Genomic DNA, 144,179 nt, shown 5'->3' on the forward strand with positions numbered 1-144,179 from the left:
AATGTCATTGTTCCTGTTTCCACGTTAATAATTTTATTTTATCATATTTTTTGAAAAATGACTGATAAAAAAGTAAATATTATGAGACAATATTAAAAAGTATTGGATTGAATGGTAGTTTCCAATGTTATCAATATGGAGTCCATTTGCTTGACATAGATTGAGTAGGATAATAATAAGCATTCTTAATATTTGAGGAATTTGTAAATACCAATTCCTTTTTTATAATTTAACAGAATTAAACCATATATATAACATTTGCTAAAAAACTTGAATGAGGAAACACTCTAAGCCTGTAAGAACCCCATTTTTTTTACTAAAAAGGCCTAATCAAATGCCAAGAAAAATAATGGGTCTAATAAATATTAGAATTTTCTAAGAAGTGAGCAATATCAATTAAACTTTGTCAATTTTCTTTTGGTGAAATGGAAAAGAAAGGATAAAACAGTGGGTTTGTAAAATTTAGGAAGATAAATGGGCCAAATCTTGGTAGTATTGTGAGAGCCATTGTGCAATAATCTTCACCTCTTTTCCCCTAACTTCTTTAAGCCATATTGGATCTTCACTACTTGCAAATCTCAAGTCCACATGATGAGCTCCTGTTATCCATAATTGTTTTTTTTTTTAGATAAAACTATACTAACATTTTGTCACTCACTTTTTATAAAATTTATATAAGTGACTCGCAAATTATTTTATTATCTTTATATAAAATAATTTCATTTTTTTTAAAGTTATATTTATACTTCATGACTGAAATCAATTCAGAAATTGTTCGAAGCTCAGATCAATTCTGAGATATACATTTAAACTTTATTTTACTTTTTTGAAATTTTTGCACAATTTATATTATATTATATATATATATATATATATATATATATATATATATATATATATATATATATATATATATATATATATCAAAATTTGATGTACATACTAACCTTTTTCTTCCACTAAAGCAACTATGCTTTTGGATATATCTTGTAGCACCCTGAAATAAAATATTGCATGCATCAAGCAAGTAATTTGACAAAAGAAGGATTATGCATTATCTAAAGGTTTAATTTCCAATTAAATGACAATTATAATTTTTTTAGCAATTTAAAACATTAACTTTTAATATTTTATATTTTAAAACATCAATTATATTTTGATACACTTTTACTTATATAATTTAATAATTTAAAATATTCACATTGATATAATTATATTAAAAATAGTCAGTATATTGAATTGCAAAATACTAAAATTGATATTTGAGATTATTAAAATTAAAAATAAATAGGCTTAATCATTTAAAATTGATTTTTTTTAACTTATGGTCTAAATTATTAAATCATCAATTTTAACTTATTTTTAAATTTTCAGTTTCAATGGTAACCATTTGTTCAAATTATAGCGAAAGAAAAATTAAATACGTCTTTCATATTACTTTATATTGTTATAATTTGTCTATTTATCATCAAAAATTTCAAATATAAAAATATATTTGAATATTTGTCACTCTAATTTAAATAAATAGTTACAATTAAAACTGAAAATTAAAAAACTAAAATAAAACTTATGATTTTAAAATTTAAATTATAAACAAAAAAATTAAAAAAGATAGGGTATTTTTTAATGATTAAGATATTAAAATATAATAATGTTTTGTAGTCCACCTTTTTATACCTCATTTTATTTTCCTCTTTATGTGGCAATATTTTATTTGTCAAATTTCTTTTAAAAAGTATATATCAAAAAAATAAATGAATCTAATCATTTTTTAATTGCCAAATTGGGTTGTATGCAATAAAAAAATTAAAAAATTGAATTAATTATTATTATGAAATATACTAAACTTTGTGATATACTCTACAATGTATCATGTTCTAAATTCTTATCAATTAATACATAATATAAAAAAAAAAAATCATTCAAAGAATTATTCCAAAACAAGTGGAGAAATATAATAAAAGAGAGAGAGAGAAAGAACATACCCTCCTCCACTCCAAGGGTCTCTTAAGCCATTAAAGAAGATAATATTACTTGCAAATCTTTTCAAAGCTATCCTAATATTCTGTTAAAAAAGAGTAAACTGATTAACTTGGATTAAAATTTATCTTTAATTAGTAGACTACAAAAAACACTTTATTTTGTCCTAATTATGGTTCAGAGTGGCATGATAGTATTTTTAATTACAAATAGGTGGGAGTGTTAAAATGGGTTGGCGAGTCGTGTTCGTGTCGCGTCAATTCACTCCGTTAACACGATTAGGTCAACACGAATACGGCCCATTTAACTAATCGTGTTAAAATTTTCAACCCTAACACGACATGAATTTTAAACGAGTGACACGACACGACACGATTAACATGTTAAGATAAACGGGTAACACGATTAACACAATTACACAACTAACACGACACGACTAACAGAACCCCTTTAACATTAAACTTTTTTAAACTATATAAATATAATTTTAACCTCAAATTTATCAATTAATATTCAAATTATAAAATTTTAATATAATTAATTTTTTATATTAATATCACTAATTTAGTAACTTTATTTTATATTTATAACTATTTTATTTTTATATTATTATAAATAATAAAATTTGTAAACGGGTTAGGTGGGTTAGATGGGTTCGCGAGTCAACCCGTGACACAACACATTTATTTCATGTTATAAACGGGTTGGCACGTTTTCGACACGAACCCGCTAAACCTCAACCCGGATTCGCCGAAATTACGGGTAGGCGAATCGTGTTACCATTTCATGATCCATTTTAACACCCCTACAAATAGGTTAGGAGGTTCTAGATAGGAGTGTGCAAAAACCGACCAAACTAAAAGAAATCAAATAATCAAACTCACAGATTCAATTTGGTTTAATTTTATATGATAATAAAAATTCAGATTTGGTTCGGTTCAGTTTTAACCTTATACAAGTTCGTGTTAAATTTTAATGTAAGCGAACCAAAAATAAGTGAACTGAACCGGAAAAACCAACTAAACTAACCGGTTTTATTTGACAATTACACTTTCTCAAAATTTATATTTGGATCGTTTTAAAAAAAGGAAAATTTTGATTCGATTTGATTTGAATCTGAATCGAACGCCCTATCCTAGTTCCAACATGAAATTATCATAAATTCAACAATTTAATACTCACATGGCCACCAAACTGAGTAGAAATCCAATAGGGTCTAGGTTCAATATCAAAACGTTGTTTGCAGTAATGAACTCTATCATTATAATCCCATTTTGAAGCTGGAAATATGCTCTCTTCATTGCTGCCTCCTGTTGGCAGTATCATCTCTGTGCATGCCTGCAATTTAAGTGAACATATCTATGTGATCAGATGATCAGTTCAATTCATTTATTATAATTTTTTTTTTTAAAAATTAGTTCGGTTTTTATGTTAAAAACTATAAAAACCCGAGCTATTGATATATAGTAGAATTGTCTATAAAAATAAATGAAACTTTTATTATTTATATATTTAAGCTTATTTTCTAGGAATTTAAATATCTTTTTCTTCTTATTAAAGCCTTCATTTCTAAAATAAAGGAGGATTTCGTTAATTCACCAAAATTAAACTCTACCTTTTGCTGCAATTTTTAATCAATCATGACAAATATATTTTTTTGAATAAAAAGATCTACTAAGTCTATATCTTCTTTATTTTGGAAAAAATCTTGCACTAGTGCTAGTTCGAACCTTCTGACATGAGGTGATTATCATCAATGGTGCAAATCTATATGCAAAGTTTTGCTTTAAAAAAATAAGTTCATTTTGGGAGATTAGTCGCAGCGGAATAGCAGAGAATTAATTAGGAAAGCAAGTTTATGATAAAATAAAAAATCGAACTAAAAGAAACACAAAATTTACGTGGTTCTTTAATGACAACTCCACGGGCAAAGAAACGAGTTTAATTAATCATCTCGTTTGTCTCATGTGATTCCTGATAATCAAGTTGCATATTTCTTCACAAAAACTTTGTCATCTTTATTCTTTTCAGCAAGCTATTCTCAAACTTACACTGCATAATATATACATTCAAATTTGCGGAGGTATAACATGCTAAACCCAAAGCTTCCTCCTCTATCAAGTTTCATGATCAAGTAAAAGCTTCAAAAACAGATGATCAAGCTTCATCATTAAGTTATATAATATCAAGTTTCATGATCATTTTTTTAATATAGTCTACTATAAACTTAGTTAGAGGGTGTATTACCTTATTGGATTATAGAATGACAATAAGCATCATAAGGAAATTTATTCTGACTATTAATCCTATATCTAATTAATTTATGACTAATGAAATCGAATTAACATGTTTGGCTCCTAAAGGAAAATAATAAGTATTTTATTACCTTTTAATTAATTGAGAATCATTATAAGGACAAACTTTAGCATGTGAAGTAACATGCATTTCTTGGATACTCTCACATGCCTTATTATCACATATAATCCTTTTTGATTCAAACTCAAGGAAAGTGGATTACTTCCTCTTTTTCCATTGTGCACTATTCAACAATTTCACAAAATGGTCCCAAATGTCTCATTTTATTTTGGAAATTTGCAAATCTTATACCATTTAAATATTGAGATGTGTACTTTTATTTATACTAGTTTCGCATTACGTGCTATGCACGTGACTCATAACGTAACTCCTCAATGAATATATTGGTAAATTTATTATAATTATATCAATTTTTTATTTATAATTAATACTAAAAATAAATATAATATATTCGGTTATTAATTTCTTTTTCCATACTGAATTTATTCTTTTTTTATTTTATAATAACCATAATTAAATAATTAACTTAATTTTATTAATAATATCTTTAAAAATATAAGATAGAAATTTAAATAATAATATATTGACCAAATACAGTATTTTAATTTTGTAGTTTAATCAAACTAAAAAAATAGGTATTCCTACTAATTTGGAGACAATTTAGTTTAGCTATCTATTCTAATTAGAACTTTAATTACAATAGTGATTAATTAAATAACTAATTAGTTAATGACTATAAAACCTTTATTTAGTAGTAAACTGAAAAGGATTATTCAGTAAATTTGCCTGTCCCCCCCCATCCGTGCTTTTATATATAGTATAGATAAATTAAATTATTATAATTTATTTTAATAAAAATTATATCTTCCAATATCAAAAAAAATACAGGGTAATCAAAGTTTTTTAAAATTTGTTGAAGATCAAATTTATTAAAGAAACAGTTAATATTATAAATTATTCATTAGATCATATAGCACACATTATATTTTTTTTCTATTTTTGTAATGTTTGAAAGCTTCATTTAATCTATGCTATATATAAAAGCACGGAGGGGGGGGAGGACAGACAAATTTACTGAATAATCCTTTTCAGTTTATTACTAAATAAAAGTTTTATAGTCATTAACTAATTACTTATTTAATTAATCACTATTGTAATTAAAATCCTAATTAGAATAGGTAGCTAAATTATCTCCAATTTAGTTTTTAGTATGTAAAAAATAACTAAATTGTCTCCAAATTAGTAGGAATACCTATTTTTTAGTTTGATACTACAAAATTAAAATACTATATTTGGTCAATATATTATTATTTAAATTTCTATCTTATTATTTTTAAAGATATTATTAATAAAATTAAGTTAATTATTTAATTATAATTATTATAAACCAAAAGAAGATTAATTTAGTATGGACAAAAATTTAATAACCGAACATATTATATTTATTTTTATAATTTTTTTTAAATAATTTAATATTAATTATAAATAAAAAATTGATATAATTATAATAAATTTACTAATATGTACATTGACAAGTTACGTTACGAGCCACGTGCATAGCACGTAATGCGAAACTAGTTAATTTAAAATAAGGTCAAATGTCGTAAAAAGGCCAAACTTTTTATAAAAGTTTCATAAAAGTGTTGACCTTTCAATTTTGTCGATTTTGGCCAAAAACATATTATTTGGTTTTAATTGTGGCCAACTTTCAATTTGATTTCAATTTGCCTATGTGCCGCCTACGTGGCATGTACATATATTGAAAGGTCAGAACTTTTGTGAAATCAAACAATCCATTTTTGGCTAAAATCGACAAAATTGAAAGATCAGGACTTTTGTGAAACCAAATAATCAGTTTTTGGCCAAAATCGACAAAATTAAAATGTCAGAACTTTTATAAAACTTTTGTAAAAAATTTGATTTTTTTTACGACATTTGACCTCAAAACAATAGCATTGAGCTGGTGAGTTTTGGATTAAAACCGGTAAATATTCAAAATATCAAAATATAAATCACTTTTAAGAAAATAATTTAAGCTTTTTCTAAAAGAATATTTATATTTCAAGAAAAAAGTATAATAAAATAGAATTGAGGTAGATAGTAAGTCACCTGCCACGTCCATCCACCAAGGTCATGAGGATCAGAATCATCGTTAAGATCAAAACACGTAGCAGTTCCAGTTGAGTTGTAGTAAATACTAGCCGCAGCGTGCAACTTTGCAAACGTATCATAACCGGTCGTTGGATCATCAATCACCTTGCACATCTATATGATAATAAAACATAACGAACGTCAAAAATAAAATAAAATAAAAACAAAGATTTTTAACTTTTTTTTTAGTTCCCAATATTTTATTACCGTATCGAATATCTGATTAATTTAAATTTGAGTCAATAAAGTTATATGAATTATAAAAGAAAAATAACATATTTTAGCTTAATTTTTTTTAGAATATCCCTATTCAATTTATTGTAGTTATTAATCGATGCAATAGTAAGTTTGTACAAAATCGTATATCATAATTTATATCAGGTTTAATGGTCTAAAAAATCAAATCTTTTAAATTTTTTAAAAATTTATTCAATCTTTTTAAAAATTATAAATTTATTCCGATTTGACCAATTCACTAAAATATATCCTAATTTTTTTAAAATTAATTCAATTGTTTCTAAGTGGTGTAATTTAAGAAAATGTTATCGATTTAGACGCCATTTAGTTGAGATAAACTATAATTTTATATTTTATGTCAACATTTCATGTCATTTATGCATGGTTAAATTGTTTTTACAAAAATTCTAGTCAAACTAAGCCAGTTTTTTAATTTTTTAAATGTTTGAATGTATTTTAAAAAGATTAAAAATATTTGGCTTTTTATGACCTATATTTTATACGCATAAAAATTATTCATTGCATACATCTAATATAGCCAACCATAATTAATCATTTTTAAATCATTTGGTAGAAAATGTAAAGAGCCATAGATATGATTTAAGATAGTAAATGTACTTAATAAAATAATAACCTGTTTGACAGGGTAAGCTGGCAAGGGATTTAAGAAATTAGATGGGGTTGGATAATCCGTCATTGCTGAGTAGACCAATGCAGTTGATAGCCAGTTCTCTAGAGAATCTGCACTAATATAGTTCCTGTATATGTTTAACAGCAAAATTAATTAATTAATCAACTAATTTAACTTTAATTAAGACTAAAGCAACATAACAAAATATAGCTTAAAAAATAATTAAAAACGTGTTAGGTACATACTTGCATATTTTGAAGGATTTGCGGAGTTTTTCAAGGCCTCCGTGTTGCTTCGCAGTAGCTTCAATTTGTTGCCATGCTCCTTTTATCACTTTGTAGCAATTCTCACTCTCACTCTATTTTCATTTTCACAAAAAGTATAATTTTTTTGTCATTCCTCAAATCTTTTGCTTTAATCTCTCAATATCTTAATTTACTCTTTAAATAAATCATTAACTCATAAATTCAATACATTTTCAGAGTTGTAAAATTTTAAATTCATGCATAGTTTGAGCCAATTTATATTTAAACAATTAACTAGCTAAGCCTATCGTTAGTTCTTTTATTCGAGTCCTTGTGAATGCAGAAAATTCCCACTGCCAGACTCACCCACCATGCCAGGTGCGCGACGCGGGTCGGATCCGGATTAGTCAGGGCGAAGCCTTGGAAACCGGATGGGCTTACCAAAAAAATAATATAGTTCTTTTAGATTTGATTCATAATAAATCACTCTAACAAAGTCAATACCACATCAAACGATTAATACATCTTTTTGCAAGAGTGATCTATGACTAGAGATTTGCATTCAATTTAAATCAACTTAACTTTTTATTTTTTATTTTTTTAAAAAAATGAACTGATTTTATAAAAAAATTTAAAACTCTAATCAAAATTCAACCAAACCAACTCAGTTCGGTTTAATTTTTTGACTTATTTAGTTCAGTTTGTACTAAAAATATATTGTTTTCTATTTAACTTTTAAAATCGAATTGTTTTAATTTTAAAGCAAAATAAATTTACCTACCCATAATTTTATTCAATTTGTCAATTATATAACCATTTTTAAATTGTCTCAATTTAATCCATTATCTTTTTGTTTTTTTGTCATATATATTCATCACTCTTTGAAGCTGATACGTTATATACCATACGTTTATGTATATAAAATTTAACCTAGCTACTTGTAGCATACAACATAACATCATATTAGTTTAAACTAATTCGTGAGTATATTTAGTAAACACCGAAAAAATAATAAATTAAACTGATAAAATTTAAAATTATAATATAATTAGCAAATGGACTAAATTTCTAGACAAATAAATTCATTTTACTTAATTTTAAACCAAACTATACTAAATTCATCGATTTTGTCGCAGCACATAAGGACACAAGTGGATACAAAAGGTGCAAACGACAAGAGATGAGATAGAAAGAACAAACCCTAAAGTCTTGAGTGATAATGTTGCTGAAACTATAGGGTGAAGTCATATTTATGAAGCCAAGAATTGGTGCCGAAGATGCCAATGCTCCGATGCTCACATGAGGATATTTTAACCTAAACCATGCTGCCAGCACTGCCAAATCATAACCCAACAAAATCTCATTTTTTAATATTTTAAAAATAAATAGACTACCCATCTCAGAATTATCAACAAAAACTTAAAGTTTAATCAATTTAAGAGAGAAAAAAAATCCAATTATAGTATAAAAATAGCCATACTTCCTCCATAGGAACCTCCAAAAACTACAACAGGAGAGTCAGTTGCAGACAAATTGTTCTTTAGGTCAGTAATGAGAGTTGCATAATCAGCTAATGCTTGGGTTGAAGTCAAGTAACCAAGATTACTTGCATTGCTATATGCAACTTCTTTATCACCTCCAAATGGCACTGATTTTCCATAATATCTATGCTGCAACCAACAAAAATTTGTTATCAGCTTGAAAACTTTTCGAGTATTACGTTTCGGAGTTTTATTTTTGTTTTTCATTTCGAGCTTTTACTATCTCACTGTTTATGTTTCCAACGTGCTGCAAAAAAAGGCTGTCATCACTTCCGAAACTTTTCGAGTAATTCGTACTAGAAAACTACATTTTAGCAACGGCTTTTTCCTTCGCTAAATGCTGAAATTCGTCGGTAAATTAAGGTTTCCGTTGGTAAAAGGTTAAAATCTGTCGTTAAATTAGAAAAATTCCGTCGGTAATTTTCTGTTTTCTAGTAATTAATGTCAAAAATCCTTCCGAAACTCGAAAACTTTCTCTCTCTATATTTAATCTATTCTAGTACAAAATATGATTTGGTGGCCAGACACAATAAAAGGACTTAATTATACTAAAAAAGAGTTAGAAGTATTGATTGTTACCTCAATGAAAACAAGAAGAGCTTTAAACTTGGGTGCATTATCAAACATAAAACCAGTATTTTGAGCAAACCATTCAATCTCTCCTTCATTTCCTGTATACAAAAAGATTGGAGAATTTGGGGATGAACCCCAATAAGTGTCATTGATTAAATATCTTTGTTGGAAAGTTTGGTAACTGTTTGGATTGAAATTGAAGTGGTCAAGTGTTTGAGTGAAAAACTTTTCTTTGTAAAGTTTATTTGTAGTTGTAGAAAGAGAAATTAGCTTCTGATTTAGAGTTGAAGGTTGAATGGTATTGGTTAAAGAAGAAGGGAAAAATGGAGTGAAGTGATGAGCTGATGAAACACCAAGAAAAAAGAGGAAGAAACAAAGAGATATGGAACCATTTTTCATTATCATTTTTTGAGATTATTTTGGCCGAAGATGGACTCTTTGTGTCACACCTTTATATGATAGGCTAAATGATTAAAAAAGGTTAAATTTTTTTATGAAAATTTCATAAAAATGCAGACCTTTTAATTTTATCTAATTTGTTTTAATATGTATGATTTTATTTCAATTATATCCAATTATATAATTTTGCTTATGTGGCGCTGATGTGTGGCAATGCCACATCAGCGCTACGTAGGTGCCACATGAGCAAAATTAAATAATTGGTCATTATTGAAACGAAATCATGTGTTTCAGGATAAATTAGATAAAATTAAAAGATTTGGACTTTTGTAAAATTTTTATAAAAGATTTGGCTTTTTTGGGCATTTGACCTATATAATAACATGAGGATAGAAGATCTATATGTATATGTAAATTATGGAATCAGAAAATAAATAGAAAAAAAATTAGAAAACATAAAATGACAAAATGAGATGATTAATGAAATAAAAAAACAATATTAGAAATGATAAAAACTCAAATGAAAATAATTGATCATTACCAAAACAAACTGTAACTCAAATGGTATAAGCGCTGGACAGCAAACTGTCAAGGCATGAGTTCAATTTTTTCCACAAACACTCCCTCTCTATAATTATTAAAAAAGAAATTGGTCATTCATGGCCAAAAAATTGTCGCCAATTAGTTCTGTTTGTCCGTGGGAGTATTTTTGTTAGGAGAAAATGATGACTACTTTAAATAAAATTTCATACTAAGTGTTAAAAATAATATTATATTTTGAGTCTTATCTAAAAGTTTAAGTTTTTAAAAATTAACTAGAATACATGTTTCGGTAATTTAATTATACTTTTATATCTCAGTTTTTAACTTTTCTTTTCTGAATTTTTTTATTTATAAAAAATATCTTTTTTTTTAATTTCACAAATAGCTTTTTTCGGTTTTTTCGATTCTGTCGACCGAACCGACCGATTGCACAGTCCTTCAGTTTTTAATAATTTATTCTCCTTTTTATAGATTTTTTTCTGGAATTTTTTTTTATTTTTTATCGTGTTTTTACAGTGTAAAAATAATGTATATAATGTGTTTTATGGTGTTTTTATAGTGTAAGCATAATGTATATATATAGTGTATATATATAGTGTATTTATAGTGTATTTATGGTATTTTATAGTGTTTTTGTTGTCTATACCATAAAAACACTGCAAATACACCATAAACACTGCAAATGCACCATAGATATATTAAAAAAACGGCAGAAATACACCAAAAAACATAGATATCTCGTCACCAGAAATACACTATAAATACATCAAATATACACTATAACATAAATATATTATAAAATCACTACAAATACACCATAAATCAATTTGTTCATTACAAAATCAGTAGCAATAAACAAATATATGAGTAAGAGAAAGACAAAATAATTATATGAATAATAGAACAATTTTATAAACAAAAAAAATTTATAGATCTACAATAATTTATTTACAAAATGTTTAAATTATCACAAAAAATATAAAAAATTACACAAATCTAAAACGATATCGAGAAATCCATATCGCGAACGGAAGAGACGAACGGACTAGCGCGAACGGAAGAGACGAATGAAAAAACGACCGAAAACGACGAGAAATCTATCGGAAGTAGACGAACGGAAGCTTGAACAGAAACGCGAATGGAAAAGACGAACGGAAAAGTAACTGGAAGAGACAAACTGAAAATTAAAAGAAAAAGAAAAAAAGAGAGAGAGAAAAAGATGGCTGTGTAAAAATTTAACCTATAATAAAAAAAGGTTACTATATATAGTAGGTTTTTTTATAAATAAATTAAAAAATAAGTAACATAGGAAATAAGGAAAAGATGGCTAAAAATGATATAAATACTTTGAAAAAACTAGGTATTTCGCAAATAATCCCTAATATATATGATAAAAATTTAAATGAGAATAAGTGATCGTTGATGGCTATAAGACGATCGCCTACTCAGCTTGCCAGTGAAGAAGTAAGATATTGCTAGAAAAAAATAGCTAATCTAAATAAAATTTAGATCTAATCACTTAAAAACTCTCCATCTTTAATCTTTTTTTAAATTACAACCCGAAGTTGGAAAACTCTCTCAAAACCTCTCATCTTTAAATTCCATTCAAATTGCACCTAACGTAGAAAAATTCTTTCAAAATCCCCCCACTTTTAGATTTTTTTTTCAATTATACTCTAAATTGGAAATTTTTATGGTTTTAATTTTAAAAAGTTATTGGATATAATTTTAAGAAGAATGATTTTTTACATTATTAATAATATTAGTGATTAATTAGAATATAGATTAATATAAAAAATTATTTTAATTTTTTTTTCATGTAAAAAAGTCAATTTAATACTTTGGGGTACAATTGAAAAAGAATCTAAAGGTGGGGGGTTTTGAGAGAATCTTCCTACGTCAGGGTGCAATTGAAAAAATATTAATGATGGTGGGCTTTTGAATGATTAAGTCTAAAACTTATTATACTGACTGTTAAATATAGAGAAATTTTAAGGTAAATTCGGCAGACCGCATCATTCGTGGACTGAGTAATCACTTTATAACATGTCATTAAAATAGTAGCATTATTATAATGTCACTATTAAAATATGTAAAATAATAACAAATAAAATTATAATAATGCTATTATTTTAATGTCATGTTATAGCGTGATTGGCTCAAATCACGGATGACGTGATATACTGAGTCTATCTAAAAATTTCTCATTAAATATAGCCTATAGTTGGAGTCTCATTTAAAAGTGTGAAAAATTCAAAATAAATTGATTATTTAGTATATTATTAAGGTGTTTATGATTTAGAGGTTTAGAGTTCGGTCACCAATAATTCCTTTTTGATTAATTAAAATATTTAAATATTAGATGATGTGGATTTGTGTTTATTTGCTCACGTTTTAAATTTAATCTGTATTTACATGTGGAAGTACCAATGAGCTATAGTTTTATTTTTGTATATGGTTCATGAGATTTTCTGAATCGGTCTCAATGAGACAACACTTTTAAATCTTTCATATTAAAACTAATTTCTAGTCGAGTAGTATAAGTTCTTTACGGGAGGCATATTCTGATCTAAAATTTTAAACAGATGCATATATGAGTATTGTTCGAACCGTAATCCCACTTAAGTCAGGAAAACGTCTCACCATCTCATATACGTTTTGGAATTCAATGAACTATAGTTCAATTGGTATAAGAGCTAAACAACTTTTAGTTTAGGTTATGGGTCTAATTTTTTCGCAATTGCTTTCTCTTTCTGATGATTAAAAAAAATTACATATGAAAGATTGTCGATCTATTGTGTATGTGGAGGTAGGGCTGAGCATCGGTTCGATTCGGTCGGTTCGATTGAAATTTTTTCGGTTTTTTGGTTTTCAGTTAGGAAAATTTTCAAATCAAACCGATCCAAACTTTTAGTTTGGAGGCAAAAAACTACAGACCAAAATTTCGGTTATGTACGGTTTAGTTCAGTTAAAGCCGAGTTTGATTATTTTTTTAATTTTTTCTATTAAAATTAATTCAAATATTAAATAATTAGAGTTTGATAAACTTACATATATATATATATATATTTAAATAATAATTATTATTCATATATTAAAGATAATTACGATATAAAGACAAAAAACATATAAATATAAGTATATATGTATATTATTTTTTTAAAATTATATATTTTATATTTAAATTCGGTGGTTTTTTTGCTTTTTCGGTTTTCACAACACCCAAACCAAACCGAACACCAAACACCAAACTTCAACTAAAGTAGAAATCGAACCAAACCGTTTTTACCGAAAAATCAAACCAAATAACAAAATTTATCTAGGTTCGATTTTTCGGTTTGGTTTGGTTCCGAATCAGGTCCATGTGGAGGTATGTTAAAATAATACTATACATAGAGTGTTATTCAACACTCGCCAGCTTGATTGTTTTTAGTGAATTGAGTATTGAATATCAATAACTAAAATTAAATTTACACATTTCATTTGATAAAGATTTTTCTTTAAGAATGTGAGGATATAAACTTATGATGATGATGCTTTGGTATTTTATGTTAGATGACAAAGAGAAGAAGAAGTGGGGTTAGGACACTTTTAATTTGAAATAAAACATTGTAGGTTGAGCTGTTTGGCTTTAATTGAGATAAGCTCTTTGGATTATTTCATTCTTTGATTAGACTTCTTAGAAGAATATAATCATTTTGGTTGCAAGTGGGGGTTCAAAACATGCCCCAATTATCGGTTATGTCAATGCGAACCGCACAATTTCAGACTCAATTCACATATTATTCCAGTTGTGTGACAAAATTAAAGATAAGAAAATTAATTAAAATAAAATAAACCCAAACATTTAAATTAATTTAGCTATAACTAAAACAAACAAATCAAAATAGCTTATAAGTAAGAGATTGAAAAACTAAATTAAATTAATACAGCTAAATTAAAATATTTAATAAAATTTATTTAATACTTAATATTGCTTTCTTCATTCCATTTCAAAAGTTATATTTTATTTTAAACAAAAAAATAAAAAATCATTTATTGTGATGTTTTTTTTGTTTTACCCTGTTAATAATAAAGCAATTTTTCATTTAACTTTTTTATGCAAAATCTATCTTAAGATCCCTGCAATTGGTATTTTTTCTTTACTTTGTTCCTATGCATTTTTATTTCTTTACTAGGTTTCTACACTTTCAAAAATTATATTATAAAATTCTTTTGTCAACAAAAGTGGAGAAGTGTGAGGGATCAAGTAAAAATATTTTTAAAAATATAAAGATTAATTAAAAAAAACAAAAGAATTCGATAAAATTATTTTTAAAAGTACAGGGATCAAGTAAACAAGTAAAAATATATAGGTACCAAATAAAGAAAAAAATAAAAGGTGCAGAGACCTTTGCACACGTTAAACCTTTCTTTTAAGGTGATTCAAAAAATGGTTAAAAGATAAGTTCAATGTAAAAGTGTCACGACACAAATTAGAGCCACGACCGGCGCTAGGGAATGATAGAGGTAGCTCCGAAACCCGTAGCCAGTCTAAAATCACAAAAACTTTTTCGCAAATAACAATCATATAAGGACCCAACAAACGGAAGCACATACATAACATATATACATATACACACACTAGCTAAACTTGATACATTTTTCACTATCTTCCATTTCTCTTTCCTTTGCTCCTTTAATCTATCATGAACTTCACGTCGTTCTGTCGGTCGTGATCCTTCATCCATTATCATTGTCTTAAACGTTGCATTTCACGTTACCTTTGATTATATAGCTTATACAGTTGTGCTTGCTTACTAGTACTATTCGTATTCTTATCCTCTTCACTACTTTCTAGTTACTCCTTTGAGGTTCGCCTCGAATCTCTTATTGACTTTTCCGCTTACGAAGTTTTTCCTTTACATCACCTTAATCTCTGACTGATTCAACAGACCTTTAATATTTTATATACTTTTGTACTCAAATTTCTTATTGACTTATCAGTCAAAGCTGTTTTTCCTTTATGTCACAATTCTTTATTCATGTTGACCTCATAAGAATCTTATATGCCTCTTTAATACTTAACTGTCTCAAGAATGTTTCTCAACATTTAAATTTCTTAAGAATTCATCTTAGTGACCAATTTTCACTTATTCATCCTTACCTTTAATTCTTAACGGATTCAGTAGATCCTTAATAATTTATTTACTTCCTTTATCGTCATTCCTTCTTACTGTATAAACAACTTTCTCTTTCGTCTACAATTATGTTTCTTACTTTCAAGTAAGTTTACGACTTTATTCTCACTTTTCAAGGTGTCGTCTTAGTACTAGTCATGATCATTTCTTAGCTTGTCCTTATTTTGTCTTTTATCTTCTTCTTGAAGTGTTCTCGATCACTCTTAGCATTTAGATCATACTTGACTTTGCAACTTCCAAAATTAGGGAATAGTTTCGATTTTTGTTGTCTTACACTCCTTATGCTTCTTTAGAACTTATAACATGGTTCTAACTGTCTTTAAATACCTTGATCTCTTTATACTAATACCACCTCTCGTTCTTATGACATTGTGGCTTCTTAGATACAGTTCACTCCTATCTGTCCAATAGCAATGAAGTATCATCTTATTCTTTACTTACTGTATCCGCTACGTCTTTCCTTCGTTTATAATAGCTCCATTATTGTTGTTCTATTCTGATAATCCTTCTGACGTATCTCTAAAACTTTCCACTTCTCTAGTCATTTTACTAAATCTTAAGGGTATATGAGTTTCCTCATTATACTTTCTTTCATATTATCCACAATTCTTACATTTACTGACACGTATGCCTATACGTGTGCCTTTCTCCTTATACTAGAATTTTACAGGTTAACTTTTCTCCTTTCAGTTAACGCAATCTATAGCTCTTAATGTTGATATTAGTGACTTCACTTAATATCAGTCATATAGCATCATTATCTCTCTTGATCTATCAAATTTCTAACTTTCATATCTTGCAAAATCACCTTCACATTTTACAAAATCGTCTGCCTCATCATTTCGTATCCTTTCTCTTTCTACTTCTGTATCTTCGAACACTGATATTGATAAAGTTATATCCTTTAAATATCACTTCATGTTCATCACTCATATTATCGTCTTCTCGTCCCTTATACTTTCAATTTCTTTCTCTAGTATATTTCTCGTTCGCTACGTTACTTATTTCAACATAGGAATAATCCTTATACTCTTCATCCTTGTGTATTTGTTACGTTTCTTTCATCTAACATGACTCTCCATCATTTCAGCCTTTATTTTATCATAAGGATATTTACTATATCCTTAAATATTGCCAGCGCATTGCATCTTGACTGCGTTCGCTCTCCGGCAATAACTCCTCGTTCACATTTCACTGTAGCTCCCTTAACATTATTGCAATTATCATTAACAGGGCTTTATTCTGTTATTGGAATTTGCTTTTAAATTTTATTCTTATTTACTAAGAACATTTTATTATCCGTCGCAGAGTTTCACATCTGAGTTCACTTACTAATAAAAGATTTCAAAACATCTTTTGGCTGGCCAGCTCTTTTAAATCACTTTTCATAAATCGTTTGAAATCATTAGTACAATTGTAGCTCAGAGTGATGACACCTCTCATCACCAAAGAGTTGCTCAAAATCGCATTTTTCTTTATCATTGTAAAGATATGATGCATGATCTACATTTCGAAAATCATTTTCTTATGTATTCCTATCGTGATTATGCAATGTCATATGCGATGTCTGAGCACAATCGTACTTTGAAAAAATCTTAAAAATTCTTCATACTTTTCATAAAACATAAGTTTACTCCAGATTGTACACTCTGCGACTATTAACGGCTTTCTCTATTATTATTGGGTACATTTTAAATTTTTGTATTGCTGTCACCTTCTGTCATTTTCCTGACTATTCTCTTATCACATCAATTCTTTCTCCATATCTCCGATAACTTAATTTAATTCAACATTTTCAACTGCTGTAATCACCACAACCACTTCTTTAACACTCTGTACCATGTCATGTCCTGTACAAACGCAGGTACCGATGTTTCATATCGATTCCCTGTTGGTAACCCATCTCTTTCTTCACAACTTCTAGAACGTAATACAGGAATTACGTTCGCGATAAATGTATTATTTATCGTTTATTATATTATTGTTTTTGTAAATTATGTTTATATATTCATTTTTTTAAGCACGTGTTTGTCAATATCGCTTCCTATAGGCCCTACCTATCTGAGGTATTATCCTATAGGTACATTCTACTCGTTATGCTCTATCATGCATGCAGTAAACATATACACAACAATGCAACATATAAACACAAATACTCAAAGCATATTAATCATTTATACCTAAGGGTGCCTGATGTGGAACGCTAGGTTTCCTAATAACTATTCCAATGTGTCGACCCTTAACTCTTCTACTAGAGTTGCTTCCACCTCTATGCACGGAGTGGGGGTTAGTCCTAATACCAGAGGATCGACAAGTATAATCTGGATAGAACGTACATCTGAAAAAAAAAGTAGGGTCGAACAGGATTGCCATCCCACTCGTGGTCAGCCTCGATCTTACGGGCCATCATAATGAGCGTTCCAAAGTGCTCGTGAACATACTCGTATAGCTCATCAAACTCTGGTCCTAATCTCCTGACATTTCTACGATTAATTGTCTCATTATCTTTATCTAGATCTGGGACTCCCTCGACCATACGTAAAAAGTCAGTGGAACACAGTCCCATTGGTAGTATTCCTCCAGAAAAGGAGCGCATTTGTCTCCTAACCTGATTCAAAACCCCTTGTGCCTGGCCATTTACTAGCCCTCCATCTTCTCTCAAATTGCGGTACCTCCGCACATTGGACCAGAAATGTTTACTTCGGTACTCCTCGACGTCTGACTTATCTGATAACTCTTCTTCTTCAAAGTCCTCTTCTTGATGAACTTATTCTGATTCTTCCTCACTTTCTTCATTGTACTCCATTTCAAGCAAGTGAGTTCTACCTCTAACCCTAAAAGAACTATCAATTTCTGATACTGACATGAAACCATTCTGATATATCTCAGGTGATCTCCTAGCATCTGAGTGTAATCCATTCTGGTGGACTTCAGATGGTCCGCCTATTTCGTTGTGAAATCCATTTTGACAGATAGGAGGTGCTTCCTCCCATTCCTCTGCAGCATGTGACTGAGCTCCGTTCTGCCCAGACATGCTAAAAAGAAACAACTCAAATGCCAGCGACCATCTGAACCCTCTTTTTCCTTGCTTAACTTCAGTATCATCTCGTAAGGCATCACAAACATTAAATTTCAATCAATCTATACATAATTCACAAATACGTAATCACTGAATACCCCTTACACAAGTAATAAACACTTAGTTGCCTTATCCGCTCATATACACAGATATTCATCACTTCTTCATTTAACCATCTCGGTTTGCGCGCTTTATGGAACTTACTAATAATGCACACATCAATCAAATGCAAACAACTAAGGTTTGACTCTCTTGCTGCAGTAGTTCCTAGGTTTACTTACTGACAGAGTTTCACAATTCAGACAGACATCCAAAACAAACTAGCAGTGGTAACTGGACCAACTGCTCTCAAACAATTATCAAAACAAACTTGCAGTGGTAACTGGACCAACTGCTCTGACACCAACATTTGTCACGACCCAAAATATTGAGCCGCAACCGGCGCTAGGGAACGGGAGTGGTAGCTCCGGAACCCGTAGCAAGCCTTAAATCACTATTAATTTTTCGCAAATAATAAACAAATAGCATAAAGCAACAGAAGCAAGTATACATAACATGTATACACAAACATTTACACTAACTGTTCTGTTATCCTCGCGGGCTCTAGTTACCGTACCTCGTACGAACTGGCCTCGCGGTATTATATACATCAGTTAGTGTATCCAACATATCACTGGCACCTAGTGCCATGTACCACATATAAAACACGTAGCCTACAAAACATCTAAACTGGACAGCAAGTAATATGTACACTCAATGTGTACTGCTGTCTAGGCTACGACTCTGTCAACGCGGGACCACTACTGCAGCATTCACAGAAGTCAGAAACTATACGTATACAGCTGACTTCTGGACTTCAAAATTGGCCTCTAGCTAAGTCCACACACTAAGCACCTGGAAACATCAAAGGTGAGGGGTCAGTATTTGGGGAAATACTGAGTGAGTTGACATTTACTAACAGTATTAATATAAAAATATAGCATCGCATCTCAAGAAAATATTAATATACAACATATAAACATGTATTTGATCCGTACGAAACTAATATCCTAGCATGCGACACATCTCTCGAATAATCATATATCATTCAACCCAATCGTAAATATCAATTGCGAGTCCAACTCGCTGGTGGCCCAGCCACTAGATACGGGGACTTCCAGGCTACACCGTAGCCGAGTTCACTCTGCGTATCTAAATCATATACCCAATCATAAGTTTCGTATTCATCAACAGCTCCCAGCTGTGTCAAGTCATTTCTCAATGCAATCATACTAGACTGACTCGATACTGGTGATCACACAGCCTATTGACACCCAATAGGTAGCTAGTTTCTTCGGATCACATACTAGTTCTCGTATATAGAAATTAAATAAACATATAACATTCAACCAATTGTATATAATGCGATGCGTGAAAACAGTATATATATTTTCATAACATAATTTTAATATATATAATACATGAAAGTAAAAGTACAACTCACAGTGACCGCAATCCAATCACAAATATGGTCGATGAAATGATATGCCCATGCTATCCCACGTCTACTGACCTCTCTGCTCTGACACGTCTGATAAATAATTAATGTTTAATGATTAGACGTGAATCTCGTATTCCCATACGTATAATACTTTTAAGTTTTAGAGTTTAGTTTCATTTCAATGAAGTTTTAAGGAGTTTTCAAGACAATGTGCAGGTGCTGCCTGCACACTGACACTGTTTAGTAAAACAACGATCTCTCCCAATTGAACCGTTGGATCGAGCTGAAATTTGACAGACGCGATCCTAAGAGGCAAATCTATAAACTGACCGTTGGGATTTTGAATCTGCCAAGTTTAGGGTAGTGTGCGAACGCACACAGTGAGTGTGCGAACGCACACCCTAAAACTTAGGGAGTGTGCGAACGCACACTTAATGTGTGCGAACTCACACTCATGACAGCCCCCCGGAAAGTCGTTTTCCGGGGCTTTTCAGCTATCCCGACGTGCTATACATCCAACTATACAAAACCCGCATCTCGGTTTTCATTAAAACGCTATAATAACTTCAAAAACGTCAAATTCGATATCTAATCATTATTTTCTTAAATCAGCCCATATATATCAAATTTTAACCAAAATTCTTAAAGATTTACCTTGAAACGAAACTTAAGATCGATAGAGGATTCGATTCTGAAGAAATCGCCGCGAAAATCACTTGAATCGGACGTCGAACGGCGGAACGGCGGCGAAACGACGGTATCGATCGTTTTCTTCCAATTCTCTCGAACTCTCTCTCTGCTTCTAATTCATATCTTTCTTTCTTATATCATTTGGCTAAAGTGCCATTTTAGTCCTTGTCCTTTTTGTTTCTTACCATTTATCGTTTAAACTTTTCTTTTATACGATTTAGTCCATAAATAAATCGATAAATCCTTTTATTATAACTTATACGTATTATTTATATCCAATAAATAATACTAAACCCGATATTAATACTTTCCCGTCAAAATCCAAAAGTTCCATTTTCGACACAAAGTGGCTAAATTACCACTTTCGTCCCTATACTCTATTTTGGGCTTTTTTTGCCATTTTTCCTTTTAATTCCAATTCTAACTTTAGAATTGAAATATGAAATTAATTTCTTTGTAATAATCTTTTCTAAAACCGACCTACTTGAAACTTATTTACTTTATCTTTTCAGAAATTCTTCTGATATCACCACTCCGGCGAATCAAAACTGGACACGTGGTCCAATTAGCTAATTAAATATTTTGGGGTATTACAACAAGCGTATCTCATAGGATTTGATCGTGCCGATACGTATCACTAATTATGTTTGGGCGAGACTTGAGGTAGGATTTGCTGGCCGGACCTTCACAGAATTTCGCATATTACCATGGTCTTGATAAAACGCGTTACGATAGATCGTTACAAAAACATAAATTTTTAAAGATATCTAGTTAAAATTAGTTTTTTTATATCTATTTTTATTATTTTATTGTTTAAATAAATAAAGTTAAAATTAGTTTTTTTTATATCTATTATTTTATTGTTTAAATAAATAAATAGCATATGAATGACCAATTTTTTTAATGACTAATAACTAATTGTTTTATGGAGTAATGTCATATAAATTCATAAACTATATCTATTTTTTTAATTTAATTACGAACTTTAAAACGTTTCAATTGTAAGAAGTTTTATTTTTTCTCAATTCGATATCTATACTGAGGTGACACTAATTTATTGATGTGATTTTATTTAGGTGGATATTATTTTTGGCAACCTACTACATAAAAATTACGTTAAAGAGAAAATGAAGGGATTTAATGATGAAATATTTTATACAATGATATTATGATTTACATGTTTATGGGTTTGAGCACCCGCTCAGACCTGTCCAAGCCCGGTGCTTAGGCCGGGGTTGGGCAATAATTTTTCGTACCAATTCCGGTCCGAGCCCGAACCCACAAAAAGTCCGTTATCTTATGGGCAGGCTCGAGCTTTTATTTTTGTAACATATAAGCCCGTCCAAATCCAGTCCAAGCCCGCAAAAATATAGTGTTAGAGCCGGATTTGAGTAGAAATATAAAACCTGAGACGGGCTCGGGTCCAAAGATGTAGGGGTCCGAATGCGGACATGAGCAGTCCCTGGTTTCCGGTTGAACCAACCCGGTTTCCAGACATTTGTAAAGTTATACCAACCGATTTCTCTCACAAAATTTGCCCTCACTTTAAGCCATTACAGAGTATTAGTGTACAGTCTGTACTGATGATCATCACGATCCAAAGCAGAAAGCAAATCAGTAGCATACAAGCATAACAACCCATTAACTTAAAATTAAACTAATCAAAAAGCCTTTAATTTAGCTTTAGGGTTCTCTTAAACAATATCTCTCTCTTACTCTGCTGATCACTCATCATCATCATCATTTTCTCAAAACTTTTCACATGCCCCAATTCATTACACCCTCAGTTTCAAATTTCTCATACAATAATTATTATCTAGGAGCCATGGAATGCTAGTGAGTCACTTCTTTGCCTTTTCTTTTGATTTTTTTTCATGTGGGGTTCTTTGATATTTTGAAATGTTATGTGAATTTTCTTTAAAAATTTGATCTTTACTTGGTAGGCCAAGTGAAAGTTGCCATCTTTTTTTGATTCTTTTGCTGGGTTTATGTTCTTTAACAGATTAGTAAGATCTAAAGTAGTAAATTTGGAAGTTTGTAATGCCAAGAGAGAGTTTAAGCAGAGCTGCCATGGAAGAATTACTTCCTGGAAAAATCAGAAAACGTGGGTGTTCCTCATCAGCATCATCATCTTCATCAATTATTCAGAATTACAGATTCAAGAGGGCCATTTTGGTGGGTAAAAGGGGTGGATCCAGTACTCCTGTTCCTACTTGGAAGCTAATGGGAGCTGGGAGAACACCATCATTGAGGGCTATGGAGTCTCCTATGTATGCTGGTTCACAGAATGGAAGTGTTAGGGGGAAGATGATGCAGCCGCAACAGGTGGGGCCGGTATCGGCGAGGAAGCTGGCGGCTACTCTGTGGGAGATGAATGAGATGCCGTCTCCAAAAATGAAGGAGGTTGTGGGGTTGGAGGAGAGGAGGTTGAGGAAGGAAGGTAGAGGCAGAGAGAGGATGGGTGCCAGGTCGGTTCATTCGGGTTCGTTGCCTCCTCATTTGTCTGATCCATCTCATAGTCCTGTTTCAGAGGTGGGGTTTCGATTTGTTTATGTGTTTTAATTCTTATTTGTTTGTTCTTAGGATCTGCAAAAAAGCTTGTTTATTGGTATTGATCTAAATAAACAATGAAAGAATAGGAAAAAAAAGGGAAAATGAGCTGATTCTGAAGTAGAATTTATGTGTTAGTTAGGTCAAATGATTTGGTTTGGTGGGTTAGTTGAGACAGTCGAAAGTTTTCTGAATGATCATATAGTTCTTTGGTAATCGAGCAATAATGCTCTGGCAAAAAAAAAATAGAGCAATAATTGAAGCTTTTAGCTTTATAAGATCAAAATTAGGTTTTATTTTGATGGGAATGTCTGTCAAAGAAATGCATAATTTGTAGCTGATCTCACAATGCCGAATTTGAAAGTGTTGGTCTTTCGGGAGATTGCGTTAATGTATTGAAGCTCTACAAGTTTCAAATAGAGATTCCATATCGTCAAAATGTAGGGCAACCCAGGCGAAACAATTTTGCATTGGAAGACCACGTTAACTGTTTTCAGTAAACTGTCGTAGATTTATTTAATCGGTGGCTATGAGGCTTAAACTTTGTTTGACAATTGAGGTTATTGTTTTGTAGAGGATGGATCGATCGGGAACTGGCAGTCGTCATAGAAGATCATCATCAATCTCTCAAAAGCTGAGGCTTACTGATTGCCATATTGGAGCATTTGATTCTGTTAGCAATGCCAGTTTTATGGAGGTAATAAATTCTTGATAACTCTGTTGCATGGAAACTTATCGAGTCCTACGTTTCGGCATTTTATTTATATTTGCGGAGATACTTTTGAAAATCCAAAATTTTATATTTATAACCTATTATTATGAAAACTATCGCTGTTTCCGGTTTCAGCAATTCCTGCACCACTGTTTCCATTTTCTTGCAACATCATTGGATAGTAAAACCATTGCTTTTGCCAATGCAATATGGCATTTGATGAATCCCATAATTATTATTTTTCTCTTTCTTAATATTTGATGTTTATGCATCACAAGGATACACTTGTTACTATATATCTGTCTATTTTATAATTTTGATTTAGATAAGCTTTCACATTACAATTGCAAACATTTGCACAGGGTTACTAGAGATTCATATTTGAAGTTCGAACACGAGAATACGTTAAGTTACTTTTGTTTCGTTTTACGATACAGATCGAGACTAGATCTCGTGCCCAAACTCCTAGTGGATCTGCTCTTGCATCAAAGACTCGTTTGAAGGATGTTAGTAATGCTTTGACCACATCTAAAGAACTACTGAAAATTATCAACCGTGTGTGGGGTAATGAAGATCGGCCGCCATCAAGCTTGTCTCTTATATCAGCCCTACATGCCGAGCTTGAAAGGGCTCGCTTGCAGGTCAATCATATTAGCCAAGAACAGCGTTCGGATCAGAATGAGATAAACTGTTTAATGAAGTGCTTTGCTGAAGAAAAGGCAGCATGGAAAAACAAGGAGCAGAAAGTGGTTGAAGCTGCTATTGAGTCCATTGCTGGAGAACTTGAAATCGAAAAGAAGCTGAGACGACGGCTTGAAAGCTTGAATAAGAAGCTCGGGAAAGAGCTGGCTGAAACAAAGTCTTCTCTTTTGAAGGCAGTTAAGGAACTTGAGAGTGAGAAAAAAGCAAGAGTTGTAATGGAGCAAATATGTGGTAAATTAGCAAGGGACGTGGATCTAGATAAAGCTGAAGCTGAAGAACTGAAGAGAGAATCTGTGATACTTTGTGAAGAGGTTGAGAAAGAACGGGAGATGATGCAGTTAGCTGATGTGTTACGCGAGGAGAGAGTTCAAATGAAACTCTCGGAGGCTAAATACCAACTTGAGGAGAAAAATGCAGCTGTAGACAAACTAAGGAGTCAACTTGAAGCCTATTTAGGGCCTAAAAAGAAGAAAGAAAAAGGTCGTGTTTCGTATCATGTGAATGATGAAGACATTGCAGCTTATATAAGTAAACTTCGTTCTGTCTCTCATCAGAATGAAGCAAATAATGACGACGGAGAAGTAGAAGATGGGGTAGAATGCGAGGAAGATTCAGCAGAAAGCGATCTTCATTCCATAGAATTGAATATGGACAACATTAGTAACAGCTACAAATGGCGTTACCCTTCCGGAACTCATGACTTAAGAAAGGCCGGAATTGATCAAGAAGAAACGAAACGGAGAAAGTCTACCTCCAGCAAAATGCCTAGGAGAAGTACATCTCTGCAACGAAGCATATCAGATGGAGTTGAATGTAGTGCACAGAATAACGAGAGACTCTCCGTTGCAGGAGATGGAATAGACTGGGAGGAATTCTCCGAACTCGAGAAACCTTTGCAAGGAAAAGGTTATGCAGATGATCTGCATGGGTATCAATCGGTGAAAGGTCTGAGGGACTACTTGCTGTCTGGTTCTAGGTTTGATTCAGTTAGAGGTTATGCTAGTCCTACTCGACAGCGGACTTCGCGAGATTCGAGCAATGCAGCTCAAGAGAGACCCCCCTCCGTGCCAGGGAAAGCCTCAAAATCAAGGCTTGCAGAAGTCCGAAGTGATGGTCCTAATGCAAGAAGAATTAGGCAGTGAGAAATAATGTTTCCGTTGATCAATGCTCGGCATCCCATTATTGTTAGAGCTATTTAAGCTGCAGTAATCGCTGCTTAAAATGTATTTGAATTTTGGCTATTAACAAGGACGTTTTGTGACCATAGAGTACTTGTAGGAAAGAAAGCGGTGAAGCTCTTGCTGCGTCTTTTATGTACAAAACCTTCTGGCAAAATTCAAGTTTTATTGGCAAAATTGCTCTGTGGCCTTCTTCTATTGTCTAACCAATCTTTGGTTTTATGCATGATCTTAGAAGTGTAACCGAGTTGAATTACTCGCATGTTACTCGGGATTAACTCAAAACGAATTTGAGCTTCAAAATTTGCAGCTCGATAAACTTAAAAGCTTAGATAAATTTTTATTAATTTATCCCGTCAGTCTTTACAATTATATAAACTTGCAGTAATACGCTTATATCCATATAAAATTTAATATTAAATATTTAATCGAGTTCGATTATCAATTAGTTTACCAAGCCCGATTTTTTTTAAATTCACAGTTTTAATTGAGCTTTAAATTTTTAATTTTAGAATCGAGTTTAACTCCATTTTGATACTGTAAAAAAAAAACTTCATATAAATCACACTTAAAATTAAATTCTGCTATTAATTACCGAGTTGTCCTGCAATTAAGAAATGATAGGTTCCTTAAATGATTAAACAGAAATCTCAATGCAAGTCAGTAAAAACCAAAAGGTGACAACAATAGTGTTGCCCTGGAATAAAATTTCAGCATACAAACTTACATCCAAAACTAGCATGTTCAGCGCATCAAAATCGCCACGAGAGGCAAACTGTACATTGCGTTCATGCAGTTACTATGAATTTACTTATATTTTAACAAGACCCCTAACCCGGTTCATGCAGTTACTATGAAGCTACTTATATTTTAACAAGACCCCTAACCCGAGCTTTCTACACATGAAAACTTTACAATAGTACGAAGCAAAATATAAACAAGTACTATAGGATGAGTTAATACTACACCTAACATATTTTTCAAAATCAAGTTACCACAAAAACTGGCTGGTTTCTTCTGCTTTCATGTCTGTGCCAAACAAAATCAGATTGGGTTCACTTGCAGCACATTCAACGTCATTGTTCGGCTTGAGCTCGTTCCCTACCATGCCAAAGTCCGTCTTTGCGCGAGCAATCTCTACAAGGTCTTAAACAATAGTTCAGCAACTATCAAAACTTCATTAAACTACATAGCATGGAAACAGAAACGCCCAAACGAGAAACACGAAACAAAAAAAGGCAAAATGATATTTCTTTTACAAGAACATAATATAAATATAGATTTTCAGAAGCATTTTCAATAAAAAAAACGAAACGAAAAATATAGGACTCGAGAAGTTTTTGTGCAGCATAACCGTTAAATATGAAGTTACTATTAGAGAATGCGAATGTGCTAACGTTAAAGAGGAATGATTTCATACCGAGATCAGCTGAGATAAGACATTCGTCCTGGTAATTAGGTCCTGCTAAGACGGTTCCAGATGGAGACACAATCACACTACCACCGCCACATGTTATTGCATCAACATTATTTGAATCTCTAGGTGGAACAGGATAGTCCCGCCTTTGACAGAACTGATTTGCAGAAAGAACAAAGCAGCTACCTTCTACCGCAATATGAATCATCGAGGCTTTCCATATGTCGCGTGCATCAGCGGAAGGTGCACAATATATATCAACACCTTTAGCATATAGTTCAGTTCTTAGAAGTGGCAACTTATTGTCCCCACAGACAAGGCCACCAATTTTTCCTATAGAGGTTTCGTATACAGGCGGTGACAATTTATCTCCTGAATACCATAATGCAATTTCCGATGGCATTAGAATCAGTTTGCGATTCTTTCCAAGGTACTGTCCATCGGAATTGAAAAATAGAATTGTACTAAATAGATACAATCCATCTCTCTCCACAACTCCAATTACTAAGTGAACTTTATATCGGCCAGCAATTATAGCAAGTCTATCAACTTCAGGACCTGCATAGAATTGAAGTGTGGAAACTCTGAAACAGAAACATGACATTTTTCTTACAAGAATATGTTATAAATATAAAATTTCGGAGTTTCAAAAGAAAGAAAACCCAACAAGTTTCATAGATTAGAATCATAAAATTGGAAGCCATTTTTTGAATCAAGAGAGTCTAACCAGGCAGGACAATAGCTGAAGCATAATACTTATGCAAGTTATCATCAGTTGTCTGAGCATCAAGCTTCATGCATCTCGGGTAACCGCCAAGAAAAGCTTCTGGAAACACCACCAATTTCGACCCGTATGCTGCTGCTACGGCAATCAATCGCTCCGCTTTATCTGCTCACAATGCAAGCAGATAAGACATTCAAACAAACAGAAAAATGAAAATTTAGACTGCATTTTAAAGCAGAATAGTTATTATAGCCTAATAACAAACAAAAAAGAAATCATAATAAAAAATAACAAAAAGGACTTAAAACTTGAAGGCCTAAAGGATAGAAAAATGCAAACTTCTCACTTTTTATAGAAATCTAACTAATATTTTCATTTTAGTAATTTTTAGTCTAATTTTAAGGACTGATAATAATTCTAATCAAATTATAAAAACCATTGAATTAGTCTGTAATAGTGCTGATCGGTATAGAACATGATAGTATGATACACAAAAACATTAATTTTTTAAAACTATATAGTAAAATTTTTGAACTTTAAAAAGATTCAAATATAAATTTTTTAACTTATCCTTCAAAATACTAAAAATATATGGCAAAAAATTAAATTTTTGGAATTATTAGGCAAAAAATGAAAGAAAAGCAGACAGCTTTGAAGTACCCAGAGTGGCCGGAGTATCAAAAAACACAGTAGAGGCCTGAACAACAGTAGCCCGGACAAACTGCTTCATCACAACCGGAGGAGCGGAGCTAGCAAAAGGAAGATGACGACGATGAGACAGAGAGCTATCATGATTAATCAAACACTGCATGCAAACATGTTCACCAACAGATTCAGATTCTTTCACAACGGTACAGCTTAGTAGATTTGCATGTGCAGTATTTGATTGTACTTTAGTCACTTTAGTGGTCCTCGTCGTCTTCGTCATCGTCGTCATCGGAGGAGGAGCCAGTTCAGGCCGAACCTGATGAAGGAGCCAATGGAGAGTTTCAGACTCAGAACGATGGCCCAGTTCTTGTTTGAGGTGTAACATTGCTGGGACACAGATAGGGGGTATTCGGATACGCTTGTTGACGGGTATATCATCATCATGTCCGCCTTGACGGCGGCGTGGTGGTGGTGGTGGTGGTTGGTGAGGAGTGGTGGTGGTGGTGGTGGTGGTTTCTATTACATTTGATGAGGAAGGTTTTTGTAGTTGTAATTGTTGGTGGTGTTGGGGTACGATCTCATTCTCCATGGATATTGCTCTGGTTTTGTTTGTGTTCAAGAAAATGACAGATGGTGTCTGTTATTGTCTTATGTTGTAGTTCAGTGAGAGAGTAAAGGAATTCTTTATTCTTATACAGATAAATGGAAGATAACAACAAGGGACATAAATAAAACGGATATTAAACACCCTAGATCACTAAACTTATCTGTTATTACAGAAAGGATACTAAACTTCATTTTGTTACAAAAAATTCACTGTTTTATACCTTTTATTACAAAGGGAGGTCACTGTGGCGGACTCGGTCAAATTTTGTTACAAAAAGGTCACTAAAGTTATTGTGAATTATAAAAAGGTCACTAAGTTATATTCCTATTTGTAATTCTGGCTTGCCACATAAGCAAAAACGATGCGTTTTATATGAGTGACATCTCGTTGTAACAGAACGTATAATTTAGTGACTGTTTTGTAACAAAATGAAGTTTAGTATCCTTTCTGTAATAACAAGTTAGTTTAGTGACTTCGAGTGTTTAATATCCTAAATAAAACTCCCTTAAGGAATTAGAAATATTAAATAAAAAAATAATCATTTAATTAAAAATTAAAATAAATATTTTAAAACAACCAGCCAAATACAATAAAATTGAAGAGCATTAAACCTTTTTTTTCTTTTAAAGTTCTTATTTTAAAAAAAAAAACTAAATGTTTTTTAAAAATAAATTTTTTATTCAAAACGTTTAGAATTTTTTTTATAGAACTTTGTATTCACATTTTATTTTTGGAATAATTACTATTTACTCTATGAGTTTAAATCCGAAATATAATTACCTCCATGACGTTTTAAGGGCTAATAATCACCCATGGCCCCTGACTTTTAGAGGTACGGGCGATAAACCCCCTGATGTTTAAAATCGGGCGCTAAGCCCCCTGATCTTTGTAGTGGCGCTCACAAAAGCCCTTATGGACAAAAATACCCCTGACGCCGTCTTTTCTTGTCAACTGACATTTTTTATTTAAAAAAAAAATTGACGGCGCTATGTCGACTGCCACGTCAGCAAAATACCTTAAAATTTTAAAACACCCAAAATACCCCTAATTTAATTTAAAAAAAGACAAAAAAAAAACAAATTTAACCTAAACCACTACTCTAACCCAATAACCGACCGAACCACTACCCACAACTACCCAACCACCGCCGGAAAATTTTTCGGTCATCTTCTCCGATTTGAAGATGACCGAAAAATTTCCGGTCATCACCAAATTCTGTTCCTCAGAGGAACAGAGATCTGTTCCCTGAGGAACAGATCGCCGATCTATTCCTCAGGGAACAGATCGCGGATCATATCCTCAGAGGAACAGATCAACATTTTCGATGACCGGAAAATTTTCTGGTAGAAGATGACCAGAAAATTTTCCGGCAGTGGTCGGGTGGTCGGATAGGGGTAGTGGTCGGGTTAGTTGCTGGGTTAATTTATTAGATTAGATTAGATTGAGTTGATTTTTTTTTTGTTTTTTTTCTAAATTAGATTAGGGGTATTTTGGGTGTTTGAAATTTTTAAGGTATATTTCTGACGTGTCAGATGATATGACAGTGTCCGATTTTTTTTAAGAATGACAATTGACTGAAAAAACGGCGCCAGAGGTATTTTCGTCATATTTGGAGTTTAGAGGTTTTTGTGAGCGCCGCCACAAAGATCAGGGGATTTTACGCTCGTTTTTAAACATCAGAGGGTTTAGCGCCCGTACCCCTTAAAATCAGGGGTCATGGGTGATTATTAGCCCGTTTAAAAAGTTAATGGTTTCTCTCCTTAATCAAATTTACTATTTTCCCCTTTCGTTAGTTAAATCTGTTAGTTAACTTGTTCAAAGCTTCTAATTATTAAAAATTTATTTTAATTTAACTCTAAATTTATTTTTCATTAAAAAAAACCATTAAATTATTTTACATTATTAAAAAATTATTGATAAACAACAATATATTACCTTTACAATTGATATATATATATATATATATATATATATATATATATATATATATATATATATATATATATATATATGAATTTTTAATGATTTTGTGGAATTTTTTTGAAAAAAAATTAAAAATTATAGTGAACTTAATTTTCAACAATAAAATGTTTTAACCAAGTCAACCAATGGAATTAACTAACAAAAGATACAATAGATTTGATCAAACGTCAGTAGATAAACAATTAACTTTTTAAACGTTATAGAGATATATAATAATAGACTTGTCCATGGCCAGGCTTGGGCCGAGCTTACCCGACTTTTCATTTTTTTTGAGAAATTTGCAGAAAATACTCTGTTTTTTAAAATATTTGTAAAAATACTCCGTTTTTTGAAAAATTATTTGTCTACCTTTTTTTTCGAAAAATTTATTTTTTTACTTCGAAATTTATTTTTTTACTCTGAAAAGATTTGTAAAAATACTCCGTTTTTTTTAAACTGTTTGAAACTGTATTATAAACGGTTTCAAAGATGTCAAAGTTTTTTAAAAATACTCTGTTACAAACCATTTGAAACTCTATTAGAAACTGTATTTGAAACCGTTTGAAACTCTATTTTTATGAAACCGTTATAAACCGTTTGAAACTCTATTAGAAACTCTATTTGAAACCGTTTGAAACTCTATTAGAAACTTTATTTGAAACGTTTTTATAAAACAGTTTCAAATTGTGTTTTTTGAAACTGTATTTGAAACCGTTTGAAACTCTATTTTTATGAAACCGTTATAAACCGTTTGAAACTCTATTATAAACTGTATTTGAAACCGTTTGAAACTGCGGAGTAAAAAAATAAATTGTGGAGTAAAAAAATATTTTTTTTTTTTTAGGTACGCTTATAAACTTTCAGTTTTTGAGGTAAATTTACAAATATTTTAGTTTTTTAGGTATTCTCCTAATTAGCCCATTTTTTTTTAGTATATGCCCAAGTCCGGCTCAGGCCGAACCTACTTGGCTTTTTCATTTTTTAGTATCCCCAAAGCCCAGTCCGAATCCGGACCGGGCTTCATTTTTATTATCCAAACTCGGCTCTTGCACTCTATTTTGCAAGTCGGGTCGGACTTTTCTGGATCTACATATAAATTAATAAAAATAAAAGTCTGAGCCCGTTCATAAAATTACGGATTTTTTGGGCTCGGATTTGTAACCAAAAATCAAGCCCGACTCCAATCTGGGCGGGCAGGACGGATATCCACCCCATGAATAAGTCTAGATAGTAGTATTTTGTACCTAAATTCATGGGTAAAAAGTAATAACACCAGCAGAACACTAAATTCAAAAAGTAGAAGTAAATTAAAAATTAATAACGAAATCCATAAAGGTCAGCAATTGCAAGCAAAATACAGAACAAAATTAGATGGGATTAAATTTAATCATCGAGCATCCTTCGAAGGCGTTGTTTGACATAATCTTTACGGGCTTGAGTTCGAGCTTGTTGAGGAGCTACGTTTACAAGAGAGAGATGAGCTCCGTATGCAATTAATGAAGCTCCGGTGATCACCATCGCTACCGTCACCGCTAGCTGATTCTTTGTCGGTGGATACGACCATAGCACCATTTTTCTGGTCTGGTTCTTCCTCAATTCATTAAAATGTTTTTGATTTTAGTTAGGGTTTATTTATTATTAGACCATATCAGTCATTGGCCTGGGCTGGGTTTGAGATTTTTTCTGTTAGTTCTGAGTTTGGCCCGGCCTAGCTAGGAAGTGGTAAGTAACTCTCATTTGCTTAATTCAAAAAATACAAAAGAAAATTTTAAACATTTAATTCTGTTTAAAAATTAAAATAACAAATTGGTTGAAAATTGAAATTACTAAAGATCGGAGATGTTCAGATTTTTTTACTATCATCAACTCTTTGTTTTTTAATATCATCTTCAGATGGAGTATATTTATTTCAGTCACCAATTAAATTTGAAACAAATTTATAAAAGAATTGAGATGAAATAAAAATATTTAATTAAAATTACACAATTAAATGATACTACATAATATAAATTTAAACAAATATGAATATGGTATAAACGGTGTTATACAAACGAGCCAACATGTCATAAACATGATTACTTTTATCGTCGAAATATGTTAAACAATTCTAACCCATTTATATATGGTTAAATAAAATTAAATATTTAGTTAAATTATAATATTATTTTTTGCATTGCATATAATTTTAATATAATTGTATTATTTTCAATTAATGTTTAAATATGATTCAAATATATTATTAAATGGGTTTTAAACCTATGAAGCACCTACACGGGTACCAATGTAGGTACGAATCGTCGAACAATTTCAAAAAATAAGATACAAATACGGCGAGAATACGACAAATTATTATATGTATATTATATTCAGGATTCACTATATATGTCTAATTTTCATTTTTAATAAAATTTGGTTATATCGGTTAACCAAAATAACTGACTGAATCGAAATATTATTTTGGTTCGGTTTCAATATAGTTTGGTTATAAAAATTTCTAATATTTTGGATTCGGTTAATTTGATAATCGGTTTTGTTCAGTGATCAAACCGACCGATGCACGCCCCCTGTATATAAATAGAATATGATGTTTAAAAGAAGTTTTAATTCAATAAATTTAACTAATATAGTAAATTTTAACACTCAAACACTCTCGGCGTGTTGGAACATTTATTTTGCCGTGTTCCATACGTGAATCCGCTGCTCTCTATCCGTGATTTCGTGTCTCATTTTGCATACAATGCCATAACTTTAACAAATGTTGGTGCTTCATAGATTTAAACATGCTATGCTACCCAGTAACACATTTAAGAGTGTTTATCCCATGCAACCGTTGCGCCACGTCATTTTTACATCAAGCCAATGAGCATTTGCGATAGAGAATCTTTTAATTATTACTTATTTTTTTTGTCATTCAATTTTCCACATGGTTAACGCATAATTGGTTTGTTGCACGAATGACATGGCGCAACGGTTGTGTGGAATAATTTTTCCACATTTAATTAAAGAGCAAATTACTCTAAGATACCTCACATTTGTCATAATTCACAGTTTGGTACCTCTTGTTTGAAAATCAAACGATTTGGTACCTCAGTTTTGGTTTTGTAAACTATAAGGCCCTTCTGTTAGTTCCGTTAATAATTTGAAATTTATTTTCAAACGATTTGGTACCTCAGTTTTAATTATATAAACAATTTGGTACCTTAATTTCAATTATGTAAACGATTAGGTACCTCATTTGTAAACTATTTGGTACCTCACATTTCATTCCGTTAACGATTGAGTACCTATATTTAACAGAATGGCCTTATAGTTTACAAAATCAAAACTGAGGTACCAAATCGTTTGAGTTTCAAACAAGGGGTATCAAACTGTGAATTATGACAAATGTGAGGTACCTTAGAGTAATTTGCTCTTAATTAAACATAGTTATATTTGTCATGCTCTGCAAAATATATGAAGTCTTATGCAAGTGCCTCGGGTGCACTTCTATTTGGCATCCCCTCAATGGCTCCGTTCATCTCCAAAATTAGACGAAATGTCGAATTATGTAGCACGAAAACATACATACATATATATATCTATATATACATACATACATATACATATCTATATATACATACATACATATATATATCTATATACAGTGGCGGAACCACGCTTTCTTTGGCTCGGGTAGGCTCTAGCCCGGGCTGCCGTGGAAAAATCGCAGGTCCGACATAGAATCCCTAAATTTAGAGGTGGAATATATTTGTAGACTCGGCTAGGCTCTAGCCTCTAACCCGGGCTGAGATTCATAGGTAGAGGTATTTCAGTAAAGGTGTACATGGAGACGCTGGAGCTTTGTTCGACCGCCGCCGCACTGTGTATTTACCCTAACTGTTCTGTGGAGAAGATGATTCATTTTCTATTTTGTTTTTAGAAGGCAAACGACATCGTTTGGCCTTCCATTTAATACAAAAAATAAGGGCCTAAAGTCCCCTCCTATATTTCAATTTCTGTAGTCTTAACAAAATTAAAGGGCCTTTTAAATATAATATCTTAATGACGTGTTCTATAATATCTATTTTTTTTTGTTTTTGAGGAAATGTCTTAGAATATGAACATGTATGAGTTTTTCACAATTCCACAATAACAGCTTAAAGTTTTATTAAATTAACCTTCATTAAAAAAATTCAGCAATTTTCTGATTAAATTATTCTAAAATGATCTAATTGTGTATTTTAAAAATTTAATTAAAATCTTCAATAATATTACTGATTATAATTATTATTAAAAAAAAACTTTCAAAATAAAGTCACCTCTAATTTTGAGTAAGTTTTTTCTTTTAAATTTTATTTATGCAAAATAACTTAATTTATTTATTTGTGAAAAAACAATGTTAAATTATATTTTAAAGTTATTTTGCATAAATAAAATTTAAAAGAAAAAACTTACTCAAAATTCTCTTAAAAAAAGTCATGTTTGGTAAATCTATAACATCCATTGCAAATGAAACATGGATATTAAAAGAGTCTACACCTTTCAGTTAATGGATGATGTATATTTTTCAAACATGACGTCTCACGTTTAAGTGAATTTGACAGTCCAATGAAAAAATATAAAATTACTTAGATTTTCATAGATAAATTTTTATTGGTAATTTAAGAATGTGTATTTTGTGATTTTTTGTGAATTTTTAAATAAAAAATTGATAAAAACTAATTAAATAAATACATATTTACTATAAATAAATTTATTATTAGAATATCAAAATTTGTTGAACGCTTTGACCGCCATTTCAGAATAAAAGCGAAAGCATATTAAGCCCGGGCTGGAAAACAATCCTGGTTCCGCCACTGTATATATATAGATATATATGTATATAGATATACATGTACATTACCGAATATATATATGTATATATATAGATAGATATATATGTATATATAGATATACATATGCATTACCGAATATATATATATGTATAAAGAAAAATTTAAAAGTTGATAAATTTGATAAAATTATAACGTCAGGATAGGATTAAAAAATGGCTTAAAAGTCATTGGTTTTAAGTGATTAGGCCTAAAATAAAAGAATTAGATATATATTTCATAGTCAATATAAACTGTTTCATTTTATCTATTTTCAATAACTATGAGTAAAGGGTCAATCCGATTCTGAAATTTTTGCTCGGAGTTAAAAGAAGTCATTTTTAACTGTTTTAGTTAATTAGATTCTATCATTTTTAATTTTTAGATCACAAAATTTGTGTCTCGGATCAGATAACTTATAATATGTATTTCTCAAACACGCGACTTATTTGACCCCGACACACAAATTTAAGGAATTAATTAACTAAAAAGTTAATAATGATTTATTTGAATCCGACACATAATAAAAAATTTGGGATCTAATTGATTAGAAAAAAATTAGAAGTGATTTATTTAATTTCGAGACATAAATTTGACGGCAGGATTGATCCTTTTTCTATTATAGCTATTGTTTATCACAGTTTTTTTTACCTCTTTTATCCTTTTCTGAAGCTGGGATAGACCTTTAGATGACATGCTACGTGATAACGTAGCACATCTAGTAGGGGCGAAGCAACCTCGCCAGGAACGAACATCACTAAGTCCAGCATTTCACCGACCTGGTAACAATGTCCGACCTTTTGAAATCATAGAGCACATGACTTGGGGGGTCACCGGATCGATGGGAATTCAAACAACATCCGAGACAATCATGCTTGATAAGGTCGGACCAGAAATTCTATCCGGGCTCTGAGTTATATTCAACTCAGACCTAGGCCGAGCTCCGAGCTCCTAAGCCCGAAGGACCGGACCATCTGGTCCGAGCTCTGAGCAACTCTCAGATACAAGAGCCATGATAACTTGACCGGGCTCCGAGGTCCTGCCCCGGAGCGCTCACTCGTGTACCAGATCCTGGGACCACAGAAGATCTTCTGACAGGGTCGTGAGGAATGTTCCCTCTGACACACCTAACAACCCGTGCCTCCCGCAGGGATATTCTACCACGTCAGCATAACTGATTTCTGGGACCACTGGGCTCACAGCCTGCTAGCAAGGCAGGTTTGTCCTTAAACCCTAACTATAAATAGAGGGTTTAAGGACAAACCCTAGGTAATTTCTTTTCTCTACTCTAAGCACTCTCCTTTTATCTTCTTCTTCTTTCTCTACCTCAAAACCTTACTTGAGCGTCGGAGCGAACGTCCGGTGACCCCCACCGGAGTTCCTTCTGACCTCTGTTTACTTGTGGTGTGCAGGTCGTTACAGCTCGGATTCAGTTTGGTGATTCATCACTTGGCGCCGTCTGTGGGAACTCGTTTTGTATTCCCCTGTTCTACTCTGGTTCTTTTGACATTGCTGATCAGATCTTGACAAGAAACAATGGCTGATGATCCTGTTTTGGACAGGGTAGACCCTCTGGGAACTACGGTTACCGACACTAACTTGGTTGGTGGAGTTTCTGCTAGTGGTCGGACCTCTGTGATCACTGGTTTAACTCCTCCGGCGAATGCTCAGGTGGGAGGATCCAGAGCCTCCGGCAGTGGAGCTGGATTTGTGCCTTTATATGGATTGGAAAACTATCCTAGGGCGAACCCTTTTGCTTCAGATGCAAGTCACACCCACTTATCAACCCCAGGAACCACCGTGCCTCAGAGTTTCCTCCACAATACCTTGTCTCCCACTCAACTCAACTTCCCGGTAGACGCTACACTGGTGGCTACGGGAACAGGAACAACTTCTGGGCAGGATATACCTCCGCCGGTCTTACAAGCTCAAGAATATTTAGAATACATGGATCGCCAACTGCACCAGGCCCAGCAGATGTATTTTGCAGTCATGTCCCAGTATTACCCAAGTTACAATCCCTCGGCCACCCCCGTGGCCCCTCCACCCCAAGCTGCTGAGTTTCCGGATGGTCGTCCTCCGAGAGAAGAAGGTCGGAACGATCACCCACGACCCAGACCTAGGGGTCCCACAGAGCATCAAGCACCAAGAGGCGAAGATCAGCATGACACTAATCTGCCGAGAGACGAAGGTCGGCATGATCGCCCTCTGCCGAGAGACGAAGGTCGGCATGATCGCCCTCTGCCGAGAGACGAAGGTCGGCATGATCGCCCTTTTCCGAGAGACGAAGGTCGGAATGATCCTCCTCCTCCTCGAAGGGAGGGGGTGCAAGACGAGAATTTACCACCGGGGACACAGCGCGGTGACGCTGGATTGGGGAGGGGAGACCCAGACCCGGAGGCAGATCCTCTGCGGACCGCGAGAGCAGGAGTTCCACCGGTCAGGAGAAACGGGGCAGAAAGTGTTCACAGCTCGGGTGCAGCGTCACAGCATCAGAAAACTTTGCATGAAGAAGTTACTCGTCTGGTCCAGGCCGAGCTGGATAAGCATAAAGGGCACAAGGCAGAGTCTCGACCTTTCACTACCTGTGGCATTGCTAGCCCCTTGTCAAAGGCTATATGGGATGACCCATTTCCAGATAAGTTTAAATATCCGCCCATTGACAGATATAACGGTAAATCCGACCCGATGACTTATTTAAGTTGCTTTCAGGTTGCCATGGGAGTCCAAAGTGTCTCGGACGCCACGGTGTGCAAAGTGTTCCCTTCAACGTTGAGCGATGCAGCGCAAAAATGGTACCAGAACCTCAAGGAGGGCTCTATTACTAGTTTCAGGGAGCTCGCTATGGCTTTCAAAACTCACTTTGCCCCGAGCATCGAACGAAAGAAAAGATCCAGTGATTTGAAGAAATGCTTTCAAAAGCAGGGAGAAAGTTTGAAAGCTTACATTGCTCGGTTCAATGCCGAGGCGATCATGATAGAAGATTTGAACGATGATATCGCCATCGATGCTATGAAAGATAACACCAGCATGCAAGTCTTCCGAGACAGCCTGATCACCAACCCGGTTGACACTTACACCGAGTTGATGGACAGGGCTTGGAATTATATCAATCTCAACGAGGAGAGGCAGAGGAAGTCTTACGGGATGGCTAGCCCAGCTCCCAGTAAAACGCAGAACGCTCAGGGATCCAACCGCAGCCAAGATCAGTACCGACCTCTGAATGAAACTTCGGGGTACAGGGGTACCAAGCCGTTCAATGCTCAAACCAGTCCTCCAAGCGCGGGGCCCGGTACCAAGCCAAGTTTCAGTATTGGGGGAGGAACTGAAGGATACGTGGACCGAGCAGGAGTGCCGAGACAATATGTACCGCTCAATACTCCGAGGGAGCAAATTCTATCCTGGATCAAGAACAACAATGAAGAGATTCGTTATCCACCGAGGCTAGTGAAAGATGGAGACCGATCCAAGTTCTGTGATTTTCATGATGGTTATGGCCACGAAACAGAGGAATGTGGACGTTTGCGAAGTGAGATAGACAAGTTAGTCTGCCAGGGGCGATTACAACATTTTGTTGTGGCCAAGGAGGGCCAAGACCGAGGAAATACAAGGGTCAACTCGGTCAGGTCGGAGCCAGGGGGGAGCAGGGAAGCCCAATCCCCGTCAAAGAAGACACAAGTCACGGGAGTAATCAACACTATCTCAGGAGGAACTTTAGAATCCGAGTATGGTCGCAAACGCAAAAAGAAAAAGCAAAAGATGGTGATGTCGGTGTCCACGGGGTCGCCATGGCCTATCATTGTTTTCGGGCCAGAGGATGCGAAAGGAGTAGATTTTCCTCATGAAGACGCTTTGATTGTATCAGCCATCATTGGATCGAAATGGGTTAAACGATTGCTGGTGGACGATGGTAGCTCGGTTAACCTGTTGACTCTGTCAGTCTTTTTGTCGATGGGAGGATCCAAAACTGAGCTTAAACCTGTGAACATTCCCCTTCTGGGGCTGGGAGGAGCTCCGGTCACCCTAGAAGGCATGGTCGAGCTAGACTTGGAACTCGGTGTCGAAATACCTCAGGAGGACGGAACAGAGGGAATCCTGGCGGAACCAACACGGAAGGTACGTTCACTGTTCATGATAGTTGACATGCCTCTAGCATATAATGGTATCCTTAGTAGACCTATGTTGTATAGCACAGGTGCAGTGACTAGTATTCGTTACTTGATGATGAAAATCCCAGTGGAAAACGAGGTTATAACTATTAGGGGAAATCAAACCCTATCTAGGCAATGCTACATGGCCACTATGGGCAGCACGGTGGAAACAATGAACATCGATACACCGGAGCTGCTCCTCAGAGAGAAGAAAGCTCAGAAACCCCGAGAAAACTTGGAAACAATTGAACTTACAGAGGGATCCGAGATGTGTGTAAAGCTGGGGGTAGATTGGCCAAACGAGCACCGGGAAGCTATCATAGCTCGGATAAAACAGTATGTGGAGGAGTTTACCAACAAGCCAGAAGATATTGGGGGGGTAGACCCTAAGATAATCTCGCACAAGTTAAACGTGGATGCTAAATGCAAGCCTGTCAAGCAAAAGAAAAGAACTTTCTCTCTAGAGAAACAGATTGCTATCCGAGACGAAGTGGAGAAGCTTTTGAAAGCTGGATTCATCAGGAAAGTAGATTATCCGGAGTGGCTGGCTAATGTGGTTTTGATCAAGAAGTCCAACGGTAGATGGAGGCTTTGTATAGATTTCACTGATCTAAACAATGCCTGCCCAAAAGACAGTTTCCCTTTGCCGAACATTGACCAACTGGTGGACGCAACGTGCGGATTCGCGGTCTACGCATTCTTAGATGCTTCTCAGGGATATCACCAGATCCCGATGAGTAAAGATGACGAAGAAAAGACAGCTTTCACAACGGATCTGGGGACTTATTGCTACAAGAAGATGCCTTTTGGTTTGAAAAATGCTGGGGCAACCTATCAAAGACTCATGAATCATGTTTTTAAAGATCAACTGGGCAAGAATGTCGAGGTTTATGTAGATGACATAGTCGTGAAATCCAAGGGGATCGAGGATCACGAAGGGGATTTGGCAGAAACTTTTGAAAAGCTGAAGGGTTTTAACCTCAAGCTGAACCCGGAAAAGTGTGTTTTTGCAGTCCGCTCTGGGAAATTTCTAGGGCACCTCATCTCGGAGAAAGGCATCGAGGCGAACCCGGAGAAAATCGAGGCAGTAATGAATATGAAGGCCCCGAGCTCGGTAAAAGAAGTACAAAAGTTGAACGGAAGAGTAACGGCGCTGGAAAGATTCATGAGTTGCTCAGCCAAACGATGTTTGCCATTTTTCAAAATTTTGAAGAATACAAAGAATTTCAAGTGGACAGAGGAGTGTAATACAGCTTTTGAAGAGCTGAAGGTTTACCTCAGCACACCCCCGGTGCTAGGTAGACCTGAGCCTGGGGAAATCTTATATTTGTATCTCTCGGTGAATGACGAGACGGCAGCAGCAGTCCTAGTGAAGGAAGAAAAGGGTCTGCAAACCCCAGTTTATTATCTCAGCAGGGTCTTGAAAGGCCCGGAGGTCAGATATCCAAAAATTGAGAAATTTGCTTTAGCATTGAAAGTGGCGGCGGAAAAGCTAAGGAGATATTTTGAGGCTCACATCATTGTAGTACGTACAAACCAACCTCTGAGAAAGGCGCTGCAGAGGCCAGAGATGTCGGGACGGCTGGTCAGCTGGTCGGTCCAGCTAGGAGGATATGACATCCGGTATGAACCGAGACCGGCTCTAAAAGCACAAGTATTGGCAGATTTCATAGCCGAGACCACAGCAAGCGACCAACCTGAGGAACCCGATGAACAACTTCTACGGTGGGTCTTAGAAGTCGACGGGGCATCAAATCTGGAAGGATCTGGGGCAGGCGTAGTCTTGAAAGGCCCTCACGGAGTTACACTCCGAAGCTCGGTAAAATTCGATTTCCCGGCATCCAATAATGTCGCGGAGTATGAGGCTCTGTTGATCGGATTAAGAATGGTAAACGTGGTCAAGGCCGAGCACGTAACAATAAGGAGTGATTCTCAGTTAGTCGTTTGTCAAATCCTGGGTACTTTTGAAGCTCGGGATTCGGAAATGAGGAGATACGTGGACAGAGTCAAGTTCTTCTTGAACAAGATTCAGGAGCTCGGAGGAAAATGAGTGATAGAGCAAGTTCCTCGTTTGGAAAATCAAGAGGCCGATGTACTAGCCAAAGCAGCAACAGTGAACGAAAAGATACCGGGGGTCCATTTCTCTGTTCAAAAGCATTCCAGCATCGACAACCACGAAACCATTTTTCTAACTCAGCCTTTGGAAAATTGGATGCAAGGCATAGCCCACTACCTGATGGACGGAACCTTGCCAGAAAATAGAGACAAAGCATACAAAATCCTGCGACAAGCTCCGTACTACGCGTTCCTCGATGGAGTCTTATACAGGAAGTCATTCACCCATCCGTGGTCGAGATGCTTGACAGCAGAGGAAAGGAGTATGTGTTGAGAGAAATACATGAAGGCATTTGCGGGGCACACATAGCTCCTCGCATGTTGGCAAAGAAAGCAGTATTGCAGGGCTACTACTGGCCCCTAATGGTCAGACAAGCAGAGGAGATAGTAAAGAAATGTGAAAACTGTCAGAGGCATCAGAACATCCGACATGCTCCCACCACAGAACAGTGTCCTATTACCAGTCCTTGGCCATTTGCAACTTGGGGAATTGACATCCTGGGTCCTTTCACACCAACCACGGGGCAGAAAAAGTTCTTGATAGTGGCAGTAGATCACTTCACAAAGTGGATCGAGGTAGAGGCAGTAAGTACCATCATAGAAGCTCGGATCAGGGATTTCTTCTGGAGGTAAATTGTGTGCCGATTCGGAATACCCAGAGCATTGGTAACTGACAACGGGAAGCAGTTCAACTGTCGAGCCTTCAAGGAATTTTGCAACGACTTGCATATTGACCTGCGTTTCACTTCGGTAGTTCACCCGCAAAGCAATGGGATGACCGAAGTAACCAACCGAACGATCCTGAAAGGGCTTAAGGCCAGGCTGGGGGAGTTCGATAGACAGTGGCTGGAAGAGCTACCAAAGGTCATATGGGCCTATCGAACCATCCCGAGGGCAGGCACAGGAGACACCCCGTTTTCTTTGACTTATGGGTGTGAGGCAATGATACCTGTGGAAATCGGGATGCCAACTCTGAGGGTCCAGTTCTTCGATGAGGCTAAAAACGAGGAAGAACAGAAGTTATGCCTAGACCTGCTGGAGGAACAAAGAGAGCAGGCAGCGCTGAGAATTGAAGCATACAAGCAAAGAATGGCTAAGTATCATAACAAGAGAGTTAAACCCCTGAGTTTCCAAGTTGGCGATCTGGTCCTGAGGCGGGCAGACATCGCTAGGGGAAACGCTGGAGTGGGAAAGCTCGAACCTAATTGGGAAGGCCCCTATCGAGTCATTGAGGTCGGACGAGCAGGAGCTTACAAGATAGCACACATGTCGGGCAGAGTGCTCCCGAGAACTTGGAACTCCCAGGTTCTTCGGAAATACTATCAGTAATCACTTGTTTTTATATTCGAGGTACCTAGGGGTTTTTTCACTTATGTTTGAGTTAAGCTTTTGTAAAACTCAAACATAAGTTTTTCCCCTCAATGAATAAAAAAGATTAAAAAGAATTCACGTCTTTTCCAAAACCCGAGCACTCTACTCGGTAAAAAATCCACGGGCTATGTGCCACCAGCGGGCTATGTGCCATCCACGGGCTATGAGCCATCCACGGGCTATGTGCCATCCACGGGCTATGTGCCACCAGCGGGCTATGTGCCATCCACGGGCTATGTGCCATCCACGGGCTATGTGCCACCAGCGGGCTATGTGCCATCCACGGGCTATGTGCCATCCACGGGCTATGTGCCATCCACGGGCTATGCGCCACCAGCGGGCTATGTGCCATCCACGGGCTATGTGCCACCAGCGGGCTATGTACCACCCGCGGGCTATGGGCCATTCACGGGCTATGGGCCACCTGCGAGTTATGACAATCCCGGGTCATCCAGTGATAACAGGCTATTCACGCCAAGCAACTTACTCAAACTTGATCTATGAATAACTAAGAACCTATCCTAGCAAATTTTATCCCAAGTCTAAGTCAAGAGCCCATATAAAACAACAACAAGAAACTAGAAAAATTCACACTACTGAAACCAGCTCGGAAACTAAACTAAGTTAAGTATGCAAAAATGTTGTCACATACTTAACCAAAATTTTCAAAGACAGAAAACAAAAAAACTTCACTCAGAGAAACAACAGCAACATTCGCAGGAAAAATTCATTCAAAAAAGCATGTATATAAAGAAAACATTCAAGCTTTACAAAAAGAGCACGAAGCTCAAATATTCTGAAAGTACAAAAAGAAAATTAAAATTGTTCAAAAATTACAAGGCATGGTAAAACTATCTAGGAAGATTGGAACCCGGGTCTTGATCATCCGCAAGATAGTCCTCGATGTCGGCGGGCACATCATAGTCCTCGGGCAGCTCCTTGGCCCGCCGGCCTAGCTCCTCGATGTCCAGAACAAAGTCTGAAACATCCACCTCGGCCCCGAACCGACCTCGGATATATTCACCAGCCTGGACCTCGCTAACATAGAGAATGCGGTGGAAGTCGTCATAAATTTTCTCTTCCCGGTCAGTGACCTCCTTCACTTTGGCCTCCGCCTTCTCAGCCCGCTGGGTCGCCTCCGTGATTTGCTTCTTCTGATCGGACACCGTCGTCCGAAGTCCTTTCGAAGCAAGCTCATTGCGAGAGGTCATATCGGCCAGCTGCTTCGTGAAATCATCCCGTCAGCCGCTTTCTCACCTTCGAGTTGAGTCACCTCAGCTCGCAACTTCTCTAGAACTCCGAGGTCCTCAGCCCGACGATCTTCGGAGCTCTTCAGCTGGGACTCCAAAGTAGCAACCAGGGCAGCCCCCTCGGAAGCCTTCTTCTCTGCCTCGGAAGCCCGCCTCTCGGCTTCCCGGGCCCTCTTCTTCTCAGTCAGGAGAAGGTCCTTGGCCAGCGTTAGGTCGATCTCCACCTTGCTCTGGTTTTGATCGGCCATATAGGCCATCTGCGAAGCCTGCGATAAACAAAAAGTACAAGTTAAAATAAAAACAAAGACAATACAAGTACAAAGATAAAAGCACTAGATAGTTACCTGGAGGCAGAACGAAGAAACCACAGCCCACAAGTTTTCAGGCTTGTGGGACTTGTAATGCTCCTGGTCAGCAGGGAGGGTAGTCACCCGAGCAACATCGCCCGCAATGACCAGATCATGCAGGGTCGCCGGCCGACCATCGTTGTGCCTGCTGACCCACTCGGCAAAGCTCGCACGAGTGACGGTCTGGGGACCCGGAGCGGTGGTGCTCGACCCCGACGAGATGTCTGGAAGATCAGGCACCCGAGTTGGAGGAGCCCGAGAACTTTGCCCAGCGGGCGCGGGAGTTGCTACCTGGGGATCAGCCGGGCCCCGGATGGGACCATCCACCGTCTCGGTGGAGTCCAGGTTCACGAACGGGATGTTCCCGACAGGCTCGGCATCCACTGGCACCTCGATCCCCTCCGGTAAACGAACCCGAAGAGGGACAGCATCAACACCCCGCAGGGGCTCTTCAGGAACAGCAGTAGCAGCCGGCGCCTCGATAGCAGGCGACTTGGGCACCCCGGCAGACCGGGGAAGTGGAGGAGGGGCTGGTGTCACACTTCGGCTCGCCGGCCTCTTTCTCTTCTTGCCAGCCAATTTGCTTAGGTCAATATTGTTCACTGCAACAAAAATATACACGACGAAGTCAGTATAACACAAACGACATGTTCAATGAAAATAGCAATAAGACCAACGGCACGTATAAAAAAAAAAGAAAAAAAAAAGAGAAAACAAGACTACAGAGCAAGTCACAAACCCCCATCACCGGGCGCTGAGCTCTTCCAGTATTCAAAAGCCAGCTTCGGGCACAAGTCATCAGCTTGTGCTTTCTTCCCCGGAGGGGCATCATCCCGAAGAATCGCGATGTCTTTATCTTCCAACGGCCCCGGGATGTGAAACCACTTCTCCGGTTTATAGCATTTGGCAACCAGGAGGTGACCATCCCATCAAAGGCTGAAGGATGGGAAACCTGAAAGTAGTCTTCCTTGAAATCCCGGAGTGAATCAATCACTCCGGAGATCAACCCCCCGGGAACAGCCTTTCTTTCACTTCGGAACCTCAGGTAGGCGAAATGGTTCCGGTCTTTGAGAGACATGAGGTACAGGCAGCAGAACAACCTCATGCTGGGCACCACCCCAGTCTTCTCGCAGAGCTTCAAGAAGCAGGAGTAATGTCGAACCCCATTAGGGTGAATCTGAGACAAGGGAACCTCGAAGTACCGGCTCAGCTGCTTGTAGTCCTCGCGCAGGGGAAACCGGATCCCAGACTGTAAATGCTCCAGGGTCAGCATGATGGTGTTCGCAGGAGGCACGTCGTTTAGTTTTCGCCCCTCGGACACCAAAGACAGCTCGTATTCTACAGGAATACCGAACGCTTCCCGGACCGCTCTCAGATAACCCCGGGTGCACCGTGACTCCTTGATATCACGATCATCATTTTTCTCGCCGACCTCAGGCGCAGCTTTCTTCTTTTTTCCTTTCTCGGCAGGTACAGGTCGGGAGGTCCCGGTCTCTTCTACATCCGGGGTGTTACCTCGGAGAGGGCGGACGACCACGAACTCCATAGATGGTTCGTCTGTGCCCATATCTTGATCATCATAACCCCTCCCTTCTTCATGATCTAAGGTTTCACCCGACATACCTAAAGACACAGAAACTAGCTCGGATGAGACAAGTTCCAAAGGGAAAAACTAGATAAACGTGCAGCAAATCAAAATTACAGATCAAAGACAGAATTCCTAAGGGGTGAACCATCAGAACATGAAGAACATCGAAATGAGTTTCCAGAAATTCTGGAAACTCATTTCTCAAACGAACAACATAGAACTCAGAACACACAAAAGCAAACCAAATACTGGAAATCAAGAACATCACTTAGCAGTACATATCATCACCCACAGGTACTAAACCAAACACAAAAGAGTTAATCCAAACTTCAGAAAATCAGAAACGCCAAACACAAAAGCACAAGTCCGAAAGATCAAACTCACAATGGCAGAAATCAAAAATACACATTCAAAACTAGAAAAAACAAGAAATTAAAACAAAAAATCTGAAGCGCTTACTTGTATATAGCACAGAAAATCCTTGAGAATAAATCGAGAGAACAGATAATCCCTTGGCAGAGGAAGCAAACGCAGTAATAGAAACTTCAGTAAAACAGAGCCAATCTCTCCAACGATAAGGAATAAGCACAGAAAACTTGATGGCTCAGGGAAGCTATGAAATTTGGAGAAGACGAAGAACAGAGAAGTTTCTTCAGAGCAAAATAAGAAAGTGAAGAACTGAGAGAGAATGTAAAAAGTCTCTAAGTTTTTGAAAAATGCATTTTATAACTGAAAAGAGAGGGAAATTGAAAGGACACGCCTTTAATTTTTCTCTCTCTTTCCACTCATAACGTCTCCTAGAAAACTGCACTGGCAATAACTGCTAAACACGTGGCTGAAACGTGCACCGAAGCACAACCGCCATTTAAGACACCCACCCAAACAGCTGTCATGCACACCAACTCGAAAGGACAGGACCTTTCACATCACCATATCCCTCCAGCTACTCCCCCTTGACATACGGCTCGGTGTCAGAATTAGTTGACCATAAGACAGTCACGTGACCTGAGATCTCGGTACACACTAGCAGCTCGGACATAAATATCCGACATACTGAGGGGGGACTAGTGATAACGTAGCACATCTAGTAGGGGCGAAGCAACCTCGCCAGGAACGAACATCACTAAGTCCAGCATTTCACCGACCTGGTAACAATGTCCGACCTTCTTGAAATCATAGAGCACATGACTTGGGGGGTCACCGGATCGATGGGAATTCAAACATCATCCAAGACAATCATGCTTGATAAGGTCGGACCAGGAATTCTATCCGGGCTCTGAGTTATATTCAACTCAGACCTAGGCCGAGCTCCGAGCTCCTAAGCCCGAAGGACCGGACCATCTGGTCCGAGCTCTGAGCAACTCTCAGATACAAGAGCCATGATAACTTGACTGGGCTCCGAGGTCCTGCCCCGGAGCGCTCACTCGTGTACCAGATCCTGGGACCACAGAAGATCTTCTGACAGGGTCGTGAGGAATGTTCCCTCTGACACACCTAACAACCCGTGCCTCCCGCAGGGATATTCTACCACGTCAGCATAACTGATTTTTGGGACCACTGGGCTCACAGCCTGCCAGCAAGGCAGGTTTTTCCTTAAACCCTAACTATAAATAGAGGGTTTAAGGACAAACCCTAGGTAATTTCTTTTCTCTACTCTAAGCACTCTCCTTTTCTCTTCTTCTTCTTTCTCTACCTCAAAACCTTACTTGAGCGTCGGAGCGAACGTCCGGTGACCCCCACCGGAGTTCCTTATGACCTCTGTTTACTTGTGGTGTGCAGGTCGTTACAGCTCGGATTCTACGGTTTCTGGAATTACATTCCCAGCCTGACCAGCCTCAACAAAACCCAGCGAGAGAACCTATACGCATTTCAATTGAAAGAGTTTGCTTTTAAGCTAAAATAAATGTATGAAATTTGCAAATATTATTATTTGCAATAGGATTATAAGAAGTTGTTAAGGCAAAATAATTTATAATATCTATAACTATAATAGAGTTGATAAATATATCATGAATAAAAATATTAATAGTTTGGTCCAATAGTTTCACATTTTAAATTAATTATTATAAGATGGAGAATCTAATTAATAATAATTAAGATATAATGTAGTGCCTTAAGTTATTTATATGAAAAATTAATTCATATTAGAAGAACAAATTCATATGTTCTTATGATAACCAAACAATACATGTAACACAAAAGATTGATAAATTAAATGGATAATTTCCTAAAATTTTGTGAGTTATTTTTTAATTATGGACTAATTTATTATAAAAATAAATTAAAAGACTATAATATATTTTATCTTTATTTATTGATTTTTTTAAATTTTTTATTTGTTGCTCGGATGTAATTCACATAAATCATGGAATAATTACTAATTTCCCACCTAACATTAGTTCATATTACTAGTTCCTCCATGACTTTTAAAAAGTCAACCTTTTATATGCTCACGTTTGATTAATTAACTACTGCCTGCTTCCGTTAATTAATTTCGTTATTTAACTTAGATAAGAGGGTCCGATTGTCCAAAAAATTTAACCCTTCAACTTATTTTTCTTTCAAAAAATTCATAAAACTACTAAAAAATTCAAATAATTTTTAAAATAATTTTAAATTATTTATATAACCATATTATATATATATATATATATATATATATATATATATATAATTAAAAAAAGATTAAGAATAATTATTTTAATTAAAATAAGTTTAAAATATTAAAAAATCAATTAGATTTAGTGTAATTTAAATTATTAAAAAAATCGTATATATGATCTGAAATCAAGTCATATCATAAATATATTATATTATAGAATTTGTAAATAGAATTGAAATAAAACACATTATGTCAGATTCATTTGTTTTTTAAAAAAAATGAATTGAATTTTGAATTTTTATAAAATGCATTTTTAAATAATTATATAAATATTTTATGGTTCATCAAATCATTGTAAACAAATTATAAAAAATTATTTGGATTTTTTTGATTTTATGACTTTATTAATTTTTTTGAAAGGAAATTGAGAATTAGGAATTTCGACTTAACGTCAGGAGATAAATAAAAATTATCCGGCAAAAGGCTCACTTTAGCCCTTGAGGTCGGATCAAAAGAATTAATAAGCCCCTAAGGTCGAGGTTGGCTCACTTCACCCCTTGACGTTATCCAAACTGGCTCAGATCACACCAAAAATTTAACACCGTCTGTTTTTCAGTTAAATGATGACATGACATGTATGGAAAAAATTCAAAAACATCCTTAATGTTTAAAATATTTACCAAATTTTATATTTATAACTTTTTTTAACCATTATCACCCTCTTTTTCATTAAATATCAATAATTCAATAATATTTTAAAATAAAATATTTATTAAACAATCGAAACTCAATTAAACACGTCGAAACCTAATTAATCAAATTAAAATCCAATTAAACAAATCGATCGCCGGAAAATTCATTCAGAAATTAAATAAATTTTTTTCAGAAATTATTTATTTTAATCGGAGACACTACCACCAATCATCGCCGAAAAACATCTAAATTTTTTTTTTTTTAAATTCCGGACATAACCACCGGTGGTGCTTCTGATCGAAAAAAGAGCAGAACCACCACCGGCGGGTCTGCTCTTTTTTTTAGAGCAGAACCACCACCGGCGGGTCTGCTCTTTTTTTTAGAGCAGAACCACCACCGGTGGTTCTGCTCTAAAACCCATTGTTCTTCCCCAAGGGGAAGAACATAAGCTGTTCTTCCTCTTGGGGAAGAACACTGTTCTTCGTTCTTCTCCAAGAGGAAGAACAAATCGTTCTTCCTCTTGGGGAAGAACGATCTGTTCTTCCCCTTGGGGAAGAATAGACAGATCTGTTCTTTCCCAAGGAAGAACAGCCCACCTGGCTGTTCTTCCTTGGGGAAGAACAGCCCACCTGGCTGTTCTTCCCTATGGAAGAACAGATTTGTTCTTCCATGGGGAAGAATATCCCGGAGAAGACGAAGTTCGTCTTCTCCGGTGAGTTTTTTTTAATGTTTTTTTTAAATTTTTAATTGGAAAGTTTTTTGTCGGTGTGGTTTACGGTGGGTGTTTGGGAGTGAGTGGGTGAATTAAATTTAATTAGTTGGATTTTGAAGCGTTTAATTGGAGTTCGAAGCTTTTAATTTTGTTTCGAAATGTTTAATTGTGTTTCAATTGTGTTAATAAATATTTTAATACTAAATATTTTTGAATTATTAATATTTAAATGAAAAAGAGGGTGAAAATTATTAAAAAAATTGTAAATATACAATTGGTAAGTTCTTTAAATATTAAGGACTTTTTTGAACATTTTGTCTATATGCCACGCTGTCATTTGACAGAAGTAATTAAAGGAGTTAAATTTTTGGTGCGATGTGAGCTGTTTTGGACAAGCACAAGGTGTGAAGTGAGCCAACCTCGACCTTAGGGGTTTATTTATTCTTTTGATCCGACCTCAGAGGCTAAAGTGAGCCTTTTGCCTAATTATCCCTTACATAAACTATTAACCAAATGGTCAACGTTTTCTTATTTAGAATATATTTGAAAAATGCATTATTGATAGTTTTACAGTTAGATGTTTGGTATCCAAATTCACTCTATGTTTTAAATTGGTATATAAATTTCAATTAGTACCGCATTTTTACATTTCATTTCAGATAAAAATTTAACATTTATTTTGACTAAATTAATCTGATGCAAAAAACAAATGAAAAATATTTTTAAAATAGGATAAATGATTCAGAAAAATCTAAACATAAAGTAAAAGTCATTATTCTAATCAAAACTTAAAAATCTTGATGGCTTAATATATAGTTTAACCTCTGAACTTGTACCCTTTTACCTATCTAACCTCTAAACTTAACAGTTTTTCTATCGAACCTCTAAACTTGTTAAAATAATTTCTTTTAACCCCTAAAACGGAAATTGAGTCTCAAACGCACTGACGTAGCAAAGGATCTTTGACCGGGTTGCCAGCTCGTCTGCCACATCACCGAATATATAACACTTAATGCATTGTTTAACCCCTGAATTTATACTAATTTACCTATTTGACCTCTAAATTTTTTTGTTTAACCTATCACACCTATAAACTTATTAAATTATCATTTTTAACCCCTGAACTTGAGAGTTTTAAATTTATTTAAATTTATATTTTATTTTTGATATATATTTAGTTCAACCAATAATTAATAATTAAAAAATTAATAAAATATTATTTGTATACACTATTAATTTAAATGATATTGTTTATTTATTTTTTGTATATATTATCAGTTCTAATAAAATTCTAATGAAGAATAGTTATATTTTATTGAATAATTATTTTTATTTAATTTAATTTAATATTTATTTTAATTTATTTTGCTACTACAACGAACGAGATGAGATTTAAATGATCAGGTTAGAGACAGCTCAAATGACCAGTAAAATTATTATATTGTATTGGTTAATATAGTTTTCATATAATAGAAAAATTAATTTAAAATGAACAGATAATAACATAAATAAACTATGATAATTATAAAATAAATAAATATTATACAAGAAAATAATAATTAAAACTAACAAAAATATATAATATAATAAATATTAGATTAAATGAAAATAACTATATATAAGATATAACAATTTTTCATTAGAATTTTATTAGAACTGATAATTTATACAAAATAAATGCAAAATAAACGATATATATTAAAAAGAATATAAAGTATGGAAACATAATAAGTATTTTATATAAAATGATTTTATTAATAATTATTAATTAAATTAAATATATATAATAAATGAAATATAAATTAAAAGAAATTTAAAACATTCAAATTTAGGGGTTAAGAAGGATAATGTAACAAGTTTAGAGGTCTGATGAGTTGAACAAAAAATTTATGGGTCAAGTAGGTATATTAGTACAAGTTCAAGGGTCAAACAACATATTAAGCCATTTTATTTTGTCCACCTTAGTTTTTCTTTTTTGCCTTAACGCGCCAATTTTTTTTAAATACACGCGCCAAAGCCAGATGGACGAGTAGGGGTTAAACGTTTACAAATTATCAAATTCAGGGGTTAAAAGGGATTATTTTGATAAGTTAAGAGGTTCGCTAGAAAATTGTTAAATTTAGAGGTTAGATAGGTAAAAGGATACAAGTTTAAGGGTTAAACTATGTATTAAGCCAAATCTTGATTGTAGCTAAAATCACAATAATGTGAAATCATATAATGTAACTTTAGCTATAATCAAGACGTTTTTACTCGCCTCCTCAGCGTCACCTCAAGTATTAAACTTACGTAAAAAAACGAAAAACAAAAATTATTACCCTAGGCTCAAGAGGATCCTTCTCTCGAGAAATTAATTGCTGAAGTGCAAGAATGGCAAAAGAAGCAGCAACAACTGGATCTCTTGCTTGATGGGGCCATGCAGCATGACCACCTTCGCCTCTTATGACGACCAAAAACCTACCTGAACCAGCTGCCAACGGACCTGGTTTAGAAGCAACTGAACCAAGAGAAAAATCGGGTTCGACATGGAGTCCGAAGATGGCTCGGATATTATCAAGAGCCCCTTCTTCTAACATATGGTAAGCACCAGCCTTGCCTTCTTCTGCTGGTTGGAAAACAAGCTTCACTGTTCCCTTTTGGTCCATGCCATGGTCGATTATTTATTTCAGAAATACAATAAGTTATCTCAATTTGGTACCGAATGAATTGATTTTCTATCCATGACTTTTTACTATTTTATCAAATTCATCTCTAGAAAAAATGGAACAATCTGAACTGATATTTTTACGAATTGAGGCAAATATATATCCGGAATGTATCTAGTCCGATGTGAATTGCCTACAAGGATTTACTTAATTGGTTCAATTAGGATGAAAAATTTCATAATTTTGATTGAATTGAGATTTGAATATCATTATTCCAATTTATAAAATTGATACCAAATTGTCTAATTTTTTTAAAATATATTTAATAAAATGGTCAAAATTATGGAATGTAAAAAAATATTTGCCAATTTTTTATTTGATATCAAATTAAGTGGTATTAATAATTTAATTCTCATATCATGCCAAATTATTTTAAATTTTTCAGACTAACTCAAATGGTAAGAACTCTCTGTCTAAGATCAATATAATTTGGAATTGAATCACCATAGAAGTAGAAGTGAAATCTTTTAATCCTCTTAATAAAGTAGAGATGAAACAAACTTTAGATGTTTAAATCAAAATACTTTAACGTGAAAATCAATGGTGATCAATATGGGAACATGCTATTTCAAATCAAAAAATGATAAACGCTTGAAATAAAAATTAAACTTTTAATATTAGTTTGAGTTGAATTGAAGTTTTGATATAAAACTAATATGAATTGAAGTAAAGCTAGTCGTACATTATGTACATATATACCTTTAATTTATCCTTATTGCCTTGAAGTAATTTAGCTGCTCCAAGCAGCATAGCAACATGAGCATCATGTCCACAAGCATGCATTTTTCCGCTGTTCTTGCTCTTATGCTCCCATTCTACCAATTCCTTCCAACAAAAAATGAAAAATTTAATATCAGTATATAATTTAATTAAAAATAACAGATATAGGCTGAAAATTTATGCTACTTTATGTTAAAATAGTTAACGTATTGGATGGTGTCGCTAGTTATCAACATTACTTTATGTTAGAAGTTTTCAGTTAGAAAAGTCTCACATAATCATCATGTAAAAATAAAAATCATTTGTTATAGAAATATAATCGATTGAAATGTAATAAAATTATATGTAAATTAATTAATGACACGTGCACATGCACACATCTGGCATACAAGAGCAAAACAACCTGAATAGGAAGTGCATCCATGTCTGCTCTAAGACCGAACCATGGTTGCGAACCTGAGCCAATCGAACCCACCACCCCAGTCTTAGCTATAGGCCAACTGTACTCAATTCCAAGTGACTCCAGCTCCGATCTTATCAGTTGACTCGTATTATACTCTTCAAAACCCAATTCTGGATATTCATGTAATTTTCTTCTAATCGTTTTTAACCAATTAAAAAATTCAGCTTCTTTCGCTGTTTCGAGTAGCTCACGGGTCAGCAATCTCAGCTCGTTCGATTCGGAATGAGTTGGTATTACTAACCACGAAAACAATAAGCAAAGCCATGGCATTAGACTGACGAAGGAATGTATTGCCATCTTCTCTTTTTTATGTCTTACCTTTTTCTTTCTTCTCTTCTGCTAGGTTCTAATGTGTTATCTTTGATTTTATTTTTGGTATGTAAATCTGAATGGATTTTATTATAAAGTGAAATATAGTCGACACTCTGATAATTAATATTCAATAAATTAAAACTACTAATAATTAATAAAAAATTGAGGAAATCAACTTCGTTTCACGTCGGATAATTAATGATTCATGGGTTAATTACATATTAAATCACCACCTTTGCACCAAGTTGCAAAAATAGCTCAACCTTTAAAAAGTGTCATTTATGGACATCACCTTTCCTTTTTTTTCAATTTTAACACCGAAAAAATTTCCGTTTAATCGGTGCTGAGCTGGATGCCGGAGTCATACGTGGCATGACACGTAGGACTCCACATGTGATTTTTTTTTTAAATCAAACGGCAGCGTTTTGATCTCTTAATCCAGCACGCTGCCGTTTTGTCAAAGGATTCACTTGTCTTCCTAATGAACGAACGATTCTGCCCTAATTAATTTCATAAAACCTGCGCTTCCATACTCACTAGGGAAATTAGGATTCTTTCATCTCATTTCAGAAACATCTCGACCAAATGCATTAAGCTTCTCTCGTCGGCGTTTCTTCATCCTCTTATCGCTGTCGTTTGTTGTTTTATCGCACAAGATTGGGTATTTGCAAATGTCTGTCACTGTGAACTCTGAATCTATCGGTGATGATAGCGGCCTTAGTTTGATCAGTAGCTCGAGTTCTCAACACGCATGGGGGATTCCAAAGAAAAAGTGTGGACATGGAATTGAAGCTCATGTCTACACCTCTTATTCTGAGAAGAATCCTGGCAGGAGGTTTTATCGCTGTCGTTTTTATCGGGTAACTTTATTTTCTGTAAAATTGAAGAAATTGCTTGCTTGTGCTACATCTAATTAGGGTTATTATTGTTCAGTAAAATTTAGGGCTACAACTAATTAGGGTTAAGATTGTTCAGTATAATTAGAGTTAAGATTATTGCGGTTTTAATTGCCTTAATTGCTCCTAACTGGGTTATGATTTTAAGGTTGGAATTGTTTTAGCAGTCCATCCTCGGCCAATCCTCGGCCAATCCACCTCGGCCAATCCTCCTCGTGTTTCCCCGTCGACCAGAACCGACACTGGCTCCTCTGGTTGCACCTCTACCGGGACCTTTCAGTGGCGCTCGGCTTGAACTTGAAACGGTTGGTTGAGCATACGAAGGTACTGTAATTGTGGAAGTTGCTTCTGACGTTGCTGCCGGACGACTTCTGAGTTGTGGACCACCCAGAAATCTAGCCCTTTTCTGGCCAGGCAACTACAACAATAAATACATTACCCTTTCAAAAACTTTGCAATATAATAAGACCAATCCAATAATATAAGCTACAATACATTACCCTTTCATATCTGTTGCCTGTCTCTTCAATTGTAGTCGCTCCATAACCTTCGCGAACCTGTACATCGCATCACAAATGCATACTAAATTATAACTGGGATTTTCAAAATAACTCAATTGTGAATTTATGCATACTAAGTCATAAATTCACAATCTGAAAACACCTAAAACAATTTTAAGTAAAAAACGAACAAATTTCTCATAAACTGCAATATATGAAACAAATTTATCATAAATGCATAAATTCACAATCTGAGAACACCTCTTATTCTGAGAAGCAAAATACAAGCAAAATATGAACAAATTTATCATTGATTCATAAATTCACAATCTGAGAACAATCTGCAAATTCTAACCTTGCGAAGCTCCTTCTGTCTGACTCGCTTCTCAGCCGGAGTTAATTTGGGTGGTTTAGTGCTGCTTGAAGGTCGTTGCGGGTCTATTGGACTTGGATTTCTCTTGCGTGGTCTGCCTCTTTTCTCCTAGGAAACAAGTTAAAGTAGAAAATCAGAATATATAATAGGTACAAGCAATTTAAATCTGCCTAAATAGTAAAAACTATTACCGGAGGCTTTTCTGCAATTGCTGCATTGTGTCGTTGAGGGCATGTGCGTTTATTATGACCAAAAGTATTGCATATTGTACATGTCATAAGGATACCATGCTTTCCCAACCTTGACGGATCGTCATTCTCTTCCTCTGGATTTCTTTTTCTCTTCTTTTTAGGCCTGCCTGGCATTTTTTTATACAGTGGTGGCTTAATTGGATACCCTTCCGCCTCCAGCCACATGTTTCTACCATTCATTGGCTCCAAGCCAAACCGGTATGCCTGCATATAGCGATCAACGGAGTAATACACATCAACAAAGGTAGCAGCATCACCCTTCTTCCAATGTATGCTTGCACAAGCATGTGGACAAGGTAGTCCAGTAAGCTGCCACGCCCCACAGGTACATGTCAAATTCTTCATATCTACCACAAAGCCATCCTCACCCACTGATATTTGGTATTTTTCATTCAAGGATGGCTTAACTTGACAAAGCCTGCTGAAGTATTTGAACTGTTCTAGCTTCTTCCTTATTCGAGGGCAAATGGAATCGCTTACACCACTCATTTCGGTTATCTTAGTGTGCATCCTCTCCATTAAAGAGCATCTAATCTCCTCGAGCATGTCCACGATATGCTTTGCTCTTGCTTTTACAATGTAGCCGTTGAAAGTTTCAGCTACATTGTTGTCAATCATATCGGACTTAGGCCGTTGGCTCAAGAACACCTTACAGAATTTGTTTCGTCCTCGTCCCATGAAGTCATCATATGCAGCTTCATTTTCTGCTTTCATATCTTCCAACGCCTTCTTATGGGCACCTTCATTAGTAGACCTGGCAGCTCTCCAAAATATTTTCTTCAACGCTTGACCCTTAAAGTTCTTCTTCCAGTTGCAATAGATATGCCTTGCGCAATTTCTATGCTCCGCGTGTGGAGTAAGCTTGCTTATTGCATTAATCAATCCCTATAAAACAAAAGAAAAATAAAACAACATATCATAAACATAAAACAGCCTATCATAAACAGCTTATTATAAACAGTACTAACATACTATTAACACAAAGTACTCACATAAAACCACACTAACATAATATTAACACAAAACTGCAGCAGAAAATGCCAAATATCACACAGCAGAAAATGTACCTTTTGTTGATCACTAATGAAGCTCCACCCGCTGCCATCTATAATACCCAAGTCTTCAAACAATATTTGTAGAAACCACGTCCAAGTTTCTTCAGTTTCAGACTCCACAACTGCCCAACATATCGGGAACATTTGATTGTTCCCGTCCTTAGCAATAGCAGACAATAAAGCTCCTCCGAGAAAGGTTTTCAGGAAACAACCATCAAACCCAATGATAGGCCTACATCCATCCTTAAACCCTTTCCTCAATCCACTAAACCCCACATAAAAGCCCTTAAAAGTAGTATTCTCTCCAAGTAGGAATTCGAACCTTCCATCTGGATCAACTCTCATCAACTCTCCCATATAAGACCGCAACCCCGCATAATGCTCAACAACTGAACCTCTAAGCAGCTGTAATGCATGTCCCTTGGCTCTGTAGGCTTTAGCCTTTGAGATTTGCACACAATATCTATCCATTACGTCATCAATCAACAATGCAGCAGTCATATTCGGATTCCTCCGAACTCTTTCCATGTATTCAGTGCCAATCCACACATATGAGGCATTTCTATTCTCCATCTTCCGGTTGCACGTGTGACCATTAACCACCCTTTTCAGTGTAAAGGTATTTGTTTTTCGATCAACACTTCCATACAGCCTCCACTTACAATTTTCGTCGCATATCCTTTCCACTTGCTTCTTATTGGACCTAACATTCTTCAAATTATATCCATTCAATATGGCCCACTTCCTAACCGCAGCTTTACACTCTTTCGCGCCTGTGAAAACCATTCCAGCTCTGAATTCTAATTGCTTGTGATCTGAGTTAGGATCATAAACAATAGATTTCTTCTTCCTACGCCTGCTTCTGCATTCACCGTCCTCATTCTCATCACTGACATCAGAATTGACATCGCCATCGGACGTAGCATACTCACTACTTGCATCGCCCGCTTCATCTTCTGAATGGTCATTTCTCCTCAATTCACAGCTGCTATTGAAATCCACATTTCTAGCATTGGGAACATAATTTTTAAACAAAGCCTTGTTCTGCCGTGCAAATCTGTACTCTTCATCATCAGAAAGATCGTCATCCGAAAGATCGTCATCTGTTTCACTTTCGCCAACCGGCAAGTAATCGGGATCTTCAATTTCTGTTTCTTCAACCGGAGACAAAATATCAGCTTCTTTAGCTGCCGTCGAAGTTCCAGCAAGAGGATCATCGGTAGTTGTAACCTTTTCGGCATTTGTAACAGCCCCGAAAGTCTCGAAACCTTCAGGAATGTTAGCAGCCAAGGAAGTCTCACTATTTGTAACATCCCCTGAAACTCCAGCTGTGTTAGCAGCCCCAGAAGTCACCTTCTTCGATGTCCCGGCAGTAACATTCTTCGATGCACCGGCAGTCACATTCTTCGAACGCACTTTCTTACCCAGATCACCCACTACGTACACCTGCAACATACCAACTTCTAAAGCTTTTTTGGATGTTACAAGCTCCACAACATCCTCTTCACATGTTAATTCCTTTAACCCACGTTCTCCATAATCTCGAAAATATAATTTGTACTCCCGGTAGCCTATGTCCTCCACATAACCAATCACAGTGTTCAATCTCAATTTTGCAGGATCCAAGCAATGATGACCCAAAAATTTGCCACCCAAATAAAAAGCTTCGCCCTTTGACACTGTAATCGTGCCTCCATAATTGACATACAAAGACAGTTCCATTCTGTAATACACATTACATAAAAAAACTTATTCAGTAAACTGTAAATGAGATATAAGCACTGCAAAATTAAGATATAAGCACATGAAAATTTACATGTAAGCACTGCAAAATGAGATATAAGTATTGCATTTGTACATATAAGCACTGCAAAATGAAACATTATTGATTTGCCTTCAAAAATTAGACTCTAACATGTTATACATCGACCAAGTAGCAATATTATCCTAAAAAGGAAAGGAAACACACAGCCTAATAAAAATTGAAACAAACAGCCTAAACAAAGTGTCTATAATGGAACAAATAGGACGACCAAAAAACGAAATAGAAAACCTTTAACACGACAACATATTTATAAAAACGAAACAGACGACGTACCTTTCTAGATAGGTTGGATGAATTCAGAATAATTTAGAGAAATTAGGGTTCATAGTGGGTTATTCAGATTGGGTTAGAGAAATTAGGTTCAGAGTGATTTAGGGTTCTTCATCGATGATGATACAGAATTAGGAGGCGGCGATTTTTTGTATTTCAGTTTAGGGTTCTTTCAGTTATTGTGTTGGTATTTTGGGGGAAAAAAACGTCGCTGTTTCGTTTAGAACCAAAAAGTCGCTGTTTTGGGGGAAAAAAATCTCCACATGTGAAACGGTGAGTTTCACATGTGGAGTCCTATGTGTCACGCCACGTAGGACTCCGGCATCCAGCTCAGCATTTCTTAACCGGAATTTCATTCTGTGCTGAAATTGAAAAAAAAAACGAAAGGTTATGTCCATAAATGACACGTTTTAAAGGTTGAGCTATTTTTGCAATTTGGTGCAAAGGTGGTGATTTAATATGTAATTAACCCATGATTCATTATTTAATAAAATTTAAAACATATTTTATATGTATATTAATTTTTTCCTGCGAACAATTATAAAATGAAATAGTAGTGAAGTGCAATAAGAAAAGGCCTAATTACTTAAAAGACCCCCACCTTATAACATTTTTTTGTTTATACCCTCACGTAGAAAAAAGTTCAGTTGTACCCTTTTTTTGATTTTTCATTTTCATCTCTACCCTAAAATTTAAATTTTTTACAATTAAATTAATTAAAGGATAAAAATATTATAAATGACTAATAATATTAATTTTTAATTAGAATATAAGCTAAATATAAAGGATCATTTTGAATATTTTTTCAAATGAAAAGAGGTCAAATTAGCTATTTAGGGTAGAGATGAAAACGAAAAATAAAAAAAAAGGTACAAATGAACTTTTTCCTACGTGAGGGTATAAACGAAAAAATGCTACAAGATGGGGGATTTTTAAGTAATTAGGCCATAAAAAAAAGGGAAGATGACAAAAGTACCTAAAATTTTAAAAATATTTACAAAAGTACCTGTAAACTTTTTTTATTTATAAAAATACGACTGATTTAAAATTAATTACAAAAGTACAAAAAAATTAATTAAAAAAGTACGATTTGTATAATGTCGGTATACTTATGGTATAATTTTGGAATACTAAAACTATAAATCAGATAATTTAAAAATAATATTTGGTTTATTATTAGTATAATTTCAGTATATTTTCGGTATATCGATTATAAATTTTTATATATATTTTCTATTTGATAACATGTATATTTTTTTTATATGTACTTTTCACTATAGTTGGTAATGAACTAGAGAATTTGTATATCGTTGGTATAATTTTAATATATTATTAGGTTAATATTTAGTATGCGATATGGTGTAATGTTGATGTAATAATAAAATTTCAGTATATTTTGATATGTACACTTTTGGTATACTGTTTTAATTCAGTTTTTAGTATACGTTTTGATGTAATTTTGGTAAATTTTTATTTAATATTAAAAAAAATTAATATGTATCATGTCGGTATAATTTTGGTATAATGTTGATAATGTTAGTTTATTAGTATACTGACATTATACCCACAGTATACACCGTATGTTTGATATTATTTTTTATTTTTTTGTACTTTTATAAATATTATTATTTTTTTGTAAATAAAAAAAGTCAACATATAATTTTGTAATTTTTTTTATTTTTTTTGGTAAATGGTGTAATTTCCTCTAAAAAAAATGATAAATTCGACACTATTAAGGATGCATGGGGTTCCACGTCTTCATTGTGGCGGACCCTTGGCTTTGATGGGCCTTGTAATATATTTTGGAGTTAATTAAACAAAAAACGGTAATTACCCAAAATAATCCCACAATTACGATGATAAGTTTGTCTTTTGAAGAATACAATATCATCTTTTCTTTTTTGATTTTTAACCTTTTATTTTTTCACAAATATAATAAAGTTGATTCACCTCATTCATCTTCACGCTGTTAAGACAAATCTAAGCCATTTGTCTCCTACTCTTAAGAAATCCTCACGCTCTTTTTCTTCTTCTCTACAAACAAGCCGATTTGAGACGGCATTGTTTCATAAGATAGAAGCTGATCCGAGACGGCGCTTTCAAGAGAAGCGTTGCAACGACGCCGACAGGAAAGTGCAGAGGAAATAGGTTGATCCGGTGATGGTGTTGCAATCTCGCCGAATTTGGTCAGATCTGCTGAAAAGAGAGAAACATCGCCAGAGATGGATTTGAAGCTGCCGACTTGCCGAACAATTCAAAATCGGAGATAGAATCAATGTTTTGGGTGTTGGTTAATTCAATTTTTTTTCTTTTGTGAATGACAGTGATGATGTGGTTGTTTCGATTTTCTGGTGCTACACAGCCTGCACTCTAGGTGTTTGAAGAAATGCCTATGAGAATTGTAATGTTTTTGGGTGTTGGGTAACTAATGGTTACTATTGGGTAAACCGTTGGGTGACTTTGTAATAAATTTTATTTTGAATATATTAGTAATAAAATCGTTAGTTAACTGGTTGTCGTCGCCGGAGGTGGCAGATCTATTGTGATGAAATTTAATTTTGTTGCTATTTAACCAATCGTTAGTTAACTGATTTTCTTTTGTAAACGACAGTGGTGATGTGGTGGTGGTTCGATTTTTTTGGTGTTGTACTGCTTTCACTATAAGTGTTTGAAAAAATACTTATGAGAATTGTAATATTTTTTAGGTGTTGGGGTAACCAATGGTTAACATTGGGTAAACCGTTAAGTAACCTGTAATTTTTATTTTTGATATATCATTAATGAAATCGTTAGTAAACAGTTGCTGAATTTTATGTTTGTGGTTCGATTTTTTTTTTGTGTTGCACAGCATGTTGCACTCTAGGTGTTTGAAGAAATGTTTATGAGAATTGTAATATTTTTGGATGTTGGATAACCAATGGTTAACATTGAGTACATCGTTAGGTAACCTGTAATTTTTATTTTGAATATATTATTAATGAAATTGTTAGCAAACAGTTGCTGAATTTTATGTTTGTTGCTAGTTAACCAATGGTGTACTAATAGTACACCAATGACCTTGTTTTTTTAGAACCATGTTGGTTAACAAATGGTGAATCAATAATTTCAAATTTTAAAAAAGACGATTTACGTTTTATTTGACGGTTGCTCTTGCAGTGATGAAGGGGAGGAGTTTGTAATAGAATTTTCAACTAGTTTAATAAAAATGGAGGTTTGAATTTGAAATAGTTTTTTTTGTTGGTTAACCAACGGTGTTGGTATACCGCTGGATAACCAAAATCGTATTCCTGAGATTAAAAAAAATATTTTTGAGAATAACAAAAGTTATTTTTGCAAAAAAAAAGTACATATTGTATTTTTCAAAAAAAAAATTTTGAGGTAGTATTCTTGAGAATATTTTATCTTTTTTTGGTATTTATCTAAAGAGGCCTATATTTTGGGCTTAATTCGAGATCTTCTCATTCTTGCTCTAAAAATCAATGGAAAAATTGAAAAATACTTGATTTTGTTAAAATAATCTCAAAAATACTTATGTTCGTTTTTATTTACGGACAATACTTATAAAAGAAAATAAATTGCACCTAGCACTTGATTTAATAAAAACATTAAACCTAACATTTGAAATCTTATTTCTCTAAACCCTAAATCCTAAATTATACTAAACCCTAAACCCTAAATCATGCTAAAGCCTAAACCCTAAACCCTAAATTCCAAACTCTAAACCCTAAAACATGCTAAACCCTAAACCCTAAATTCTAAATCTTAAACCCTAAACCCTAAATCATGCTAAACCCTAAACTCTAAATCATGCTAAACCCTATATCCTAAATCTTAAACCCTAAACCCTAAATCATGCTAAACCCTAACCCTAAAATCATAAACCCTAAACCACTAAAATCCTAAAATCTAAATTCTAAATCTTAAAAAAATGGAGTTAAATGTTGGATGAATAAAAAAATGAAGTTAAATGTTGGACAAAATAAAAAGGTTGGGTTAAGTGTTGGATGAAATAAAAAGGTGAAATCAAGTGCTGGATGAAATAAAAAGGTGGAATCAAGTGCTAGATGAAATAAAAAGGTGGGATCAAGTGTTGACAGAAAAAAAAAAGATGCTCAAGTATTTTTAGAATTATTTTTAATAATCAAGTGCTGAGTCTAATTTCCTCAAAAATCAAACCAATAGATGGTTAGTGGTTTACAGTTCAACCAACTTAATCAGTTCAACTATCAGTTCAATCACTCTAATAAAAATAATCTTACAAAAGTATTGTGTATTTTTTTGTGAACAAAAAAACTTGTAGCATTTTGGTGCAAATGTTTTATTGACCAAGTATTTTCAAAATTATTATACTAAAGTACAATATATAGGTTAATTTCTATAGATTATGCCAAATTAAGTTGCTTATTAGTCGCTATATTCTTGAGAATTTTAGCGCTAAATTGGCGCTTTATTTACCGATATGTAAATAAACATTAAGTCCCTTGACGATCTGTTGCCAAATACATTGCAAAGCAACAATTGTCGACAAATATAATTTTTTGCCGATGAATTTGATTGACAATTTATTATTTTCTAGTGATGTTAGATGGATACTAATATAATATCGATGTGGCAATATATTTTTGGGATGTTGGCAAAACGAATGCTAACATCTCACCTTTTTCACGATATAAGTCTAATGTTTAAAATAGGCTTAATTTCTTAATAAACCCTCACCTTGCACTTTTTTTTCGGTTATACCATGACCTTGTAAAAACACCATTTGTATCTAATTTTGAGTTTTTATGTTTCATCCTTACCCAGAAGCATTAAAATATAATCTTTTTATTTGGAAAAAAGTTTAAAACATACTTTTTTCTATTTTTAAAAATACAAATAAATCCTTAAAGTTAAAAAATAATCAAATACATCCAAATAATTAATGAATTTTTTAATTTTATAAAATAATAAAAAAAAATTATTATTATTTTTAAATTTTTTGTTGGAAATATTTTTTAAAAAAAATCAAAAAAATCAAAAAAAATTAAAAAAAATTAAAAAAATTAAAAAAATTAAAAAAATTCGGAAATATTTTTTAAATTTTTTTTTAAAAAATATTATTTTTTTTTAATTTTTTTTGAAAAAGATGGTATTTTTGTACTATTAATAACATCAATATCTAATTAATATATAAGTTAAAAATGAAGGATTGTTTTAAACTCCTTTTCAAATGAAAAGAGTACAATTTAATGCTTTTGGGTAGAGATGAAATATAAAAACTAAAAATTGGGTACAAATGGTGTTTTTACAAAGTTAGGGTATAAACGAAAAAAAATACAAGGTGGAGTTTTTTTAAGGAATTAAGTTTTAAAATATTACAAAATAAATACTAACCATTTCAATTTTTGCATTTTGTAGTCTTATCCCAAATTTCGGTTATTTTACCATCTTTTTTAGGTTACAGAGTGCAAAAATATGAAAAATTGAGATTTTATTTGTGAAATTTTGAAACGTTAAGATTTAATATGCCACTAATATGGCTGCCACATATGCGAATAGTGATCGGAAAACGGTTTGACCTACAAAATGCAAAAATAAAAAAAGTTAGAATTTGTTTCGTAATGTTTTAAACGTAGGTTTAAATCACCTTTTTAACGTTTTTAACGATATAAGTCTAATATTTAAAATGTTACAAAATAAATACTAACCTTTTCAATTTTTGCATTTTGTAGCCTAGCCCAAATTTAGGCCATTTTACCATCTTTTTTAGGCTACAGAGTGCAAAAATATGAAAATTTGAGATTTTATTTGTAAAATTTTGAAATGTTGGGATTTAATTAATATGCCATTAATATGGCCGCCACATATGCGAATAGTGGTCGAAAAACGGTTTTGACCTACAAAATGCAAAAATAAAAAAAAGTTAGAATTTGTTTCGTAATGTTTCAAACGTTAGATTTAAATCGCAAAAAAACTAAAACTTTAAAATTTTGTTTTGCCAATATTCTTATATATTTAAAATATAATTCACCAGACCGCTATAGCAAAGGAGACAAAGTACCATTTTTAAACAGAAATTACATTTTTAGTGCCATTTATATACAAAGTTAGAGTTTTCAACACCAAATTGGAACATACACAAAAATCTGATACCACCCAAATATTTTATAACCAACACAACTAATTGCCAGTCATTGTGAGTCAAGAGCATGGTCATTCAAGTAAGAAATGGCAACTGCAGCATGAAGGGCAGCTCCAACAGGAAGCACATCCTCATTAAGAAAAAAGTAAGGTGAATGCAATCCTTTGATAGGTTTACCATCTTCATTTTTAACTCCAATTATGAAAAATGCAGCTCTCATCTTCTCTCCATAAAAGCTAAAATCTTCTGCTCCCATGAAGGCTTTCATAGGTTTCACATTCGATTCTCCAAGCAAAGCTTCCCCAGTTTTCTTTACATGTTCATACATAGCTTCATCATTTACTGTTGCTGGATATGGTCTCATTTTTTCTTCCATAAAGTCTATTGATGCACTGCATCTATGAACAACCGCTTGATTCTCTATTACCTGCCAATTAACCTTACTATTAGTAGTAAATAATTTGTCTAATTCTAATGAGTTTTATCATACAAGAAGTTCAATTATAATCTGTATAATAAATGTAGCTAAAATCGTGTCATTAATATGAATATATTGACAAGTTTTAGTAACTATTTCAAAACTATTACGATAGTATAAAAGAAAAAAAAATTATACTATAATCGTCGGTGTTTATATAAAGAGTAATAAAAAAATTCAACTTTAGTAACAGATTTTTCCATCGCTAGAAGGCTAAAACCCGTCGGTGAATCAGTTTTCCGTAGGTAAAATACTGAAATCCGTCGATAAATAAGGATTTTTCGGTCGATAATTCACTGTTTTCTATTAAATAGCTAAAGCGGAATTAGTTAGTACTTTTCACATTCAAAAATCGGATATTAAACACCATGGATCACTGAGATTATCGGTAGTTACAGAAAGATCACTATTTTTTTATTTTGTTACAAAAAGATCATTGAACTTAGTATTTTGTTATAACGGGAGGTCACTCGTATAAAACTCACCGTTTTTACTCTAAAATGCACCATTTTTCCTTACGTGGCAAGCTGTAGTTACAAAAGGCTTAGTGACCTTTTTATAATTCATGATAAGTTCAGTGGCCTTTTTATAACAAAATTGAATTGAATCCGCGCAGTTACCTCCCATTGTAACAAAAGGTATAATTCGGTGACTTTTTTGTAACAAAATGAAAAACAATGACTTTCTGTAACTACCACTAACTCCAATAACCCAGAATGTTTAATATCCTTCAAAAATCATACATACCTCTCTTATCCTTTTCTGAATTTGGAAGAGACCTTCGGTAGTCATACTCCGATAAGTACCTCCGAATTTGACCGTCTCCGGAATCACATTCGCGGCCTGGCCAGCCTCAACAAACCCTACAGAAAGAACCCTAGGCTCAAGAGGATCTTTCTCTCGAGAAATTAATGGTTGAAGTGCAAGAATGGCAAAAGCAGCTGCAACAACCGGATCTCTCGTGTCATGGGGCTGAGCAGCATGACCACCTTTCCCTTTAATCACAGCTATAAACCTTCCTGAACCAGCAGCAATAATACCTGGTTTAGAAGCAATCGAACCGACCGGCAACTCTGGTGCAACATGAACTCCAAAAATGGCTTTGAAATTATCAAGAGCTCCTTCTTTTAACATTTGGTAAGCACCAGCATGGCCTTCTTCTGCTGGTTGGAACACAAGCTTTACTGTACCCTTTTTGATCATAGAAAATGTGCTTATGAAATTAATCAATTATTTGAAGGAGATTAATATATATTTGTATATATTACCTTTAATTTTTCCTTGTTAATTTGGAGTAATTTAGCTGCTCCAAGCAACATTGTAACATGAGCATCATGGCCACAGGCATGCATTTTGCCTTTGCTCTTGCTTTTGTGTTCCCACTCTACTAATTCCTTTTCAGTAATTAAAACAAATATAAGTAAATTATAATCATGATATGCATGCCTAATTCATACACAATGTAAAAATTACATTAATTCAGATAGCCGACATTGCCAAGCAAATTGTAAAAACATTTTAGGAATTTTTTTTTTCTGAGATATTTGTAAGGTTCTTTTAGTCGTGGATTAATTTATTGTAAAAACAAGTTAAGAGACTGAATTCTGTTTATTTTTACCAAGTAAATCCTTTCACTTAAAGCGGATAAATATTTATTACGATTTAAATAGATGATGGACCAATTTGGCAAAAACAATAGTATAGGATATATGACAAACATCACATATTCTTAGCGGAAAAATACATTTTGTGACTCCCTGAATAGTGATCTGATGATTATGATCTAACTAGTGGAAATATTATATTAAGGCCGTCAAGAATCCCTAAGTAGTGATTATCATAATCATGTTTAAAACTATTTAAATTAATCAAGTAGATCATGTTTTTTGATAAATCTAGACAGTAACCGGTTTTTCCAAAAAAATAATAATTCAATTGTATCACTTTTTTAAGACCTCAGAAGAATTCAAAATCATTAAATTAATTTACTAATAAAGACATCAATTAGACTGGCCATTTATGTAATCAGTTTCTTCGATGGAAAACGACTCATTTTCTATCAAACCCACAAAAAACAAATAAAGAAAAAAAATGCGAATATTGTAGTCGCCTATATAAAAAATTTAAAATTTAACATTAGTTTTTTTTGTTTTTTTTTCGATTTAAACATAATCTATCAAATGTGGCACCACACATATCATCTACTATTTTCATAAAAATAATCCTAAGAAATATCATTAATTTTGAGCTACTATTTTCGGATATTAAACTCCCTGAATCACTAGGGTTATCTTAACTACAAAATGATCATTAAACCTCATTTTGTTATAAAATAGTCAGCGAACTATATTTTTTGTTACAAAGGGATGTCACCTATATAAAACGTACTGTTTTCACGCTAAAATTGTTAGAAAAAGAACAATAATTTTTTCATGAATTATAAAAAAGTCAATAAGTTATACCTTTTATTATAAAAAAGTCAATAAGTTATACTTTTTTATTATAAAAAGATCATTGAACTATATTCCTTATAATAATTTTGGCTTTTCATGTAAGTAAAAACGTTACGTTTTATATGAGTGACACCCTTTTGTAACAAAAGATATAGTTCAATATCTATTTTGTAACAAAATGAAATTTGGTGACCATTTTATAACAAAAAAAATTTGGTGATCATTTTGTAATTTAATATAACGCTAGTAACCTAAAGAGTTTTATCAATTTTTTTATTAAACATTGTTGTAAAGTATGTAAATTCTGACTGAGAACTGGTTTACTTATAAATTAGGCTAATCCTCTGAAAAATCCCCCACCTTTCAACCCCCCTTCATTTGCACCCTCACCTTTCAAAATTTCCAATTTTACCTAAATTCCCATCTTTCATTTTCAATTACACCCTAAAAATATTAAATTAGCTCTTTTTCACTATAAAAAAGTTCAAATCGATAATTTATATTTTAATTCATATTCTAAATAGTTCTCGATGTTTAAATTTCAACAATAAAATCATATTTTCTAAAATTTTAAAAGTTAAATTTTTTTATATAAAATATAAATCAATTAAAAATATCATTAAATATGGTTTTGTTGTTGAAATTTAAATATTATGGACTATTTAGAATATGAATTAAAATATAAAGTATCGATTTCAACTTTTTTTTAGTGACAAAAGATCCAATTTAACACTTCAGGGTGCAATTGAAAATGGAATGTGATAATTTGGGTAAAATTGGAGATTTTGAAAGGTGAGGGTGCAAACGAAAGGGGTTGAAAGGTGGGTGGTTTTTCAGGGATTAAGCCTATAAATTAATATACAGAGACCTGTTTGGATGCATGACAGACTGTCCATCAACGACAACTTACATAATGTTTGATAAATTAATTGAATATATATAAAAAAATCATACTAAATGTATGAGATTAATATTTATAGTGGAATGTAGAATTTACCATTAAAAATAAAAACTTTTTTTTGATGAATGTAAAAATAAAAAAAATAAAAATAAAAACTTAATTAAAAAACAATAATCAGAGAGTAATTCTATTCCACCAAACTATACCTTTTTTTTATCTAAACCGGAATTGTTTTAATAAATAAAATATATTTTTGTGAGTATGGGTTTACGCCTAAGACTCAGAAAAAATTATGAAGTTAATTAAACAACACTACCTGAATCGGAAGAGCATCCATGTCTGCCCTAAGCCCGAACCACGGCTGCAAACCTGACCCAATCGAACCGACCAACCCGGTTTTCGCCACAGGCCATCTATACTCGATTCCAAGCGACTCAAGCTCCGATCTTATAACTTTACTCGTATTATACTCTTGAAAAGCTACTTCTGGATATTCATGTAGTCTTCTTCTAATCCTTTTCAACCAATCAAAGAACTCGGGTCGTTTCGCTGATTCGAGCAACTCGCGAGTAAGCAAACCGAGTTCATCAGTTTCAGAACGGATTGCAAGAACCCATATAGAAGATTGAAATGTTGATAGCAAGCAAAGCCATGAAATTAGAAAGATAAAGGAAGGTTTTGACATTTTTTTAATGTTAATCTCTCGGGTTGATCATCCTTATCAATGAAACAGAATATAATACATAAAGTGTCCAATAAAATAGGGTTGGATGCGAATATTTTGTGAAGTATGTATGGATTCTACATCCTTGATTAGGTTTAACATATTTTAAATGGTTTAATATTATAGTTTAATCCCTAAATTTTACCGCTTAATTTCTTGTAACCTATAAATTTTTTTGTTTCAAATTGAACCTCTTAACTTTCAATTTTGTTTTATTTAATCCCCCAACTTTAATTTTTTGCCGATTTAATTTTTGTCCAGCGTGACAAAGTGAGTGTATTCAAACGCTTTGAAGCACGTGAAAGATAATTAAAATATATAATTTAACTCTCAAATTATACTATTTTGTGCTATTTAACACCTGAACTATTTTATTTTCCTATTACACATTTAAACTTTAATTTTTACCTATTTAACCTCCTTAAAAATATAATTATTTAATTTTCAACCATATTATGTTTAGCATGAATGCTCATAAGCATGTAAAATCAATTTATGTATGACGACATATAATTTTTAAAAATATATATTTATTTTATATTTTAAAAATGTTTTCGTAAATTATTAAAGACGATAGAAATTAAAAAGAAAATGATAGAAATAATTAAAGGTATTACAGTTAGTCAAATATTTACATGATATTACTTCTTCTACATGTAAATAATTTTTTTACATTTCAACAATGATAAAAGGACTTTATCTCTTCTTTTAACGATATTTATAAAATACATAAATTTACTATAATTTGATGATATTAAATGAAGGCTTAATTATTTAAAAAAATTATAAATTTTAGTGTGTTTTGAAAATTTAACACGAACTTCTAATGTTGGAATTTCCAAACCAACTTTCAATTTTTTGCAATTTCAAACTTTTAAAATCAAGTCTACATCTTTCAAGTTTGTGTTAAAATTGCAAAACACGTTAAAATTCATGCTTTTCAAAACAATTAAGCTTTAAATGAGTTTTTAAATAATATATAAAATACATTGCTCTTTATTTTAATTATAACAAACATATTTATATTTATATTTTTAAAAAATTAATACATTATGTGAGTGGTTAAATGGGTAAAAACAATAGCAGTTTAGATGTCCAATGAAAAAAATATTTAGTTAATGGGTGTTACATGTCAAAACAATATAGTTTAGCATGGAGGACCTTCACCAGCGCCGCAACCACCACACCTTCAACCCAAATCCACTCTCTTTCTCAAACACTGCTGCCAGACCACCCTTTACGTCGAGAATTTTCCGGATAATTGGTTTTACTCGGACTTAATAAAGCTTTTTCATACCTAATCAATGGAACAGTAACCTTAGCAAGGAAGATGAATAGGCTGATAGATGATGCAAACAATTATACGAGTTCTGTATTATGCGAAATATAATTACACTAAAAATATTTCCAGGAAAGATTGGAGGGTCACGAGCGGACCACTTAATTACCAATCTCCTAAACAGAATTTAATATATGTGATTAACCTCATAATACGACTTATTAGATTTTACATTAATAAGATATCATTAACGTAAACCCTATGAATCTTTAAAACTAAATAATTTCATAATAACGTTAATAAATATTGATAGAAAACTTGAATTTTTAAGAGAATTCTTATTTGAATGTCACGACCCAATTTATTGAGCCGAGACCGGCACTAGGGAATGGGAGTGGTAGCTCCGAAACCCGTAGCAAGCCTAAAACCACTATTAATTTTTCGCATTTAAAATTATAATATCATATATAAACCTTTTGAGAAAACTCTTTTGTATAATATAATTGTAGATATTAAAATATCATATTACAGTTTACATTCAAAACTAACTATTTGAAATCCAGATGTCTATCTAATACTGACATCTACTGACTACTGCAGCTCTAGGAACTCATGCTTGTGCAAGTCCAATGACTTCTGGCACAATGGAGATGGTTTGTCTGATCCGACTCTGCTTACCTGCAAACATCAGAGTGAGGGGTCAGTATTTGGGAAAATACTGAGTGAGTTTGCAAGTTACTTATAGTATTATTAAAATATAGCGTTACACGCTGAATACATATATAAATTTATGATTTAAACAAACATTATTAATTTTCAAAGTGTGAGTCCAACTCACTAGATACGGGGACTTCCAGACTACACCGTAGCCGAGTGCTCACTCGTATCGAAATCATAAAGTGTGAGTCCAACTCACTGGTGGGCCAGCCACTGGTGGGCCCAGCCCACTAGATACGGGGACTTCCAGGCTACACCGTAGCCGAGTTCACTCTGCGTATCTAATTCATAACATATTATGCATACACATATATTACCTTACTTCTTAATTACAAAGTCAGACACTCTAGACTGACTCACTAATGATCACACAGCCTATTGACACCCAATAGGTAGTTGGTCTCTTTGGACCGCACATTAGACATTCATCTTCAAACAATGAATACAAGAAATTCATATAATCAAATCTATCAAACAAAACAGCTTATATGAGCAAATCATATAGATACGAGATATTTGATAACAATACTCGTAATATAAGAAAATAACTTTTATACTAATAATACGCGAAAGTAAATTTGCCACTCACAGTGATCGCTATCCAAAACTGCATTATTATAATCCCGCAAGCGTAAGCTCCATGCGTTGTCCAATCACATGCCCATTTCAGCTAAATGACTTGGTAGCTTGTCGGTACGTCAGTTACTTAATCGAGTTACCTATACGTTTAATCCATAAACGTGGGCTTAGTATTCAAACTCCTAAGTTATAAACTTAGGTTAACATAATCGTATTTCAAATACGACTCTTAACTTTGAAAATCTCTTAATCACACTTTTCTTTTAAACGTCCTAGTTTACGTTTTGATATTCAATCGAATCACGATTGATTACGCGACTTAAAATTGTTTGAAATCAAGTTTCCGCGTTGCGTCAGGGCTCTGGAAGCCAAAATCGTCGATTTCCGCTAACGAGGGACTGCACGTTCGTGCAGCAGTGTACTGCACGTTCGTGCAGTTGCTGTGCTGCACGATCGTGTAGCACTTGCTACACGTTCGTGCAGCAGTCTGCACGAACGTGCAGTCTGCTGCACGTTCGTGCAGCCTTTGGCTGCACGATGTGCAGCCCCGGGGTTCATTCCCCGGGCCATTTCCGACGTGCTACGACATGCTAAATCGATCCGTAACGCTTAATAACATCAAAAACTCAAGATTCAAGCTTAAAACGTCGAATTCAAACTCAAAATCATTAAAACGGTAAAACCGCTCAAAACCCTAAACCAAAACGTCAAGCTTACCTTGATTTGAAGCTTAAAGATGATAGAGAATTGAATTCTTAATCCATCGGCGCGAGAATCACTCGATTTGGACGAGAAACGGCGAAACCGCGGCGGATCGAATCCATCGTCATCTTCCTTCTCTCTTTCTCTGGATCATCTGATTCTTCTTTCTTTCCTTCTTAAGAAACATATATATATCTTGGCTAATGTGCCATTTTGATCCTCCATTTCTTTAGCATAAACCAATTCCCTTTTAAACTTTCTAATTTAACCAAATGGTTAAATTATTCTTTTAACTCAATTACTTTCGTATTATTTATATTCATATAAATAATACTAACTCAAAATTATTATTTTCCGTCAATAATCTTTTATATTACTAATCTCGAGACTTAATTGGCTAATTTACACTTTAGCCCTTAAACTTCTCAAAAGTGACAATTTAGCCCAAAACGTATCCGCGTCCAAATTTTAAAAGGTCTCCGATTGACCCGAAACTTTTACCACATATACTATAAAGCGTTTCGCGGACCTTGGCGAAATAATTTCCATTTTGAGTTATAGTGGCTAAATTACCACTTTAGTCCCTGTACTTTATTTTGCAACTTTCTTAACATACTTCCTTTCTAATTCCAATTCCAACTCTAGAATTGAAATATAACGTTAAATTCTTTGCTATAATCTCTTTTAATACTGATCTACTAAAACTTATTTATCTTACTTTTATCGGAAGGCTTTCCGATATTGCCACTCTGGCGACTCAAAACTAGACACGTGGTCCAATTAGATAATTAAATATTTTGGGGTATTACATTCTTCCCCCCTTATAAAAATTCGTCCTCGAATTTTCATATACTCTTCTTACCTTAATCTCATTTATATCTAGAATTCTTATTCATAGTAGGAATACCGTGTTCGTCTTATGACACTAGTTAGCGCAAGGAATCGTTATCCTATTTTCTGTACTTCTTGCACTTTGATGTCAATTATTATTGACAATCTATCTTCGATTTCTTCTCTTTATTTTACAACACAATTCATGTGTTTGACATTTGTTACTATAAACTCTTATAGTCGTAATTGAACTTTCAGTTCCTTACTGATGTTCAATGATAGCTTAACTTAATAATATCTTGTCCATTCTCCTTAATGGTTACACCATACTTGTCTTACGGTATTTGTTGGTATGTGAAATCGTTATTCCAATCCTTGTACCTCTGGTGCAATGACATTACTATAAATGTCAGACCTTTCTTGATATCGTATTTCTAATCCATAGTGTCTCTAGAAGTCACTTGTTATCGTCATCCCTTGACGGTCTTCTCTACTCACTTATTGTTAGCAGAATTTCTTAAACTTACATTACTTGAATTACTTGTTCTAAGTAATTGCCTTACATTCAAGTTGTAAGTCACTTTCGTAGTATATCCTTATCAATAGCTACAAGTGTTATCTATACTACTTCGATATGTCTTTTGATGTATCGTTATCCTTTCATATCCTTAACAACTCGTTCTACGTTGGTCTATAAACTCGTAGATAACTTATACTTGGAGTTATTGAGGTAATGTCTTTAGATTTCTATTATAACTCTTTATTCCTTTCCTCCTAGTTCCTTGTCATCACACTCCTTATGAGTACTTTTATTCACGACTTATTCTTGTCGTTGTCTTACATATCATTCTTTATTGCCGCATCTCCAATCATCACATCTCTAATTATCGTCTATAATCTTAAGCGTTGTTTACATTGGATTACTTCAGTATCCAATGTACTAACGTTCACTAATACTCATGGAATTCCTTATGGAATGTATTCCCACACTGACATTTATTCTGTTAGCACAACTAATATCAGGCCCAATTATAATACTCTTTTAACATTTCTTAATCCTTAATGCGAAATCTATGTCAATTCTCACATTCAATCTTTGCAACACCTTCCAAATCTGTTCCTTTATACTATCATGTAGCGTTAAGCTTACTTCTCATTACTATCCACTATCTTGGTATTCCGCTTGTTATTTCCATTTTTGTCCATATCGTAGATGTACTCCTTTGTAATCTTTCTTTGATTCCTTATTCTTAGTTAACCAATAGGATAAATAGTCTAAATGCTATGATCCTATGGTATTCCTTTTTGTGTTCTTTATTCACGCTCTAATCGTGTTTCTTAATCATCTTCTATTGTAGTCCTTGCTTTCCTCGTCTAAACTTTTCGATGTAGTGCGTTTCAATCGTATATGCCTTGTCTTATCGTATTCGTACTAACATTATGGCTGTCCGTAATGCCAATCATATGCTGGTATCATCTCTATCGTATCTCATATTTCTGATATTTCTTGTTTCAGCACTCTGAGCGTCGATCACCAATTAAATAATGGGTCGCAGTTCTTTTGCCTGAATTATCGACGTAGTGCGTCCTTAATTACTTATATATTGTACTGTTGTACCTTTACTGACGTTTTAACTGTTAGTGAATCCAATCCTATGTCTCTGTCATCTTTATCTTTTCCTATTTTTATATGTCTTGCAACTATATAGAATTTAATCCATCTGATCCTCTCTTCATCCTTCTACGTGACTTTCTCTTTTTCGTTTCTCAATAACGCTTATCAAGTTTCTTGCGACATACGCAGGTTATCCGTACTTTCCTTAACTCTGTTTATTTTACTAACTTCTTATTATCCATAATTTACTTTTGCGTCTTTATACTTTATCATATACGTCATGTACCTTTGGCAATCTCTCGACCGTACGCAGGAAGTCAATGGAATACAGTCCTACTGGTAGCATTTCTTGTGAAAAGGAGCGCATTTGCTTCCTAACCTGACCAGAGCCATTCGTGTCTGACCATTGGCTACTTCCGTATCCTCCCTCAGATTGTGATACTACCGTACTCTAAATCAGAAATGCTTGCTCCGGTACTTCTCGACATCGAACTCGTCTGATAATTTTTCTTTCCCGAAGTCCTCTTCCTGAGGATCTCTTTCTGGGAATGTATCAAACAAATTTGATCGTGCCTAATACATCTTAATCTTTTAAGGATCATAATCAATCTTCTATACTGATCACATCACTCTTAATTTGATCTAACTTGAAATTTAAGGCTAACACTTCACAAACATTCATTACGTTTATACCTTTCACAACTTACTATTCCGCTTCATAACAAAAATCTTAAGGTGGAAGTTTCAACTCTCAATCCACCGATTACAGTTCTTGTTGTTTGTCTCTTGATCTAAGTATCTTGATCTTTCCCGATTATCCTTAACTGGAACTAATAGTTGAAAGAATTTCCCAAATCGGGTCACAAGCTTAATTCATGTTATTTGGTCTTTCATTGCTCTAATTGCATGTCGGAACTAATCATAGGTTAAACCTTTCATCGACATCTTCATCAACATTACTGTTTGTCCTTCATCCGCTTGATGTGTACGAGCATCTTATTTTACTTTCCTAGTGGATTTAGCATACTGATAGGAGTATTTTTACTCCTATCTTTAGCGTCGTTTCCGCATGCTTTATTAACGTTTTATCACGGTTTTATGGTATTTCGTATGCCTTATTACGTGTTTTAGTATTTCAGGTACTTAGGAGCATTGCGGAAGCATTTTGGTGCAAAAGTTGGAAAAGACGACAAAAGCGATGCGGAAGCTCATTTGCAAATCTGAAAAGCTGACCCCGGGGCACTAATTGACCAATTTGGACTAGCTCGAAGCCTCAAATGAGCTCGTGATCTTCATGAAAGTTAAAGTAGACATCCTGAGCTTTCCAACGGTTCAAGAATCGACTTAATCGGACATTTCTACACTGAGTTACGAAGGTTTGAAGATCGAGATTTGGAGCAGAAAATGGCAGCTCGAATCGGGCTTCTCATTTAGCCCAAGGAGCTCTATTCGAACTTGGGCTTGCTGGAATGGGGAAATCTTAATTCAAGATGCATTAAGGCTTTATTAATTTGCTATTTTGGGCCCAACACATGTGTAATTGAATGTTTGTCTTTTTCCTTCTTTTGTAAGTACTATATATATGGGGCCTTATCTTTATTTTAGGTATAGAAGATTTTGCTAGACATTATTCTATTTTGTACTTTTGAATCTTCTCCTAATTTTAGAAATCCCCAAGTGTAGTCCTTACCTTCTTCAATAGAATTTCCAGATTTTCATATTTTCCTCCATTGTTGAATACTTAAGCTTTTTCTATTGAAGATTTATTCTCATTTTATTATTGAAGTATTATCTTATTGAATGTTATTGGCTTGGGTTTCTACAAAGGTAATTAGATCTATCTCTCAATGATTTATTATTCTATTTGCTTGATGTTTGTTGTTTTAGCCATGGTTGGCTAAACCCCTTTGTTTGGGGGTTGAAATGAAGTTTAGAAATGTATGATTTGGGTTAGGGTTTGGGCTTATTGTTGTTGTTCTAATTGATTTCCCTAATGCTTGTTTTAGTTTAGCTACCTAAAACATGATTCTAGGTTGGTTAACACTTTGAGAGAAGGTTAATTAATTGGATAGATCAATTAGGATCCTAATTAATGACACCATGAGAGTGGGTTAGAAATTAGGAAACCTTAGAGTGGATTGTTAATCGCCAATTGGCTTGTTAATCGTGTTTAGTGCCACGAGAGTGGATTAGGCTTGGTTAGTTGGCTTGTTTGTGATTTTATAACTCCTTGAGGCTCGAGAGAGCGGGAGTTATGCTTTAGGAACGCTCGGTTCACTTGTTGAAGCCCTAGACCCGAACCATTGATTGCATGACCTAAGCGTAGTTTCGACCTCCAAACCCCTATATTAATTGAGTTATCAGTAATTGTTTAAGCGCTTTAGTCTTCTAGAATTGTTGTTTAATTGTTAATTGAAAGTTTTATTTTAGTTAATTGCTATTGTCAAATTGATACTTGAATTCAAATTCCAATTGTCTATTGTGCTAAACGAATTGAATCGCAACTAAGTTCATTCTCATCGATAATCACTCTTGAATTCACTCCTTGTGGGATCGATAACTCGGACTTAGGTCCACTCTATTACAAGTTGGGTTTATTCTCAACAAGTTTTTGGCGCCGTTGCCGGGGAGTGACGAGTGTTTATTGATTGATTGAAATTAGTTATTGTTCGGTCGAGTTAGCTTTATTTTCTGTTTTTTTATCACTTTTGTTGTTTTTGCTTCTTTCCGGATTTACGCGTGGTTTGCTTGTTGTTGTTTGTGTAGGAGATCAACTATAGTGTATGCACAATACACGAAGGGCCAATCTTCCACTAGAACCGTTTCAAGACAACCTCGGGAGATTTGAAAGAAGTGTGAGAAGGGAGAATCGTATACCCGTTATCATGGAACGTGGGGATGATAACTATGAGGAGGAGCATTATCACCCTCAAGTCGATGGGGTGAGGCAACATCCGCCTCCTCCACTCGATGAGAGGAATCGGCAAGAGCAACAAGGGGACAATCACCCTCAAGTTCAAGGCCATCAAGCACAAAGACAAACTTTGGGGGATTTCTTCCTCCCGGATGTGGATAATGCTACCTATGGGTGCTTTGCAAGACCGGTCACCGCGGCTACTTTTGAGATCAAGCCTAGCACGATTCAACTCCTAGAAAATCGGTGCCAATTCTTTGGGTTACCAAGTGAGGATCCGAATGAACACATAGCCAAGTTCTTGGGAGTGTTGGACACATTCAAGCTCCATAATGTCACCTCCGATCAAATCAAGCTTCGAATGTTTCCGTTCTCACTAAGAGACAAGGCTAGCTTGTGGCTTCGATCACTTCCTAATGCATCTATCCACAATTGGCGGGATCTTGCTCAAGCTTTCCTTCACAAGTACTTTCCGATGGGGAGAACCGCGAAGTTGACAAAGGACATCATTGATTATTACCAATATGAGGGGGAATCTCTCTATGAAACTTGGGAGAGGTTCAAGGATCTCCAAAGGCACGTACCTCATCATCGGCTTGTAAGGGAACATGTGCTTCAAATATTTTATAATGGTTTGGGTGAAATCACAAGATCTACCATTGATTCGGCCGCGGGAGGTTCTTTGATGCAAAAGACGCTTGATGAGGCTAATGAGTTGATTGAAAAATTGGCTATGGTGAGTAGCACTTGGTCCTCGGAGAGGAGAAGACCACCGGCTCAAAAGGCATTGATGACACTTGACCAATCTAAGGAGTTTGAAGCGATGAAAGCCATGAATGCCTCTTTACAAAGTCAAGTTGATGCCTTGAAGAAACAAGTGGGTCCACGGAATGCTCCGGTTGCATATGTCCAAGTAGGTTGTGAGCATTGTGGAGATTTCAATCATGGAAGTAATGAGTGCTATGCCATGGGTCAAACTTGGAGCGAACAAGTGAATTATGTGGGAGGTCAACGTCAAGGGAATGATCCTTACTCGAATACCTATAATCCGGGGTGGAGAAACCATCCTAACTTCGGATGGAGGAATCAAGAGGGCCAAGGCAATGTGCAAGCAAATCAACAAGCGGGTCCTAGTTTCCAAGGAGGAAATAGGCCCCAACAACAAGGTCCTTATCAAGGCCCTTATCATAACCATCAAGGGCAAGGAAACAACTATGGTGGTAGACCTCAACACCCTCCGGGATTCCAACCACAAAAGAATACGGATGAGGGAAATGTGCTTTCCAAAGTGCTAGAGAAGTTAGAAAAAATGGAGCAAAGGGAGAAGAATCAAGCTTCTACTATCCATCATTTGGAAACTCAAATTTCTCAAATGGCAATTTCGCTTCAAGGAAGACCTCAAGGAGGGTTGCCATCCACTACGGAAAACAACCCTAGAGAGCAAGTTAAGGCGGTAGAGCTCCGAAGCGGGAGAAACCTTGAGAAAGCCAATGGGAAGAAGCATGTTGTTGAGGAGGATGAGCCTCAAGTGGTTGTTGATGTAGCAAGCTCAAGCCAAGAACTACCAAATGAATGTGAGGAAGTGGTTATCGAGGTTGAAGAGCCCTATGTGAGGCCACCACCGCCGCCACCGTTTGTGCCACCGGTTCCATTCCCAAGCCGGTTAAGGAAAGCTCAAGGGAACGAAAAATTTCACAAGTTCCTTGAGATTTTCAAGAAATTGCAAATCAATCTAAGCTTGGCGGATGCACTTCGGGAGATGCCCCAATATGCAAAGTTCTTGAAAGACATAATTATGAACAAGCGTAGTTGGGAGCAAGATGGGACAATACCGCTCACGGAGCATTGTAGTTCCATAATCCAAAGCAACCTACCGATAAAGCTTAAGGATCCAGGGAGTTTTTCTATACCTTGCACTATAGGAAATATGAATGCTATAAATTGCTTGTGCGATCTTGGGGCAAGTATTAACTTGATGCCATTGTTTCTTTTTAGGTCTTTGTTTGGTGATCAACCGGTAAAGCGCACCTCGATGGTATTGCAACTTGCCGATCACTCTCTCAAAAAGCCATATGGGATAGTGGAAGACGTGCTCGTTAAAGTGGATAAATTCATCTTTCCGGTGGATTTTGTGATCCTAGACTATGCGGTAGATAAAGAATGTCCTATGATTCTTGGTCGCCCTTTTATGAACACCGGGCGTGCTCTCATTGATGTTCATGCCGGCAAGCTCACCTTGAGAATTGATGAGGAAAGTGTGGAATTTGATATGAAGAGAGTGATGCGGAATGCCATCGAGGAGGAGGATTGCATGAGAATTGATGTGATTGATGAGATTGTGGAAGAGCAACTCCGGGAGAATGTGCAATTGTTGAATGAAGCAAAGAGGGTAGAAATTTGTCCTCAACAAATCTCTCAAGTTTCGTTTCATTCCGAGTCGGGGGATGATGAGTATACTAGAGAGGATGAACCGAAGCCGGAAAGTTTAGATAAGAGCAATGGTGTGACTCCACCATCTTCGGAGTTGCCCCCGAAAGTTGAAATGAAGCCGCTTCCGCCACACCTTCGGTATACTTTTGTTGGGGAGAATGAAACCTTGCCGATAATCATCTCGAACAAGCTCTCTAAGGATCAAGAAAGGAAGGTTGTGCAAGTGGTGAAAGAGCACATGTTAGCAATGGGTTGGCAAATCTCAGACATTCGAGGAATAAGTCCTCAAATTGTGATGCATAAGATTAATCTCGAAGACGAGTCAAAGAAGTCGGCTCAAAGGCAACGAAGATTGAATCCGAATATGAAGGAGGTAGTGCACAAAGAGATCGTCAAGCTCCTCGACGCCGGAATAATCTACCCGATTTCGGATAGTGAGTGGGTTAGTCCCATTCAATGTGTTCCTAAAAAGGGCGGTATGACGATGGTGGAGAGTGAAAAAGGAGAGCAAATCTCCACGAGGACGGTAACCGGTTGGCGTGTATGCATCGATTATCGGAAGCTCAATGAGGTAACCCGAAAAGATCACTTTCCGCTACCATTTATCGATCAAATGTTAGAAAGGGTAGCGGGACACATGTTTTATTGTTTCCTTGATGGGTACTCGGGTTACAATCAAATCTTAATCCTCCCGGAAGATCAAGAGAAGACGACCTTCACATGCCCCTACGGTACCTTTGCATACCGGCGAATGCCTTTCGGACTATGCAACGCACCCGCCACATTTCAAAGGTGTATGACCTCAATCTTCAACGATATGATTGAAGATATTATGGAGGTGTTCATGGATGACTTCTCCGTGTTTGGCGATTCGTTCGATGGTTGTTTAGCGAATCTAAGGCGGGTTTTAGCACGATGTGTGGAGACAAATTTAGTGCTAAATTGGGAAAAGTGCCACTTCATGGTGGATGAAGGCATTGTACTCGGGCATAGGATATCGGAGGCGGGAATTGAAGTGGATAGGGCAAAAACGGCGGTTATTGAAAAATTAGTCGCTCCGACTACGGTCAAAGAAGTTCGGGCATTTTTGGGCCACGCGGGTTTTTACCGGCGCTTCATTAAAGATTTTTCGTCGATTGCTCGACCATTGACAAGTTTGCTAGTAAAAGATGCGTCGTTTGACTTCACAAAGGATTGTCAAGATGCTTTTGAGAAGCTAAAATCGGCACTTGTGACCGCTCCCATTATTTCATCTCCGGATTGGAGTTTGCCTTTTGAGTTAATGTGTGATGCTAGTGACCAAGCATTGGGTTGCGTGTTGGGGCAAAGAAAGGACAAGCGGGTGCATGTGATCTATTACGCTAGTAGAACTATGGCGGGAGCACAACTCAACTATACCACTACCGAAAAGGAGATGTTGGCGGTTGTCTTTGCTCTCGATAAGTTTAGACAATACTTGCTTGGGTCGAAATGCATCATATACACCGATCATGCCGCTTTACGGTATCTATTCACTAAGCAAGATGCAAAGCCTAGGCTTATTCGGTGGATTCTTCTCATGCAAGAGTTCGATGTAGAAATCCGAGATAAGAAGGGTACGGAGAATGTGGTGGCGGATCACCTTTCGAGATTCGAGAATCCGGAACCAATTCCTATTGGTGTGGAGATTAATGAGCGGTTTCCGGACGAAACGTTTATGATGATTCGGGAAGTGGAGACACCATGGTATGCCGATTTTGCAAATTACCTCTCATCGGGAGTCATGCCTCCGGACTTGACATCCCACAAAAGGAAGAAGTTCTTATCCGATGTTAAAAGGTACTTGTGGGATGAACCTTTCTTGTTTAAAATATGTGGTGATGGAATGTTGAGACGATGTGTGTCCTTGGGAGAAATGATGCCCATTTTGAGTTCATGTCATGAGACCGGACATTATGGTTCGGCTAGAACCGCCGCTAGAGTGCTTGAGAGCGGGTTCTTTTGGCCAACTTTGTTTCGTGATGCCAAAGAGTTTGTTGACCATTGTGATCGGTGCCAACGTGTAGGCAACATCTCGAAAAGAGATGAGATGCCTTTGACTTCGGTTCAAGAAGTGGAAATATTTGATGTATGGGGTATAGATTTCATGGGGCCTTTCCCGGTTTCATTCAAAAACCAATACATTTTGGTATGTGTGGATTATGTTTCGAAATGGGTAGAAGCGGAGGCTTTGCCCACTAATGATGCTAAAGTGGTGTTGAGTTTTCTTAAGCGGCTAGTGAATCGGTTTGGGACTCCTAGAGTGGTTATTAGTGATGGTGGTTCGCATTTTTGCAATCGGCAATTTCAAGCTCTTATGAGGAAGTATAATGTGCATCACCGGGTCGCCACACCTTATCACCCCCAAACGAGTGGCCAAGTTGAGGTTTCGAACCGTGAATTGAAAAGAATTCTCGAGAAGACGGTGAATGGATCCCGGAAAGATTGGTCTTTGAAATTGGATGATGCATTGTGGGCGTATAGGACGGCCTACAAAACTCCACTTGGTATGTCACCATTCCGTATTGTTTATGGGAAGGCGTGTCATCTTCCTCTAGAGCTTGAGCATAGAGCATATTGGGCTATTAAGAAGTTGAACTTTGACTTCAAGAAGGCGGGGGAAAAGAGATTGCTTCAATTGAATGAGTTAGATGAATTCCGACTCATGGCATATGAGAATGCCAAGCTCTATAAGGAGAAAACGAAGCGATGGCATGATGCTCACATCTCCCCAAAGGTTTTAGAGGTTGGTTCGTTTGTACTTCTTTACAATTCACGCTTGCGGTTGTTTCCGGGAAAATTGAAATCTCGTTGGAGTGGCCCATTCAAAATCCGGAATGTGGCGAATCACGGTGCGGTGGAATTGGAGAATTCCAAGGGTGAAACTTTCAAGGTTAATGGCCACCGGTGCAAACCATATCTTGGACCCTTGACGAATCGGGTGGAAGATGAGATATCTTTCACAACTCCTACATGAGTCCATCGTGAGACGGTCGAGCTTTCGACTCTAAACAAGCGCACTTGGGAGGCATTCCCAAGAGGTTCGAATTCATGTTTTTATTGTTATTGTTTGTTTTTAGTTGGTAGATTATTTAGTGTGTTAATGGTTGTTTATTTTTCATTTGTTTTGTTGTTTTTGTTCGAGATAACGCCGGTGTGTTTGATTTTTGATTGTATAGGTCTTACGGAAGGATGTTTGAATTTGCGATCCCCGGATCCAAAAAAGTTAAAAAAAATTGTCTCCCCCACCTCATGAGGTGTCTCGAACCGAGACACAGCTGTCTCGGTTTGAGACAGCAAATCTGGGAAACCAGATTTGCTGGTTCGATTCGAGACACCCATTTGGCTAGGGTGTCTCGAATCGAACCCAAAAAAAAAGGGGGGGGGAAATTTTTTTTAAAAAATTCTCTTTTGGTTGTGGTTTCAAGCTCTTGGATTGATGAGGTGGCTTCAATCTTGGCCCTTCAACTAAAAACACACTCTACAAGGATTAATGCCATGGCAAGATCTCCACCCTTCCTCTTATCTATTTCAAATTTAGCCATTAATAGAACTCCAACACTTCTTCTTCTCCACATTCTTTTCCACATTTATCAAAAACTCCATAGCCAAGACCTCCATACTCTTTCCTTTAGCAAATATTCTCCAAGCTCTATCTCCACCATACTAGAGCCAAATTCAAAACTAAACACACTTTCACATACCCTTTTCCCTATTCTTCAATGTCTCGAAATACAAGAGCAAGCCGAGCCTCCAAGAAAAAATCCATACCTCCTAGTGAGCAAGAATTTCAAGAGGAGCTACCACCACAACCTATCCGTTCTTCAACGAAGACAACCACCTTCGGGCCTCTCTCACGGAAATACAAGGCACCCTTTGAAATCCGCTCGGTTAGTGAGGGTGAGTGCTATGAGAAGCTTAAAAAACGTGGTCTTTCCGTTCCTTATGCAATTTGTTGGGAGGCTATGCAAGAGTTGGGTGTCATTGAGATGTTGGAAGAAAATCTTCACCAATTGGCACTTGACACTTTGACAAGGGTGTCACACGAGCATTGCGAGGCGCTCACTTATGAATTCTTCACCACTATCGCTAAATCGCCAAACAACGAATATGCGATTACATTTCGGTTGGATGGCAAAGAGCGGGAGTACTCGGTGACGAATTTGATTGAAGACTTGCAATTGAGGGATCTAGGAGTGCGAGAGTTGCCGGATGACGAATTGGATGAGCATTTAGTATGGAATGAAGCGTCGGGCAAGCCGTCTTATAACTCACACTATGCCAAGTTGAAAGAAGTAAGGGATATTTCCACGATCATCGTGCTTAAGTGGTACGGCCACACCTTCTATGGACGTCATGAATATAATAAGGTGGCGAGGACGGATTTGTTTCTTTTAAGAGCTTTGTCACGCCCAACGGAGGAGGCAATGCAAATACATTTGGGGTATCTTTTGATGAAGTTATTACAAGACCATCCTAAGGCTCACAAGAAGGTGGGGTATGGATGGTTGGTATTGTTCTTAGCAAGACAAGACCCGGACTTCAATGAAGACATGTACGAGATCCTACCTCCACGCATGATCAATGAGGATCACTTGAATATTGGAGCATATGTGCGCAAAGGAAGGGTTGCGGGCAAATATAGGTATGATAATTGGGTGGATACACATCCCGGAGAGCCAATTCCGCCTAGATTGTGCGCCTCGCCAAGACAAGAAGTAGACCCGATGCTAAGGAAAGACAAACATACGGCCGGAACAAGCGCCGAAGGAGAAGCGGCAAGGAATGCTTTTGAAGCCACCCAAATTCAATTCATGGAAGATCAACGCAAGATGTGGGCACGTATGGAATATCGCCAAAAGAGGATTCATGATCGACAAAGGCGTCACGAAGAGAAATTACGTGACTATTTCAATGCCCAAGGAGGGCCGGCCTATCCATCTCCAACTCCATCGCCCGAACCACCGGAATTCGACTAAAACGAGATTTGCATTTCTCTAACTCAACTCATACAATTTTGCTTTATATTTCTTACTTAGGGACTAAGTTCGAAATAGTGTGAGGAGGGTTAGTCAATTGTATGTCGTTAGTTGAAATTTATCTCGTTTTATGCTTTATTGTGTTTTATTTTACTTTGTTGTTTTAGTTTGTGTTAGTAGTCTAGTTATTGAGTCACCTCCACTAAATCTTTGCTCTAAGCATGATATTGAATGCTTTGTATGTTGTGATTGTGGCGGAATTTGGAAATTTATCAACTTATGACATCTCCCGATCTTTAATGGCATGAATGTGTTTTTGTCTAATTTGAGCAATTTCCAAGGATGATTGATTGATGAAAATACTTTTATGTGACAAATTGTGATGGAAATTGGGTGAAAAATGTTCTTTGGTGAAAACAATTGTGAGCATGATAGTTGTTTTGGGATATGGATGCATGATGTGCAAATTTTTGAAAATTTTGGGTCATTTGTGAATAAAATTGGGCATGATTGGCATGAGAACATAGGAATTAAATTAGTGCATAACACCACATTCTTTTCTAAAATGTTGAGCCTTGATTATAATTCTTGTGTGTTGTGTAGCTATATTCCTAGAACTTGCTTAGTGTCCATTTAAGACTATATAGTTGAGTGTCAATTGCTAAATGATTATGGCATTAGGATCACCATTTTGTTTAAAACCACTTAAAAAGCCTACCTTTACCACTAGGTCACCCCTTTGAGCCTTAAGCCATTTCTTTCAAATTGCAACACATGTTAACACACCATCCCTTCAACAAATTACCCTTTGAAAATACCCTAAAAATTGACTTGAATGACTTTTAACTATTAAGAAGTTTGTCTAACTTGAAGAATAGGAAAGGCATGAGCTAAGAAGTAATTATGTGCCTAAAGAAAAGAAAGAAAAACAAAAGAAAGAAAGAATAAAGAAAGATTTTCATTTAAAGAAAAAAAAAAAAAAAAAAAAAGAGAGTAAAAAGAAAAGTTGAATAAAAGGCATGAAAATCAAATTGAAGTTCAAATGTGCAAGAAAATTCCAAGTTAGACAAATAATTGTGAATAAATACCTAGTTGTCAAGTCAAATTTTTTGTAGCCAAAATTATCCTTTTCTACCTACCCCCTAACCCCTAGCCAAGTTACAACCCATTTAAGACCATATGATAGCAATTGATTACCGAACTAAGTAGGGGAGAATCGGACTAAAAGCAAGCCTATGGTGAATTAGCATTTTTCTTGAGCTTAATTGTGTGCACCCCCAAACACTTGTGTGTTAGAGTGAATCTTGTGAGAATTAATATGCTTTTAAATTGATGCCTATGTTTGCTATGCCTTGATTGCCTTCTTATCACTTGACCAAGTAATGCATGTCCCTTAGATGACCTTAATGACTTGAATTGTTCAACAAAAACCTTAAGCCAATGCAAGTGTAGTCTAATTGTCATCTCATTTTGTCATTAAAAGTGCATTCATCTTTTGTGTGCATCATTAGCGGTTGTTGACTTTAGGCGAGATCATTTGAGCCATTGTTGAATAGGAGTTCATTTGTTGATGCTTGTTCAAGATCGCCATGGTTATTTTCCGTTTAATTTGCCTAAGTTCATTTCTTGCTTGGGGACAAGCAAAGCTTTAGTGTGAGGAGGTTTGATAGGAGTATTTTTACTCCTATCTTTAGCGTCGTTTCCGCATGCTTTATTAACGTTTTATCACGGTTTTATGGTATTTCGTATGCCTTATTACGTGTTTTAGTATTTCAGGTACTTAGGAGCATTGCGGAAGCATTTTGGTGCAAAAGTTGGAAAAGACGACAAAAGCGATGCGGAAGCTCATTTGCAAATCTGAAAAGCTGACCCCGGGGCACTAATTGACCAATTTGGACTAGCTCGAAGCCTCAAATGAGCTCGTGATCTTCATGAAAGTTAAAGTAGACGTCCTGAGCTTTCCAACGGTTCAAGAATCGACTTAATCGGACATTTCTACACCGAGTTACGAAGGTTTGAAGATCGAGATTTGGAGCAGAAAATGGCAGCTCGAATCGGGCTTCTCATTTAGCCCAAGGAGCTCTATTCGAACTTGGGCTTGCTGGAATGGGGAAATCTTAATTCAAGATGCATTAAGGCTTTATTAATTTGCTATTTTGGGCCCAACACATGTGTAATTGAATGTTTGTCTTTTTCCTTCTTTTGTAAGTACTATATATATGGGGCCTTATCTTTATTTTAGGTATAGAAGATTTTGCTAGACATTATTCTATTTTGTACTTTTGAATCTTCTCCTAATTTTAGAAATCCCCAAGTGTAGTCCTTACCTTCTTCAATAGAATTTCCAGATTTTCATATTTTCCTCCATTGTTGAATACTTAAGCTTTTTCTATTGAAGATTTATTCTCATTTTATTATTGAAGTATTATCTTATTGAATGTTATTGGCTTGGGTTTCTACAAAGGTAATTAGATCTATCTCTCAATGATTTATTATTCTATTTGCTTGATGTTTGTTGTTTTAGCCATGGTTGGCTAAACCCCTTTGTTTGGGGGTTGAAATGAAGTTTAGAAATGTATGATTTGGGTTAGGGTTTGGGCTTATTGTTGTTGTTCTAATTGATTTCCCTAATGCTTGTTTTAGTTTAGCTACCTAAAACATGATTCTAGGTTGGTTAACACTTTGAGAGAAGGTTAATTAATTGGATAGATCAATTAGGATCCTAATTAATGACACCATGAGAGTGGGTTAGAAATTAGGAAACCTTAGAGTGGATTGTTAATCGCCAATTGGCTTGTTAATCGTGTTTAGTGCCACGAGAGTGGATTAGGCTTGGTTAGTTGGCTTGTTTGTGATTTTATAACTCCTTGAGGCTCGAGAGAGCGGGAGTTATGCTTTAGGAACGCTCGGTTCACTTGTTGAAGCCCTAGACCCGAACCATTGATTGCATGACCTAAGCGTAGTTTCGACCTCCAAACCCCTATATTAATTGAGTTATCCGTAATTGTTTAAGCGCTTTAGTCTTCTAGAATTGTTGTTTAATTGTTAATTGAAAGTTTTATTTTAGTTAATTGCTATTGTCAAATTGATACTTGAATTCAAATTCCAATTGTCTATTGTGCTAAACGAATTGAATCGCAACTAAGTTCATTCTCATCGATAATCACTCTTGAATTCACTCCTTGTGGGATCGATAACTCGGACTTAGGTCCACTCTATTACAAGTTGGGTTTATTCTCAACACATACCACTTGATCCGTCAAACTCTTTTAGTCTTAACTTAAGTATACTAACATCAAATCTCTATAGGTGTTCCTTTCTTCACGTTGATACTATCTTTATATCCATCGTCCGATCATTGGCACACAATTCCTTATATCAGTTACTTTTACTACTAACTGATTCTTAATGTCGTTGGGTTATTGCGGTACTTCTGATGCTTGTATATTCCCACTTTACCTTGTTAGGTTCCCGTTGACCTTTATCGCATTTATGACCTTTGCAGGCCTTGGACTAGGTTGCATTCGCCTTTGTCACCTCGATCTTCCTTCTTGTGCCTCATATACTTGCTGTGCAACAGCATGCATTCGCGCAATTCCACGTTCCTAGTATAGCGATTATATAAAGGAATACTGATAAATTCCTTACTAATTATCACGTCTAATCGCGGTCCACGTATGTTGGACCCTAGGGACGTCTCCTTCCTTTAAACCTTCTATGATTACGTCTCTTATTGCAAGTCTTATGAGTGTTCTGACTCATCGTATACTGGCCAATTATCTAAACATATACTCGCATTGTATATGTTAAACGCATAATACTATCGTAGCTATAAGCATCTATGTTGGCCGAATTCAAGAAAATCAGTGTCCCCTAGATTTTCTTGATTACATATCGTAACTTAAGTCTTGTGAGCATTCCGCTCACATAGACTTAATCAAACATTAAGTATATCAAACACAATATACAAGTCATACGTTATTCATCAGATATGTTTTACTATCCGGACACATATCTACTATCCAGACTAAATTCATTAGCTAGAGACACAAATTCTATATTCTCACAACTATACGTATTCATTCACCTTATAGCCCAGATCACAGCTTGCTCGCGAGCATCTCACTTCCGTCTCAGAGTTCTGGTCTAGGTATACTCACATTAAAAACAAAACTCTTTGAAAACTCTTTCAAATAAAACGACTCATTTAAAAATTTCATTTAAATCTTAGCAAAATTGTGCACTAGGGTGATGACGTCTCTCATCCCCAAAGAGTTGCCACATCTCACCTCTTCGTCTGAACATAATGCATATGATGCATGTCTTATTAATGCATGTATTGATGTATGTAGTGATGCATTTCTATCAATGTCGTGGCAATTATCAATGACTATTACGGGTCTAGGCACAATTATGCTTTTAGAATCGTTGAAACAAATAGCTTTTAAAAGTTATAAACTTCGAGTTTTGTAAGTTCTCTAGACCTTTAAACTCTGCTTCTGGAAAGTTCCTCAACTTCTACAACTTTGCATTCCTTCTTCTCACTCTTTCTGAAATTTCAATCGATCGAATCCAATAACATCGCTCATGCTATCTGGTGCTAAGCACACATGTATATATAACATCAAATCGCAATCATAACAATTATTTTCTATTCAGAGGAGGCAATACATTTCCCAGAATCTTCATCTGAAATGCATATCATATATGCACGTCTCATCAAAACAATATATACGTATATATCTCGTATATACGTGTCACAAGAAACAAGTAAGCATTTCATAAATCAACTTATCCCAAATCAAATCACACTAACGACTTGGATCAGACAAACCCCAACTCTATAGCTGCAGTAGTTCCTAGGTTACTCAACCGACAAACACATTTTAGCAGAGGTAACTGGACCAACTGCTCTGATACCACAATTGTCACGACCCAATTTATTGAGCCGAGACCGGCACTAGGGAATGGGAGTGGTAGCTCCGAAACCCGTAGCAAGCCTAAAACCACTATTAATTTTTCGCATTTAAAATTATAATATCATATATAAACCTTTTGAGAAAACTCTTTTGTATAATATAATTGTAGATATTAAAATATCATATTACAGTTTACATTCAAAACTAACTATTTGAAATCCAGATGTCTATCTAATACTGACATCTACTGACTACTGCAGCTCTAGGAACTCATGCTTGTGCAAGTCCAATGACTTTTGGCACAATGGAGATGGTTTGTCTGATCCGACTCTGCTTACCTGCAAACATCAGAGTGAGGGGTCAGTATTTGGGAAAATACTGAGTGAGTTTGCAAGTTACTTATAGTATTATTAAAATATAGCGTTACACGCTGAATACATATATAAATTTATGATTTAAACAAACATTATTAATTTTCAAAGTGTGAGTCCAACTCACTAGATACGGGGACTTCCAGACTACACCGTAGCCGAGTGCTCACTCGTATCGAAATCATAAAGTGTGAGTCCAACTCACTGGTGGCCCAGCCACTGGTGGGCCCAGCCCACTAGATACGGGGACTTCCAGGCTACACCGTAGCCGAGTTCACTCTGCGTATCTAATTCATAACATATTATGCATACACATATATTACCTTACTTCTTAATTACAAAGTCAGACACTCTAGACTGACTCACTAATGATCACACAGCCTATTGACACCCAATAGGTAGTTGGTCTCTTTGGACCGCACATTAGAAATTCATCTTCAAACAATGAATACAAGAAATTCATATAATCAAATCTATCAAACAAAACAGCTTATATGAGCAAATCATATAGATACGAGATATTTGATAACAATACTCGTAATATAAGAAAATAACTTTTATACTAATAATACGCGAAAGTAAATTTGCCACTCACAGTGATCGCTATCCAAAACTGCATTATTATAATCCCGCAAGCGTAAGCTCCATGCGTTGTCCAATCACATGCCCATTTCAGCTAAATGACTTGGTAGCTTGTCGGTACGTCAGTTACTTAATCGAGTTACCTATACGTTTAATCCATAAACGTGGGCTTAGTATTCAAACTCCTAAGTTATAAACTTAGGTTAACATAATCGTATTTCAAATACGACTCTTAACTTTGAAAATCTCTTAATCACACTTTTCTTTTAAACGTCCTAGTTTACGTTTTGATATTCAATCGAATCACGATTGATTACGCGACTTAAAATTGTTTGAAATCAAGTTTCCGCGTTGCGTCAGGGCTCTGGAAGCCAAAATCGTCGATTTCCGCTAACGAGGGACTGCACGTTCGTGCAGCAGTGTACTGCACGTTCGTGCAGTACGCTGCACGATCGTGCAGTTGCTGTGCTGCACGATCGTGTAGCACTTGCTACACGTTCGTGCAGCAGTCTGCACGAACGTGCAGTCTGCTGCACGTTCGTGCAGCCTTTGGCTGCACGATGTGCAGCCCCGGGGTTCATTCCCCGGGCCATTTCCGACGTGCTACGACATGCTAAATCGATCCGTAACGCTTAATAACATCAAAAACTCAAGATTCAAGCTTAAAACGTCGAATTTAAACTCAAAATCATTAAAACGGTAAAACCGCTCAAAACCCTAAACCAAAACGTCAAGCTTACCTTGATTTGAAGCTTAAAGATGATAGAGAATTGAATTCTTAATCCATCGGCGCGAGAATCACTCGATTTGGACGAGAAACGGCGAAACCGCGGCGGATCGAATCCATCGTCATCTTCCTTCTCTCTTTCTCTGGATCATCTGATCCTTCTTTCTTTCCTTCTTAAGAAACATATATATATCTTGGCTAATGTGCCATTTTGATCCTCCATTTCTTTAGCATAAACCAATTCCCTTTTAAACTTTCTAATTTAACCAAATGGTTAAATTATTTTTTTAACTCAATTACTTTCGTATTATTTATATTCATATAAATAATACTAACTCAAAATTATTATTTTCCGTCAATAATCTTTTATATTACTAATCTCGAGACTTAATTGGCTAATTTACACTTTAGCCCTTAAACTTCTCAAAAGTGACAATTTAGCCCAAAACGTATCCGCGTCCAAATTTTAAAAGGTCTCCGATTGACCCGAAACTTTTACCACATATACTATAAAGCGTTTCGCGGACCTTGGCGAAATAATTTCCATTTTGAGTTATAGTGGCTAAATTACCACTTTAGTCCCTGTACTTTATTTTGCAACTTTCTTAACATACTTCCTTTCTAATTCCAATTCCAACTCTAGAATTGAAATATAACGTTAAATTCTTTGCTATAATCTCTTTTAATACTGATCTACTAAAACTTATTTATCTTACTTTTATCGGAAGGCATTCCGATATCGCCACTCTGACGACTCAAAACTAGACACGTGGTCCAATTAGATAATTAAATATTTTGGGGTATTACATTGAAGCCATTAATGAAAATTGATTTCTCTCCCTTAACCCTTAATTTCTTAATCACACACTATTAGATGAAATTAGAATTGTGTTTTTAATGGTAGAGAGGACCAAAATTCATGCTATATATAGACATTTCAATTCAATCTGTTACGTCCACATAACCAAATTAACGGATGAGATTAATCCACATCATAATAATTTAAATGAACTTAATTAGACCAAAATAGGTGTTAAATTAATAGTATATATGCATGACACTTGGCTATTAATCGGCTATGACACTCCAACTTAGGATCCCCTATCACCAAACCCCCTAACTTTAAAATCGGCCGTTAAACCCCTTAAACTTTACCTAATGATCAACTAAACCCCTTTTGGCATAAATTGACCAAAATACCCTTCAAATCTATAAGTAAATACAAACAAATCAGACAACTTCAATCTAACCATACCTAAAACCCACCCAATCAAATCAAATCAAACAAATCTAACCAAACCTAATTTTATTCAAAAATTAAATAAATAATTATTTTTAATTTAAATAAAAAAATTATTTTTTTAAATCAATCCGGTGAACAGACCCACCGTGGTGGGTCTGCTCACCGGAAAGCTGACCCACCGTGGTGGGTCTGCTCTTTGTAGTAGACCCACCATGAGCAGACCCACGCCGATAGTGGGTCTGCTCTTTGAAGCAGACCCACCACGGTGAGTCTCATTCAATTTAATTTTTTTTATATTTAAATTAAAAATAATTCTCTAATTATTTTTTAAAATAAAATTATTTATATTTATTATTTTGATAAAAAAATTCCGGCAATGGACGGTGGTGGTCGGAAAAAATCGGCGGCGGGTGAAGTTTCCGGTTGAGTGGTCTGATTTAATTGAGTTGATTGGTGATTTAGGTATGATTTGGATGGTTTATGTTTGATTTGATTAGGTGGATGATTTTAGATTTGGTTAGATTAGGTTGGTTTGGTTTTTTGGGCATTTTTGAGAAAATAAAGGGCTTGGGGCGGTTTTGGGGTAAAAGGGGTTTAGTTGATCATTAAGTAAAGTTTAGGGGTTTAGCGGCCAATTTTAATGTTCAGGGGGTTTGGTGATAGAGGACCCTAAATTGGAGTGCCATAGTTGATTAATAGCCCATGACACTTAATGCATAATGTTTAAATATACATTACAAATTTGACATCTTAATCTATTATGTGTCAAATTAATGCATAATATGTTGTATATTTGACATATATTTTTCTAAATAATAAACATATAATTTATTTTCTAACATTGGCCTAACAGGAGATTTGGGTTTCTTCATCTGCATATCAATCAAGACGTTTCTGATAGTCTCTATTGTCTCAATAAGGTATCAATTGGAGCTATGCAAATTAGGGCTTTCATCTCCAAATTTCCACGTCCAAACCCTAATGCTTCCATGCAATGCAGAATTATTTCAAGCAAGCAGCCACCATCAACACGGATTCCGCCTTCAAATCGTGATTTCAAGCAGTCTCTAAGAGATTCACGATCATTCGTACAAGTAGTCAATAACAAACCAGTTGTTTTTGACTCTGCTGGTCAAGATGTTCAGGCAATATAACTCTCCTTGATTGTTACTTTGAAGGAGATTATTACTGTGTGCTTTCCATCGATTCTATTCTCAAAGATAAAAGGATTATTTTTGAGTTTATATCTTTATTAGGAGGTGATACAATTCTGATTAACCTTGGAAGCGTATCAGATTTGGAAAACTTCAGAGTTTTCTCATCCTCTCCTTCACAGTTACTATTCTCATCTTGCTGCAATTTGGATGAGTTTTTTTTATTTCTAAAGAAGGATTCACTTGACTCTCGTTTACTGGTATACCTCTATGTGCTTGGACAGTGGCTTTTGTTATGAAACTAAGGAATCGATTTGGTCAATCTATATGTGTTCACCCGTCATTTGTTAACTCAGAAAGAATGGATATTGCTTCAACTCTTATTTCTACGGGTTCAAGTAGAATTGAGGGTTTGGTACCTATTTCTGTCAATGACAGGGAGTTGGAAGTTTGGGTTTTTGAATCTATTTATCCAATGTTTTTAGTAGAATTTGATGACCTAGAATCAAATTCAGACACCAACAGTTCTTGTCACTGATACACTTATTTTGTATAGTACCTATTCTATGTATAATGTGTGCTTTTAAATTATTTTGAGGATATTATGCTTGTATAGGTGTTGTTTTGTAGGTGATTTATGCAAGAAATTCATAAACCGGGAATCAAAGGAATTTGCAAAGAAACTAAAAAATTATATCAAATTGATCCTTGTTCATGAAGTAGTTGTTTTGTCCTTCTTCAAGACCTCAAATGAGTAAGAGTTCTTCATATGAATTGTAGTAGACATCCTAACCTTTCCAAAATAAAAGTTAGATCATTCGGAGTTTTCTAGCTCAGGTTATGAAGTTTTGAAGATTGACAAAACTGCACGTTGTTTTAGTTTACTTACAGATTTGACACTTGTGCCTTTATTTGATATTTCGGTATACTTAGAGACCTCTGATGAATTTCTGTTCGTTATATGAAATAAACTAGACATCTCAAGCTTTCCAATGAATCAATAACCAAGTCATTTAAATGTGTATGCAAAGAGTTATGGCTTTCCGAAGCTGGTTATGCAGAAATCCTGCCGGACGGCAGGAATGAGTACCTCGGCAAAAATCACTTCTGGAAAGAGGTCCTGCCGAGGTGACCAGATCCTGCCGGACGGCAGGAATGACTTGGGCGGCAGGAATCACGGTTGAACATAGAAAAAGTCATCTGGAACGTGCTAAATTCATCGGGGATCAATCCTAATTCGATCCGAACTTATTTTACAACATGAAAGGTGAAATCTTCTACTTCTAGAAGATTGAGAGCATCAAAGATCAAAGTCCAAATTGGATTAGGAGTATTTCTCTACACATTCAACACCTAATCTTAATCCTAAAAGGAGATTGACTTAGGGCAAAACTCAAGTTTCAAGACCTCTATAAATAGAGCTGAGCTCAAGGCTATTCATTCCTTCAATTCATTATGTAAATACATTCATATTCTATTCTTAATTTATTAGTTTAGTTTAGTTTAATTTTATTGAAGAGGATTATTTTCAAGCCAAATCAAGTTTGATTTCTTCTTTATTCTCTTTAATTATGCAATTCTTTATTGTTTGCTTGTTTGCTTTTATCATGTCTAGCTAAATTAATTAACTTGGAATATTGTGAGTAGTATGGATGCTAGGTTTAAATTCTAAAAACTAATTTCTATATCTTTCTTTGTTAATGCAATCCTTAGTTATTGAGAGTAATGCTTGTAATTGAGTAGCTAACAATCACACGAACTTAGAATAAATTGTGAGGAGGGGACTTAAGCAATTTAATTGGAAAAGGGTAACCAAGGCATAATTACAAAGCACTGTCCGACCACCATGTTTGCGTTATGTGGTCTATGTGGATAACTGATCGATAATACGTTGATTATAAATTGCCGTTTATCTTCTATCGTTCTGTAAGCCCTGACAGTAAGGGTGATTCGAGGTAACAGGTTATAATCAATAGGCTAGCAACATTATAGGAATATTGAGCTAGTATCTTCGATCTATCCTCCATTGCATGTAATAATAAAAATAGATTGATATATGTTAGATTTGTAAGGTATCGATAATCCATATGAAAGCAATATTCTAGGTTGTTTGTTATCATTGTTAAATTCTTTTATATAGTATTTTCTGTTTTTATTAGTTTAATTTAAAATACAAAAATATCTCAACTTTGATTGTTCAAATAATAGTTTAGCCAACTATTTTGGTACTAGATTCATTCCTCGTGGTTTCGACACTCTACTTACTCTTTATTACTTATTCACGATATTGTATACTTGCAATTTTGTGCATCAGTCACTAGAATCTGAAATCTACTGATGAAGAAACAGCTCGTTTTTCTTGGCAGCGATCTCCTTCTCCTGGGTTAACTTCATCTGCTGCAGATGTTATTTAACTTCTCCAAGGAGCAACTCTTTGGATTCTGGTACTTTTCAGAATTTAAATTTAACCAATATTACTCAAAGACGCTAGTTTAGGATTATGATCCCCCTGTTGGAAACTTACAGTCTGTTGCGCTTCCTCAATCCTCGTGTGAATCGTTTCGTGATGACATTATTAGGCACCGTAATAAGCTTATTTCTGCCTTACAATCGAAAGAGACTAATTCAGTAAATGATGAGGCGAAAAAACCCTGGGATATTAGAGTACTACTTGGTATTTTCAGTGTTGATCATGAAGTCGAAATCATCCAGCTTATTTCACAAGGAATGTCTAATCAGACTGTAGTTTAATCTGCCTAGATTTCCTATCAAGATTATTTTCCTTTTTATGTCTTGTAAACTTAATTTTATTTCATGAAATTGTCGAAATGGTTTATCGTTTTCTGCAAATATTTATTTATTCCTTGGTGTCCAAATTTAATCTTTCTATCCTAGGTCTTATAGAAACTAAAAAAAATAGTGTTTTGATTAATTTATGCTAAGTAAGGTGTGGCCTAATGCGGATTACAATTTCAGTTTTGTTCCTTCGCGTGGAGCGTCTAGTGGTTTAATTTGTATTTGGAACTCTCTGACTATTATTCCTTCTTGTATCAAAACTGGGAGTAGATGGATTTTTATAGACTTTACGTGTAACATCAGGTTTATTGTTTTATATGCTAGCAATGTTCCTAGTGAGCGGCTGTCTCTCTAGTCGGATATTCTTCACGAGTTACATTCTGATTATACCTTTATTTTGGTGGGTGATTTTAATGAAGTTTTAATGCCTGCAGAAAGGTTGAATTGTACAGGGTACTCTGCTTCTACGCTGGATTTTGCTTCGTTTGTCTCTGATTTGCAGCGTCGGCTTTTTAAGTGGTCGAGTGCTATTTCGCGCTAAAAGATTGATAGGCTCTTTTTATCTCCTGCAGCTTTCACTTTTTGGCCACATTTAGATTTGAAACCACTTCCTCGAACCTTCTCCGACCATGTTCGATTTTTTTTTCCTCGGCTATTTCTTTGGATTGGGGTTCTAATTAAGCTAAGTCCACTAATGCTTGGTGGGACTCACACAAAACGTTCTTATCAAAATTTAAACCGATTCAACTAATTTGGTCGGAAATCGACTCTCACCCGATTAGAAAATTGATTTTTTTCAATAATATCAACTGTCACCGTTCTTACCAAAATTTAAATTTATCCAACTAAATTCGTTCGAAAATCGACTATGATCCGATTCAAAATTACAAAAAATTTAAAATTTTCAATTATATCAATTTCGATCGGTCTCACAAAAATTTAAAATGATTCTATAATTCAGTCGAAAATCGACTATGACCTGATTCGAAAAGAAAAAAAATTGAAATTTTTCAATCAAATCAATTTTGATCAGTCTTACTAAAAATTAAATCGATTCAACTAATTTGGTAGAAAAAACACTATGATCCGATTCAAAAAGAAAAAAAAATTAATCTTTCTAATAATATTAATTTTGACTGGTACTTATCAAAATGTAAACCGATTCAACTAATTCGGTCGAAAATCAACTATAATCCGATTTACAGAAAAAATTGAAATTTTTAACAATTTAATTTTTACTAGTCTTTCCAAAATTTAAACTGATTCAACTAATTTGGTAAAAAATCGACTGTGATCCAATTCGAAAGAAGAAAAAAAATAAATATTTTGAATATTTATTATAAATTGTGATCGGTCTTACTAAAATTTACACCGATTCAACTATTCAATCAAAAATATTATAACAAATTGATTAATTGTTTTTAACTCGAACCTCAAAATTTCATTTTCATAAAAACAATTAACCTATCAGTTTGATATTATTAAAAAACCAATTTTTCAGTTTCATTCGATTTTAAGTATTTTTTTTATTTTCTAATGTAAATGGAACCAAAATAACCGAGCCAAAAATTGGTTGAATCGACGAGTTCAATTTGGTTTGAAAAATAATTCTTCAAAATTTTAGTTCAATTTTTTTTAAAATTCGGTTCGGTTTAATTTTCAAAAAAAATCGATTCAACAGTAGTAGACCAAACCGATAGTTTAACTTGGTTTAGAAAATTATATAACTTCAGTTTTGAAAAAATAAAAAATTTCGGGTATACATTTTCTTAGATCGGTTCAGTGTGATATTATAAAAAATTGAATTTATTAGTTCGATTTGATTTTGGACATATATAAGAAAAGTTGACCGGACCGAGTAGTTTAATTTGGTTTGAAACATCATTTTTTTTCAAAGTTTCGATTTGGTTTTATTTTGAAAAATCGAAAACAAAATTATTCAGATTGATTTTATTTTATAAAAATTGAGTTTTTAGGTTCGATTTTGAACAATTGTTTTAGTTAAATTATAATATAAATCAAACCAACAGAGTTGACTGGTTAAATTTAATTTGAAACAATTATTTCTTTCAAAATTTTAATATTTTATAGAAAATTGGTTCGGTCGATTTAAATAATGATTAAATTCATTTCAATTATTATTAAAAAAAAATATATTTTTTGAAAAAATAAAAAAATTTATATTTAAATATTATATTGAGAGTTCACATTTTTAAGTGGTAATTTCCTGAAATACATGTTTTGGTAACTTATTTACATATTTACCTGCCAAGTTTTGATTTTTCTTTTTTACCTTTTTTATTTACGAAAAATACCTTTTTGTTTTTTTAATTTCAAAAATACCTTTTTTTCGGTTTCCAATTTCAATTTTCGGTTTTTTCGGTTCGGTCATATAAGATTAGTGTATATATAGTTTAAATTTTTATTTTTTATAGATTTTATTTTTCTGGATTTTTTTTTTATTTTTTATAGTGTAATAGTAGTGTATATGTAGTGTTTTTATGGTGTTTATATAGTGTAAGATTAGTGTATAAATAGTGTATATATAGTGTACAAGTAGTATATATATAGTGTATAAGTAGTGTATTTATGGCATTTTATAGTGTTTTTTGTGGTTTACACCATGAAACACTGCAAATACACCATAAACACTGTAAATGCACCATAAATATACTAAAAAACGGCAGAAATACACTACAAATACACCAAAAATACACTAAAACGTAAATATATTATAAAATTACTACAAATGCACCATAAATCAATTTTCTTTTTACAAAATCAACAAATCTATGAATAAGAAAAGACAAAATAAATAATTATATGAATAATAGAACAATTTTATACACAAAAAATTATAGATCTACAATAATATATTTACAAAATATTTATATCATTACAAAAAACCTAAAAAATTACACAAATCTAAAAACGAGTCGAGAAATCCATAGCGCGAACGGAAGAGACGAACGGACTACCGGAAACCACGAGAAATCCATCAGAAGTAGACGAACGGAAGCGCGACCGGAAAGACGAACGGAAAAGACGAACAGAAAAGTAATAGGAGGAGATAAACTGGAAATCAAATGAAAAAAAAGAAGAAAAGAAGAGAGAAGAAGAGAGAGAAGAGAAAGAAAGAAAAAGATGGCTATGTAAAAGTTTAACCTAAAATGAGATAATGCTTCTTTATATAATGGGTATTTTTGGTAAATAAGTTAGTTTATTAGGTAATGTAGGATAAAAGGAAAAGATAGACCAAAATTGTGTAAATATTTTACCCAAAACAGATATTTGGAAAATAATCCCTTTTTTTAACTATCCAAATAAGAGATTTAAAATTTATAATTTTTAAATAAAAAAATTTAAAATTTAAAATGTAAGATTTCAAATTTAAATTTAAATTTCAAATTCATGAATTCAAACGCATTGTAAATTAGATCTTGTATAATTACTTTTTTAAAAAATGCTATTTAATCTATCATTGTGTACCATCTTTATTATCTTTCCTTACGTGACATCATTTAATTAGTCCAATTATTCTCTAAAAATGTATATTTCAAAATACACCTTTAAATACATCCACTAATATGTTGCTATATCATATGGCTAAAAACGTTCGGTTAAAAAGAAAATTTATGTAGCATTATTTATTTTTTAATGCATCTTTAAAGGATTGTCGGTGCTTCTAATGACGTAAGTTACTTGATTGTCTACATTACCAACAAGAGGGACTCAATTATCTAGAATGTAATTGTCAAAGAAACAATTATCTAAAATATTGAGTTTAGGTCTGGCCAGCAAAAATTATATAGTTTAGGTTTTTCCACCAAAAATAATAGTATAATTTAGGTTGTTGCAGCCGATATATAAGTTAATTATTGCTGTCAGGCCTGCCATTTTGGACTAATCAATTTTTATACATATCGTTGCCAAATTATTGTGATTTGGTGCATCTAACTAGCATCTTTACTATATTCAAAAACAAAAAAACTAACATCTCTTATATCTAGTGCAAAATTACTAGTACTATAAAAAATTGTGAAAAACAAGAAAATTATTAAAAATATATAAAGTTTTACTACTATGAATATTAATTAGTAATACTAATTAATTTATGTTAATACTTTTCTTTATTAACACTTATGGTGTACTATTTTTAGATTTAAAATGTAATAGTACTCTATCTACTTGAACCCATTGGATAAAATTTCATATTTAGACATCTCATTTTAATTGATATATAATTTCATTAATTGTATCTTGTAGCTTAATTTGTTTTTCTCTTATTTTTTATCATATTTAATTAATATTTTTTGAGAAATGTATTTCTAGTAAAATGTGATTTAAAAATTAAAAAAATTACTTTAGTCATTGATCTATATTAAAACAGTATAGAGAATACAGTTAATTAATTATATAAGTTAGGCAGATATAGAGGGGATTTAAATTGTTTAAAGTCTTCACTTATATTGAAACAAAACAAAATAAAACACTGCTTCTTTTTCTTTTTCTTTGAGAGAGATACAATGGCGACAACTTTGATATCTGCAGTTGCAAGAAGGTGAGTCTATTTAATTAAAATATTTTATCTGTATTTCTAGTTCTTTCCATGTTGTTGATCATGAAGATATAAAAACTGTTTGTCTCTGCTCTTGAACTTATATGGATTTTGGTTTGACTATTTTTTCCCTAAACTAAAGAAAAGAACATAGAATTATTATTATTGCCATATTTTTGTGTTCATGTTGTTGATTTTTCTTTTTTGGAGTAGATTTTTGTTTTTTGTTTTGGATTAGATGAGACTTTAGTGTTTGAAACTATATATTTTGGCATGAATTAGAAGAATTTTACGATAGGGAAAAAATTCATCTTCATCTAAAAAGATCATAATAGATGAAGATCATGAATTTGTTTTATCATGATAAAAATATTATTGTCAAAAGCAATTGGCAAGTATTATTGTTCCTTTACACTTCCTCTTTCCTTTTTCCCCCTCCCATTCTATAAAGGCCTAATGGTAAAAAAAACCCAAACCTTTACGATTTGTTGCAATTATATCCAAACCTTTTAATTTTTATAATAATATCCAAATTGCATTTTTTTTGTTGCAATAATATCCAAATTGCATTTTTTGTAGCAATAATAGTCAAATTGATGGCTAAACTTGTTGTTTTCAATTAAGATATTAAACTATTATTATGTTTTGATGTATAATAATTTAGTAAAAGTCCCAAAAAATGACAAAAAACTCAAAAAAATTCACATAAAAAGTGCAATTTGGATATTATTGCAACAAAATAATACAATTTGGATATTATTGCAAAAATTAAAAGGTTTAGATATAATTGCAACAAGTCGTAAAGGTTTGGGTTTTTTTTGCCATTAAGCCTTCTATAAATTGACTTGATTTGCAAAAAGATTGGTAAGATCAATATACATTTGAATCTTCACTTAAATGAAAAAATTATCCCGTATTAGGTCATACAACAAATCAATCATACAATCAACAAGAAATTTAAAAATACGAAACCGGATGCATGGATTTCCTCCAAACATAGACAATAAAGACATAAAACATGACTTTTGCAGGAGGCGGAACCATCCTATGGCTAGAGTGGACTCCATCTCTAGCTGAGATCGATTTTTTTTTTCTTTTCAAAATGAAAATAAAATATTGAAACTAGAAGTAAATTTAAAGAAATCCTAAGGCGTAAATGAGTTGGCAAGGCATTCTTCTAGTTTAAGTGAGGTCGCGAGTTCGAACCATACTCATGTATGCAGTTGTTTAAAACTTGAGGCCAGAATTTTGCCTCCCGCAAGGACCTACTCGGCTCGAGCAGGGATTAGTCTGAATGTGGAATGCTTAAAAGTGTCGTCTCATAGTTACATATAGATTAAACTCGACTGTAGAGAATTAAAAATTAAACCGGAGCTGAAAATAAATTTTAATTTCGCCACTACACTTATGGAACTCATATATACAAGTGGAATAGCTAACTTACGCTTGTCTATGTGTGTACAGTACCCTACACTGATTTGAACCGGCGTGGGGTATCCACAGGGAGTGCCATAGCTTGGGTTCAATCTGGGCACAGTTCTTTGTGTTTTTCGGATTCCCATTAGATTTTTAATGAACACAAAAAATATGGAGATTATATTTTATCTAACAAAAATTTAACAAACAAAACTTATAGTTCTACTATGGAGCAATACTATATAACCCAACTCTTTTAACCCACCTTCTTGTACCGCCTGACGTGTTAGTTAAAGGAGAAATACTTGTGTGAACCAAGTTCACCACGTAGGATTGTAAACCATCCATTTATCGTGTGACACGTGGCGAAATTAATATGAACAACCAATCATTTAATTGCCTTATGTTTTAAATAAAAAAACCTCTAATTAATAGGTCATTAAATGATTGATTGTTCATATTAATTACGCCACGTGTCACACGATAAATGGATGGTTCACAATCCTACGTGGTGAATTTGGTTCACACAAGTATTTCTCCGGTTAAAGAGTGGATGCATTAAATTTTGTTTTTTGAGATATACACTTTTGGGTGGGTATTGGACGAATGAAATCCTGCCACGTAAGGTGGGTTATTGAAGGTGAGTTAAATAGGTGGGTTATAAAGCATTTTCCTTCTACTATGTACTAATTATTTTTCCTCATTATATGTGAAATGCAGGCTAGAGGGAAAAGTAGCCCTAATCACTGGAGGTGCTAGTGGAATTGGTGCATCCACAGCTAAAGTTTTTGCCCACCATGGCGCTAAAGTGGTAATTGCTGATATTCAAGATGAATTAGGGCATTCTGTTATTGAAGCCCTAGGCCCATCAAACTCTTCTTATGTCCACTGCAATGTAACTGATGAGGCCCAAATCAAAAATGCCGTGGACAAAGCTGTTGCTTCATATGGCAAGCTAGACATTATGTTCAACAATGCTGGAATTTCTGATGAGAATAAACAACGCATTATCGACGTAGAAAAATCCGATTTTGATCGTGTTCTCGGAATTAACATCACCGGTGTTTTTCTTGGCATCAAACACGCTGCCCGTGTCATGATTCCTGCGCGGTCCGGTACTATTATTTCAACAGCTAGTGTAAGTTCAAGAGTTGGTGCTGCAGCTACACATGCATATTGTTGCTCCAAACATGCTGTTTTAGGGCTAACAAAAAATGCTGCTGTTGAGCTCGGTCAGTTCGGCATAAGGGTGAATTGCTTGTCGCCTTATGCGCTTGCTACGCCTTTAGCGACGAGTTTTGTTGGTGTTGGTGATGAGGAATTAGAGAATGTGATGAATACACTTGGTAATTTGAAGGGTGTTACACTTAAGGCGGAGGATATAGCTAATGCTGCACTTTATTTAGCAAGTGATGAGGGTAGATATGTTAGTGGGCATAATCTGTTTATAGATGGTGGATTTACTGTCTATAACCCATCTTTTCATATGTTCCAATACCCAGATTCTTGATTAATTTTATTATGTCACAAAGTTGAGTTTTTTTTTATTAATTAATGTTACTTGCATTTGGCCTGTGTTTTGCATGAACTTTTCTTAATTTGTTGTTGTTATTTGGTAATGGTACTTTTTGAAAAATTGTAATGAAATATATTGAATTTATCATTGTTTCTTTAAATTTTCATCTTTCCTTTCTATTTCTATTAGGGAGCGATTTTTAGTATTGTATGACATTTCAGGACTTTGTTATACCGATCCTGTACGATTCGGGAGCAGTCACGAGCATCCGCTACCTAGTGATGAAAATACCGACTGCAGGAGAGACCATCAGCGTTAAAGGAGATCAGGAAGTCGCGTCAAGGTGCTACACAATAACCATGAAAGAAGCAGAAGAATGAGCGGCTCATGACGAGGAAAGGACCAAAGACCGAATGCCAAATAGATGATGATAATAGCCTTTATTTTTGTATTAATATTTCACATGCCATTTAAATACAATCAAAGTTTCATGAAATAAATTGGCACAAACACAACGAAAGACCAACAATAGACGGGGGTCGCAATCAAACCTACTCAAACAAGCAATAAAGAGAGATACATATCTTATAAGGCAACAATCAAACAAAAGAGACAAATATCTTATAATGCAACTGGCAAACAAAAGAGATACATATCTCATAACAGCCAGACAAAAGGAGGAACATATCTTGTAAAGTAACGACCAAGCGAAGGAGACGTACATATCTCAAAAAGTAGCGGCCAAATGAAATAAAGGCACAAGGCAAAAGCCAAACTGGAAAAGAAGAAGGAAAAATAAATAAACAAGCAATCATAAATAATGGTGGGAGAAGAAATATTATTATAAAAAATGTGTGTGCGACACAGATGGAGGCCATACTCCCCAAGTAAAATATAAGTACATAATAAAAAAACAAACAACAAAACATTCACCAAAACATTATATTATTCAATCTAAATTTTACTCCTTTCTTATTATCCCCCGTAAATTTAAAAATGTCTTTCATCCAGTAGATTCTTAGAAATTTCTATTGAATATGAATTTTCCGAAGCATATGAGCTTCAAAAACTTGGTAATAGCTTTTGGGCGAATCATAATCCTAATTCGCCGTCTATAGCTGTTATCTTCGAGGAACATTTTATGGCTGACCTAAGACTTCCTTTGGAACATTTCATCATTGAAATTTGCCTCAATCTGGGTATTTTGCCTGGACAGTTTCATCCTAATGTTGTTCGGGTTCTTATTTCGTTCATGGAATCTCGCAGGGTTTGTGGAGTTCCTTCGTTGAACCTCTTTAATAATTTTTATGTTTTTTTGCGTCGTAAATACGAAGAGTTCATTTATGCGGGCGGCACGCCTGGTCGTTTTTTATTTACTCACCCTAGTTCTTTGAAGAACTGGACACCTAAATTTTTTCTCGTTCAACATAAATATTTTTCTACTATATCCAAAGGTTTTCCCCCCTCCAAAGTTTCTCTTTTTTCTTCCTATTTGATTCGAGAAGAATCTGGTTTGGCCTCTACTTTATTGTCGGAGTGTAAAGGGAATAAGCCTAAGTTTTCTGTTTTGGCAGAAACGTTTCTCAGCCGTTAGGTTTCGCCTTAGGTGGGTCTTCGTGTTGATAATGGAGGTATTTTTCTAATTTTATTTATTTTATCTTTTATTTATAACATGAATACTCCTCTTGACAATCTTCTTAATGATTTTGACGTAGACATGCCTACGGGCGAATCGTACGTTCTTCCTTTGGTGCCTATTGATCGGGTTGCTGATGTTACTGTTCGGGAAGATACTAAAGTCTTCTTTTCTTCAAAAGTTTTGGAGGAGGATCTAAAATCCCGTCAAAACGGGTTTCCTGTCTTTGGCCCAAGTTCCAACTTAGTTCGTTTTTCTCTTGAGGACGTAGCAGACTTTAATTCTTTTAGGTTTTTGCTCTACTCCAAGTAAGGATTTGCCCGATTTTTATTTGCACATATAGGTGTACCCATTCCAAATTTCATTCCAATCAAATGATCCGCAGCTGCCAATATATCTCGCGGTAACAAAAATGATTTTTTTTAGTAAACGTGTCACAGTGAATTTCTTCTTTTTTTTTTATTTTGAAAAGACGAAGAAACAAATTCTATTTTTTCTCCTATTTACTACGGCGACGAAGAATCGCCGAAGAGACGGAAAAAAGGGAAGACGTCCTATAAAAGTTCTTCTACTCCTTCAACGGAGATGCCTTACTTAGCTAAGTGGTTCGAGAGGCAGGATTCGCCCAAACTTTCTATTTACAATGTTCTCAATATTTTTATGGAGAACTTAGCCATAACGGAGGACATCTAGGCTATTGATTAGCAATATGGTGACGACTTAGTCCACGTCGCCAATATCAACAGCCTCTCGGTTTGTTTTCTTCTTATAGTCGTTTTATTTTTTATCGTCAGTCGATTCTGGTGATCTTAGTTCCGGACAAGGGATAATAAACTGCAGTTAGTGAGTTACATAGCTGAAGGATCTTCTTGCTACTTTGGAGTCTGACAAGGCGAATCTCCAGAATTCATTTAGTGAGTGAGGCTCTTATTTCACACCTGAAGTCTTCTAACTTCAAATGGGAGAGACAAGTTTTAACTTTGGAGGCTCGCGTCGAACTCTTTCGGAGGAGATTGATTCCATGAAGGCTTCATCTTCCTTGGTTTCTTCCAAGAGAGATTTACTTAAAGCTCTTTATTCGTAGTTGATTTTGGAGTATCGTCTTGCCATTGGGGCGAAGTTGCGAGAGAAAAACTCCGATGTGGACCTTTTTGGTGTTACTCAGCTGAACCCAAAACACTTTATTAGGATTTAGCGACGGATATAAATTTCGTCGCTAAATCCGTCGGTAATTTCATTTTAGCGACGGATTTAAAATCCGTCGCTAAAATCCGTCGCGATTAAGCTGTTTCCAAGTAGTGTTAAAATGAAAAATACTTCATAATTTTTGTATTTTAATTTTGTAGATCGGTCTTTTTAGACTGTATAATTTTATTTTGAATTCAATAAAAATATTTTCTTTTCATCTTGGTTTCTCTTGTTTTATTTTCAAAGTTTAATCTAAAATCTTGATTTATTCTTTTTGCTTGTCAAAGTTAATCTAAACCCTAGTATTAATTTTTTAGAGTTAATCTAAACTCCAAAACATTTTGAGGTTAGTTCAAACTTGCAAATTTGAAATTAATTTAGATTTTGCTTAATTGTTTTAATTTCATAACTTCGTTGTGCTTCTTTATTTGGAATCCAACGAGTCTATTTGATTGGCTTTAATGAGCCTATTCATTTGGAATTTGGTAAATTTATTTATTAGAGTTCTGGCGATTCTTTTTTTCATGTAGCAAATAATTTTTTTTATTAATAAAAATGTGTACAAACTAATGTAAATGAGTATAAAGTTTATCTCAGAAACGTCGACATTTATTGATAATGTTTTCTTAAATGTTCGATGTTCCAGTATCTGATCATTCCATTTTATTAGTTTGCATGTCCCTTTCCGGTTGTTTATTCAATTATGTAGGGTTCTTCACAGTTCGGCTAGAGTTTCTTAACTCTGCTGTTTCCTTTTCCAATTTTGGCATTCCTTAGAACTAGATTGCCCATTTCAAATTTTCTTGGTTTTACTTTTCTGTTGTGATATCGAGTGGCTTGTTGTTTGCAAGCTTCAACTCTTATTCGTGCTTGATTTGTTCTTTCTTCGAGCAAATCAAGGCAGAGCCTTATTTTTGCTTCATTGGATGTTTCTTTAAGTAATTTTCTCTCAATGTCGACAATTCAATTTCTACTGGAATTGCAACCTCTGTGTCGTAAAAGGTGTTTCTCTAGTTCCTTTCCTTGGCATAGTTCTGTAGGCCCATAGGACACTGTATATTTCATCTACCCAATTTCCTTTAACTTTATCGAATCTTATTTTTATCCCTTGTACTAGAGTGTCACGACCCAAATCCATGAGTTGTGACCCGCGCTAGGGAATGTGAGTGATAGCTCTGAAACCCGTAGCAAGCCTAAACCACTATACACTTTTTACTTTCAAACATCAAACATATATCATATAATATGCGAACACTTCAGAATCTCATGTAAAAAGAACATAACATAAAAATTATTATTCAAATATAATATTAAATCAAATTTAAAATATATACAATCGTTTAATACAAACTGGGTCTACTACGATCCACTATTAAAGCTCTAGATTGAAACAAAAGCTTTTTGTGTATACATAAGATGAGACTTCCAGAATAAGAGATGGAAGCTCGACAACTTCATATCAAACCAAACCTGAAAGGGGAAACACTATGTGTGTGTGTGTGTGTGTTGGGGGGAGGGGGGGTGTGGTCAGCTAACGTTGTATGAGTTTACATTTACTAATGGTATTATACAAAATAAATCGAATAAACATAAAAGATTTATCAAAATAAGCCAAACATTAGATCCTATCGAATCCCTAATCTTAAACTCATAATACAAAACACAAATCATATACTAGTATCACATTCATATCATATCAAATCAAATTAATCATGTGTTACAATCCCAATATAATTCCATCGAGTTAACCGCTACCGCTTAATCCCAAGTTATAAGTCCTGAGATAATTCCACTAAGTTAACTCAATGGATACAGGTCTCGAGATAATTTTACCGAGTTAACCTCGTATCTATCATACATAATCCTATTTTCCATTTTCACAAACATAATCATAAAGAGCTCAGATCGAAACATGACCAAAATATCGACACCTAAGACTCATAACAACACTAGTGATTACATAGTCCTATTGACGCCCAATAGGTAGCTCGTTTCTTTAAATCGTTAAATCATATATCATACTTAAATAATAAACATATCAACAAAACCATAAAATACATAAAAGTAAATTATAAACTCATAGACACCGTTATATCCAATCAACTATGTATATAAAAACCGTCAAACTCTTTTAGCTCCTATCTCGATAGCTGGATGACCCGTTGAATCTAATATAAGATTCTTTAGAATTTAATCCTCCAAATTACAGAAACTTTAACCAAACGATTTCCGAGATTAGAAGAGAACAACAAGAAAATTGGCCGGAGCACGACGAACCAAACATGTTATTTTGGTCTCAAATGTAAGTCGTGGATTTGATCCGTTTTGCCGATTTTTTGCTTCGATTTGACATAAAAAACGTCGAATTCTGATTTTGGAGTAGAAAGATATCAACCAAACAAGCACGACGTATCAAAACCGCTTTTCAGAAAATATATCGATAAGAGAAGAAAAACGTACTATAAACGTTCACCATATAAATAGACATATGCATCGCTACGTATTGCCGTGCATGCATCTCCATGTGTCGCTATGCGTGCGCCGCCGCGTGTCATCGTGCATCCATCGCCATGTGTCGGTGCGCATGCATTGTCACTTGTTGCCGTGCATGTATCCTCATGTGTCGCCGCGCATGCATAGCCACGTGTCTCATTATCTACACGCCATGTGTCTCTAATCATTATCTTCTATATTCTTAAATTTTTACGTCTAAAATTTCGTATTTCTACATTCCAATTTTTAGGATTTTATTCGTAACTTTTAGCTCTCCTTTTAGAGATGCATATTGACATATCAACATCTTAGGTTTTCTTTAATCCCGCGTACATTCATTCTAACGAATAATAATTTCCAATTAAATTATTATTTCGCGATAAATAAAGTAGACCCGCTTAAATTTATATCGTTAATATTTTAACTTATATTAGACCTCCTTGATTTTAAATATCGCAAATTAAAACATGTTGCATAACTTTTATACCTTGAAAATATGGGATATTACACTGGGTTTGGTTAGTTACTTCAGTCATTCCATTAGTTTGAGGATGCCTCACTAATGCAAATTGTAGATTCGTTATAAGATCTGAGCATAACTTTCTGAATCATTCATAATCAAATTGTTTCCCATTGTTAATAACCTGCGTGTGCGGTATACCGAATCTTTATATTACTTATGTCTTGAAGAAATATTACATTTTTATTTCTATTATTTTCGAGAATGCTTCTATCTCGACCTATTTGGTGAAGTGGTCGATTGCTAGTATGAGGAGTTTTTTCTGGTTCTATCCTATTGAAAATGGTCACAATTTTTTTATTTTATGGACTATTTTAAATAAAAAAACTTATTATAATTTTTAATATTGTTTGATTTAAAAATAATAATTTTCATATAAAACTAAGTAAGTTATTTGTTAATAAAAAGGTAGGATTCATGGACCCCACCCTCTACCATGTAGATCCGTCACCGCATGTATTGTAGTAAAATAGAAATAAATTAATAAACATTAAAACTTAAATTATGTCTTTTTTTAAAAAAAAAAAAGTAGATAATTCTATTAGAATTGTAATTAAATATTATGTATTTTAATTATTAATTAAAAATTATAATATCATTGAGATGTCATACTACAAATCACATACCAAACATTTAAAGTCTTACTGATTGATCTAATAGATTACATTAGGGAGGTTCATGAATATAGAATACAAATACATATTTTGAAGTGGATAAATAAATTGATAATGACAAATAAAAAAAATAAAACACATGAAGCAATACGTAGTTGACCTCATAATATTTTATGCATGCTTGTCTGCCATTTAATGTGAAGTGAAATTGCTTGTTAATGGATATAAAAATTGGATTGAATAAGCTCCTTTTCCTTATTCAAAGCATTTCGGAATAAAATATAGAATAAAGAAATTCTCTTTTAATTTTCAATAGTTGAAATTGAGAGATTAGATATAATATATTAATTCCTTATATTTTCTTTAATCCCGCTTACACCCGTTCTACGAATAATAATTTTTTTAATTAAATTATTATTTCATGATAAGTAAATTAGACCCGTTTCGATTTATATCGTTAATATCTCAACTTATATTAGTCCTTATTGACTTTAAATATCGCAAATTAAAACACGTGTCATAACTTTTATACCTTAAAAATCTAGAGTATTACATAGGGTTTGGTTAGTTACTTCAGTCATTTCATTAGTTTGAGGATGCACCGCTAATGTAAATTTTAGATTTATTATAAGATCTGAGCAGAAATTTCTGAATCATTGATGATCGAACTGTTTGCCATTGTTAGTAACCAGCTTGTGCGGTATACTGAATCTTCATATTACTTCTATCTTGATGAAATATATTATATTCTGCCTTCTGTTATTGTCGAGACTGCTTCTATCTCCACCCACTTGGTGAAGTGGTCGATTGCTACAAGATAAATTTTTTCTGGTTCTTGCCTGGTGGAAATGGTCCTAAATTTTGTTATTTTATGGACTATTTTAAATAAAAGAATATTAAATATATTTTATTTAAAAATAATAATTTTTATATAAAAGTAGGTAATTTGTTTTTTAATAAAAAAAGATAGGGTCCATTGACTCCTTCCTTTACCATGTGAATCTGTCACCGCATGTATTGTAGTATAAAAATAAATTTATAAAAATTAAAACTTAAATTATGTTTTTAAAAAAATGCAAAGTATAGATAATTCTATTAGGATTGAAAAGTATTATATATATTAATTATTAATTAAAAATTATAATATCATTGAAATGTTATATTACGAATCACATACCAAACATTTAAAGTCTTACTGATTGATCTAATAGATTACATTAGGGAGGTTCATGAATGTACAATACAAATAAATATTTGGAAGTTGGATAAATAAATTGATAATGACAAATGAAAAAAATAAAACACATGAAGCAATACGTAGTTGACCTCATAATATTTTATACTTGCTTGTTTGCCATTTAATGTGAAGTGAAATTGCTTGTTAATGGATATAAATACTGCACTGAAGAAGCTCCTTCACCTTTAACTAAGAAATAAAATACAAACAAATAGAAAGAAGTATAAAAGCCATTGATGACAATGGAAGTTGAAATAATATACAATAATTGCATTAAACCCTCTTCACCAACACCCTTTCACCTAAAAATCCATGACCGTTCTCTATTAGATCAATTAGCGCCTTTTATTTATTCTCCTATGATCCTTTACTATTCCAACCCAGGTGCTTCCAATAAAACATTACTCCTAAAACAATCATTGTCTCAAACCTTAACAAAATTTTATCCACTTGCAGGGAAAATTCGAGATGATATGTCGATCGAATGTAATGATGAAGGGGTTTTATATTCAGAGGCTAGGGCAAGTGTTTCTCTATTAGAATTTCTCAAACACCCTAATATGATCACAAAAATCCATGAATTGTTACCAATTAAATCTCTATTTCATATACCAACTTCAGGTTCTTATGTTACAATGATTCAAGAAACAACCTTTGGTTGCGGTGGCTTCACCATCGGAATTAATGTTCTACACTCGGTCATGGATGGTTGTGCTTTATCTGCATTTCTAAAAGTTTGGGGAGCCATGGCTTCTAACGAAACTGATAAGAAGATGATGATCCCAAGTTTTGATAGCCAATCTATTTTTCCAAAATATAAGGATGTTCCGAAAGATGTGACTATTATGGCTTTAGTGAGTTCATTTATCAGAGTTGAGAAAATGAATGCAGTACGATTTGTTTTTAATGGATCCGCTATTGCTAATCTTCAAGAGAAAGTAACAAGCTCCGGTGTGAAAAATCCTACTCGTGTTGAAGTTGTGTCTGCGCTTGTTTCTGAGAGATTAATGGCTGCTTTCAAGTCTAAATATGGTAATAATAATAATTATAATCCACTAGCAATTAATCATGTTGTTAATATTCGACGTAAAACATCTCCAACAATCCCGGAGTGTTCAATGGGGAACATAGCATGCTTAGCAGACACGATATTATTCGGCGAAACACAGCTAAGTAGCTTAGTGTTTGAATTGAAAGAAGCAATTGCGAAGATCAATAGCGGTTATGTGAAGAACATACAAGGTGAAGAAGGATCCTTAAATTTCTTCAAGAAGATTAAAGAGATGAAAGATGCATTTACGAGCCCGTTATTTTGTAGCGGTGTGGACTATGTTATGTTCACTAGTTGGTGCGGTTTCGGTCTTTACGAGGTTGATTTTGGATGGGGAAAGCCTGTTTGGACAACTTGTGGTGGTTCTTATGGAAATTTTAAATCTCCATTCTTCAATCTTGTAGTTCTGATGGATGCAAGAACAAGAAATGATGGGATAGAAGCATGGGTTATTTCAGATGAAAGAACCATAGTTGAAATAGAAAAAGACGAAGAGCTTCTAAAATATGCTTACCTTAATCCAACTCCCATATTTCATTAAATTAGCTCTTACAATTTATTTATATGAATTTGCTCTTATAGTTCAGCCTTGTTTAGTACAATACATCAAATAATTGATAAATCACTAAGTTATATATCAATAAATCATGTTTTTTGTTTATCAAGGCAATATTGATTAAATGTTGAGAAATTTTTTTTTTTTAAATTAGGTCTTGAATTTTTTAATAATAATTAAATTGTAGGTTTCTTTTAGAGCAAATTATCCAAAGTGTCCCCACTTATTTACTTATTCGGAATTTTATTTCCCTGATTTGATTTTAAAATCGAACAATATGATCCTACTGGTAATGCGGAGATGCGGCTCCAAAAAGTATGTTTCAATAAAAAATCAAAATTATACCATCTGGGTGTTGTTCACATCAACAACAACACGTCAGATTATCGTATATTACAACAAGCATCTAAAAAGAAGAAAGAAAAAACACCAACGGCGATTCTCCAATTTTATTTTCAAAGTCTGAAAGTATGGCGACCTCTAATTCGTTTACACGAATATAATTTCGATTGAATCCTTGCCACTAAAGTGATCAACTCAAGTTCCACTTTCGATAGACCCAAAACTTAACTCTCGCTTGATAAACTTCTTGCTAGGATTTTTGAAAAACTTTGCCATGTTATTTCTTTATGTGATTGATGAACGTGCAACTATATGCAAATAATGTACTTGAACTCCTTCAAATAACGTTTTCACCCAAACTTCTTCAAGTATACTCTATTTGAACTCTTTCAAGAATTTTTTTCAATTGAATTCCTTGAAATATACTCTCAATAAACTTCTACAAGTGTTTTCTAAGAGTATGAACGAAGAGTATTTGCTTTGATTCTAAAACTGAAATCAAGGATTCTAACCTTGCAGATATGCTCACATCTCCTCTTATATAGCCTTGCGATATTGGAGTGCGTTGAGACAACTCACCATTTTTTCTTAAAACACATTATGCTTTAAGTGGCACATGTTAAATTTCATCTTAAAACCAACTAGTTTTAAGTGGAGGTGCCTAATTAATATATAAACACAAGTCCATTCAGACACAACAACCAATGTGGGATTTCCCAATTCAACACTCCCCCTCACACGTAGCGTGTCCGGGCCGAGTAACAAAATCCCCCCTCACACGCATCTCACGTGGGCTGGGCCAAATTCAAATTGTGTAAATGGACAAGGCTCTGATACCATGTTAGATTCCATCTTAAAACCAATTGGTGTTAAGTGGAGATGTCCAATAAATATTTAAACACATGTCCACTCACACGCACAACCAATGTGAGATTTCCCACTTCAACACTCCTCCTCACGCATAACGTGTTCGGGCCGAGCAACCAATCACCCCTCACGCGCAACTCACGTGGGCGGACAAATTCAAATTGTGTGAATGGAAAAGACTCTAATACCATGTTAGATTCCATCTTAAAACCAATTGGTGTTAAGTGGAGATGTCCAATCAATAATTAAACAAATGTCCATTCACACACACAACCAATGTGAAATTTTCCACTTCAACCAATCCCTCCTCATGATTTAAATGTTGAGATCACATATAAAACAAATACAACTAGTAAAAGCAAACATAACTGATAAGTCAAGTACGAGAGTTTCGGTAAATTATCCACAAATCCAATCTTTTGATCCGACGTAGGATAATCTCACCTATAAGCGAGTGAGGTTATCCGTTCGGTATAAAAGGTATCTGAGTTAGGTGTTGACTCCACATTTTCTCAAACCCTTTCTAAAATAGACCAGTCTTACTATAAGCTTGGGCGAGCGACCCCAAACTCCGCTCCGCTAACAATAATTTTTTTATAATTCGCGATGAACTCAATATTCTTTTTTGTTATTCATTTTTAACTAATTCGGCCACAGTAACTTTCCATTATATAAAATCATAACTGATCGGGTGTTTTTTTTAAAATTTATAATATAATATTGTTTCCATAATTCAAATAGAATAAATGACCTTAGTAGTTTAATATCCGGAATTGGTCCAGCACTTCTAAATTATTTGTCCGAAATAGGGCTAAAATAAGGAAAATTATTCTTTATACCTTATTTTTTTGAAAGTTTTGCAAAAGTATCTTTTTACTTCTCATCTATTAATGAGTTATCAATAATCTACTAATAACTTATTAAAAAGAGATTTTTTGTAAAAAAATTAAAAAATATGGTATTTTTGAAAGAAAAAAAACCCTAAAATAATAAAAGCAGATGTTCAAATAAATCATGGTCAATCACTCTGCCAAGAAATAGGCCCAAACAGTGGCGATTCCTTCGTTTTCATGTTATTAATAAGGCTTATCCCTTTAAAATCCCCCCACCTTTTACCCACAATTCGTTTGCACCCTCACGTTGTAAAACCACCAAATATACCCAAATTACGACCTTTCACTTTCAATTGCACCCTCAGGCATTAAATTGACCTCTTTTCACTTGAAAAATGTTCAAATCAATACTTTAAATTTTAACATATATTTTAAAATAGGACTTAATATTTTATTTAAAGCAAAAATAAACCTATTTTTTCAAGTGAAAAGAGATCAATTTAATGCTTGATGGTGCAATTGAAAGTGAAAGGTCGTAATTTGGGTATATTTGGTGGTTTTGCAATGTGAGGGTGTAAACGAATTGGGGGTAAAAGGTGAGGGGTTTTTAAAGGGATAAGCCCTATTAATAATGATAAAGGTGTAAAAAAGGGATATTGATTTTTTTGTTCTTTTTATGATAATTGGAGGGATCAAAATTACTGTAATTTTGATTATTTTTTTTTAAAACCATGAGAAATCTGGAATTTTGAAATTTAAAGACCCTAAAGTCGGAAAAATCCATTAAATTCACATAAGATGTATTTCGTGATTTCATTATAATTAGGGGGAGCCTGGTTCACTTTCTTAACTGATCATAGAATTTTTTTCTACAACTAGCACTGACATGTTATCAATCACCAACCACCAATTAATACTAATTAATAAAGGAAAACAGGTAGAGAAATGAAAAATTGAAAAAAAATAAAAGTTTGTATGACTTCTTAGTAAAAACAAAATTGCCTACAGAAATTGAAATCTTCCCCCTTTCAAGTTTTCTATTTCAGTGAAAATGAACTGCACTTCTTCACTATCTCTTACTACCAAAAGGTAAACACATTAAACAATTTTTAATTCCTTTTCTTGATTTGTCTAAAACACTGTTTGTATATATTGAAGATTTTTAAATTCCATTGAACATAAAATTTATGTATTTAAATTGAATTATTAAATTATTTAACTTTATAAAGTTAATATTTTTAGTAATTAAATGATAATTTTATTAGCTCATCCACAAAAAATTAATGTATAATTAATCCATCTTATGTGTATCTTTCAGATTAGCAGGAAAAGTGGCAATTGTCACCGGAGGAGCCAGTGGGATTGGGTCCAGCACCTCTAAATTATTTGTCCAAAATGGTGCTAAAGTAATAATAGCTGATATCCAAGAAAATCTAGGCCAATCACTATGCCAAGAAATAGGCGAAAACGGCGACGTTTCCTACGTTCACTGTGATGTTACTAATGACAAAGATGTTCAAAATGTTATTGATTTCTCCATGTCCAAGTATGGAAAGTTAGATATCATGTACAACAACGCCGGCGTCACCGGAAACCTAGATCCGACGATCTTAGCCACTAGTAATGAAAATTTCAAAAGGGTTTTTGATGTTAACGTCTACGGTGGTTTCTTGGGAGCCAAGCATGCAGCTAGGGTTATGATTCCTGCAAAAAAAGGTGTAATTCTTTTTACTTCGAGTATTTCTTCAGTTTGCTGCGGAGAATCACCGCATGCATATACAATGTCGAAGCATGCAGTGGTTGGATTGATGAAGAATTTATGTGTGGAATTAGGGCAACATGGGATTAGGGTTAATTGTATATCTCCTTGTGCAATTTCTACTCCATTGTTAAGAAATGGAATGGGTAAAGATAAGGATTTTGTGGAGAATGTTGTTTATGAGTCTGCTAATTTGAAAGGGGCGGTGCCGCAGCCGGAGGATGTGGCGGAGGCCGCCGTGTATTTGGGTAGTGATGAGTCGAAGTATGTGAGTGGAGTAAATTTGTTGGTGGATGGAGGGTATACCACCACTAATCAGTCTTTTAGTAAGGTACTACAGAAATTAATGTCACCATGATCGGAAATTTTGAACGAAAAAAATTAATGTCTCCATTATTTATTAATTTATATTTATTTATGATTGTCTTATAACTTGTTTAATTTATTTTAAAATGATAATAAGATGTAAAAGGAATACTTTGATCTATAATATTATTACAAGAGAAATAAATATCTAAAATGGAATATTGAAAATACAAAAAAAAAACGTAACTTCTAAAATGAAATGGCAAAAATATTATTAATTATATTTCCATTTTAAAAATTTGGCTATAATATATTAATGGTGAAGTTAAGAATTTTAATAAATTAATTTTTTTCCCCGCATAAAAAGAGGGTAATTCATTTTAAATATCACAACTCAGAATCTCTTACAGTTGTATTGATGTATTTAGAAATTAAGATAATTTTATTACTCGTTGAGTTGTTTTGCTCTCTCTTCTAGTTTTTAGAATGGTGGCTTCTATTAATTTTTGTCATTTCAGATTCTCGTGAATGTGCTTAATACAATTACCAATTACCAGAGAATTTTATTTTACACAAAAATTAGAAAAGATGACTAAATTAATAATTTTTATTAATTTCTCAATATATTTTAAATTTAATTACTTAAATATCTACAATATTATTGCATACTTTAAAACCTTAAAATTCACTCTATTTTTTGGTATAAGGTTATAAGGTTTTTTGAACAAATTTTAATTATAAGAGAGTATTTAAAAAAAAAATCATTCAAAATTATCTCTGGTCAAGCTATGTAGATCCCATACGGGCAACAAACTCTGATTTCAAATTCTCATCAAACCAAATATGTGGTTCCCATTAGTAATCGGATTTTTATTCAGTATAAATTTATATGTATATTTATACTACAACCTTCTAATGAAATATTAAATAATAGTAACTTTTTAGAATTACAAATGAAATCATCTTATTTTTTATTGAATAATATCATTATTAATGGTGACTAAAAATATAGTAGAGCCATGAAAGATAAAATAATATTTTAATTACACTATTTAAGTTTAACTAAATAAATTTATTTACATTACAAAAATTAAAAATAATAAATTTGCTTGGTCCTTTTTTTGAAATGAAATGGATACTGAATCTTATGAAATATGAAATTATAATTTTTTTTGGCTAAAAAGCTACCAATTTTTGATTTTTTTTCAATAGCATCCTGAGGTTATAATTTCGTCAATTTTATCCTTTTTCGTAACTTTAATTTTCATATTTTTTTCTACTTGCACAAATTCAAACAAGTCCTTGAACTTAAAAACAATCAAATAAATTGTAAATAAATATTTAATTAGATATATAATCAATTTATTTTTCATTAAAAATTAAATAAACTAAAAACCTTAACTCTGAATTCATCATTGCCCGCCGTCGAATCCGTCCTCAGAAACGCCTTCAAAGCTGCCCTCTACTCTGCTGCTCCCCGCCGGAGAAGGAAAAACAGATCGGCTCCTCAAACGAGAAGTAGATATGTGCTTCGTTTCTTGACGAAGAATAGCTGTTCTTAACGGAGATAAGAATTATGTTCTTCATTATGAACAGTTTTGGAGAACAATGCTATGTTCTTCGTCAAAAATAGTTCTTGATGGAGAACAATGCTATGTTCTTCGTAAAGGCAACAAATCCGAGGGAGGCGGCAAAGGGAGGTGGCGATGGGGTTGTAGTTTAATTATTTATGTTAAATATTAATTTTATTATTAATTTTTTGAATGTGTGTAGAGGAGGGTTTATTTGTGATATTATAACATTAAATGTTATTTATAATATATGTTAAATATGAAGGATTTTTTTAAATTTTATCTAAGTGAAAAGAATTCAATTTCATAGTTTAAATTGCTATTGAAAATTAAAAATACAAAATAAAATAAAATTGACTGTTTTATAAAATCGATGCTGCTACTTCCGCTTTGCATCATTGTGGTTTCATTGCAGCTGTGGCTAGGGATTCAAATGGATTTATTATCAAAAGGTTTCATGCTTATTTTCGTCATATTTGGGATCCCGGTATTTTGGAATTTCTAGCGTTGCGTGAGTCTCTTGTTTGGGCTGTTTCTTGCCATTGGAATCGCTTAATAATGGAGGGGAAGCTCTTCAGGTTTCACAGTTTATTAATTCGGATAACATTACGGATTACAGGATTTAGAGAATTTGTCAAGATATTCGTCGTCTCCGACAGTGTTTTACATATTGTTCAGTTCAGCATGTTAATAGGCAGTTTAATTCTTTAGCCCATGAGTTAGCTGCTTCTGTTAAACGTTTATATTTGCAGAATTTGGAATATCTGTTTGTAAAAAAAAAAAAAAAGAACTCATCCATTAAAGTAGGCACATGGATAACGTGTTGGGTGTCAATAAATTGTCGGTTATGAAGCATCTCTTTCTTAGTCATCACTGTACTAAAACAATTATATTAAGTTTGGTCCAACTAATAGAACCACATATTTTTTTGAAAAAGCAGTCAAACCAACTATTTAAATTTAATATAGCTTAAACTATATTTCTTTTATTTAAAAATCAAATAATTTAATTCTTTATTTTTATTTTTGTCTGTAATTTAATTTTTCCGTCCAATTTTAGTGTTAATCAACCGAGTTAAAAAAACAAAATCAGAAAACAATTAATTTAAAAAAAAAATTGACTTTTATATTTATCTACTATTTCGTCCCTTGAATTTGAAATCAATTTTACCCCTAAGTATTTTAACTTGGCTGACTAATATAAATAATAGACGGAGGGACTAAATTTTTGACAGAATCAAAAGTGAGGAACTAAATCATTTGATTTTTAAATAAGAGAAATCAGAGTGCGAATTATGATAAATATGAGGGGTTTTAAAGTAATTTGCTTTTAAATTAAATTAAATTTGAATTTTTTTTTTGTAAAATTTGATTCAATTAATCAATTTAATCTAGCTTAAAAATGAAAGTAAAAATTATTGTGAATGATTCAGCAGCTAACACTCGGTCACTAACAAATTCGAAATATGTTCAAAACTTGCAAAATTCAAATATGATCTTTTGGCTGGAGGAAAATATAATAGAGTCTATTTCAAGAGAAATTTTTAGATAGACTCAGTCCACCACGTCATCCGTAGACTAGGGAAGTTCTTACCTAAACTCGGTCCATGGAAAATTTATGGACCTATCCAATAAGGTGTTAGAGAAATGAGAAGAAAGAGAAAATTATGATAAGAGAGAGAAAATTATATTAGATTTTCTAACACCTCATTGGATAGGTGCATGGAAAATTCATGGACCGGGACTAGATAAGAATTTCCCCCGTAGACTAAACCTATCGCATTATCACACATCATTAAAATAATGGTACTATCGTAATTTACTATTCAAAAGTGTAAATAAGTAATAAATAAAATTACGATAGTGTCATTATTTTAATGACGTGTCATAATATAATAGGCTAGTTCACGGATGGCGTGGTAGACTGAGTCTACCTAAAAATCTCTCCTATTTCAAAGCAAAAATCCAGAGTTAAATGGCATTGTTATGAGATATAATCTTATCTTATTGTAATATCCTTAGTTTTTTTCCGTTCAGATTAATATCTTCATTGATAATTAAATCGACTATGAAAATCGCGAGTCTAGCCATATTGATTGTGCTAGGTATTACACCAATCTTCTAAGTTTTTGAGATACTAAGAATCACCCAACAAATTCAATAAACACTAAATCTAATAATAGATCTGGGTGAATGAGTATAAATTACCAATACAAATGATTACAACAAAAAACCATAAATCTAATAATCTAAAAATTAAAATTAGTTGTAAAAATTTAAATTTGTAAATGTAATCTTCCAACTCACTGGAAAATTTTGAATATGCCAAGGAGGACGTGAGAGGTACCGAAGGAAAGCCGGAACCGCCAGAAAAATGTCGAGCGGCCGGACAGAAGCTAGACGCCGGAGATACTTGCGAATTCACCGCTCGAACTAGATAAACCCGTATTGGATGGATAAACCCTATTTACTAGGTAGATGAAACAAATAAAAATAGAAAAAAAACTGATAATATATGAAAAGTCATTTATTTAATCTAATGCTAGATTTTGGAGAAATTTAACTGGATTGCTAAACACCGCCCCTTTTTACTTAGCACCGCACAGCCACATTACATTTTTGCCCTTTTCACTTTCTGAATAGAAAACCAACTCATAAACAAAAAACATAAATCCTCTCAACTCATTCAACTCTATTCAAATTCATATTTTACGAAAATGTCGGATTCCGAACGAGATGAAAATCGCCATAATCTTCTAAATGAACCTGCAAAACATAAATACTTACGTTTAACAAATTGTAATAATATGTAATACAAAGTCGTAATAATATGCAATAAAAAAATCACTGTTATTATTAAAAAAAATCATTTTAACGTTTTTTTAAAAAAAGAAAAATTAATTTTCGGCAGCGACCGAAACGGAAAAGGGGGACGCCGGTGTCCTCTCCAGAAGAGTGGACGCCGGCGTTCGGCGTCCCCTCTTCTAGAGAGGACGCCGAACGTCCTCTCTAGAAGAGGGGACGCCGAAAATTGGCGTCCCCTCCTCTAAAGGGGACGTTGGTTTTCGGCGTCCCCTCTTTTAGAGAGGACGCCGAACGTCCTCTCTAGAAGAGGGGACGCCGAAAACCAACGTCCCCTCTAGAGGAGGGGACGTTGGTTTTCACGTCCTCTCCTCCGGAGAGGACGCCGAACTCCGGCGTCCCCTCCTCTGGAGAGGACGTGAAACGCAATCGTCCCCCTTCAAAAATTTTAAATAAAAATTTAAAAAAACTATTTTTTATCTCGGAAAAGCAGGAAAAACTTGTTTCCGAACGTCGATATTCGTTTCCCGACGAATTATACTCGTTATCCGTCATTTTACTCGACTTTTTACGTAGTTGTTCGAGTGTGTTCGAATGAGTTGAGATATTTTTTTTTTGAAATTTTGCTAGAGGGGCAGAAATGTCTTTCGCCTGTGCGGTGTTAAGTAAAAGCGGGCGGCGAATAGCAACACCCAAATTTAATTGGCCAAAATTAAATCCCTAAGGTATGCGGCAGTGGTATGGGTTTGCTAAGGTTTTGTGGTTCTTGATGGAGAAGGAGAGAGAAGAGAGCGGGGAGAGAGAGTATGTGAAATGTACAGGCTTTTAATTCCTCATTAAGATGCATATCCTTAGTTCATTACTGACTGTTGGGGCTGAAATTTTTATTGAGCCACCAGACATCAAGTCTCAAATCATAAATATTTTAGTTTGCTTTTCTATAAACTGTATAGCTACAATTTTATTATTTCATAGCTTCAGTTTGGAGGTATTTCTTAAGTCCAGACAGACTTGATGATTCGACCTTTTATAGAAGATGGAGTCTTATCGGAATGAGCAAAAATGGTAAAGTATAGGGGCCTCAGTATGAGTTTAACCAACTTAAAATTATGGACTTATTTCACTCTTTTCATAGAATAACATTTTTTTTTGGAGAAAACCCAAAAAAGGCCTTTTATGACTGACTGCAATAAAGAGGAAAACAAAGGCTAAAGCCTTAAAGCAGCAGCACAACTCGCCAGACTACAACCACTCACACTAGCAAAAGCAAGCTACTACAAATAGTAGCTACAAAGTAAACTAACTAATACAAGTTCTGCAAAGTGCAAATATAATTATAAATAAGGGAGTTGTGTTTAATAGAATTAAACTTATCAAGAGCATTCATTATGATGCTTCTGATAGTGTTGTTGACATCCTGACTCTTCTGAGAAAAAATCTTCATATTTCTTGTTCTCCACAAGTGGTAAATGGTAGCAGCAAATAAAATTCTCTTCAAGGAAGCTCTTTTACCTTTACCATCGACTTTCCTAAAAAATTAGCTAACCAGTCTGGTCCAACTTCTGATAGAAACATTATAATTGCATATAGGAAGGATGTATCTCCAAATACACTTAGCAAATTCACAATCAAAATAAAATATGACTAATGGATTCAGTCCAATTATCACATAGCACACACTTATCATCTTCATTTACTCCTCATGCTTTGAGTCTGTTCTTAGTTCTAAGTCTCTTCTTCATAATAATCCATAAGATGAAGTTATGTCTTTGAATAACATTCTTCCCCCAGACCAACTTAAACTAAGAAACTTTCTGCTTCTGCTCTCTATAGATATCCCAAGTTTGAGCAATTAAGAACTTGCCATTTCTCACCACCTTCCAGTCAATACTATCCCTCTCTTGAGATATTTTAAAATTTCTTCTAATGAACGCCCAAGCTTTATCAACATCAGTATCAAGAGGATCTGGAAAAATCCAGTTTCCGTTTCTCCATAAGTCAGCTACCTTTGTAGCATTAGGGATATCAGAGTCCTTCATTTTGACTCTAGGAAATTTTTTCTGCATAGAACAGCCATGGATCCAGGGATCATTCCAAAAATTTATGCTGGTTTCATCCCCTAAATTGTACTCCACAATTCTCTTAATGTTGTCTCTTATACCGAGAATACCCCTCCACATCCAGCTAGAATTTTGGTTTGTATTGATACTCCAGAAGCTCCCCCTCTTGATTTTATTTGCTTTAACCCATTTAACCCAAAGAGAGTTGCTATTACTGAAGATTTTCCACGCATGCTTACTTATGGATGCCTTGTTCTAGATAGAGATGTCTTTTATACTCAAGCTTCCTTCACTCTTCAATCTGGACATCTCTTTCCGTGCCACAAGAGCATTGTTCCTGCCTTCACTACTACTAGACCACAAGAATCTAGAACAGACTTTTTGAATACTTTTCACAACACTCTTGGGAATGATAATAACAGAAGCCCAGAAAATATGCATGCTCATTAGCATAAAATTGATCAGCTGTAATCTCCCAGCATAAGACATAAAATGACTAGTCCAAAAATTGATTCTGCTAGTGATCTTGGTCAAAATACCATTACAATCAGTCATAGAAAGTCTAGTAGAAATAAGAGGGATGCCAAGGTATCTAAGAGGTAAAACTCCTTCTTTGAAACCAAGGTCTTTAATGATTATGTTCTTAACACTATCCTCCACATTATAGAAGAAAATTTGACTCTTAGAAGGGTTGATATCCAGGCCAGACATACTTTTAAAATTAAACAGATTGTCAATAAAGAATTTAACATAATCATGATCTCCATGACAAAATAGCATCAAATCATCAGCAAACATGGGATGACTCAATTTAAGAAGAGAACTATTATTATGGAATTTGAAAGAACTATTGGTTTTGCTAAGGCTCCTAGATAGGAACTCCATGCAGATAACAAACATCAGGGGAAAAATGGGATCCCCTTGTCTCAATCCTTTCTTAGGGTTAAAGTACTCACCATTCTCACCATTTAGGTTCACAAAATATCTTGTGTTTCTAATGCAACTCATGATCAGAGCAATAGTGATATCAGAAAAATTAAGCACAATAAGCATTTCTTCTATGAAGTACCAAGAGACAGAATCATAAACTTTCTTGAAATCTATTTTATAAAGACATCTAGGGCTACCAGTATTGGAATGATAGTTTGTAACTAGGTCATGAGCTAGCATAATATTGTAGGCTATAGATCTTTTTGGAATAAAGCTGATTGATTATCAGAAATCAAACTACAAAGGATGGGACTTCTCCTAGCAGTTAAGACTTTAGAAATAACCTTATAAAGGACATTGCAGCAAGCTATAGGTCTAATGTCACCTAAGCTTTCAGCACTAGCAGTGTTAGGAATAATAGTAATAGATGTATTATTTATAAGCTTTAGGAATTTACCTGAAGTAAAAGCTTCCTAAACTTCTTTGGTCATATCATCTTTAATAATGCTCCATACTGATTTGAAAAAAATGACAGTTATAGCCATCAGGCCCAGCAGCTTTATCTGAACCTATTAAAAAAATTGCTTCCTTAACTTCATACTCAGTGACTTCTCTAACAAGACTATGGAAATCAGGTTCAGAAATAACCGGCCCTTCTCTCATAATAGTTGTGTTTATGTGGCTTCTTCTAAAGCCATTGATGCTAAAAAGTTGCTTATAGTACTTGCTCATCTCGTTATGAATCTCCTCTTTATCAGTAATGACATTACCAGATTCCAACTTCAAAACAATGATACTATTTCTATTCCTCCTCTACTTAACAGAATTATGAATTTTTTTGTATTGGAGCCCTCCAAATTAAGGCACTGAATCCTGTATTTCTGCTTATAAAAGCTTTCTTCCATATTCAGCAGATGTCTAAGATGACCTGTCATAATTCTTTCTTCATCTAGCAGATCTCTGTTCAGGGGATCAAACTGATTGTTCTTCTAAATCTCTCTACCAGGCCTCTCTAAGTCTGAACCCTTTGAGAAATGCCAGTGTAATATTTCATGTGAAGCTTGATGGCCTTTAACTTCTGCACCACTTTATACATGTATAACCTTGATAAACTTTTTGCCACTCCTCCTCAACAATCTTGTTATGCTCAGGATTTTGAGACCACATATCTAAATATCTGAAACTACTTTTCTAGTTGAATTTCGCTTAGAAATGACCATATTCATAGGACTATGATCAGACAACCCATTTGGCAAAGCTTCACTAAAAGAATTTTGAAACTGATCTTGCCAATCCCCATTAATTAGCACTCTATCGAACCTTCTCCAGATTATATTACCATCCACTTGATTGTTACTCCAAGTGTAGTAGCTACCAATACTTCTCATCTCTGAAAGACCAATATTAGCCATACAATTTTCCATTTCATTCAGGTGGTGATATCAAGAACATTTCCACCACATCTGTCTTTGTCACACATTACTGCATTAAAATCTCCTTGAATAATCCAAGGACTAGAAACCACTGAAATAGAACTCAAATCTTGCAACATTTTATTTCTATTATTCAAATCATTGGCACCATAAATAGCATTCCGCTGAAAAATAACTTCCCCATCATTTATTTTAACATGAATAATCTGGTCATTTTTTAAAATAACATCCACTTTAATCTTGGATTTATAGATAACCCAAATTTTACCAATCTCAGAGTGATCATAGTTACTGATAACTTTCCACTCATGCAACTTCAAATTCTTCCAAATGTCAAAGTTAGGCTTCCTAACTCTAGTTTCCAATAACCCAGCTATAGTCACATTCTTACTAACAAGCAGATTGTAGACTTATGCCTGCTTCAGGGAGTCATTAAGACCCCTAACATTCCAACTTATGGAATTCATTTACCTCTATCATGAGGCCTGATCAGCCTCTTGTATGGGACTTTATCAAAAAGATCTTTAACAACAGCAGGAGTCTTAGTGTTTATACCTGAACTCTTGACTTCATTAATTCGCATCTTCACAAGCTTCTTCTCATTTATCTTATTCTTTTGTTTTCTATTTGTAACAAGCTAGAACTTATCTTCATTAACATCTTTTGGAGGAGTAGTATTTTGGGGCTGAATAGTAGTTATCCAAGGGAGAAGATTAAGGAATTAAATGATCAGTCAAACCACATTTGTAGCCAAGAGGATTCTTTGATAACCTTTAGTAATATTGATTTGTATTTGATGTATTTCCTTTCTTATATAGTTTTCCTTGTACATGTCTAGAATTTGTGTATAAATAGACTTGTAATATACATTAAGAATATATCTGATTATATTCTTCTTTTCAATATATTATCAGTAGTCTCCTTTTCTATTCCTTTCTGAATTTAAACACTGGCTTCTTCTTTATTATCATTATTTTCCTCTCTGACATTTTCCTTCTCTTCACTGATAAGCACATCTTTATTTCCTAAGGTTTTGGCAATCCAAACTTCAGTTTTTTCACAGTTTCTATGCCCCAATGTTTTATATACAGAACATAGAACTAGCTTCCACTCATATTCAACAGCTTGGTTCATGATCTCACCATTTGCATCTTCTATGATCACACAGTTAAGAAAAATCCCCTTTAACTTCATTTCAATCAGAACTCTAGCATAGGTGAGCTTTGATCTGTCTCTTGTGCACCTATCTATAAATAAAGTTTTTTCTAAAGTACTTGCCATTGTACATAAGGACTCAGCACTCCAAAATTCACATGGAAGCAAAGATAATTTAACCCACACAGGAACAAATGCAACATCCTCAATATCAAAGGAAATTTTCCTTTTCCACTCTTGTAATAGAAGTGGATGTTTATCAAATGTTATCGGGCCATCCACCATAGCTTGCATCTTTCCCTCTTCCGTCTAAAAGACGAATGGAACAAATTAGTTTTAATCTGATGAAATTCGATTAATCCTAACTTTCCCCATTGGTTTCTGATGAAACTTTGGAGTTTATAAAATCTCGGCGTTAAACCATACACACAGAATATCTCCATCTATTTATTTCATCTAGAATATCTGCTTATTTCATCTAGAATACCCTAATTTCCATCTATTTATTTCATCTAGAATATCTGCTTCTTGGATTTTAGCCACTCGCACCCCATTGTTTATCACCGGCAGGATATACTTTAAGGCACAATTAGGGGCATTCTGCCTATTAGGTTTCACCAGATCCACCCATTTCCTCTCATTTTTGATCTCTTCTTTATCGATCTTGGAATCTACTTCTTCTTTGTTATCAGATCCAGAAGCTAAATCAGCTTCTACCACTACTACATCAGCAATCTTAACTTCTTCATTAACTTGTGGACTGTCAGTAAGCATTGGACTATCAATAACCTTGGGACTATCATTCCCTTGAACAGTCTTAGGAGTTTGGAGAGAAAAACCATGTGCAGAATAACATTTTTTCCTGAAGGAATTAAAGTGTTTTATGATTTTATAACTAAAGTTGCAGGGTCAGTAAACTTAAAGAGTTATGGCCTAAAAAGCTTGGTAAATGAAATATACAAACTTTTATCCAAAAATCTCTCTAATAATTAGGTGGGACTGATTTGTACCCAACAGATATTTAAAGATTTATTAAAAATAAAATATAAGTCCCGTGAGAATAAATATTATATTTTTATTTATTTTATATTTTATGAGATTTTTGGGTAAAATTTCATAAAATATGGAGTTAATTGTCGTATTAGTTACGGACGAATAATTGAAAATTTGGGGTATAGTGATGCATAAGTCACCAGGAATTAGTTTGATATTTTGCCAGACGATATAAACCTTGGCATTTCATTTCAAATGAGTTGCAGTAACTCATTCTTCATCCCATTTCTCTCGTTTCTTATGCACAAAATAGGATTATGGTTTTCGATCAAAATTCTCGTTTCTAACTCAAATTTCTTTGGTAACCCGATAGTAATCAAGGTAATAATCGTTAATTGGAATTCAGTTATATGTTATTTGGATTATATTTGAGATTATAACGGTTATCGCATCAAATCAATCAAATTCAAATCCATTTCATGTTCCGATTGCGGAATTGAATTGTTTGGAGTGTTATTTATTGTTCGGAACGGGAAGATTGTGTTTTGGCACGTTGGAAAGCCCGGGGGATTAGCCCCATGGCTTTGGGAAACGCATAGCCAAGAGGTTTTGCGAGGGCTGTGCGCTGGCTGTGCGGATGCACAGCGACACCGTCTCTTCGGCGTCCGAGCCTTTTCTTTCTGAATCGAATCATATGTTTGATTATAATTCAAAGAACTTCTAAAATTTGAATTAGGACGTTCAAAAGTCTAAAAGATCTTAGACATATAAAGATAGATGGTTTATTAAAACAATGTGACATTTTTATCAAATAGATTAATGATAAGAGGACTACAAGTTTATATCGAGAGTTGGGACAAGTGATATGTTATATGTCTAGTTCGTCGACAAAGTCTATTGTTTAGAGTTAAAATTCTTATTTGAATTATGTTTTCATAATTGAATTCTAACTAGATCTAATGGGCCATCGAGCTACTAGACCAGGGGAGTATAGGGTGTTCGAGTTTTGTTTTTGGAATAATGGTTTTGTGAGTTTGCATTTTTACTTTTGAATATTGATGCTAAAATGCTTTGTAACTCAAAATGTTATTTCAATCACATTGCATTGAGTCAATTTGAAACAGATAAAGATCCATTTAAACATGCTATCTTAAGCGGCAGTATGGCTGTATGATCACCGGTATAAATAATTTAGACTAAGCTATGCATATCATAGACATAAGCATGATTATGTTAAGTCATATAGAAATGGAAATTTTGACAGCCTAGACTTAACGGGTAACTCTAAGGCGGCATTAAGACGGAAGTAATTCAGTTCTCGAGCTAAATTTTGTATTGAACTATGGCGCATTTTATTGTGGTTCATACTATAGTTTATCCATTAGGGAATTGATGTTTAGGGTTTCATCTAGATCTGTAGTTTGGCTGCATAATGTATGTTTTATATGCGATTTCTGTTTTTATTAATATTCCTAAGTAATTATGTGGACTCGCTCAATATTGACCCCGTTGATATTTTCCTTTTACAGGTAAATAATGTTCTAACGTGACCAAGCTTCCAGTTCTTTCTTCAGATGTCGTTTTTTGAGTAATACCACTCTAGAGCTGGAGAGTAGTTCGGTCTATCCCACATTGGTTCATTTTTAAATGGTTTACTCTGATATGAAACTATTGTTTTGTATATTTAAATATTGCGTGTTTATACAAATCAAAGCTATATGTTTGTACATAATATGTTAACAATTGTTTATTATGTTAACTAGTTTTATACTGTTGGCATTGTATTCGGACATGAATATTATGTTATATGGAATGTAAGAGTACACCCTGAATTCTAGATATACAGTCGCAGTGTTTTGATTATATTTTCGGACAAAGGCTTTTCAAATACTTATGAAAAGAAGTTAAAACCTTTTATGTTTTCAAAACGCAAAAACAATTATAGAGGTTTCGAGGCTTGCTACGGATTTCGAAACTACCATTCCCATTACCTAGCGCGGGTCTCGACTCGTGGAATTGGGCCGTGACAGTTTGATACTCCTTATCCCTAGATCTTTCATAAGCTAGGGTCGCTAGATGTGTTGACTCTAGTTAGTTGTATATGGAAGTAGGTGCTCATCCTAGAGAGGATTCGTTACTCCGGTTAAACATGGATAAGATTATATGCCATCTCGAGTTATTCTTGATGAATGAAATTCCTTGGCAAGAGAATATGGCTTGTTAGAAGAAATTCTAATATTAGAAAGGAGTTTCTAGTATAAGTCATAGTTTATCAAGAATTCAAAATTGAGAGATGAGATCATATGGTCGAGACATTTATTATTCGACCGACCGTGACACCAGCCGAGATTGAAATCTTATATAGAAGAAATTTGAGTGTATGCTAATCATGAGCGTTCGTTCATTAGAATTTATTATCATTCATTTCTATTTGGATAGTCGTGATATGAGAATTAATAATTAAATGAGTATTTAATTATTAAGATGATAAGAAAGGCGATTCTTACGTCTCTCATTGTCATGTAGACGTGAACTTGATTAGTCACACATAATAAGGAGTGTGATTGATTGTTTTATAACAGATCAAATTTGAATAAGACTCTAGCATGTCTTGAAATTTTGTCAAATTTGGAAACTAAGTTCAATATTATGACTAATTTATAAGAGTTATAAATTAAAGGAACCGAGTTATACAGTAGCCAAAGTTAGCGGTTAGTGTCTTAAATGATTAATTAGCGGAATTAATCATGATTAAGCACGAACTAAAGTTTGTGGACTTATCTAACATGGATATGCCCTAATGCATGTCGATAATGAACTATGACAATGTGAATGTCTAAATATGCATGATAAATTTTTAATCGACATATAAGAAGATTATTTGTCAAATGACATGTTAGGTTTGTGACACTTAATGCTTAAGTGACACTAAGTTGTGCCATAAGTGTGTAACACTTAAACATGATGTGTCTTAAGAATCTAGAATGGAAATGTTTCCATACACTCCACTAACTCATGCCTATATAAGAGATAGTGTATGCAAATTTGCAAGGTTAATCAATCTTTTAATTAATAATGAAGCTTTGATCATGTTGATGAATAAAAAGGAAATGCTCTCGTTCATGATCTTGGGAAATGCTTGAAGAAGTTTATTTACGAGAAAACTTAAAGGAGTTCAAGTAGGAATATTCTTGAAGGAGTTCAAGTAAAACTATAGTTGAAGGAGTTCAAGTGGAAATGTTACTTGAAAAAGTGTTAATACAAGAGTTGTACATACTTGCATGTTTATTAATAACAAAAAGAAAAATCTTGGCCAAGTTTTTAAACACCCTAGCAAGAAGGTGATCAAGCGAAAGTTAAGGTTTGAGTATATCGAAAGAAGAACTTGAGTTGATCACTTTGGTGGTAAGGATACAATAGGAAGGATACTTGTGTAGACGAGTTAGAGGTCTCCGTATTTTGGGTCTCGAAGAAACATTGAAGAATCAACTTAGGTATTCGTCTTTTCATTCTAGATGTTTGTTTCTAATACTTTGTGATGCGATGATCATATGTATTGTTGATATGATCAATATCTAAATTGTATAATTTTGACTTTGCATTGAAATGTACTTTCCGAACCCTCGTCGTCCGCTGCACCAACAATGGTATCATATAAGTCTGTACTATTGATCCTCCAAACTGACAGCTTGTTGAACCGAGATGCATCTGAATGGAAGCTGTTGAAGAATGAAGCTGACTCGAATATTTTCCTTAAGAAAATTTTGGTAGTGAGAGCCAATATATTATTTGTGTCTAAAGGATTGGTACAACAACAATCATCAACTATAAGTTATGATTTCAGGTTGTTTCTTGCATGTATATAAGCTGCAGTGTGAATCAATTGTTGGTTTTGTCCGAGTAGCGTAGCGGAAAGTCTTGGTAAATTTTAGAAAGGGGTGTGGTGGGTCCAAGATTAAAAACGTCCATAAATCCCATATTTGTTGAAAGCTGTCTGAAGGTCTGAAATTTCTACAAATTTGAAAAAATATTAAAATAAAAAACTAGAAAAGGATAATAGTGGAGGCACGTTGATAATTGGGTAGGTTTACTGGCTTAAAACCATGGATTGGTGATGAAGAAGATGGATTTTGCTTAGAGTTTGAGTTAGGCTTTTAAAAAGGGGTCATCCTTTTAGTTAGTGTAAATAATATATTATAAAAGCTTAAATGCACACAAAAATCATCAATTTTCGCGTGTTTTTGGTATTTAACATGAATTTTTAATTTTGACATACAAATATATGAACTTTCAAAATTTTGCCATAATACACCAACACCGTTTTGGGTGTAAAACTGCACCGTTTTTGGTGTAAAACAGCATCGTTTTGGGTGTAAAATGGCACCTTTTTGGATATAAGACGACACCATTTTGAAACAAATACAAACGTGGTACTTAATTGCAAAATTGAAAAGTTTATGTTAAATATGTCAAAATTAAAAGTACATGTTAAATACCAAATACACGCGAAAGTTTATAATTTTTGATACATTTAAACCTTTTAATAAAGGGTTAATCACTAAAAAATACCAAATCTATGCGTTTTGTGTCAAATTTAGCTAAACCTTTAAAAACCACCAAATTTGGCCAAACCTTATATGTTGTGTTTCTTTTTCAGACATTTTCGAATCGAACCGGATTTATTGCCTATGTGTCATCCATGTCACTTCCAACTCAACGAAATTAATTGACATGACAATATTTCAAACCACTAAACCAACCAAATCAAACCATATAGTAAACAACATTCAAATAAATCAAATTTATATAATAATTAACTACTTTTTAAATTAAATATAAAAAATTTATTAAAAAATTTATTTAAAATTATAATAAAATAAAATAAACTTTAATAATCTCAATATTTTATTTTTATTCTGATTAAAAATTCACTCCGGTGAAGGAGAAGCAGACCCATATGGGTTTGGTCCTTCAACGATGAAGGAGCATACCCGAATGGGTCTGCTTTTCCTTCTCCGGTGAAGGAGTAGACCCTTCATCGGAGAAGACAAGGAGCAGACCCATGGGTCTGCTCCGATAGATTTGGCCGAATTTTTTTCCGGATGGTGGTTGGTCGGACGGTGGCGGTTGGATTTGTCGGAATTTTAACGGGTTAAAGTTATAGATGGTTTTTGTATTTTTAATAAATTTATTTAGTCTTAATTTCAAAAATTAATTAGTTATTAAATTGATTTGATTTAATTTGTATGGTTTGATTTGGTTGGGTTAGTGTTTTGGAATATTGCCATGTCAACCAATTTCGGTAAGTTGGGAGTGACATGGATGACACGTAGACAATAAATCCAGTTCGATTCAAAAATGGCTGAAAAATAAACACAACATATGAGGTTTAGCTAAATTTGTTGGTTTGTAAAGGTTTAGCTAAATCTGACACAAGACGTATAGGTTTGGTATTTTTTGGTGATTAAGCCTTTAATAAATCCTTCATATTTTTGAAGTATTAAAAATTGAAACTACGTGTTAAACATGAATGATATATTTAAATATTTTATGAAATGAAAAATTCATATTTTAAAATATAGATGCCATTGAAACTAAAATTGAAAAAAATGGAATAATTCATATTTTTTAAAATTTAAAATAAAAATAAAAATTTTAAAATAAAAAAGTGGGATATTTTTTGTGAATAAATCATTTTAAATATAGACACTCCGACAATTTATGCACAAGATTTTTCACGTGAGAAGGAGAATTTCTGGACTCAAGATTTCCACGTTATGCATGGCCAAGGCATTTGTCACATCTTCTGCCTATTCACAAAACATAATTAATAAATAATGAATTATAAAAATGCTATGCAACCCCATAATTATTAGCTCAACCGCAATGGAGGCTTACCCATCGATCATAATGTAGTTCAATAAATTGATTAGTATGATACAGTGATTGACATTGATATATAGCTAAGTAACATGATATAAATATGGACTAAGCTGACAGAATACAAACAGTTATAACAAATAATAATTTATGGATATATAACATTATTTAAAGAACATTATAATATGCATAATATCAAGAGTTTTGTTAATTTTTAATAGATACCGAATGCTATCATAAGTATTAAACAACCGAGTCGCAGGAGATTTATCTTAAAATGATATCACACTCTCGCCCAAAAAGTTAAGCCAAATAAATTTGGTAACTGAATCCATGAGATTCGACTCAACCAGAATAGTAAGTCAAATCACGAGGATAATGCCGAATCCCTTGATGACCTGGAGAAAGTGCGTCGACCCAGGGATTCATCCAAACGACCAGATTCACGAAAATCTTTCTTATTTGGATACAAACTCTAACTTAAGAAGATATACTCCAATTTAGAAAAATAAACTTATTTTGGAAGATATTTCTGAATAGGACTTTTTTTCTAATAAGGAACTACACTCTTATTCATGGTCAAACCCTACTAAATAGAGATCATTTTCCTATTCAAAGTGCACAAGGTATACATTCAACTACTATATAAGAGCTTGAGGTATGTTTAAACACAAACTACATTCATATACTCAAATCGCTGCTCAAAGCCTGAACTGACTTTAACATCGGAGAGTTAATCGGACCACCACCGCCCGGTTAGCTTCTACCCTATTTTGCAGGTTAATCCACCGGATCAGAAGGCAGACTCCATCAATTGGTGCTGTCTGTGGGAAAAAGCTCAAAAACTTCAAACAAAAGAAGCTTTTTCTGAACTCAAAACAAAATTTATTAAAGAAGATGACTTCTAATGGATCAAAACTGAAAGACAAGCTGATCAGTACGCGACGCTACTCACCGGAGGAAAAACAAAAGACGTAGGAACCCATAATACTACCACCAGTAACATTCGACGATGAAGATTTCGGAAGAATCAATCAGACCCATAATGAGACTTTGGTTTTAGCCATGATCATTGAGCACTGGAATGTGGAGAGGATATTAATGACGAAGGGAGCGCAATTAACCTAATGGCGAGAAAAGCTTACGAAAGTCTCGGAAGAGTTCCTGCGGAATTAAAAATAAACACCGTTCCGGTAACGGGATTCGGCGGATGCCCTATCAGACCAATGGGAACAATCATCCTGGACGTCAAACTAGGGAGAGAAAGGAAAGATGAAGAGCTACAAATGCTATTTAGCATTGTGGATATTGACCTACCATACAATGCAATCCTGGGGAGACCATTCCTCCATGACTCAGCCGTTTTAACGAGCATAAAAGCATTCGCGATGAAGATACCTACGAGAAAAAGGATCGTCACGGTGCAAGGCAACCGAGCCAGCGCCAAAGAATGCTATGAAAAAGCAGTAAGAGAATCCTTCGAAACTCTGCCAATTGAAGAGATCATGAACCACGACATCGAAGAGAAAGAAACCACCATTAATGGTGAGATGAAAAAACTGGAATTAGATGGGAACAAAGGGGTGAATTTGGGAGTATGAAGAAATCCTAAATGCGAAGAGGAGATCGGACTATGTTGAAGAGAAATATCAAAACGTTCGCCTCCAAGGCTTCATAAATTGGGGGAATAGACCCACACGTCATGACCCACGAACTAAACGTAGCTGAAGGGATGAATCCCGTATGACAAAAGCAGAAGATAATAGCCGACGAAGTAGAAAAACTCAAGAAAGCTGGATTCATCAGGGAGGTTGGGTAGGCAACATGGTGATAGTGAAGAAAGAAAATGGAAACAATAGGATGTGTGTGGATTACACAGACCTGAACAAGGCGTGCCCTAAAGATAGTTACCCCCTGCCAGACATAGACCAACTGGTCGATTCATCTGCCGTACGTGCGATGTACAGCCTGGCGGATGCCGCCCAAGGATATCATCAAATACATATGAAAGAACAAGATCAGGAAAAAACGTCGTTTATCACGGACGATGGAACCTACTGCTACACGGTGATGTCTTTCGGATTAAAGAATGCAGTAGCAACATACCAAAGGCTCATGAACTTCATGTTCAAAGATGAATCGGAAAGCGAGTCCAAGTATACGTAGACGAAAACGCAGAAAGCCACGCGAGAGACTTAGAGTAAACATTCAAAATTCTGAACAAGTTCGGAATGAAGCTGAATCTGGATAAATGCGCATTCAGAGTACAAGGAGGAAAATTCTTGGGATTAATGATATCCCAAAGAGGAATAGAGGCGAACCTAGAGAAGATCAAAGCAATCATGGACATGAAACTACCTAGAAACATAAACGAAGTTCAAAAACTCAACGGGCGAATCACTGCACTCGAAAGATTCATATATCCTGCTCACCGTAAATATGTCTACCGTTCTTCAAGACCCTAAAGGGCACACAAAAATCCGAGTGGAACGAGGATTTCTAAGAAGCGTTCGAGGAGTTGAAGAAATTTATAACCTTACCGCCATTGCTGAATCGACCATTGAAGGGGGAGACGCTCTACCTATATATCTGTGTAAGAAAAGAAAAAATAGGAACGGAGCTAGTAAGAGAGGAAGAAGGAGAACTAAAACCGATTTACTACATCAGCCGAGTATTAAAAGGAGCAGAAACCAGATATCCCGAAATAGAGAAAATGGCGCCAGCCGTCGTAACCACGGGGAAAAAACTGAACCACTACTTCCAGAGCCACAATGTGGTAGTAAGAACCAACCAACCCTTACGAAAGGCGATACAAAGACCTGAAACTTCTGGGCGGCTCGTTCACGGGTCTATTCAATTGAGTGAGCCCGATATCTGATACGAGCCTCGACCGACGCTCAAAGCGCAAGCCCTGGCGGATTTCGTGGCCGAGATTACCCCTTGCGAACAAGAAGAAGTCATAGCCGATTTTCAATAGGATCTGAACGTGATTTTCTAATTTAGTCTAGATACTTCTAATATTTCCAATCACTAACTTTGATAATTTTATAATCTTTTCTCTTTCAAAATCAACCCACCTCCAGTTTTAAACAAATTTTTACTTTTAATGTTTTATCTTATTTCTATACTTTAATTTTTTTATAATTATATAATAATTTTATTAAATTATATCTTTAAGTTATTTCTGAAAAGAAAAAATAAAGTCTTTACAAAAGAACATTTATGATCATTTTTGTTTATTATGTTTATAATTATTTATTTTGTTAATAATTAATTTTAGTTAATTGATTGATTATTTTATTTTTTGATAATTTTGTTGAATTTTTTAATTAATTTTTTAATGAATATTTGGAAAAAATGTTTCAATGAAAACTAATAAAAATTAATATTGAAATTTATTGTAATATGTATTATTGTTTTCTCTCTTACTCTCTCTCTCTCTCTCTGCACGCACACTCACACCAACAAATTTAATTCAAATTGTATAAATATTGTTTTTTTTTTCAAAATATTATCCATTACAAGTTTCAACGATATATTCTAAAACTATTTTTATTGTTGCTCTTTAATTTAATCAGTGGAGAAAGAGAACATCTATTAATATGTGTACTTTTATAGTTTTTGTAGGATAATAAACTCTCTGGGTCACTAAGGTTACCTTGAATTACAAAATAATCACTAAACTTCATTTTGTTACAAAACAGTCACTGAACTATACCTTTTGTTACAAATGGGTGTCACTCATATAAAACGCAATGTTTTTGCTTACGTGGCAAACCAAAATTACAAAAAGGGACATAGTTCAGTGACCTTTTTGTAATAAAAAGTAAAATTCAATGACTTTTTTATAATTCATGAAAAGTTTAATGTTCTTTTTGTAACAATATTAGCTTGAAAACGGTGCGTTTTATATAAGTGACACCCCTTTGTAACAAAAGATATAGTTTAGTGACCATTTTGTAACAAAATGAAGTTTAGTGATCATTTTATAATTTGAGGTAACCCTAGTGACCTAGGGAGTTTAATATCCAGTTTTTGTATGTAAGGTTATTTTGTCATTTATATAAAATTTTGATAAGTTTTTTAATACGTGTGTTTTATTAAATATGGATAATTAAAAAAATAGAGGAAGTATGTCGTTAAGTTAGGACTGGAAAGAATAGATTCACCACTATAAACACTCTTTTAATTATCAAGAGAGCATTAAGTGATATTTTCAAATTTGTTCCCTATTTATTAAAAAATATAATAACGCAAATTAAAAAATAGTCATAAATGTTAATAAATTTTAAAATAAAATTAATTTAATAAAAATATTTATAATCATAAGTATAATAATTAGTATTTTTTAAAAAAAATTATTTAACTTAGTTTAGGCAGTTTTTAGAATACAATTAATTTTCAGTTGCATAATTTTTTTTTTCCAAAAATAGATTCATTAAAGAGATTAAAGTATAAAATGAAAGTTATTTACAAACCACCACATACACTTTCAAGACTCTAATCTAACACACAAACAAGAAAAACTGAAATTATAATAATCCAAGGAAAACATAATCATTAAGAAAAAATAATGAAGATGTTACCTCCATTTTTTTTTGTTCGAGACCCTCAACTAGTGAATAGCAGGATTTTTTTGGAAACCGTGAAACTGCTCGATTATTAAAGTTCCTATTTTCCAAGTCACTTCAATAAGAATCAAAGAGATAGATCTAATGAAAACATTAACAACAGTTAAAGACTTCTAAGACTCCAATTTTAAAATATTAGACAAAACTAGAAAAAGTGGTTTTTGACCCCCTATAATCCCCCTCTACCAAAAAAACTACTTTCTTATAACCTCTAAAAAAACACATATAATGATTATATGCCTTCTACTTTTTAAACTGAGGATCTTTGATCTGATCAAGGGACTCAACAATTTTGATCGGATTAAAGAATCTTCCAACCAATTTAAGAGGATGAAAAACACCTAAATTGAAAAATATGAAAAAACCTTTAAGAAAAATAAGATGGTGATTTTCCACTAAAAAACCACCTTCTAAAAAAATTGTTCCTTCAAACTTAAAAAAAGTAGGAGAGATATCTAAATATATAGTTTTTATTGTATTAACAAACTAAATAAATTTTATTTCAAAAAAAAAGATAGAGGAGGTGATTTTCCGACTAAAAAGTCAAAATCACCTCTTTAAAACTATTATTTTAGTTTGTGTGTTTAGGGAGAAAAGAGATGATTTATTTTGGAGAGTGAGTCTGCCCTCTTTTTTTTTTCGAGATGAATGTGTTAGCTTAGTTGCATAATTTCAACACAATCATAATTAACTGTCATGCAGTTTATGGTGCAATTTGGACTTTTCATAAGTTAGGATTTCATAGATACCCTTTTTGTGACAAATTATTCGGAAAATTATGTAGGGATAGGAAATTAATGTCATGTCTCGTTTTTTCTTTGGAAATTAATGTCATGTCTTGAAATTCAAAGGAAATCAGTTCATTTTTCAATCATTTTTGGAAAAGGTCTATGATCAACTTCTAATTCAATGTGTTCCCTATAATATGTACTCCTTCCGTTCCAAATTGATAGACACTATTTAAATTTTATTTGTCCTAAATTATAGGCACTGAATATTTATTTAAATAAATAATTATTAAATACACCCTCATTAATTATATGGAATATCTTGAAAACACAATAAAAATCATAAAAAGACAAAAATTACCACTATATTAAATGAGGGCAAGTATGGTATTTTTTCATATAATAACTCATTTTATCTAGGGATCATAAATTTCTTAATACCCGTGTTTGTCCTAAACTGCCTATCAATTTGGGACTGAGGGAGTATATAAAAAAGATAAATTATATCAGCGGTGTTTGAAACTTTTTTAGTTTTTCATTTTTATGCCTGAATTTTTTTTATTTTCGTATTAGTATTTTAACTTTTTAACAATATATCCAAATGAGTGTTTTTATCTATTTTCCGATCACCGGACTACTGTTAAAATTAAAAATTATTTTTAAATTTTTTTGATGTGATTTGTCATTTTAATTGCATGTATATATAAGCGTATCACTACTCATACAATAATTATTTTTATAACTAATATAAAATAAATTTAAATAAAGACATAAGTTATTTTCATCCTTTAGCACATCATGATCGATAAACGGCTAAAAATACATATTTGATATATTTTGAAAAAATTGAAATACTGTTATAAAAAAATAAAAGTTCAGACACTGAAATAGAAAAACTGGAAATGTTTAGACACTAATATATTTTTTCCTATAGAAATTTATACGAACAAAGGGTCAACGCGTCCCTAAACTTGTAACACAGGTCATCTAACTCAAAATATACTTTTTTGAGCAACTAACCCAAAAACTCTTTATTTTTGGGTCAAATAACTCCATAATTGTATTTTTAAAACGTGTAAAATACAAATTGAAGGTGAGAGATGCAAAACAATAATTAAATACTTCCCTAATTGTTGCGATATAATTATCCTAAATCTATTTTTTGAAATAAAAATATAAATTATGAAATTATTTGACCTAAATTAATATGAAGAGTTTATGGGTTAGTTGCTCAAAAAAGTATATTAACCCATGACCTCGTGTCATAAGTTTAGGGGGCGCGTTGATCCTTTGTTCAAATTTATACTGCTTTTTCCTCTAAAAATATTAAAAGTTGTCATTACATAAGAATTAAGAAAGTAACTAGTCCTAGTTAATTTATAAAAATATTTTTAAAGTACCTTTTTATTTTATTTTTCAAAGTAAATTATTGTGGAGTCACTATATTTGATGCTCATTTAATAAATTATAAAGGTTTTTTTGATATTTTTTTATTTAGTAACATTAATAAGACAACTTTTTCTAGTTTTATGAGACACAAAAATGCTTATTTTCTATAGTAATTGGACGGAGAGAGTATAACGCGTTTGTCCTGTCATATCAATATTACAACAAATATTATCAAAAAGGATGACAATTAAATTTTTTATTTTTAAATTTAAAATTTATTAGATTTGTGAAAAAAGTAAAATTATTTAAATAAATTAGTGGTGGATCAAGATTGTTTTAGTACATAGTACTATTGAGAATCTCCGCTTATAAAACTGATGCAACATTAGATATCAAATTAACCTGTAAACCATAAGAAAATGCGATTCTTTTCTTCGTTAGCTCCATTCGCTAAGAGGTAACAATTTTATAAACTTAACCAGGCCTTTTTCGAAATACTTGACACATTGTTTAGATATAGTGTTTTATGTAATTTACGTATGAATAGAGAAACTATATTTTAAATATATACATAGTCACTATCATTATT

At 34.1% G+C, this 144,179-nt stretch overlaps 10 protein-coding genes and 1 non-coding gene across 12 annotated transcripts in view; 5 read left to right on the plus strand and 6 right to left on the minus strand.

The window, feature by feature from the left end:
- Positions 1-335: 335 nt before the first annotated feature.
- Positions 336-10,116, minus strand: LOC126679431 (uncharacterized). Its single transcript, XM_050374456.1, has 10 exons — positions 9,681-10,116; positions 9,041-9,230; positions 8,761-8,894; positions 7,561-7,673; positions 7,319-7,442; positions 6,406-6,561; positions 3,163-3,318; positions 1,986-2,065; positions 948-997; positions 336-599 (listed from the first exon to the last, which is right to left on the minus strand). Exons 1-10 carry the CDS (start codon positions 10,077-10,079, stop codon positions 463-465), a joined length of 1,539 nt encoding a protein of 512 aa, XP_050230413.1. The 5' UTR covers positions 10,080-10,116; the 3' UTR covers positions 336-462.
- Positions 10,117-22,584: 12,468 nt separating this feature from the next.
- LOC126679275 (uncharacterized protein At5g41620) lies at positions 22,585-26,364 on the plus strand. The gene is made up of 4 exons (XM_050374269.1): positions 22,585-22,881; positions 23,048-23,577; positions 24,170-24,292; positions 24,745-26,364. Exons 2-4 carry the CDS (start codon positions 23,086-23,088, stop codon positions 26,149-26,151), a joined length of 2,022 nt encoding a protein of 673 aa, XP_050230226.1. The 5' UTR covers positions 22,585-22,881; positions 23,048-23,085; the 3' UTR covers positions 26,152-26,364.
- A 487-nt stretch (positions 26,365-26,851) lies between these two features.
- On the minus strand, positions 26,852-29,616 carry LOC126679276 (bifunctional nitrilase/nitrile hydratase NIT4B-like). Of its 2 annotated transcripts, none has more exons than XM_056105576.1 (4): positions 28,989-29,616; positions 28,332-28,493; positions 27,608-28,162; positions 26,852-27,324 (listed from the first exon to the last, which is right to left on the minus strand). In XM_056105576.1, the coding sequence occupies exons 1-4, from the start codon at positions 29,563-29,565 to the stop codon at positions 27,179-27,181; spliced, it is 1,440 nt and encodes a 479-aa protein (XP_055961551.1). In that variant the 5' UTR covers positions 29,566-29,616; the 3' UTR covers positions 26,852-27,178. The 2 variants fall into 2 exon arrangements, with proteins under 2 accessions (XP_055961551.1, XP_050230227.1); XM_050374270.1 differs by having other exon boundaries at positions 26,852-27,333.
- A 3,217-nt stretch (positions 29,617-32,833) lies between these two features.
- Positions 32,834-33,172, minus strand: LOC126679279 (uncharacterized). Its single transcript, XM_050374274.2, has one exon. It carries the CDS (start codon positions 33,115-33,117, stop codon positions 32,929-32,931), a length of 189 nt encoding a protein of 62 aa, XP_050230231.1. The 5' UTR covers positions 33,118-33,172; the 3' UTR covers positions 32,834-32,928.
- A 3,796-nt stretch (positions 33,173-36,968) lies between these two features.
- On the minus strand, positions 36,969-55,409 carry LOC126678435 (IAA-amino acid hydrolase ILR1-like 9). The gene is made up of 6 exons (XM_050373331.1): positions 55,053-55,409; positions 54,629-54,754; positions 53,543-53,857; positions 49,005-49,075; positions 45,981-46,001; positions 36,969-37,092 (listed from the first exon to the last, which is right to left on the minus strand). Exons 1-6 carry the CDS (start codon positions 55,407-55,409, stop codon positions 36,969-36,971), a joined length of 1,014 nt encoding a protein of 337 aa, XP_050229288.1.
- An 11,205-nt stretch (positions 55,410-66,614) lies between these two features.
- On the minus strand, positions 66,615-71,345 carry LOC126679277 (IAA-amino acid hydrolase ILR1-like 3). Its single transcript, XM_050374271.1, has 4 exons — positions 70,864-71,345; positions 68,462-68,587; positions 67,941-68,384; positions 66,615-67,142 (listed from the first exon to the last, which is right to left on the minus strand). Exons 1-4 carry the CDS (start codon positions 71,230-71,232, stop codon positions 66,765-66,767), a joined length of 1,317 nt encoding a protein of 438 aa, XP_050230228.1. The 5' UTR covers positions 71,233-71,345; the 3' UTR covers positions 66,615-66,764.
- A 9,053-nt stretch (positions 71,346-80,398) lies between these two features.
- On the minus strand, positions 80,399-80,505 carry LOC126679668 (small nucleolar RNA R71). The gene has a single exon (XR_007640955.1). It is a non-coding gene; the product is annotated as a small nucleolar RNA R71 (small nucleolar RNA).
- Positions 80,506-103,578: 23,073 nt separating this feature from the next.
- On the plus strand, positions 103,579-106,685 carry LOC126679278 (secoisolariciresinol dehydrogenase-like). Its single transcript, XM_050374273.2, has 2 exons — positions 103,579-103,688; positions 105,822-106,685. The coding sequence occupies exons 1-2, from the start codon at positions 103,654-103,656 to the stop codon at positions 106,609-106,611; spliced, it is 825 nt and encodes a 274-aa protein (XP_050230230.1). The 5' UTR covers positions 103,579-103,653; the 3' UTR covers positions 106,612-106,685.
- Positions 106,686-114,522: 7,837 nt separating this feature from the next.
- LOC126678437 (stemmadenine O-acetyltransferase-like) lies at positions 114,523-115,897 on the plus strand. Its single transcript, XM_050373333.1, has one exon. It carries the CDS (start codon positions 114,542-114,544, stop codon positions 115,895-115,897), a length of 1,356 nt encoding a protein of 451 aa, XP_050229290.1. The 5' UTR covers positions 114,523-114,541.
- A 3,062-nt stretch (positions 115,898-118,959) lies between these two features.
- LOC126678810 (short chain aldehyde dehydrogenase 1-like) lies at positions 118,960-120,117 on the plus strand. The gene is made up of 2 exons (XM_050373717.1): positions 118,960-119,043; positions 119,273-120,117. The coding sequence occupies exons 1-2, from the start codon at positions 119,006-119,008 to the stop codon at positions 120,069-120,071; spliced, it is 837 nt and encodes a 278-aa protein (XP_050229674.1). The 5' UTR covers positions 118,960-119,005; the 3' UTR covers positions 120,072-120,117.
- Positions 120,118-143,951: 23,834 nt separating this feature from the next.
- Positions 143,952-144,179, plus strand: part of LOC126676718 (short chain aldehyde dehydrogenase 1-like) — a 1,351-nt gene continuing 1,123 nt past the window's right edge. Inside the window, exon 1 of the mRNA XM_050370984.2 lies at positions 143,952-144,047. Within this exon, the coding sequence (XP_050226941.1) occupies positions 144,010-144,047 (38 nt within the window). The 5' untranslated portion in view covers positions 143,952-144,009. The remainder of the gene's footprint in view (positions 144,048-144,179) is intronic.

This window comes from Mercurialis annua, linkage group LG4, assembly GCF_937616625.2.
Source record: "Mercurialis annua linkage group LG4, ddMerAnnu1.2, whole genome shotgun sequence".
NCBI classification, from domain to species: domain Eukaryota; kingdom Viridiplantae; phylum Streptophyta; class Magnoliopsida; order Malpighiales; family Euphorbiaceae; genus Mercurialis; species Mercurialis annua.

Bases quoted from the DNA above. Each gene is read 5' to 3' on its own strand.
- LOC126678435 (XM_050373331.1), bottom strand. From the start codon at position 55,409: ATGGCAATACATTCCTTCGTCAGTCTAATGCCATGGCTTTGCTTATTG. The intron at 54,755-55,052 runs GTTGTTTTGCTC...TTTTGTTGGAAG, and splicing joins TGGATGCACTTCCTATTCAG to GAATTGGTAGAATGGGAGCA. The intron at 46,002-49,004 runs GTAACGACCTGC...GTGGATGCCGAG, and splicing joins GAAACCGTAGAATCCGAGCT to CCTGTCGGGAACATCCCGTT.
- LOC126679277 (XM_050374271.1), bottom strand. From the start codon at position 71,232: ATGTCAAAACCTTCCTTTATCTTTCTAATTTCATGGCTTTGCTTGCTA. The intron at 68,588-70,863 runs GTAGTGTTGTTT...ATTACTGAAAAG, and splicing joins TGGATGCTCTTCCGATTCAG to GAATTAGTAGAGTGGGAACA. The intron at 68,385-68,461 runs GTAATATATACA...ATGATCAAAAAG, and splicing joins TTAACAAGGAAAAATTAAAG to GGTACAGTAAAGCTTGTGTT.
- LOC126679431 (XM_050374456.1), bottom strand. From the start codon at position 10,079: ATGATAATGAAAAATGGTTCCATATCTCTTTGTTTCTTCCTCTTTTTT. The intron at 9,231-9,680 runs GTAACAATCAAT...TGTTGGTTGCAG, and splicing joins CTCTTCTTGTTTTCATTGAG to CATAGATATTATGGAAAATC. The intron at 2,066-3,162 runs GTGAGTATTAAA...CTTTTTTAACAG, and splicing joins CTACTCAGTTTGGTGGCCAT to AATATTAGGATAGCTTTGAA.
- LOC126679275 (XM_050374269.1), top strand. From the start codon at position 23,086: ATGCCAAGAGAGAGTTTAAGCAGAGCTGCCATGGAAGAATTACTTCCT. The intron at 23,578-24,169 runs GTGGGGTTTCGA...ATTGTTTTGTAG, and splicing joins CTCATAGTCCTGTTTCAGAG to AGGATGGATCGATCGGGAAC. The intron at 24,293-24,744 runs GTAATAAATTCT...TTTACGATACAG, and splicing joins GCAATGCCAGTTTTATGGAG to ATCGAGACTAGATCTCGTGC.
- LOC126678437 (XM_050373333.1), top strand. From the start codon at position 114,542: ATGACAATGGAAGTTGAAATAATATACAATAATTGCATTAAACCCTCT.
- LOC126678810 (XM_050373717.1), top strand. From the start codon at position 119,006: ATGAACTGCACTTCTTCACTATCTCTTACTACCAAAAG. The intron at 119,044-119,272 runs GTAAACACATTA...TGTATCTTTCAG, and splicing joins CTATCTCTTACTACCAAAAG to ATTAGCAGGAAAAGTGGCAA.
- LOC126679276 (XM_050374270.1), bottom strand. From the start codon at position 29,565: ATGGAGAATGAGATCGTACCCCAACACCACCAACAATTACAACTACAA. The intron at 28,494-28,988 runs GTACTTCAAAGC...CATTGTGAGCAG, and splicing joins TGATACTCCGGCCACTCTGG to ATAAAGCGGAGCGATTGATT. The intron at 28,163-28,331 runs GTTAGACTCTCT...AATTCTATGCAG, and splicing joins TTCAGCTATTGTCCTGCCTG to GTCCTGAAGTTGATAGACTT.
- LOC126679279 (XM_050374274.2), bottom strand. From the start codon at position 33,117: ATGGTGCTATGGTCGTATCCACCGACAAAGAATCAGCTAGCGGTGACG.
- LOC126679278 (XM_050374273.2), top strand. From the start codon at position 103,654: ATGGCGACAACTTTGATATCTGCAGTTGCAAGAAG. The intron at 103,689-105,821 runs GTGAGTCTATTT...TGTGAAATGCAG, and splicing joins ATATCTGCAGTTGCAAGAAG to GCTAGAGGGAAAAGTAGCCC.